The following is a 128,977-nucleotide window of genomic DNA, read 5'->3' on the forward strand; positions in this document are numbered from 1 at the left end:
CGTTGAAACGCAAGGCAACACCACCGAGTGACACAAAGCAGCAGAAGGTCGTGAGAGCTCTACCCAGACTTAAAGGCAGCGGACCGAACACCCGTTACTGCAAGCCTGACTCCAGACAAGCTCGGAGAGCCACCAAACTCTGCCTGCCGCCCCACAAACTAAACTGGCGCACTCGAGGCACCCGCACACGGCCTACACCAGGCGAAGGCCAAAAAGCCTGTCAGCACTCCACCCCATTGCAGCGATGCACAGCTGCAACCAGCACTCTGAAGAGCTACACCTCTACAACAAAGGGACACACTGAACCTCACACTCGCCAATCAGACAGAAGGCAGCAGACCATCAGACCCCTCCGCTACCCCCACCACGGGAAGGACCCGGCCCATGGAAGTGCCCGGGTCCGGGGTTTCAAGATGCCGGCCTTCATCCCGGCCCGGGGCTGGAGGGTGGAAGTGCCTCGCCCCCGGCGACCAGCCGCCTTTGCAACCACCCCTACCACCAGAGCAGCAAGCCGAGAACAGGATATAGAGCGAGAAGGCAGCCCACGAGAAGCCCGCTATCAGCTCACCTGCACGGACGCTCCTTCTGAGCACAAGTGGTTCCAGCCGAGAGCCGGAGTCGGGTGAACCCCAGAGACTGTAAGCTTCAGCCACTGAGGACACAATAATAACCCCCAAAGAGACTTTCCTATGATACCGACCTACCACTTGCCTGATAGCCCAGTTTAAGCTAGCAACTCTGCCCAAACGTTCTATTTTAAGTTAATCTAGGCCTTTTGCTGTTACAGTTGCATGACCTTACCTACGAAATTTTCATGTTTTTATTTAAGCATGGGTCTCAGCAATCTGTCTAGCCTCAACATATGTCTAACTCTCTTTGCTAATCGTTGTATTATGTTTTGTTCTTTAACTCACTCTTATAGTCCGGTTGGTAAACAAAATTGTGAGCATTACTGCAATATAGCATCCTGGACTTACGTTATCTAACTTGTGACAAACCTATTATCAACCAAAATGATATTATAACTGTTTTATACCTTTACCAGTTACATGCCTCCTAGAGGACTTATCTTGTTTAATGCTTGCTGGTGCTATTTTTGCAATATTTTTCAATACTTCTCACCTGAATTTTCAGCATGTACTCTCAAACTATTCATATATAGCTCGATGTTGGCGCCAGTGGGAAATTCTTATATAGTAACTGTGCTATACTTAGCTCCATGTTTTTTCTCATTAGAGTGCAAATATATAACACACATGGCTGAATACGCATATCTTAATCAATCACTAATCTTAGCATACCTAGCCTGCTCTGACACTTAAGCGTTTTCATCACTATTTGGTTCTTTTAATTTACTCGCATTACTGTCAGGCAGCTTATCTACTACATATACTGTTACTCCGTAGCACTCTTTAACTTACACTGAGAATTCGCTTGAAATTACCGTATTATATAATATAAAATGTGCATTGTTAATACCTGCCTAACAAATGTTTATGTATGTTGAATTGAAAGGCGAGCACTGGCTGTTGTGGCAATGCAAGCCTAATTGTTCTTTTCGCAAGCACAAAAAATAAAGAATTTAAAAAAAAAAAAAAAAGAGTGCTATACAAAGCAAATAAATAAATCAATATTCCATGGTGCTGAATGAATCACATTGAAGGTCAAATGTCCATCGAAAAGTCAGATAGATATCTCCATAGATATTCACTCAGTCCAAACCTCCATGATCATGTGCCAGCTTTGAAAATAGCTTCACAACATTGCAACTCCCATCATGTGCAGCCAATTAGTTGTAGTCCAAGGCTGGGGAATTCTAAAGTTTGGCTTCCAGGCATCAAACAGCTGTAACCTGATATGCATCTTGGCACTGAGGAAAGAGGCAATTAGTCTTTACTTTCTTGAGTTAAAAGAATGCTGGGTTTATGGCCATCAGGCTGTCCAGCCATATGTGAGTGTTTATGTACACACAGTATCCCAGTGTGTATTGCTCTCCTTCCCCAGGTCCACACTGAGTGGGCACAGTGACACACTGAGTCACAGCTTGTGCCAGTCAGATTGCAGAGTAGCAGGATGGAGGAGGGGACAGACAGAGGTAGCTCCACTGTTTGCTGACTTGGGTGTATTCATTGTGAATCAGTCTTCTGCTCTGCTCCTCCCAGGCATGAAACTCTCTCACTACTGTGTATAAAACTATCTGTGTGACACAGGTCATCAAAGAAAACTTTTATCTCCTGCAAGCATTTTATGGATATACTGCTTTAACTGCTGCTGACAGATCCACATACTGGCTTTGTGATGGGGAGAGGATTATATCATACTGCCCTGCTTCTGATCATTCAAGGTAATACCTTATAACAGTTAAGTAGTCTTAGTTGCCATTATTGTGATAATTAGTATACTTATTATACTTATTCTAACTGACTTGGCTGAGCAGATGTGTGGAGATTGATATTATTTTTTTCTGTAAAAGATATAGTTCTAGCTCCTATGTGAATTTAGTAGGAATGCACTTATGCATTTTTGAAAGCTCAAGGTTTGGATCCATCAAGGATAGCATTGCATCCTTGTGGCACTGAATGGGTTAAACACATCTCACTTACTCAGTTTATTTGCTTGCTGACCGTGTGAGGTGCATATTGTTCACAGAATATAATCATGTTGCTGAGCTGACTGTATTTCTCCTGCAACTCAGACGTGAGAATGAAACTCCTAAGGTTTTGGGTTTTTTTGCTCTCACGCAATTCTATAGAATACTTGAAAATAAAGGAGATATCTTAGTAAATATGGTACTACGGTATTGCTCTTCTCGCAAAGTGTAAAATGGACTGGGGTAAAAGATGCGAATGAGTGGTAATTAAACTGCATATTTTGTTGCCTTAATACTACTATAATATATATATGATATATTGTAAATAAAATAATACATGCACGTACACACACACAGCACGGTACTGTTCAATTACTTATTCTTGCTCAGCTTCCAGTAACTGTATATTTAACAGTTTCTCCTTTTATACACACAGATCACACATATCTTATCAATTTTAGAATTTATAGACTAGCAACTCTTAACAATACAAAGCAAGCTGTCAATATCTGTAATGTAGCTGTACATTTACTGGCTGATCTCTGGAGCCCATGGGGTCAGTCATTCCTTTGAAGTTGACCCCAAGGAATCTTATAGAAAGTAACCTTTGTCTGCAGTCATGAAATTGTTATCAGACAGAAGATTAAGCAACATCTTTTAAAATGGTTAAAGTATTTGCATCCCTCATTAGGGGATTACTCACTAAACTGAGAATGCACGAGGTAATTCCAAAATTTAGGTTGAAAGAGCCAAATGAGATTAAAGATAATTTAGAGAATCTGTTTAATTCATGTGTAGCAAACACATTCTAGCATCAAGTGTCAAGGACTTTAACTTGCTGAACTGCATTATGTGTGAGGAATCTGTCCTCTTTCTTCATTTTACAAAAACTACAGATTTCCAAAGAAATTGACCTTTTTATTAATTAACCTTCTTACAGGTCAGTTCCTGTCACTTGATGTTTTTTTTTTTTGTTTTTTGTTTATTTAGCACAGTGGAGCTAAGAGGCAGCCAATGCCCAGAGCGCCTGCATTTAAAGTCTCTAATTGGACAGTCACAGAAAGTCTGGGCAGGGTTAGAAGGGGAGGGCTTGTAAATACTTCAGACAAGAGGTCTGCAGCTTTTGCAAGCTATCTTTACATATCCCCCCCCCCCTCCCCATGAAAAAATACATTAAATGCATGCATGTTTTCATTTCTGAGTATATCTACTAAAAAGTGATTATTATTATTATTATTATTATTATTATTAATTTTATTATTTGGGTAGTGAAGTGTCCCTTTAAGCATTTTATGTATTTTTTCTGTTTTGCAATATTGAATGTCTAATTGATTATTTTTCTTTAGCTATTTAGTAGCTAATGTAAAATATTTCATTTTCAAATATAAAAGAGCTCCAATGGCTAGCTATCATCTTACGGGCAGGGCTCTCTCTACCTCTTGTATTTGTTTGTGTATATTGTACGGTCTCCACTAATTGTACTGTGCTGCAGAATCTGTTGGTGCTTTATAAATACCAGTAATAAATAAATAAATTAAACCTCAGATCCTATTGTGATACATTGTAATCAGACTATTTGTGAAAAGCCTATGTCTGTTTTATCAGTGTTGTGTATACTCATTGATTCATTTGTTTGCATTCTTTAATGTGGTTATAAACCATAATTTTATTTATTTATTTATAAAATATTTTACCAGGAAGGTCACATTGAGATTTCACTTGTTTTCAAACATATCCTGGGTTCACAAAATATTGCATTGTAACAATAGGGTACAATATTACAAATCCTCTTATATATATTTTCTATCCAGAGCCAATGCAGATTGCTGATTACCAGAGCTGATATTCTGCACAGTTAAATTTTCTAAACAAACTTAGCATTTACTGAACATGCTGAAAGCAATCACGCTCCTATCACTCCCAGGTAGCCCATGTATCATGGGATCAGTGAGTTCCCAGCACTTACAGTGTTGTTACTGTTAGCAGGGCCGGCGCGTCCACAAGGCGGCACAGGCGGCCGCCTTAGGGCGCACCGGCTCTTGGGGCGCAAAATTCCAGTGACCGGCAGGAGGGAAGTGCTCCCTCCTGCCTGGTCACCTCCTGGATCCCCGGAGCTGCTGCGCGGCGTGCGGCTGAAGTTGCTTAGGAGGCGGCGAGGGAGCTCTCTGATCTCTCTGACCGGCTCCCTCGCGCGCCTTTTGCTGATGCCGCGGGAGCCGGAATATGACGTCATATTCCGGCTCCCGCGGCATCAGAAAACAGCCTGCGAGGGAGCCGGTCAGAGAGATCAGAGAGCTCCCTCGCCGCCTCCTAATCAACTTCAGCCGCACGCCGCGCAGCAGCCTCACTGGACCACCAATGAGAGACCCACGCCAGCACTCCAGGTAGGGAGGCTGGGTGGGACATTTAAATGTAATTTATTAGTAATTACTTTATTAATTACTGTGTGTGTGCATGTGAGTGTGTGTGTAAGTGTGTCTATGAGTTTGTGTGTGTGTGTATGTCAGTGTGTATGTGTGTGAGTGAGTGTGTGTGTGTCTGTCAGTGTGTGTGTGTCTGTCAGTGTGTGTGTAAGTGTGTCTATGAGTTTGTGTGTGAGTGTGTGTGTGAGTGAGTGAGTGTGTGTGTCTGTCAGTGTGTGTGTAAGTGTGTCTATGAGTTTGTGTGTGAGTGAGTGTGTCTGTCGGTGTGTGTGAGTATGTCAGTGTGTGTGTGCGCATGTGAGTGTGTGTGTGTGTTCGAGTATGTGTCTGTGAGTTTGTGTGCGTGTGTGTGTGTGTGTGTGTATGTATTTTTCTGTATGCCTGTCTGTATGTATGTATGTATCTGTATGATGGTATGCCTCTGTATGTATGTATGTGTCTGTATGCCTGTATGTCTTGTAGGTATGTTTCTGTATGTCTCTGTATGAATGTCTGTATATATGTCTCTGTATGCCTTTATGTCTCTGTATGTACGTATGTGTGTGCCTGTATGTCTTTGTATGCATGTTTCTGTATGAATGTGTCTGTATGACGGTATGCCTCTGTATGTATGTATGTGTCTGTATGCCTGTCTATATGAATGTGTCTGTATGACGTTATGTCTCTGTATGCATGCATGTATCTGTATGTATGTATGTATGTATGTATGTATGTATGTATGTGTCTGCATGCCTGTATGTCTCTGTATGTATGTTTCTTTATGCCTGTATGTCTGTATGTATGTGCCTGAATGTCTTTGTATGTATGTTTCTGTATGCCTGTCTGTATGTATGTGTCTGTATGACGGTATGCATGTATGTCTCTGCTTGTATGTCTCTGACTGTATGTGTCTGTATGATTATTGCTGTCTTTGTATGACAGTGTACCTGTATGACTTTGACTGTGTGACTGAAAAATGATGCCTGTGTGCCTGTGGCTTGGGAGGAAAGACACACAGGTGAAGATGCATTTTTTTTTTTTTTTTAATGAGGGTTGGGGGCGCCAAAATGCATCTTCGCCTGTGTAACTAAAAATCCTAGCACCGGCCCTGACTGTTAGGAGTGTGATTGCTTATCAATCACATTCCTATCACTCTTAGTCAGCCAGCCCAGTAAATGACACTGTCTCACCTCCCTGCCTTCAGCTGAGCTCCGCATGCAGGGACTCCCAGGGAGGTGTGAGGTCAAGACGCAGCGCCTCATTAACTGGCAGCTGTAGTTTACGGATGCGGAAGATGGCATGCGGTTAATGGGAGAGGTGAGTAAGTTATCAGTAATATCGGTAAATTACAAGACAGATACTGATTATCGGAAATAAACTGCTAATTAGTCAATCCCTAATTATGTGTGTGTGCGTGTGTGCGTGTGTGTGCGTGTGTGCGTGTGTATATATATATATATATATATATATATATATATTAATGCCATAAATGGGTGCAGTCAAAGATCCCTAATTGATTTAAGTTAAAATCTGACTATTATTCCCGAATCTAGAAGCTGTGCACGTCACACTATACTAAATGAGCAATTCTGTTTCTCTCCATGAAAATGATTTCATCACAACTTCACATTTGCATTGACATACAATAACACAGCTGGTGACCCCTTTAGTATGTTCATAAACGTCCCTAGAACTATTTAAATAGAGCAATCTATATCTCTATATGCGTGTGTGTGTATATGTATATATATATTTATATATATAATCGTATTTATCGGCGTATAACACGCCCCAGTGTATAACACGCACCTCATTTTAAGAAGGAAATTTCCCCCCCTCCCATAGTGTTCCCCCACCCTCATCCCATAGTGTCCCCCCCTTTCCATAGTATTCTCCCCCCCATAGTATTTTCCACCCCCTCCCATAGTGTTCCCCCCCTCATCCCATAGTGTCCCCCCCCCCTCCCCTTGTCCCATAGTGCACTTTCCCTCCCCTTGTCCCATAATTACTTACCTGTCTTGAAGCGTGGGCCGGCTTCACAGCGTGCACCGCGGTACAGGAACTTAAATTTCAGGTTCCGGTTTCCTGCGGGACTGAAAGGAAGTGTGCACACTGAGTGCGCACTTCCTTTCAGTCCCGCTGGAAACCGGAACCTGAAATTGAAGTTCCAGTACCGCGGTGCGCGCTGAACACCGGCCCACGCTTCAAGACAGGTAAGTAAACCTTCACATTCGCTCCATAAGACGCACAGACATTTCCCCTCACTTTTGAGGGGGAAAAAAAGTGTGTCTTATGGAGCGAAAAATATGTATATCGGCGTATAACACGCAACCATCATTTGCCCCCTATTTTCAGGGAGAAAAAGTGCGTGTTATACGCCGATAAATACGGTATATACACAGAAGCATATAGAGATATAGATTGCTCTATTTAAATAGTTCTAGGGACGTTTATGAACATACTAAAGGGGTCACCAGCTGTGTTATTGTATGTCAATGCAAATGTGAAGTTGTGATTAAATCATTTTCATGGAGAGAAACAGAATTACTCATTTAGTATAGTGTGACATGTGCACAGCTGCTAGATTCAGGAATAATAGTCAGATTTTAACTTAAATCAATTAGGAATCTTTGACTGCACCCATTTATGGCATTAAAACTATAATGGGAAATTCTAGGAACACAGACAGAGGCTTGGTACCGTAGAGTCATGAAATGAAGATACACTGGAAGTTTTTATAAAGACCTTTATTCTAACAGTATCAGCAAATTGTTTCATACCTCCTGGATGTTTGTAAATTATAAGAAAGACCTGGATGGTTGAAATATTGTCAGTTTGCTAACTAAGGTGGAATAAAGGTGTCTACTGGATTTGTGGTGGAGAGGGGTCACCCTTTACAATACCTGGAGACGGAGTAAGACTGTTTGGAAGATATAGTCACTAAGTGCTGCTGTATGCGTAGCAGTTTAGTAAATACTACAAAATTGATGCTGGGTCCACTAGCTATGTGTTATTAAGTATGTCTTTACTGTAGTAGATTGGATAGTAGATTGGATAGTATCATTGGCACATTATTCTCTTGATTCTGTAATGTGGTTCTAGGCACACCCTGATGCAGGGCTCACATTGTATTTAGGATTAAGTGCATTTGCTACCCAGTGTTAGAGAATTACAAACATAATGGATAAAACTATTAGAAATACAAACCTCCGAATTTCCCTATTTTGCAGTAAATTTGCAGACTCTAAACATTGTGTAGTGGTCGCATATTCAAACAGGAAACCGCTATACATTTTAAAGTTTCCCAGGCTTGTTTTGCTCTGTGGTCAAATTCACAACATGGACAAAAAAAACAAACAAAAAATAAATAAATTAAATTTGTATGTGGCTTCAGTCAAGCATTTCCTCTGTGATCTGTAGGTACACGCTGGTTAGTGGACTGGCTATTTGTATGTTAGTTTATTGAGCATGTACACCTTGCACCCCCACCCCTTTCCAGTCATGCCCCACACTCCACAAATATCAATTTCCCGTCTATTAATATTTGACACAATGAGGCAACCTTTCCCATAATCCCTTGCTGTGCCTCCCATTTACTTGAGTAAAAAGATGAAGCCTTGTGACTGAATTGTACAAAAATGTATGTTTTATTTCACATATCTCTCAACTGAGTGGAGCTTCAGTTAATTGCCTTTTTGTTAATCTTCCCTGGACTGAAACACACAGCATGAGCTCTTTGTTTAAAACCACTCAATTGAGTGATTTGTTTCATTATAGTGGCCATCCTATATTGGAATGAAATGAGGAAATGTACAAGCTGTGGTTAGTGTGGAATTATAAATAAGGCAGCAAAATAGATATCAGTGGAAACATGTAAAAAGTATGGGAGGAGAAACAAATTATATATGCTGTGAATTGCATACCAGTTCATTTTTATACCCATGCCTCAGCTTGTTCGCTTAGTAACCATGGGGATTATCCTAGTGGAATGCATGACTGCAGGGTGTGAAGTTGAACTGCAGAAAATTTCAAAACCGTTTATGATTCACCTTGTATAATAATACAATTTAAAGGCATGAATTGCTTATACGATGCTTAGTCATATAATTCCAATAGAGAGTCCCGTGTCTTTATTTTGTTTTGCTGTTTTGTTCTTTCTTCCATGGTGTCTTATATGTAACATAGATTATGAACCAGGTAGCTTTTCCCAAAATTTAAAGGAATAATCCAGACTCTTACTGAACCCCATTCTAGCGCATTACATAGATGATGTTTTAAAAAAGAATGCACCAGCTCATTCTCCCTATCCCTCTCCCCAAATACCTCTCTCTTGTTCCATCTCTCTGATGAATTGCTATTGCAACTCCATGTTAATGCATAACAGCGCATCATTCCCATTTTCTAGAGGAAAAGAGTGGCCCCTGCGGTATGAGACTGGATACTCATAGTGCAGTGCAAGATGCACGTTTGGTAGATGAGAAAATACTAATGTCATCCAAGAAGTACACCGCGACTTGCCTTTATTGATCTGGTTACATTTATTCATGTGTAAAGCCTCCCCCATGCTATTACAGACTCGACAACATAGACCATTTTTGTGCTTCCTCCCCTGCCCCCCATTCCATTCCATTTTCTGACCTTTTTCGTGGACTTCCCCTTCTCCCTCAAACCACACTTCTCCCACATCTTTGCCTTCCTACTCTTCAACTTCCCACAGTCATCCCATTTACCTGTAAAGAAATATTCACTCACTGACTCACTTTCTCTTATATTATTTTGTTGTCCTTGTTGTCCAATGTTGATATTTCCAAAATATATACAGGGTGCAGTGTGTAACATATTCATCCTCACCTTGTGGTATCTGCGCTCAGTGGCCATGCATCAGTGTACCTGACTCCTGCAACATGTTGGTGGGCGCTGGCAGCTGCGGATTCACACCAAATTATAGCCCTACGTCTGCTCACGGTGATGACGACGTCGGCGTGCATGTGACGTCACGAGGGAGACGCGCGCATACGTTCTGGGGTCAAAGGCCGTTTTCGAACAATCAGAAGTGTAAAAGGCTAATTTAAATGAATTTTTACTTCCCCTCATTGCCCTGTTGTGGTTTCCCTAGTGGCTGTCTGAGAGTGTGTTTCTGAGCATTTATTTCTGGTTATTGACTTTTGGCTTTGTTTGACTTCCCTGTATTCTGGTTTACCTGACTATTGGCTTTCCCTCATCGTTGTGTCTCATTCTGTGTCCCTGATCTCGGCAAGTATTCTGACTATTCTCTGGTACGTTAAGTCCGGCCATTCTAAGGCCCAGTAAGACATTATCTTTTAGTCCTAGGTGTGATACAGTTCTACGTGCTGGATCAACTTGTAATCCTGACACAGTGGGCATATCAATAATGCATGGATCCCCATCATTCGACATTTTGAGTCTTTATCTATAACAATGTTGTCTGAAACATCCAAATCTGAGCCATACCTCAATACACAGATAATTCTAGCATGCACTTGTTAAGTGTTTTTCTCATACTGTTTTTTTTTTCCTAACTTAATCCATTGTTGGCTTTCTATTCAGTCTTTCATTTTTGTGTTTCTAATTAAAGCCCAAATCCATATTTTCAGGATTTGCATTTTCTTCTCACACCAGGAAGTAGCTGAAACATCTCATACACGTTTGTTCTCCCTGTCTTCACAATGGCATCATTCAGCATGTGTTGGTGAAATAAACAGTATTAAACTTGTCAGTAGGTTCATTCATTAAATATCAAGAATGAAACTGATGTGCAAGATGCTAGATTCAATGTCTTTTCTCACTTTGATGAATAGCTCTATTAACATTTTTTTTTATGAATGTAGATAGTTGTGGTCATAACTATTAAATATATCAGAAATCATGTCAAAAGTATGACAAAAATAATGGAAACTTGTGGGTAACTCTACTGGCACCCTTGGATGTCATTTGAACTGGTGATTTGGCTTAAAGCAGCATTGTTGTTTGATCATGCTGCAATTAGTATAGGGCAATTTCTTGCACTGAAGCAAAGAAGACTTTTGGATTGACCGTGTAAGTGTTTAAGTTTTGGTTTTGTGTTATTTCTGACTCAGTTCAGTAAGTTCCCCATCATGCACTTCTTCCATTCTTTATTTAAGTATGGACAACAGAGATACAACCAACACATTGTAAACATAGTATGATCAATTACAAGATACATTGCTACATCAGTGTGGGAGAGATAGTAAGTTGAAAAATTGTAAATAATAAATAAATGAAAGGTGACAAAAAATAACTATATAAATAGTAGCCTTGTTTTGTTAAAAGTGGGTTTGTATTTCTAACTTGGGCTATCAACCAGTTGTCTTTGATTTTAAGTGTCGCTAGATCCATTGACGTTATTTCAGTCCCTCCACGCAATTGTATCTAATGCAATCCTGGTTTGTTCTCCCACTCACATCCCAGGGTCATTAAGTGTGAGTCCTTGCTTTGGTTATAATGGATTCATTCAGTGTGTGGGAAGATTTGTTTCCAAGGTTTATTTGACTATGTACATAAAAACAATTTAAAAAGAATGTTGTGCAGTGACAACAGCAATTCAGTAATTTATCAATCTTACAGAAAACTATGATGTCAGAATGAGTTCCATACTCTAAACTCTGCTGGAGACAACATATTTCATATGTCAGTTCTAAAAAGTTTTAGTTATGGGTGTTTTACATAGGTGATGCTTAATGGATCCACAAGTGTCAGGTGAGTTCTTCTGCAACCATTGTGACAGACAATTCTGCTCTCATCATATAATATCAAGGATTAGTAATCTAATAAAGTATGTTTTAATCCTTTAACTATAAGGCAGTTTCATTCATTCTCTTTTGCGTTCAGATAAGTAAACATATGCAAAAATTTCACTATAATTCATACGTTCCAAAAACTTTTTTGTTTGTTTCTTTTTCTCTATTATGTGCTGTTTAAAAGGAAATTCTTACTACCGTGTTAACAACAGCATGTGCTAGTGGTTGTGTTGCAAGGTTCTATTCCATGACACCACTATGCTTTTTTTTTGTCATACCAAAGCACCAACACTCCACCCCCTCTGCAGCCACTGAGATAGTGAATTTCACTTCCTCATTACATCCATATTTAGACAGAAGTGATAGCCTTTGTGTTACTGGCTTTGGTAACTAGAAATTTACAACAATTAGAAATTTTGTTATTAAAAAAATATTTTTCTATTAATTTCTTTTTTTAATTCTAAAACATTTTTTTTCGGGGGGAAAAAATACTTTTGCATCAACAGCAAGTTTGTGGTGGATTTTCTTACTAATGTTTAAATTAGATTTTTTTTTTGTTCTGAAGAAATTTACACAAGGCGAAAATGGAATCCCCTGTGTGTGATAATTGTGATAAAATTCCAATTAACTAATTAGGTATGATTGATTGATCACTAATGAGCAAATTAATCTATTATAGATAGTTAAGATGGCACTTGTCTGTAACTGTGTCGCACTAAGAAATTCAACTAAGCTGACATTGCATAAAATACTTAGACTGTGTAAGATGACATTGCATAAAATACTAAAACTGTGTTGCGCTGATATTGCATAGAATATTCCATAGCATGTCTGGCCAATATCCAAAAAGGCCCTTGTGTGTAAGAGAGGGACTTGGTATTAGAAAGATAAAGAGTAGGGACATAGATAGATAAGATGCCGCATGTGTCTGGCATGGGCGTTGGGGGTCATGACCGGCCTGATCAACCGTACTGACTACCTAACGTGCATGACAAGATACATGCTGGGCTGCACTGATAAAACTTGGCAAAAAGTATAAAAGACGGGAAAACTTGGCACTCACTTGGAGAACTACCCACCTGTAATGCGGACGCGTGTTGCTGGTCTCTGCTGTTCCCAGAGAGGGTCCCTCCAAGCCTGACTGTCTGAGTTCCCCCGGTCGTGCAGCGAGGACGTAACCAAGCCCCCTCTAAATGGTGATGTATACTTAAGTTGATATATCTAGATACTAAGCTGTTTTGATGTGAATGCATGCAACTACTTAACGAGAATTAAGCTTATTTTGTCCTGGGTCCCATTGTGGACAATAAAGTGTGATGTGAATTCTTATCTGCAACTTGGTCTCTGTGTGATTTCTGTTTCCTATAGCTCAATATACTCATTCCGAAGTGGGTTGTGTGCCCGCCAGTATCGTTAAGCCTTATTAGGTAATTGATTATTACTTTTTGGATATTGGTGCTTCATGAATTTAATGATTAGGCACAACATTTTGGCGTAGTCGGCAGGATGAGTATTAATTGAGCAGGGAAACTTGAAATCAATTTAGTTTTGAAAGTTGTTAGAATTTGTTTTGCTGGAACTGTTTGCGTAAGATAAGAAAATTGTGTTTAGGACTTGTTAGAACTGTGTATGTAGATAAGGATATTGTGGTTAGAAATTGTTAGGACTGCTTAGGCGAATTGTAAGTACAGTTAAAGTGAAACTAACATTGTATAAGGTTTAATTTTTGCTGCGTCACGGAGGAAAGAAAAGACATTTGCAAGCTGTCAGTTTCTTCCGTGCGTTGCAGAAAAATATGTTATAGAGATTTTAAGTTTAGGAAACAAACACTACAGTTTCTAAAGTTTCTTTTGAACATTGTGTAAACCTGAAAATGTTTGCATGATTTTGCAAGAGCAAAATTGGTGAGTGAATGCTCGATCTACAAGATTGAGGAGTGTTTCAGAAGATTGATTGAAGAATGCAAGTTGTGCTCAGTTGGTAGACGCCCCTATACATCTTAACGGTGTGTAGAACGCCAGTGCCGCTGGGGAGCGATACCCTCAAACAGGCTAGCGTCCTGGATGAGGCTGAATTGCTGCTAATTTAATAAGCTCAATACCAGGTATTGAGATAAGGTCACCAAAACCACGAGATTGTTTGGGGTGATTCTGACACGAATGGGTGATTGTGCTTGGTCAGTTAACAAGTGCCCCTACGCACCTTAACAGGTGCTGGAAGCCAGTGCTGACTAAGGAAGTGAATGAAACGGCTGTTCCTGAAAGCGCCCATCATCATTGGAGGAAACGAGACACCGAGTTATCAGGGTTTAAAATGGATAGAAACGCACAGTTTTGGGTCTCTCTTTTTCCAATGGTGGGGGTGGGAATGATGATAACTAATTTAAACCTTTTAATTGATTCCCTTGATGATGCCTTTAATAGCACAGGACTTGCTATTAGCTTACTTACTTATGAGCAAGAACAGATTAGACAGGTAGCTTTGCAAAATAGAATAGCCTTAGATTATTTGCTTGCAGCAGAGGGGGGGGTATGCAAAAGAATAGGAGGCAAAGCATGTTGTGTGTGGATAGAAGATAAATCAGGGAAAGTTAAACATGAGCTTCATCACTTAGAAGAGATACAGAAACGCTTTAGAAAACCACTGACCACAGATGACTTGGAACACTGGCTAGCTAATGCTACACAAGACTTTGACTGGACATTTGGTATAGGATCATGGATAGGAGGACTTGGGATGAAAATATTAAAGGGAATTGTGTGGTGTGTTTTTATTATACTCTGTATTTATCTATGCTACAAAATTGTTATTTGCTGCATTCAAAGAGTAACTACATTTAAAAAGCAAATGTTAGAAGTGTGATAAATGTTGTTTAGAGATAGAGAATGTTAAGCGGGAAGAGGCATGTCCTACGGGTGACCCTCGACTCGGAGAGCTTTAGTGCATGAATTGGTTCCAGGAGTGAATGGAACAATATGGGGATCAGTGGGTTAATGGGCTTGCCCCCTGCTGATAACCTGAATGGCATGCGTAAATGTGTGAGGTTTTGCTCACTGAGTGATCAAGGGATGGAATGTGATAATTGTGATAAAATTCCAATTAACTAATTAGGTATGATTGATTGATCACTAATGAGCAAATTAATCTATTATAGATAGTTAAGATGGCACTTGTCTGTAACTGTGTCGCACTAAGAAATTCAACTAAGCTGACATTGCATAAAATACTTAGACTGTGTAAGATGACATTGCATAAAATACTAAAACTGTGTTGCGCTGATATTGCATAGAATATTCCATAGCATGTCTGGCCAATATCCAAAAAGGCCCTTGTGTGTAAGAGAGGGACTTGGTATTAGAAAGATAAAGAGTAGGGACATAGATAGATAAGATGCCGCATGTGTCTGGCATGGGCGTTGGGGGTCATGACCGGCCTGATCAACCGTACTGACTACCTAACGTGCATGACAAGATACATGCTGGGCTGCACTGATAAAACTTGGCAAAAAGTATAAAAGACGGGAAAACTTGGCACTCACTTGGAGAACTACCCACCTGTAATGCGGACGCGTGTTGCTGGTCTCTGCTGTTCCCAGAGAGGGTCCCTCCAAGCCTGACTGTCTGAGTTCCCCCGGTCGTGCAGCGAGGACGTAACCAAGCCCCCTCTAAATGGTGATGTATACTTAAGTTGATATATCTAGATACTAAGCTGTTTTGATGTGAATGCATGCAACTACTTAACGAGAATTAAGCTTATTTTGTCCTGGGTCCCATTGTGGACAATAAAGTGTGATGTGAATTCTTATCTGCAACTTGGTCTCTGTGTGATTTCTGTTTCCTATAGCTCAATATACTCATTCCGAAGTGGGTTGTGTGCCCGCCAGTATCGTTAAGCCTTATTAGGTAATTGATTATTACTTTTTGGATATTGGTGCTTCATGAATTTAATGATTAGGCACAACACTGTGACATATTTTCCCATTTTCCACATAGTGGCAATACTTGTTTCCCTGAACCTGAATATTGTTCCTATTTTTTTGACAGTTCATTCTAATGTCAATATTTGTTCTTTCCTCCATCTAACTATAAATATGCATTTCAGATATATGATCTTGTCTCCTAAATCTGGTATAGTGGCTAATTTGTTTTCCCAAATGATCCATAACTCTTCAGGCAATATTATTAACTAAAAGGCTGATAGTCAGAGCAGACAAATAGTTAGTAGACCCCTATTAAAGATAGCACACTGTAGTGGTTATTGTGCCAGGAGGGCCTTGTGGTAAATCGTCAAAGCATTTTCAAATGATTTGACAACTTTCTTGGGGTACACCAGACTCCAGTCACCTCTTCCTCTACAGCCTAGATTCTGCATCACTGAGCTGAAGCCAGCAGCGCAGGATTTAAATCACTGGCTGAGAGCATTCAGCCAATGCTCTTAGCCAATTAGTCAGCCTTGAAGAAAGCTTAGCTCAGGGAAGCTAATGGAAGCTCCTTGTAGGAGATGTGACCAGTGCCAGGTGGACCTCAAGTAAGTTGTTAAAGTGTTCACAATTGGTTTGACTACTTAAACTATGAGGGTTCCAGGGTACTCATAGCACCATAACCACTACATCATAATATAGTGGTTATGGTGCTTGGCGTGTTCCTTTAAGTCATGTCATATAATAATATTGTGTGACTTGACACAACTGTATTTTCGAACTAAGATATAACCACACCTCTGTTTACAATTTTAGGATTTTAATTTGCCTTGGAAACACTAATGGGTATATTACTGAAAGGGATTCTGCTTAAATACTGGAATGTTCAAATGATCCCTGGTTGTTGTAGAAGCATCATGGGAGTTGCAGTAGCAGCTGGTAGAGCTTTATGGGTTTGCATGGAAGCATCATTGGACTTGTAATTCTACAACAGATGAGAATCTACCACAGGCCAATCTGTTTAAGTGCACTGCAAGTAAGTCTGTCTGTACACTCTTCACAAACAAAAAACATAATAAAAGGTTTTAAATATATCTTGCACTGTAAAGTCCAACTTACTTTTCTAAATACTACAGGCATGATTTTCATATATCCACAAAACAAAAGTGGGGATATGGTCCCACAACAGTCCTGATTCCGCGAGGACAGTCTCAATTTCAGTGTTCTGTTCCACCACCCTGATTTAGCACCCTGGTGCCTGAACTAAATGTCCTTAGTCAGCACAACATGAGTGCATCATCATTGGCACTCTCTGCAAGGTCCTACAGGATGGGGGCCAGCCAGACAGGCCCCTTAGGTGGCAGGTTTGCCCCTTTTTCCTAGCAGACCCACTTCTTCCAGTTTGCCTGCTCTTTATAGACATCACCTGGTGACCCACTCCATCAGTCCTGCCCACCCAATGTTGGGAGGTATGTAATTCTAAAAGAAATAAAAAACACGAGTGTAATATTGCCCTAAGGGGGTATACCCTTAACAAACACGATTGCATTCATGAGAAAATGTGAAAGCAGGAGGGCACGCTTCCATCTTATAACTTCAGTAGGATAATTTGATGAGGACAGTTCTCTGGCATCCCCTGTAGCGGAACTCCTAGAAACCAACCTGGGAAGGCAGGACAGAAGCCCAAAATTAGGAGGATCCCATCTGATCTGGACTGTTGGGAGTCAGCATACGCCCATTAGGACTTGATCATTTTTAACTATTTTTGACACATCTACTGAATGTTTCTATATATAAGTTTTTGCCATTATACTAATGTTTTCACTATTTGTGAATTTTTTTTATAAAATAAGTGAAACTATTGAGTGTAAATACTTTTTCATTGCCATAATCTTTTTCTGATTAATACACAAATAACAAATATGTAAATTTAGCTTTTTTTGTTTGTTTGTTTTTCATTCAATTGTGTACTAGCCATCCCAAGTTTCAAGTAAATGTTATGCTAATCCTTTGAAAACAAAAAGTGTATAGTAGCTAAGGGGTTAAATTGGGGTCTAGCAGAATAAGTGTGTTTCTTAATGATTAAGACTTTAGGGTAATCTGCAGATATAAACAGAAATTTCCATAACCATGTTAGTAGTTATGCAAGTATATTTCTTAGTACATATCTTCTTCTGTTATCAAGTAAGTTCGGTTTTATTGTGAACGATACACAAATATTCAGTAATTTATATATAAATGTAATGCTATGTTCTGAAGGACACTCTAAGCAATATAACCAGTACAGCACATTGTGTCTTGGTCTGTTGACTTAGTCTTCTGGTTTTCTTCCAAATTATTTTTAGTGGTTTGACAAACAATAGGGTTGTACCCAGCAGCACCCACAGTTTTCAAAATCTTCAGGCATATTTCCACAATGTTCAATGAAATGCAATCAACATGAGATAGCAATACTCCATCACTCTCAGCCTTCCATTCTAAGAGATTAGGCAGATTTACACAATATTTGCAATATGGACACATTATTTCCATATTGAGCTGTAGGTTTTGTTCATAGGTTCCCTTTAAGTTTATATTGTGAGACTCATTACACCTGCTTGTTCCATACCTGGAAGATGGTCTGAACATTTACCTGTGAGCACAGTAATGGTGAGTTTTATACTAACCATTGTTGCACTCATAATCCTTGTGAGGTGGGAAATAAGTCAGAAAATTAAAGTTCCTCTATTAATATATGGAAATCCCAAAATACACATATGGGATGGACACGCGCCATTAACTATTAACCAACAGATTTCTGTGGCAGTAAACACTGAACAAGAGTAACTTCCTCAAACCCCCAAGAGCAAAGTGTAAAATACATTAAACAAATCAGGTTGCCCCTAGTAGAGACAATTCTTATATTTTATAACACAGAATTATTGGAAAGTCCACAGACTATGATTCAGGATTTGTGGGGTTTCACCAAATGGCCTTGCTTCTTATAGCATATGTTCTTTTGAGTACATGTGAACAGAAAACAGAAAAAGAGGTGCAATACACTCACAATGAAGGAGCTTCATACGGAGTTCAAAGCATGAGGCTTATGGCGGACCAATCCCTGCCTAAGAGAGAGAAAATAAGAAACAAAATATTATGCTCGCTGTTTAACAATGTACATAGATACTGCTCAATGTTTCCAGCGTAAGTGATTTGATCCCCACCAAAAATTGGGTATCTAAGTTTCACAGAAAGTTACTTCAATCAGGAATGCCAGAGGAAACAACAAATTCTGGTAAAAAAAAAAAAGATATACGTTCACCTAGTTCAGTGGCATTTTCAAGTGGTTTTCAATTATGTCTGGCACAAAGTATTATATAGAGAAAGGTACAAACAAATTTTGTAATGGTCACCTGACTACAACTGCAATCATGTGAACATGTTGTAAAGCAATATGGATGCAAGATACATCTTTGTTAAAAGTGAATACCTGAATATAAGCAAGTGCAAAATTGATACTTTTTGATGCTGAACAATGCAAGCACTTACCCCTTAATATATACAATGGGCAGCACATAGAACATAGAACAAAACAAATAATAGTGCAACTCTATATGTTGTTAAGGAAGTAGTAAACACTTACATTTGGATGAGCCTTTTGTAGGAATAAAGGCTCTAAACGTGTAGACTTCTGGGCCTTTAAGGTGGCAACACTACCTTCTTGTGCAGTGGTATGATTAATATCCTCCGAAAATGGATAGTAAAAACAATGAAATGGAAGAAGACAGAGGAATTTGGTTCAGTATGTCCAGAAAAAAAGTATCAGCAGATAATAAGCTATAATGTTGTATGCGCACCTTGATTTGGAGCCCATAAATGACTGGCTTCAAGTTTGTACATATATTGTGAAATATAGGGTGGACAATACCCTCTTTAGGACCCAGGGTGCAGTATGCCAGAAATAAATCGCTATTTGGTTATGTTTGACAAACAAAATAATTTAAGATTAATTTGTTTAAAATATCTTAGAAATAAAACCGTTAAAAACATATAAAACACTGGAAACCTTCTTCAAAGGCTTTCTAAATTGGTCCTTTGCTTCTCCCGGGTTCCCTCTTTTAGTTTGTGGTTCCTGCCAATCAGACATGGCTTTTAGGGGTGGGAATGTGTGGAGTTTATTGTCTGTAAGTGAAGTGCCGCGTCTCACTTCAACATGTCACCTCCGATGCATTGAAATGGATTGCCTATGGGTTCCGTGTACCGGTAGTGACCTATTGGAATATTGCTCAACATGTCATATCCACGATTTGGCACTTCTGATACACATTCAATATCTCAAAACAGATATTTACTGTTTTTGCAATTGGTCAATAATGACTACCAAGTCTATAATCCTTTGAGCTGTACTTTTAGATTCCCAGATGTTCATTCGATTTTGTCAAAAACACCAATTCGCCATTTTATTACTTGATTGTGGAAACTTCCAGGTCCTGGATTTTTTTCACTGTTGCATTTACTGCTATATTGTCCATCAGTCTTTGCACTTTAAGTGCTCAATGTAACCATGGTGGAATAGTAAATAAGGAAATATAAAGAAAAATTAGCATTACAAAATGATAGTATTGTAAATGTATCTATAAAATTAATTATGATTCCTTTTATAAACACATTTCCAATACCATCATTTTGTAATGCTACTTTCTCATTATGTCACCGTATTTACTATTCCACTATGGTTACATTGAGCAATTAAAGTGCAAAGACTGATGACTCTTGGAATGCTGTTACTCCAGAGGTCATAATGGCAACTAGATTGGTCAAAGTATGTATTTTTCAGTCTTGAATAAAAATGTTGGAGATCTTAAATTAATTCTATTATTACTATATTTTGAAGGTCAAATAATGTTTTTATCATTATATTTAAGATGTTTTAAAAACAAATCAAGATTTTTAGCTGGATTATCCCCCCCAAAAAATAAATATAGCTCACCCCAAATAGCAGTATACTCCCAGTCTGCCATAAAGAGGTTAGCATAGCTTGAAGCAAAACTGGCTACTTTAGCAATTCCCTGTTTTTTTGTAGGTAAAAACAATTTTTTTGGTTAAACATCAGACTGAGATTCCAAATTTGAGTCAGAGCATTCTGGTCATAAAAACTAGAAAAATGCTTCTGGACCTGGTAGCGAAATAACGCTCAGATCCATTCACTAGATTTGTAAAGCCATTCAAATGAAGGTAATTTATACGAATTACCTTGAAGTCCAGCGGTGTTCATGTATAAACAAAAATTGGAACATTTTAAAACAAGACCATGACATCCATAATTTTATTGGTGATAACCCTAAATTCATTTTTAGAGGGGCAAAACATTTTAAACAAATTTTAACGTCCAACTATGTAGAAAAACAAAAGGAGAGCAGTAATTTTTTTAACTAATTGGTCTAAAACAGCAAAGGGATTTCTTCATTGTGGTAACTGTTACACTTGTAAAAATACTAATGTTAGTACAAAAAAGAAATATAAGTTTACATCTAATATAACTAAAAAAAGGTTCAAAATCACTTCTTTCATTACATGCGATTCCAGTAATGTTATACTTGCTACAATGTACTTGCAGTTTACAATATATAGGGAAAACCTCTAGACCCCTAAAGACAAGGATATATGAGCATGTCAGAAATATAAAAAAATGGTTTTATAAACCACAGTGTGTCCAACCATTTTTTAGTTAAACATAATTCAAACCCTGGAGAAATAGAATTTACAGCAATCCAACAAGTTCAAACCCATTGGAGAGGGGGTAATACTGCTTTTAATTTAAGTAAAAAAGAATCTAGTTGGATTTTTGAACTTCAGACATTATGCCCTAAAGGGTTAAATATTGACTTTGAAATAGGTCCCATTTTATAAAAAGCTCTTATTATTTTATTCTCCCATCAAACCATATTTTACGTTTTTATTTAATATTCTGTATCCTATATGTATCAATCAAAAGACTTTTTTTATCTTTATTTCTTATTGATGATTATTGTATTTTTATTTATTTTGTCCGGTCTAATACCAAACTATCCTATTTTCCATTGCCCTTATGATTTCCCTTCTGCAATATGGCTTCTGTATAGACTTGACCTCATTATGGAACTTCCTTGGCTTGCTCCTCCTCCCCTGATGAATTATCAACATGAGAGAATACGTCCCTGCACGGCCGTAAATGGCGCCATAGTGACGAAACCGGAAGTGGCGATTTCCGGCAATGACGAAAACCGGAAATGACGAATCGGAATGAGCCGCAATGCACGGCCATGTTGAGAAGGACAAGATCAATACATAGAGACCAGAAGATGCGAGTGGACATGTTGGAGGAGGCCGAAATACAAGAAAGAAACCGGAAGTATTCCATATATGGAAAAGAGGGAGGGATTATTGATAATACACCTGTACTCGTTTTTTAATTGTTTGCTATATATAAATGATAATTGATGCAGTTGCAACTACACATGCACCTGAGGAAAATCTATTGCATTGGGTCGAAACACTTTTTATTGCTTTTTATTTTGTATAAATAAAAGTATTTACTATATATTCATCTGGCTACCTGGTTCCTGATCCATCCTACAGAGGACTGCAAACACCTCCTGAGGGGACCGAGCACAGACATATGCTCATCTGATTGATGTATTCTGCCTTCATAGTTTAGAGCAAACTCAAAAATGCTCTAAAGATTGTGAGTTTTCCCAAGTCTTTCATTTTCAACATTTGGTGTCTAAATGTATTGCTCTATGTTGGTTTTCTGTATTTACCTACATAACCCTGGAGTTATACCAAAATTGCGCAATCACCTTTTCTTTCGTTTTTCTATTTGTATATGTAAGTTTAAACTAGTGACTGTACACTTAGGTGTTCGTGCTGCATGCTGCACTAATAGCACTTTTGTTAATTAGCGCCACCCTTTTCCCTTTTTGTTTTGTGTTTTGTTTAAGATTTCTCGAGGGCCGCACTGTTCCTGTGGAACTCGCTTCCCTCTTCCATTAGATGCTCACCCAGTCTCCACTCCTTCAAAAAATCGTTAAAAACCCACTTCTTCATAAAAGCGTATCAATTAAACTGTTAATATCTCCCGACTGATTCCTCTTCTGCAACTGTCACTAGTCCAATACTATCCTTACTTTTTTGTGTCACTTTACCCCACTCCCTCTAGTATGTAAGCTCATTGAGCAGGGCCCTCAACCCCTCTGTTCCTGTGTGTCCAACTCGTCTGGTTACAACTACATATTTGTTCGTCCACCCATTGTAAAGCGCTGCGGAATTTGATGGCGCTATATAAATAACATAATAATAATAATAATAATCATATTGGAGTAGTTTCAGGGCTTATCTTTCACTTCTTATTAAATTCTGGTGATTGTATATGTTTTTTCTTAATATTTTCCAAGTCATTTACTACTAATTTTATAAAAAAAACTCAAACGGGCGAGATTGATAGCCAGATGGGTAGAATTTAGATTTTCTTTCAGGCTTGCATTGACAATACAAGGGCAGTCTGTTAATTTTGGGAGTCTCTTAATTTGGAGAAGACTTATTTGCAAAAAATCTTATTAAAGTAGCTTTCCTTACTTTATATATAAAAAGGTTTTAAAAGATTTGAAGGAGTGAGTAGGAGAAAATGCCTTTTCTTAAGAACTGTTATTTGTGTATAGGTTAAGGCTTCATGGGATAAGTTGAAGATACCTTGTTATTTTTGGTTTCCGTGAGTGTAATCTTTCTGTTCTTACTCTCATGTATTCTTTACCAACTCTTCTTTCATTAACATCAGGATTCTTTTTCTGCCTCTTGGTGGGTGGGAGTGTTGTCCGTATTGTTTTGGGTTGGTTCTTATTTAAAAAAATACATAAATAAATGAATATTATGATCATGTTTGGAATCAATCCATAATTGGTATCTATTGGTTTGGAGAAAGTCAAGTAGAGGATTTTAAGTTGCTGTTTGAGTCATGGTATCTTTGACATATTTGAGATTGTGGTTTGGATGTTTCCATATAATCTTTTCTGTAGTCAAATGTGAGTGTATGTGGTTGTTGCCCCTTTTTTTTAAAACTTAATTTGAGCACTTTAACCCCTTAAGGACACATGACATGTGTGACATGTCATGATTCCCTTTTATTCCAGAAGTTTGGTCCTTAAGGGATTAAGGTGGTTGGGAATAAATCAAAATCTATACACCATATTAGTGTGTGTGTGGGGGAGGGGGGGTTGGTGAAGTGCTGATACTACTATTCACTGGTACTATAAATATTACGGTGCTGTAATTTGGGTTTCTATCAGTCTGTTCTGTAGCTGTTTGAACACTATGGCTCACTCTCTGGTGCATGAAGACTGCCTTCTCTACTGTCACATTGATAATACAGAAATTGCACTTCTGCATTATCAAGTGCAAATCAATCCAACCATGGAAAGCAGTTACAAGCTTGTTTTTACACATTTATTTTATGTGTTTCCTTTAACCAGCATGGCACTATGGAATACCTTTGCACTTTACAAACAGAAAAAATATGAATTAATATGCACTACTTTGTAGATTATTTGGCTTATATTAATAAACATTTGACAGAGTGAATAGTCTCAAAACCCAACTAGTGATAAGATGTGCCTGTCGAGCTGCAAAGTATCCCAGAAAATAAACATATCTTTAAAAGATTGGAAATTATCCAGCAAATATACAAGAATCAAATATATGTCTGCTATTTAAAGTCCTATAGTTGCAGGAAATATGATTATATATATATATTTCTGTATTATCAATGTGACAGTAGAGAAGGCAGTCTTCATGCACCAGAGAGTGAGCCATAGTGTTCAAACAGCTACAGAACAGACTGATAGAAACCCAAATTACAGCACCGTAATATTTATAGTACCAGTGAATAGTAGTATCAGCACTTCACCAACCCCCCCTCCCCCACACACACACTAATATGGTGTATAGATTTTGATTTATTCCCAACCACCTTAATCCCTTAAGGACCAAACTTCTGGAATAAAAGGGAATCATGACATGTCACACATGTCATGTGTCCTTAAGGGGTTAAAGTGCTCAAATTAAGTTTTAAAAAAAAGGGGCAACAACCACATACACTCACATTGTTTTATTGTTAATTAAGTAAAGTGAATGAAGAATTAAAGTGCACAGTTGTTTTGATTATTTGAAGAATTTTAATGTGTACTGTAAATGATACAAAGCTGCACTTGAAGGGTTACTGATTGTCTTCTGCCACTACTTTCTTTGTAACTATTCAGAAAAATTAAGACAATAGCCTATCCATCCACAATAAAAATGCAGTTACTGCATAACCTACTAGCTGTTAAGTAGTAATGCAAAATTATCATAATTGTTAACACTTCTTTACATATGTATATGTCTTTTTCTGCTTTTACTCCTTGCGTTGCGTGCGTTGAGGTTCCGAGCGGAAGCTGTAGAAGATTGGGTGTCCTGTGTTAGCCAGTCAACTATGTCCTCAGAACTTTTCAAGTTCAAGGTACGTGGCCTCTGAACACTGGGCATTATTCTAGGGCCAAAGGGAATTACAGAACCACGACCACGACGGCCCCTGCGGGGTGGTCTGCCTCTGCCTGTCATTTTTTTTTCGATTAGTGGTACTATGCGTGCAAGCTACTGAGACACCAGATATGAGTTGCCCTGGCAGGCCCTGAAACGCACACTCATGAAGGAAACTAACTGCTATTATATTACAGTCCAAAAAGTTTAGTTTTTTTAAATGCAAGCTATTGTGACACCTGTGAGTGAGTGGTGGCACTGGGAAGGCCCTGAACGCACACTAGTGAAGGAAACTGACTGCTATTATATTACAGTCAAAAAAGTTTTGTTTTTGTTAAATGCAAGCTATTGGGACACCAGTGAGTGAGTGGTGGCACTGGGCAAGTGGGCACAGTATACGCTGTGAGCCTGACACACACGCAGGCAGACAACTAACTGCTATTCAATATATTACAGTCAAATTTTTTATTTTTTTTTAAATGTACACTACTGTTACACCAGATATGAGTGGCACCGGTGTGACACTGTGCCCTGGCAGGCCCTGAAACGCACACTCGTGAAGGAAACTGACTGCTATTATATTACAGTCCAAAAAGTTTTTTTTTGTTAAATGCAAGCTATTGGGACACCATATATGAGTGAGTGGTGGCACTGGGCTGGCCCTGAAACGCACACTCGTGAAGGAAACTGACTGCTATTATATTACAGTCCAAAAAGTTTTTTTTTTGTTAAATGCAAGCTATTGTGACACCAGATATGAGTGGTGGCACTGGGCAAGTGGGCACAGTATACGCTGTGAGCCTGACACACACGCTGGCAGACAACTAACTGCTATTCAATCTATTACAGTCAAAATTGTATTTTTTGTACAAAAATGTACACTACTGTTACACCAGATATGAGTTGCACTGGTGTGACACTGTGCCCTGGCAGGCCCTGAAACGCACACTCGTGAAGGAAACTGACTGCTATTATATTACAGTCAAAAAAGTTTTTATTTTTTATTTTTTTTAAATGCAAGCTATTGTGACACCAGTGAGTGAGTGGTGGCACTGGGCAAGTGGGCACAGTATATGCTGTGAGCCTGACACACAGGCTGGCAGGCAGGCAACTGCAATTACATTACACAGAAAAAAAAAGCAGACTGATGTTCTAGCCCTAAAAAGGGCTTTTTGGGGTGCTGTCCTTACAGCAGAGATCAGATGAGTCCTTCAGGACCGTAGTGGACACTGAATACACTAGCCTAGCTGTCAATTTCCCTATCAAATCAGCAGCAGCTACACTGTCCCTACTCTCACTAAGAATGCAACTTCACAATGAATGTAAAATGGATGCTGTCCAGGAGGTGGGAGGGTGTGGGAGGGAGGGTCTGCTGCTGATTGGCTGGAATGTGTCTGCTGACTGTGAGGTACAGGCCAGGGTCAAAGTTTACTCAATGATGACGAATAGGGGACGGACTGAACAGCGCATGTGTTCGCCGTCCGTGGCGAACGCGAACAAGCGATGTTCGCCAGGAACTATTCGCCTGCGAACAGTTCGGGACATCACTACTCTCAATGCAAGACGCATTGAAGTCAATGCTTCTTTGTGGGAATCTGCTTTTCCAATTTGCGTTAGGGCACAAAGAAAGTGAGGAAAAACACTTTAAAAAGTACTGATTTCTCTTGAAATGTGAAAGAAGGATCCCTGTTAACTCCTAAAGCTGTTCAGTAAGCTCAGGTGCTTTACGTGTTTGGAGTGTTCCCTTAATGTTAATGAAATCCATTTGTCAGTGGTCTCTAACAATATGCAGCAGCAATGCATGTGTTTTACAGCAAATAAGGCTTTTAAATCTGTTTGCACTCTAGCAGTGTAAAATGCAATGGAATGCAACATAAAAATTAATTTCAACCACCCTCTAATATCCAATTGGGACAGCATGGAGTTGCAGATATATTTGTACCCATGGAAAATTAACTGAAAATCTAATAGTGAAATGTAGCATTGTAAAACAAGTAAAGAACTTTATTTTTCAGAATTAGGTAGTGGTGAAGATTATGTAACAACATAGCTCCTTGAATCAACCATTTCTCCCACTGTGGATAATCTGTGGATACTCTTTATGTCTTTAGGACACTTTATACCAGCTATAAACAGGTGTTGATTCCAATATTGTTGATTCCAATATTGTTGAATGGGTTAGGCAATGGCTGAGAGGCTTGTAGTCAATGGAGTATATTCAAAGCAAGGTCTAGTTGCCAGTGGGTTACCTCGGGGATCTGTATTTGGACCCATTCTCTTTAATATTTGTTATTAGTGATATTGCAGAAGGTCTTCATGGTAAGGTATGTATTTTTGCTAATGATACTAAGAAATCTAACAGGGTTGATGTTTCAGGAGGTATAAGCCAAATGGTAAATGCATTAGGTAAACTTGAATGGTCAGAGCTGGGGCAGTTGACATTTAACCCCTTAGTGTCCAGACCGTTTTTAAATTTTCTTACCGTTAAGGACCAGGGCTGTTTTTACATTTCTGCTGTGGTTGTGTTTAGCTGTAATTTTCCTCTTACTAATTTACTTTACCCACACATATTATATAGAGTTTTTGTCGCCATTAAATGGTGTTTCTAAAGATACCATTATTTTCATCATATCATATCATTTTCTATAAAAATTATAAAATATAATGCAAAAATTTAAAAAACACACCTTTTCTAACTTTGACCCCCAAAATCTGTTGCACATCTACAACCTCCAAAAAACACCCATGCTAAATAGTTTCTAAATTTTGTCCTGAGTTTAGAACCACCTAATGTTTTGTTTTCATTTTTTTTCTCCTTTTTTTCCTACAATTTTTTTTTGCAATATCTTCTTTTTTCTTTTCTTTTTTAAATACGAAACAAAATACAGCAACATTTTACAGTAACATTTCAGTTCCCAAAATCCCTTCATAATCAGAAACATATTACAATATAGTACCAAATTTAAATTGTAACTTATGTATTACAGTCCCACATGATAAGTATTCATTTATTGCAGTATTAAGGTGTCTAACATGAATTTGCATAAAATTATTAGCATTCTTTACTTTAATAATATTGACCCTTTACTCCAACCATTTAGTGGTACCCTACCAGCTCATAAGTCTCCTGATACCTAGGCCAGACAATAGTACTCAGAATAATCTAATAGCTCTTAAAACTGGAGCGTTCAAAAACAAAACATCACAAAAAAAAACATTGTTATACTCATATAAGAATAAACATTTTAATTTCCTTTATTTTTCCTTTTCTTTTCTAATTTTCTAGGTTTTATGGGCTTTATATTTGGTTCACACATATGGGAAGATGCACTAGGGTACTTGATAGTTTTCTTCCTTTTTATCTCTTTTTTTCTTCCCCTTTTCTTTTTTTTTACATTCCTTTTAAGGAGTCAAATATTTCTCTCTAATCTTCTGCCATCCGCTCTAATCTTTGTCATAATTCTTATCTTTTCCGTTTATCTGATATACCATTTTTTCATACTGAGCCATCATATCGACTCACTTGAACACATCCTGAATGGTAGGAGGGCTTTTTTTTCACATTTGTATGCTATGCTCATTTTAGCAGCTAACAGAATATGAAGTATTACTATAGATTGAGACACCTCCACATCCTCAGTAAATTTGTGGCTCAAAAGGCAAAGTTATTCCCATTATCGAGGAATTCACCCCTTGAATTTGCCTCCAGTAAGAGTCCAAGCAGGGGCAGGACCACAATACATGCAACATGGAACCTCTATCTCTGTCATATCTTCAGCATACTGAGAACAAATCTGCATATACGTGAGATAGCCTAGAGGGCACCAAGTACCACCTTATAATGAACTTAATATAGGCTTCCCAATGAGAAATGCTACTTGATGACCCCTTCGTCATTGATATAGCTTTTAATAAAGAAATAAAGGTCCCCAAGTCCCTCTCACTTCTGCATATACGGTAATTTCAGTTCAGCTTATAAATTATTAAAGGCGTTATAGCATACAGAGAGAGGTTTAAAGGGACACTGTAGGCACCCAGACCACTTCTGCTCATTGGAGTGGTCTGGGTGCCAACTCCCACTACCCTTAACCCTGCAAGTGTAATTATTGCAGTTTTTCATAAACTGCAATATTTACATTGCAGGGTTAACTCCACCTCTAGTGGCTGTCTATTAGACAGCCACTAGAGGTCACTTCCTGGGTTCTAGCACAGGTTTCCTGTGCTAGAGCGTCGCTGGACGTCCTCACGCTGTGTGAGGACCTCCAGCGTCACTCAAAACCCCATAGGAAAGCATTGAAATGATTTTTCAATGCTTTCCTATGGGGAGACGTAATGCGCATGCGCGGAATTTCCGCGCATGCGCATTAGGTCTCCTCGGCCGGTGAGCGAGATCAGTCTCGCCCACCGGCCGACGTAATCACTAGGAGGAGCGTCGCGGAGGCGGAGACAGCGGCGAGGGACATCGCCGCTGTCCCAGGTAAGTCACTGAAGGGGTTTTCACCCCTTCAGTAACCGGGGATTGGTGGGTGGGAGGGAGAGGGACCCTCCAGTGCCAGAAAAACGGATCGTTTTTCTGGCACTGGAGTTTCCCTTTAAGCTTCGGGCCATTATTCATACACATACGTCCTAAAGGAGGCAACATTGCAGGGTCTATCTTAACAATATTGTGTGATTGTAACACATTTTTAACTCACAAATATGTATCAATTTCTTTTGCAGGAAGCATACATTCCTTTTGTATATCTGGAAAACTTTAATCCCTATAGGGGTACAAAGCTTATGAACCCTGATTATTCCGTAGGAGATCAAAATGTTCAGATCTAAATCTGGAGTAAGTGCTGATAGCGCACTAAGAGGTGCCATAGCAAGAATCTTTGTGGTCCCCATTAGTTTTTGTGCCCATTGTTTCCAATATTGAAGCACAAGCTTCTTAGTTGAGACTATGCTATATTTGGTCCACATAGGAACATCCAATGACCACAATCACCTGTCCAGTTTATATGGGAGCCTGCACGCTTCTTCCATCTTAGTCCAAATAGGTTTATTAGGTCTTGATATAATTGCCAAACAATGTGTCAGCATTGCTGCCTTATAATACGCCATAATAGTGGGTATCCCCAGCCCCCTTTTGGCAAATGGAAACCACAACAGTTTGTTCGTGACCCTTAGCGGCTTCTTCTTCCCTATATAAGCATTAATAAGTCTTTGGAATTGTTTTATCATTGTTATGGGCATAGCAATAGGAATGCTGTGGAAGAGATACAGGATATGAGGCACTATCAGCATTTTAATAGCATGTACATGTCCCACAATACACCTCCGTATTCCCCCACTTAGTCAATTGACCCTCCAGCTTATGTAAAAGAGCTACATCATTTTCTTTAAGTAATAGTGTTTGTGATCTAGTTATTTTTATAACTAAGTAGGTAAGAGATATTTGGCGCCAATCATATAAGTAAGTGATTTTGTAGAGCCCTCTCGTAGATTCCTATGGGAAGTGCTTGAGTCTTCATTATATTGTTTTTATAGTAAGAAACCTCACCATATGTACTTAAGAGTTTGGTAATAGTCGAGATTGAGATACTAGGATTAGTCAGGAATAACAACACATCATCTGCAAAGAGCGCTACTTTTTGCTCTCCACCCGGTGTCTGTAAGCCACTAATGTTTATATTTTGTTTAATATGTCTAACTAGTGGTTCCACACTAAGAATGAAGATGATCGGTGAGAGCGGGCAGCCCTGCCGTGTACCTTTAGAAATATTAAATGCCTGAGACAGGAAACCAGTATTAAAATGTTTTGCAGAAGGCTTGGTATATAAGGATAAAATACTTTTTATAAATTTAGAAGAAAATCCCATTTTAAGTAAGGTGCTGCTCATGTATGTCCTATTTAATTGGTCAAATGCTTTCTCAGCATCTAATGCAAGCAGCACCTCTTTTTGTCATGTAGTTTGTGCCCAGTTTGCCATATTAATAAAATGTCTAGTATTATCGCCTACTTGTCTGCCTGGTACAAAACCTGCCTGTTCCTCTGATGCTAGGTCTCTAAGTAATGGTTTAATGCAGGCAGCCAGCAGTTTCGCTTACAATTTGATATCCGCATTAAGGATAGATATAGGGCGTAAATTAGCGCATTCTGTCGGAATGTTCCTGGGTTTGGGGAGATCAAAAATAATATATATGGTGAGAAACTGAGCCCTAGCTTAATGAAATTCGTTAGTACTGGCAATCAGCCAGATTGTTTAACAAATATAGCAACATATGTATCAAAGTGTTGCTTTTTCTGAGAGTAGCCAGTTAGTTATTATAGTGTTAAAACAGACTGGAAAGATAGTCGAGATTCTGATTAAAGGAGAGCAGACTTTTAGTCAAGTTCCTTACTGCTGGCAATCAGCCAGGCTAGTTTTTAAATGTAATGCCCACATGTCCTTGAGTTTGCTAAACAGTCAAGAATATATTCAAAGAAATAATAAAAGGCTAATTAACCAGTGCAACAGCTAATTAGCTAGAGCGTTAGTGATCCAGATAGTGTTACATACATAGTTACATAGTTAGATAGCTGAAAAGAGACTTGCGTCCATCAAGTTCAGCCTTCCTCACACCTGTTTTTTGCTGTTGATCCAAAAGGCAAAAAAAAACCCAGTTTGAAGCACAATTTTGCAACAAGCTAGGACAAAAAATTCCTTCTTGACCCCAGAATGGCAGTCAGATTTATCCTTGAATCAAGCAGTTATTACCCTACATTGAAAGATTAATGTTAATGCAAATGATAGAAGACTGTCTAATAGAGATGCTAGTATTAGGGTCGATAAACTACGCTGTGTTTTAATAAGTACCTAATATTCTAATAAAACTGAATTTCTAAGCTTCTAATTATTATACAGCAATTATCTGGAGCTGTATTTTAGAAGATATAGTATCCTATGCTATGCCTTCGTGGGCACCTATCGTCTGAGGAGATTAAGGTTGCTATAGCGTCTATAATAAAGACAGCTTCGATCAGGATTAATTTTATCAATAGATAACGGCTCAGTCAACTTGCGGCTTCTTAGGAGTTATAAACATGTTGAAATATCTGTGTGCTGAAAGTGCGGCTAAATATCATAATGAGAGATGAAGAATTCAAATGTGAAGAATGCTGAGGGGCTTGGCTCAGGAAACTATTTACCTCGGCATTCTTCACATTTGATTAAAACATTTTTTAAACTTCTCTATAGACTTAATTATTTGTGGGCAAAGTCTCCAATCTGCCAAAATAACTTCTACTGAGGGTTATTCCCTCTCTATGCCCGCATACAATACCTATCAAGCACCCTGCTTCTCCCTATTTCATTTCTACCTTGGGTTTAGGGAGTGTAACAATGTGCACTTCTAGCATTTCTGGCAGAGAAACACCCGTAGTTGTAATATTGTTAAATAAGAGCAGAAGATGTGGAGTTACCTCCCCAATCCCGTGTTCCTTCACTCCCCCCCCCCCCCCCCCAGTGGTCCTGACTCACCCCTCCCCTAGTGGTCCTTACCCTCCCCTCCCCTAGTGGTCCTTACTTCCCCCTCCCCTCCCATAGTGGTCCTTATCCCCCTTCTCCCTCCCATAGTGTTCCTTATCACCCCCATCCCTCCCATAGTGGTCCATATACCCCCCTCCCTCCCATAATGGTTCTTATACCCCCCCCTCCCTCCCATAGTGGTCCTTATGCCACCTCCTCCCATAGTGGTCCTTATACCCCCCTCCCTCCAATAGTGGTCCTTATCCCCCCCCTCCCTCCCATAGTGGTCCTTATCCCCCCTCCCTCCCATAGTGGTCCTTATACCCCCCTCCCTCCCATAGTGGTCCTTATACCCCCCCTCCCTCCCATAGTGGTCCTTATACCCCCCCTCCCTCCCATAGTGGTCCTTATCCCCCCCCTCCCTCCCATAGTGGTCCTTATACCCCCCTCCCTCCCATAGTGGTCCTTACCCCCCCTCCCTCCCATAGTTGTCCTTACCCCCCCTCCCTCCCATAGTGGTCCTTATACCCCCCTCCCTCCCATAGCGGTCCTTATACCCCCCCTCCCTCCCATAGTGGTCCTTAACCCACCCCCTCCCTCCCATAGTGGTCCTTATACCCCTTTTTTTTTGTTATTATTAATTATTTTATTATTATTTTATTTCTTATTTTATTTATATATTTTTTTTTTCGTCCCCCCTCCCTGCTTGATATATGGCAGGGAGGGGGGCTCTCCTTCCCTGGTGGTCCAGTGGCAGTTCAGTGGGGGGGAGAGGGGGGCTGGCAGAGCTGTAACTTACCTGTCCTGCAGCTCCTGTCAGCTCTCTCCTCCTCTGCGCCGTCCGTTCTGCTCTTCTGTCAGCTCCCAGTGTAAATCTCGCAAGAGCCGCGGCTCTCGCGAGATTTACACTGGGAGCTGACCGAGGTGCTGACCGGACGGCGCGGAGGAGGAGAGAGCTGACAGGAGCTGCAGGACAGGTAAGTTACAGCTCTGCCAGCCCCCCTCTCCCCCGGTCTGTATTATGGCAATGTAAATTGCCATAATACAGACTCTGACTCGAGTATAAGCCGAGTTGGGGTTTTTCAGCCCAAAAAATGGGCTGAAAAACTCGGCTTATACTCGAGTATATACGGTATTTTAGTTCTACATGACATTTTAACTGTCAATGTCATAATACTGTTTGCTTTTACTGCAATAAAATACACATATTTGTATTCAGCAAAGTCTCACATGTAAAACAGTACCTCTTATGTACAGGTTTTATGGTGTTTTGGGAAGTTACAGGGTCAAATATAGCACGTTACATTTGAAATTGAAATTCGCCAGATTGGTTATGTTGCCTTTGGGACTGTATAGTAGCCCAGGAATAAAATTTACACCCATAATGGCATACCATTTGCAATAGAAGACAACCCAAGGTATTGCAAATGGGGTATGTCCAGTCTTTTTTAGTAGCCATTTGGTCACAAACACTGGCCAAAGTTAGCGTTAGTATTTGTTTGGGTGTGAAAAATGCAAAAAACGCCAATTTTGGTCAGTGTTTGTGACTAAGTGGCTACTAAAAAAGACTGGACATACCCCATTTGCAACACCTTGGGTTGTCTACTATTGCAAATGGTATGCCATCATAGGGGTAATTTTCATTCTTGGGCTACCATAGGGTCACAAAGGCAACGTAAGCAATCTGGTGAATTTTAATGTGAAAAAAATGAAACACAAGCCTTATATTTGACGCTGTAACTTTTGAAAACACCATAAAACCTGTACATGAGGGGTAGTGTTGTACTCGGGAGACTTCGCTGAACACAAATATTTCTGTTTCAAAACATTAAAAAGTATTGCAGCAATAATATCGTCTGTGTAAGTGCTGTTTGTGCGTGAAAAATGCAAAAAACTTCACTTTTACTGGCGATATCATCGTTGTAATACATTTTACTGGTGTCTTGGAAAGTTATAGGGTTAAATATAGTGCTAGCAAATTAAATTCCCTATACTTTTGGCATGGGTTGTCAGGCAGGTTCCGCTAATTGTAATTAATTAGGATACCTAATTATGTAAAAATATTACATAAATATATGTGTAGAATTAATATATGTATTTTTATTTATATAAAGGTATATATATATATAGTGATATATATGTATATATTTATGTATATAGATATATATATATTATTTCGTTCTACGTGTATTTTGATATAAATATATATATATATATTAATATCATAATACAGTTAGAACGAAATAACACACATCTATATAGTTTTTAATTATTTATTTTTAATTATTTTTTAATTTTATTTTTTTACGTATTTATGTATTTTTTATATTATATAACAATAACTATATATAATTAATCAGTATCAATCTACGTGTAATTTGATATTAATATATATATATATATAATTATATATATATATTAATAGTAAAATACACCTAGACAGTGTATTATATATTATATGATTATATATATATGATCTATATATATATATATATATATGATCTAAGTATATAATTATTATTTTTTTTACACTTATTAACATTATTCTATTTTAATTCAGCCAGCAGGGGGACTAACTGTCATTACAGGCAGTCCCCCTGCTGGCAATGCCTGAGCCAGCTAACCCGGCCATGTGATTGTGAGGTCCTCGCAAGGACCTCACTCTCACATGGCCGGGGGGGCCCCCAGGAGGAAGGACGTGCCGCGGGGGCTCCCTGGGAGTCCCCCCAACCGCGATCGCCGGCGTGGGATCACCAGCGCCCGGGTAAGTAACAAACAAATGGAGGGTGTACTATTACGCCCGGTGGCGTTTAGAGCCGCTTAAAATGGGGCGTAATAGTACGCCCTCCGGTCTTAAAGGGTTAAATAAACTGACATGCAAGTTTATAAGTGCAAAGTAAATAATCAGCTTACATTTATCAGCCCAAACCTATAATTAGAAATTGTGAAGAACTGAACCTCGTTACGGATGCTTGGAGGGGCCTGCTTGCCCATATTTTATTCCCCCTTGTTCCCCTGATTCGGCACTTTCCATAGAACCGAACACTAGCTCCCTGGTAGGCGTTCGCATGGACCAAAACCGTGCATAGACTTCAGGGGGACTTACCCGCGAATGCCCTGGAACTATGTTTGGCATGAAGCCTTCACGGTTCCTGGTCAGTCCCCCAGCGGCACTTAGTCGCATTTCTATTGAATTATTTTTGGCATGAAGACTTTGCGGTTCCTGGTCGGTCGCCAGCGGCACTTAGCCGCGATTCTATGGAACCATTTTGGGCATGGGACCATGCGTGCGGTCGGTAAAAACTTTGACTTCCAGTAAATTCCTGAACCCCTGAACTGATTTTTGGATATGTTGGTCACCCAGATCAGGGCTATCAGGGGATGTAACTTGTGGAGATTTTATGTGTTTTAAGGTATTTTGGGGGTTTTGTAAAATTGTGTGTTTTTTGTGTTTGGAGATAATTGAGTTTAGTATAGTGCTTGACGGTGGATGGAGAGAAAAACATTTTTACCCATTTTTTCTTTTTTTCTATCGTACCCTTTCCATTAGTAGTTTTTCCTAAGTTTTATTTTTTTTAATCATTCAATAAAAACCTTTTGAAAATAAATATTACCTGTCACATATAACTCATGTTCACTTTCATTCAATGGCAAAAGGCAAAGACTATTTGGAAATCTTTACAGGAACACGAGCCATTTATACATTACAGTGACCTTTGTTTTGTCCCCCAACATCATGTGTGTGCACAATACTGTCATTAAAACATACAACAGATTGGGTGGGACAGTACTACCATCCACCTTTCGAGGTTTGAACTCAATCGTCTATCTCTTGGGAACACTTAAATGATCAAAATAAATTACTAAAAGCATCCTCTACATGGAGAGAGTCAAAGGATTAGTCTAAGTATATACAAATATCTACAAAAGTAACCTTTATAAAATGTTAAAAACCACACACAGTGAAATCAAACAGTGGATAGTGACAAGGTAGTGTGGGTGGATGGAAGAAGGAGAACGTATTGCTTAGACCTGGAAAGTAAAAGATCAAATTTGGGATGGTCAACCAAAGGTTTAAACCTCTATATTCCAGATGCTCTCCAAGCTCCTATGGTGTAGCCTGTTCAATATATAGTTGTGCAAGAGGTCCCTAATGGAATTGTAGTACATGGCTAGCAAAGTCAATAAATGATAAAGTATATTTTAGAATTGAAAATGATTTAATTGAAAAAGCAGGGTTTGTTTAAAAAATGTACCCTTTCAGTATGTTGCAGTCGCACATCTCTCCAAAAGAGCTTTGCTTAATTTAAGAGTGTATATTTTGTATATATTAAAAAAAATGTTCAAGTCAGATTCTAATCTGTATATTAACGAGCTTGTATCCTTGTATAAATCTGTATGATAGCTCAGTTAGATGCTCAGCTGTTTAAAATAATAGAGCAAACGCCTTACGAGAACAAGAGCAATCAGACTCAGAAATGGAAAGCGCTAAGTCACCCAGGAAACATGAACTAACAAGCCCCCCTCTTTTTGGGAAACCACAAGTTCAAAATGTTTTAGCTAATATAGTAAACACAAAACTATACAGATAATAGAGACAGCATAACATAACATATTACCTCGGCAAAGAACTCGCTGTGCATAAGCTCCAACAAAGTTACCTCAGTCCCCGAGAGCAAGCTCAGCAAGACCCTGCATCTCCCATAGAGAACCTCACAGTCAATCCTCAAAACCATCCAATCTTCATCCTAACCTAATAAAAACATAAAACAAAAAGGATCGCCTTTGGGACCGTAAGCTTAAAATAAAATACTACAACTGTTAACTGTTTAAACTCATTACTTTTACTGGTGCAAAAACTATTGAAATTATGTATAAAAAGTCAGGGTTATGCACATTCTTGCATAACATATGTCTTGGTTCCTGATAGAAAGTTCGTAGCCAAATCACACAACACAGACATAACATTCTATCTATTAACAGGCTAGAGAATATATACAGTACACTGTACATAAACATTGTAAAAGTGTATAATCTAAAGTTTTTCTATAATATTGCAGAGCAGCTGTCATGCTGTGATGTAATCGGAAGACCAGTACCTAGCAGATGGATTATTTAGCTGGATTGAAAGGAAATGCTTCTAGTGCAATCAAAAACTACATCACTTCTTACTTATTATCTAATATGGCTCAAATGTTCCCCTGGATTTCCAGAAATCCCACTAACTATGACGTATGTATTGCATTAACAGGGATTTTTTTAGTAATGAGTCCAGCTTAGCTGTAGACTATTAAAAGGATGACTGCAAAAATTGCTCAAATTATATTAATTTTGTCCACTGTATCTGAAAGGATAATTTGCATGTGTTTTCCATTAAAGTTAATTGCATGTATATAATATGTTAATAATAGGAGATTTTGGCTCCCTGATCCTATGGAGAATCCCAAGTTGGATACACCGGTAAGCAAACACGCTGGAGCCATTCCTGTAGCAATATTTAGATATTTCCAATGGTGACAATAAAATGTTACCATTTGACCTCAAAGTCGAATTGCAGAGGGCTGGTATACGTCAGAGATAGGTATCAGCTGCCTCCTGCACTAAACCATCAAGGTAGGCCTCAAATTCCAGGAGTTGCCATCTCCAGCAAATCAGGCCCATCCCAGGTAGCACGATAAAGAAGTCAGCACCAGCCTCCGTGGTATAGACAGGTATCGCACTTTAAAGCAGGATTTGGAGATAAATCACTGAATAATTGGCTTTATTAGTCATTTTCAGTTTTTTCTATTTGTGGTGTATTTCGAAGTGTAAAAGTCTGTAACATAAAGGGACACTAAGCTAAAGATTCTATATGAAGACTATATGTGTTATAAAGTAATTATAATAGCTCTAACCTTTACTTACTCGTTGACTTTAATGACCTTCATCTCTCCTCATTGTCATTTTAAATCATTACTTATTTTTTAATTTCATTGTTAAAGCAGCACTGTCACTTTTTGGTTTTATATCCATCTTTTACATGCCCTTTATTCCCTTTTATTTATTAATTTATCCTCCTGTTTTAACCAACTCCAGTGGTTTTTAACTATTTTCTAACTGGCTGCTAGCGCTGCCTATTGGCCTATGGTTTGGATTTTCTTTGGGATTTCTAAATTTTTCGCCATCAACTCAGTTTAAATCATGGTTCTGAAAATAAAGGATTACATTAATAGTTTTTATCATCTTATTTTATCAGGTGCTAACGCATTAAAAGAGGTGGAGCATATTCATTAATGTTAAGTGCACATTGTGTCCTTAGTGCAATACTTTTGCCTGGCTTAGACACTTCCCTTTTACTGTAACTATTGTATTAATGTTTGTAATACATTACTAGTTTTGCAGTTTCATAGAATCACATCCTGTTTTTTCTTCTGTATTGTCTGACCAGAATATGTGTAGACGTTCCTTGACTAGAAATCCTAAGTAGACAAATACCTCCTTGTTCTTGATTATTAGGAGTATGAATCATTGCACATTCCTTTCTCAAGAGATGTAACAAGTCACAGGAAATGTAGTTTATTAATATGTATCCTAGTTATACATTAACAGGTTCTAATCAGGAAAGTTAGAAGCCTATACTGTATTGCTGGAACCTTACAGCCTTAATGGAAAACATTACATTTAGTTGTGTGATTTATAACACCCACTCTTTAACAAATTAACACTTTAAAAGTCATTATGCTGCCAGATCCTCCATACACGTAGAAGTTAAAGTGGACACAACCCAAAAGCTAACTAATGTTATTAAAGGTTGTGCTTTCATTTTAAAAAAATACTCAACATTTTAAATGTTTTAATTTAATTCTTAGATTTTAACTGCCAGGCACAATTAGGGTGTGCCATATAAATGAACTTAACCCATGCAGTGACCTAAGTGTGAGCACGATGCCTTCCTCAATAAAGAAGTCCCACCAAGATAAGTATTTTTTTTTTACTTATCAGCAGCACTATTCACTAAATAAATGCTTAAATAGCATTTACTGGGGTGATGGAACAATGAGCTTTCAAAGAAGGTTCCCTTTAAATGGCTACTCCAAGCACCATGACCACTTTGGTGATGTGAAGTGGTCATAGTGCTTGGATTTTGCATGTGCAGCATTTCAGTTTGACAAATGACCAGGACTTTCACCCCTCTTCACCATGCTGTCCAAGTCCTCTCTTCAGCCCATCCTCTGTGACACCTCTCTCAATGTGAGGGGGAGTGACATCCCATGAGCAGGATCGAGCTGCAGGGGCAATATGGCCTCTGCCATGGGATGAAGAACCAGACCAGGAAGAGTTAATCTAACCAGATAAAGTGTTTTATTAAAAACACTGTGTTTGGGTTGGAGTAACCCTAGGTGTAGTTTAGGCAGGTATAGAAGATGATACAGCGTCTGTGCTGGGGAAATTATCTATATTATTAATTAAAAGAACTCACCTGAAGATAGAATGTGCCATGTCCATGATTGCTAATGAACCGATGCATTCTACTGCTTTATATCAATAATTTATATTATAAAAGATTATACAGGTCACTTGGGTTATGGATAATACAGCTAGCTATGTAGATATTTCATACATTATTATTCTCTCTCTCTATCTCTCTCTCTCTCTCTCTCTCTTATATTCTAGATTAATGAGTAAGTGCATTAGTTGCAGTCAGCATAGTATATCAGAACATAATTGCATCTAATAGGCCATATAATATTAAATATACTTTTTTTAAATTGGTGAGGAAAACACCATCGGGAACGAAACCATTTTTATTATGAATATCTTTCTGCAGTCGTGACATGTTTTAACTCGCTGTATAATTGATAAAACCCTATAGCTGCAAGGAAGTAGAAATCGTCCTTTAAAACACTTCCAGAGATATTCACTAAAGAGTGAGTTGGCAGGAATTTAAATAGCCTCAGCAGGCACGCTGGAAAACCATCTTACTGACAGCTATGTGTCAGTTTATCTGTTTTGGAAAACATTTTAAATTCAGTTTGAATCTATTTTAAATTCAGTAGTATTAGCAGATGAATATGTGATCATATATACTTAGTATTTTACACAATTTAACTTGTTATACCTGGATATTATTATTATTTTATGATTTATATAGCGCCAGCAAATTCCGTAGCGCTGTACAATGGGATATATACCACCTTTGGCAGCCTCTGGTATAGACTTTGAATATTCATGAATCAGGGTTTTTAACAAAGGGGTTTATTTATTAAACTCTCAATTTTAGTAAAGCAAAATGTAGGAAATGGTAGCATATTTTGAACAATTCTCTAAACTAATTATTGTCACTGCTTGGCTATTTTAAGTTGCATTTTGGATATTAGATATTATTAGGCGGCATAATCTAATATACAGTTATAAAGTTAACTAACTTAATGTTAAACTCTATTGTTAGGAATGTGATGCAATGATGGCAGCACTGCTAATGACTAGTTTCCTGCTTCTGTGAAATCACCAGGTTCAGTTAGTTTGCTTAGTCTATATGACTGGACACTAAAAACAAATGTTGCATAATATTTGCAAATGTAAATGTATTTATGGGAAGATAAGGGTTTGCAAGTGTTCAATGAGAGATAAGTATGTGTGTGAGATACTCAAACGTCTAGGTGTGGTCCCCTTAGCCTTCACCAATAATGCATCATATAAACAAAAAATTAGACGGAATATCTTACATATAAACAGTAGAAATTCTGGTGGTGTGAGTATTGTTCCTATAATAGGATAAAAAGCAAAGAAAACAAATAATGGTGCAGTATCGTTTGTACTGATGGGAGGATTTGTATTATTCCCAATATAATCCCAATAAATTTGCACTCACAAACAAGGAGCCAATCAATATCCGGCTCAGATCATCAGCTTTGTGGGGTATCAGAGGTCCCACTCCCTCCTTTGTGTGTGCAGAGTCTTCCTTCAGTTGCAATAACAGGCATGCAGTAGTAGTTAAAGTGCTTTATTCCATAAAGTGCACATAAGTGATAAAAGTAAATAAAAACCTTACAGTCTGTACTTTATCCAGGACTAACCAGTACAGACTGTAAGGTTTTTATTTACTTTTATCACTTATGTGCACTTTATGGAATAAAGCACTTTAACTACTACTGCATGCCTGTTATTGCAACTGAAGGAAGACTCTGCACACACAAAGGAGGGAGTGGGACCTCTGATACCCCACAAAGCTGATGATCTGAGCCGGATATTGATTGGCTCCTTGTTTGTGAGTGCAAATTTATTGGGATTATATTGGGAATAATACAAATCCTCCCATCAGTACAAACGATACTGCACCATTATTTGTAAATGTATTTATATTTATTTGGAAGCAGGATATTGCAAACCCATAGTATAGTTGTAGACGTATGCGTTATTGTGAATCAGATGAAGTATTTTTTTTTTCATATGAATCATTTGTGAACTTTGTGTCTGTAGACTTTCTTCAAGTCTTGCATCACTGCTTAGAACAGCCTTTAACGAACACATGGTTCTTTAAAACACTTTAAGGGTTATATACAAAAGAGTGAGCTGACAGGAATTTAACAAAAAATTAGATCTCACAGAGAGCTGTGTTTCCGGTTACTCTATTTTGTCCAAAATAATACTCTATATTCCAGGAAATTCAATCGTATAACTGTTGTGTGCAAAACATATTTTTCTGCAGATATTTTACTTTTATTTTATTTTGAAACGTGTTAACAAGCAAAATCCCCAGTAGAGTGTGTTTACACAAAGGACATTGTGGTGGACTGAAAATCAAATGTACTAACTTTATGGATAAATAGAATTGAGAATATAGAAGTAGCGGGAAATTATTGGCCTTAATTTTGCAAAAAATGGATTATGATTCACTAAAATTCCTTTGTTATCGATTAAATCTCACCATTTACTTAATTATTATTCAGCAATCATCCAAGTCTATTGTAAATGAAAAGTGTTAGTGTAGCTAAATGCAATTATTCAGTTATGTGTTGCAGTGATGGGGATATTAAAAGGTGGATGTAAGAAAATGTATGATGAAGTGTTTATTCAGTTGTATATTGAACATGGTTTGAATTATATAGTTATAATACCTAAAGGGACACTCCACTCTCCATTTACTACTACTAGTAATAATAATACTATAAAAACACAAATTAATAAATTACTAAATAAATAAAAATCACTGTTTAGTAGATATACACCGAATGAGAATATTTAGACATTTACTTGTGCATTTTTTTTTGTTAAAGTCTATATCTAAAACCAGTTTGCAAAAGTTACAGATATCTTATCTGAAGCCTTTACAGACCCTCCCCTTCTAACTTATCCCAGACTTTCTGTGGCTGTCCAATCATGGACTTCCGGATGCATCTCAATGAACGGCTTTGCAAGGCAGGTGCTCTGGGCAATTCACATTTTTTTCACACATTTTTTTGCATGTATATGCCTTTCCTCTTTGTATTACTTTATAACTTGAAACTTCACATGACAGCACAGCGGATCTTCAGAAACATTGGAAACCTTAGCGGCAACGCAACAATGGTTGCCCATCCATAGAAAGCTGTGAAAATCCACGTATGATGACAAATAAGCACTATTATATCTTTGAGCTATATGAGACTGTATGATTGGCAGGGGTTGTTAGTTCCAGGAGAGTTGTGTGGTATGCCCAAATAGTTATTTTTAGCCATACGTCTGTGCTGAAAGATAAGCGTGCACACATGCCGAGAAGCATAGGTGGTTCCAGAGAGGGAGGACCAGAGCAAATGCTCTCCATGAAAGCCAGGGTAATTTCTATCTGGCTGACTGAAAGGGCTAACTGAGGGGTCATCCCCACTCTGCCTTAAAATGCCTGTATATAGGTTATTCAAAGGATAATGGCCATGGCAACCACTTGTTAAGCTTGCCAAACATATAGTAGAAGAAGGTATATAATTTACTTGTCAGGCAATAAGCTGGGCATCAGTGTCAGTGTCATAGAAGAAACTGCAAGTCTAAATATACATTGGTAATTTTTACCATATCCATATTGGTAAATGTGTCCATGTGTATTGTATTTGAGTGAATGTATGTGGTTTTAGAATTCATCACAAAATCCAGCAGAGCCCAAGTTTAGGCTTTGAATCCAGTCTTGCTGAGAAATGTTGCACTTTGGCACTGAGGACAAAGATGTATGATTAAAATAAAATACTCATTAATGTATATATTTTCCTGTCATCTGAACAAGTTGCATTCTTGAAGTGTGTTTTACTTGCTTTTTATTTGCTTATTTTTTATTTATTTTTTTATCAGGAGCCTTTATAAAATTATATATGACATACAATGTTGGACTCTCTGATTCAAAAATAATCCCTGGACCACCAAATGAACAATTTGGATATGCTGTTCAGCAATTTAATAATAAGGATGGAAACTGGTAAGAATCGCCTTGTGTTGACTGTTCATTTTATTTATCAATTAAAGTAATGCAAAATTAATTAATTCCTAATAATTGATGGGAAACTGGGAGGAAAGAAGAAAAGTGTCTAAAATTCTTAGCATGCTTTCAAAATGTAAAAAACATGCAGAAGCTGTCAAAAATGTAAATTCTTGTGAACTCTTGCTTAAGAACAAATACACTTCCATATCATTTCTGATGAAATCTGTTTCAAATTCTACTTATGCTGGTTATCTGTCAAGTATGTGTTTTTTCTCTTTTTGCAATGTTGACTTGAGCACAAGTGTTGAGAACAAGTGATGTAAAACAGCTAAGCTACATCACAGATACGCAGTCTTATCCAAAATAAAAATTGTTCATTTTTTCTGCAAAATACATTTTATGAATATAGACTAAAAATGTTGACTGACAAAAAATGATCATTATAGCATCACTGTAAAGTTGCTGCAATTAAAACACTGTAGTCATATTACGGCACAGTTTATAGTATATGTTTTGTTCTAATGGAACATTGTTTCAATGTCCAACATTTCAAATGTTCCGTTGAGTCATCGCAACATGCAGACAAAATGGTCAAATTGTTTGAGCATGAGTGCTTTTTCTAATGTCTCTTTAGTATCATTGACGACTTTGTTGCCAATCTTTGTGGATTCTTAAATATATGGTTGCATAATACTTACACAAAATACAGGAAATATATATAAATAAAGCTTCACTGCACGAAAATACACAAAGTCAAACAATTTAATTCAACACCTACATGTAGGGTGATAAGATTTTTCCTCTATCCAAGGACACTTTTAAAGGGAGACTGTAGGCACCCAGACCACTTCTGCCCATTGGAGTGGTCTGGGTGCCAACTCCCACTACTCTTAACCCTACAAGTGTAATTATTGCAATTTTTTATAAACTGCTATAATTACCTTGCAGGGTTAACTCCACCTCCAGTGGCTGTCTACTAGACAGAAAACCTGTGCTAGAGCATCGCTGGATGTCCTCACGCTTTGTGAGGACCTCCAGCTTCGCTCAATTCCCCATAGGAAAGCATTGAAAAGCATTTTCAATGCTTTCCTATGGGGAGCTCTAATGCGCATGCGCGGCATTGCCGCGCATGCGCATTAGGTCTCCCCGGCCGGTGGGTGGGATCAGTCTTGCCCACCGGCCGACGTGTCAAAGTGCCGAAGTGCTGAAGTGCCGAAGTTCCGAAGTTGCCGAAGTTCCGTAGCACAGTATTGCCCAAGTACTAATATACTTACCCAGTGAAAGAAGAAGAATGTTATATTGTATACAATTTTAAATAAAAAGTATACAAACATAGCCAGGATTCAGCTGTAAGCATTTGCAACACTTACAACAATCAAGTAAGATACATTCATATAAAATGTAAGTTACTTGGCCAGTCAGTGTAATGACAGGAATGAATAAGTAGATAACTCCCTAATTCCCACGGTATTAGGGAGCTATCTACTAAAAGGCTGAAAGACCTAAATTGGTCTTTCAGCCAAATTTACTAATACTAAGTAAAGATTACTTAGTATTAGTAAATTTTGCCCCTACTCGCTATACCGCGAGTAGGGGCATGTCTATTAAACAGTGAGCAACCTGTGGCTGCTCACTGTAAAAAACAAACAAAAAAAACGTCCCCCCTCCCCCTCCTAACCTGAAGGGGGGACCCAATCAGAGAGTTATGAGTCAAATTACAGAGCGTGGGAAAATTCCAAAGCACTTCATTTCAAACCAACCAATCAGAGTGCTGTGACAGGTAAATGTAGAGACTTACCTGTCAGTCTCCTCATTTACCTGTCAGAGCACTCTGATTGGATGGCTTAAACCCACCAATCAGAGTGCTCTGAGCCCAATTACAGGGCTGGGTAAGGCTTTATAAGTCTTCCCCACCTTGCAGAGCTCAGTCTGCGCGGAGCCCTCACCGGGTGAAGAAGGATTATTTTTTTTTGCGCTCGTTTTTTTTTTTTTTTTTTAAGTGCGTCGGTTATTATGGCTTTTTATTTGGCCTTTTTTGGGGCTGACTGTTTAATAGACATGCCCCTACTCGCGGTATAGCGAGTGGGGGCACAATTTACTAATACTAAGTAATTTTTACTTAGTATTAGTAAATTTGTCTGCAAGACCAATTTAGGTCTTTCAGCCTTTTGGTAGATAACTCCCTAATACCATGGGAATTAGGGAGTTATCTACCAAGCGGCTGCAAGAGATGTTCTGAAGTCCCGAAGTGCCGAAGTTGCCGAAGTTCCGAAATGCCGAAGTTCCGAAATGCCGAAGTTCCAAACTGCCGAAGTGCCAAACTGCCGAAGTGCCGAAATGCTGAATTGCCGAGGTCCTGAAGTTCCGAAATTACCGAATTTCCGAAGAGTCAAAGTGCCGAAGTTGCCAAAGTCCCAAATTGCCGAAGTCCCGAATTTCGGAATGCCGAACCGAAACGAAAGTTTTTCCCATGCACATGCCTAGGCATTACTAATTTATACCTGTATGTGTGTGTGTGTCTTAAAATAATAAAATAAAGGGTTTTACATACCTTTTTCAAGCTCTCAGCTCTGCTTAACTCTCTTCCTCCCACGACATCATGGAGGAGGCATGGCCTCCTCTTGCAAAAGCCAGTCCAATGCTCCTCATAGACCTGTGCTCATCTAAGCTTTCCTATAGGAAAGCTTTGGATAAATGTTTTCCTACAGGGCTTTTATGTCACGTGGTGAAGTTTTACTCAGTCAGTGCAGCAGAAACAGTTGCTGTGTAATAACCACTGAATGTGTGTTGAACCCTTTAAGATAAACATTGTCGTTTCTGCACATGGCAATGTTTTACCTTGAATGGGTACACTGACAGGACCACTGTCAGTGGTTTAATATAAAATGATGTGGGTGAACTTAGTGATCACTTAAGAACAATTGTATGTTAGTCATAACTATTAATACAATCTAATTAATTGTACTGATTGTAAGCATAGAGAAGCAATGGATTAGAGGTATGCATGCGCGGCTAAACACTGTTCTCCTCCAATCATATGCTCCTGTAAGCAGCATTTCATTCCCAGATCAAGTATTGCTCAGTCTAGAGGAGGAAGCCCCTCTAGTAATAGGAACACAGCCATTAGAGATGGATTTAACCATGAAATATAAACATTGCAATTTCTATAAAACTGCAATATTTTACAGTGCAGGGTTAAAATTAAAGGACTACTGCAAGCAGACCATGTCATTGAAATTTTTGGGTGACTATAATGTTTATTTAATCCTAAACTACCATAAGCCAAAGTCCCCCAAATCCTAACAGCCCATAACTTCTAGCACACCTAATCTTACCTATAACATTACAATTTAAAATGTTGAATTTTTAACAGCACTATTTGGGCACCATAAGATTTGTAAATCAGAACTATTTTAGTATTGTTGGAACTATGTCTGACATTTAAAATAGTCAGTTTTTAGGAATTTATCTCATGCATTTCACTGGGATATACTGTAAAATACTATACTGATAAAACTATCTGTATGGTAGTTGAAGTTGTATAAAAAAAATGTAAATGCTCTGTAATGTTTTTGTTTGTTTTCAGAATATTACCAATGGTTTTAATTATGCACTCTTGTTTAAGTTATTACAACAAATTATCTTTGTTGGGCAATATGGGTGAGAAAATGATACATTAGCGTTTCTCTTCTGGAAACCACAAACCTCAAAGGCTCAGTTTATACAGTCCAAATGTATGCTAGTCCGTGGGGTAATATCTGTAAATTGCACATTGCGGTATGTAGAAAAGTGTAATGTGTATTTAAATGGTGGAATGCACTAAAATGCATACCTTTTAAATGTGTGGTTTTTCTCATTGATTAACTTATTATTCTTAAAAAGTCAGAGGAATAAAGTAAACATATCCTAGTATTGTAAATTATAAATCAGGAAACTACATGCAATTACTGGCAAAAGACAGATGACAGGAAATAAATATGAGATGTATCTTTAAATATATGATCTCTTTGGACAGCAATGTCAAAACACAATGGGGCCTATTAACAGAATCGTGAATTGCTAAGGAATTGTAATTTTATCCCGAAATAGCTAAGCTGAAAAAATAGCTGATTTAAAGAATATTTCAAAAACTGCGAATGGTGATTTGTCCTAACTCTAATGTCAAAAATTCATATACTAAAAGAAAATACTGCTGAAGTATGTTTAGGGGGATAATATGGTACACTACTGCTTTTTATATTGGTTGTGATATATAATATGACTGATTAGTACAGCAGTTATTTGAATTGACAATTTAAAAAATTAATTAACACAGAGAATTAATAATTTTTTTAAAAAGCAGCTAAATAAATGAATCATTGCCGCATTGTAAATTCTGATGAAAATAATAACAGTATGTTTCTTTCTAGGTTGCTTGTTAGTTCTCCCTGGAGCGGTTATCCTAAGAATAGGATGGGAGATATTTACAAGTGTCTTCTTAATCATCAACAAACAAAATGTGATAAAATGAATCTTGCACGTAAGTTAATTATATGAGGGAGATATGTCTACGTATTTCTATTTCGAAATTCTATTTATATTATTATTTCTGGTTCCAGATATAATAATGTTCATCACTCTAACCTACACATATAATTAATCTGTCCCATTGTCTGTTGAGCAGTAAGGAATGTCCTTAGTAGTGATGTCGCGAACATAAAATTTTCGGTTTGCGAACGGCGGACGCGAACGTCCGCAAATGTGCGAACCGCCATAGCCTTCAAAAGGCAGGCGAATTTTAAAACCCACAATAGTGGTTGAAGGGGGGGGGGGATGGAGACCTACTCTCCTTCCCCCCCCGGCCCCCACCCCTGGGTTCGGGTGGGGGCCATAAAGATAATGAGGGGGGGCCTACTGTCCTCCCCCTCTCCGGCCCCCACCCCTGGGTGGCGGGTGGGGGCCATAATGATAATGAGGGGGGGGGCTACTGTCGTCCCCCCCGGCCCCCACCCCTGGGTGGCGGGTGGGGGCCATAAAGATAATGAGGGGGGACCTACTGTCCTCCCCCTCTCCGGCCCCCACCCCTGTGCGGCGGGTGGGGGCCCTAAAAATAACAATAAGGGGGGACCTATTGTCCCCCCCCGGCCCCCACCCCTGAGCGGTGGGTGGGGGCCCTAAAATTAACAATAAGGGGGGACCTATTGTCCCCCCCGGCCCCCACCCCTGAGCGGTGGGTGGGGGCCCTAAAAATAACAATAAGGGGGAGACCTATTGTCCCCCCCGGCCCCCACCCCTGAGCGGTGGGTGGGGGCCCTAAAAATAACAATAAGGGGGGGACCTATTGTCCCCCCCCGGCCCCCACCCCTGAGCGGTGGGTGGGGGCCCTAAAATTAACAATAAGGGGGGGACCTATTGTCCCCTCCCAGCCCCCATCTCTGAGCGGTGGGTGGGGGCCCTAAAATTAACAATAAGGGGGGTGACCTATTGTCCCCCCCCCCCGGCCCCCACCCCTGAGCGGTGGGTGGGGGCCCTAAATACAAAGGGAGGGGGGGTGCCCTTGTTAACCCTTCCCCCCCCCAAAAAAAAATAATTATCTACCTACCTAACCCCATCACCCTAAAAATAATGAGGGGGGGGACCTTTAACTAAAACCCTGTAAAAAAAATATATAAAAACAACTTACCATTTGATGTTTTTTTTTCTTTCTTCTACAATCTTCTTTTTTCAGCCCCAAAAAAGGCCAAAAAAAAAACCCATAATAACCGACGCAATTAAAAAAACAAAACAAAAAAACGACTGCACAAAAAAATAATCCATCTTCACCCATGGAGGGCTCCGCGCAGACTGAGCTCTGCAGGGCGGGGGAAGGCTTATAAAGCCTTGCCACGCCCTGCAATTAGGCTAAGAACACTCTGATTGGCTGGTTTAAGCCAATCAGAGTGCTCTTTGTCATTTTACACAGTGTGGGAAAATTCCAAAGAACTTTCCCACGCGTGTAAAATGACACAGAGCACTGTTATTGGATGGCTTGAAATCCATCCAATCACAGTGCTCTGTGTCATTTTACACAGCGTGGGAAAATTGATCTTTCCCACGCTGTGTAAAATGACACAGAGCACTGTGATTGGATGGATTTCAAGCCATCCAATCACAGTGCTCTGTGTCATTTTACACAGCGTGGGAAAATTGATCTTTCCCACGCTGTGTAAAATGACACAGAGCACTGTGATTGGATGGATTTCAAGCCATCCAATCACAGTGCTCTGTGTCATTTTACACAGCGTGGGAAAATTGATCTTTCCCACGCTGTGTAAAATGACACAGAGCACTGTGATTGGATGGATTTCAAGCCATCCAATCACAGTGCTCTGTGTCATTTTACACAGCGTGGGAAAATTGATCTTTCCCACGCTGTGTAAAATGACACAGAGCACTGTGATTGGATGGATTTCAAGCCATCCAATCACAGTGCTCTGTGTCATTTTACACGCGTGGGAAAGTTCTTTGGAGTTTTCCCACGCTGTGTAAAATGACAAAGAGCACTCTGATTGGCTTAAACCAGCCAATCAGAGTGTTCTTAGCCTAATTGCAGGGCGTGGCAAGGCTTTATAAGCCTTGCCCCGCCCTGCAGAGCTCAGTCTGCGCGGAGCCCTCCATGGGTGAAGATGGATTATTTTTTTGTGCGGTCGTTTTTTCGTATTTTTTTTTTTTTAATTGCGTCGGTTATTATGGTTTTTTATTTGCCCTTTTTTGGGTCTGAAAAAAGAAGATTGTAGAAGAAAGAAAACATCAAATGGTAAGTTGTTTTTATCTATTTTTTTTTACAGGGTTTTAGTTAAAGGTCCCCCCCTCATTATTTTTAGGGTGAGGGGGGTAGGTAGGTAGATCCTTTTTTTTTGGGGGGGGGGAAGGGTTAACAAGGGCACCCCCCCATTTGTATTTAGGGCCCCCACCCACCGCTCAGGGGTGGGGGCTGGGGGGGGACAATAGGTCCCCCCCTTATTGTTAATTTTAGGGCCCCCACCCGCCGCTCAGGGTTGGGGGCCGGGGGGGGACAATAGGTCCCCCCTAATTGTTATTTTTAGGGCCCCCACCCGCCGCTCAGGGGTGGGGGCCAGGGGGGGACAATAGGTCCCCCCCTAATTGTTATTTGTAGGGCCCCCACCCGCCGCTCAGGGGTGGGGGCCAGGGGGGACAATAGGTTCCCCCCTTATTGTTCATTTTAGGGCCCCCACCCGCCGCTCAGGGGTGGGGGCCGGGGGGGACAATAGGACCCCCTCTTATTGTGATTTTTAGGTCCCCCACCCCTTTTTTTTTTTTAACAGTGAGCACTGTTTAATAGACATGCCCCTACTCGCGGTATTGCGAGTAGGGGCACAATTTACTAATACTAAGTAATTTTTACTTAGTATTAGTAAATTAATAGGGGGCGGACCGAACATCGCATATGTTCGCCCGCCGTGGCGAACGCGAACACGCTAAGTTCGCCGGGAACTATTCGCCAGCGAACAGTTCGGTACATCACTAGTCCTTAGTTGAGCTCACTCTGTTAGAATTTTGTCCAGGACATGAAAACACCAATCTACACTGGCAACAATCCATTTTCCAACTCCTTGCAATGGTACACAAGGTACAATAGAGAAATACCGGGTAAATTTTTATAGAAAATGTTTTTGTTTCGTCTCTCGAGGGCTGCTCCACACATGCTCACCTATCCTTTCTTAACATCTTTATTACTAGGCACACCACATAGCACGCGAGCTCTACTTGTGCTAGGACAACAGAAGACATAAAATAGTTTTTTTTAATGCTAAGGAACTGAATACGCTCACAGATAGATGCGTAATATTGTGAAGAAAATGTGTTAGTACTTTAACATTATTGTCTAGATGTCTAAGAAAAGTATTCATTTCTAGATTGTGGGGAAATTAACCTCGCCACTTGTACCTGGAGAGGACTGCTTGCCAGGCTCTTGCCATGTGATTATGGTCCCTGGTAGGTTTGGCCCTTTAATAACAAGATTTGGGCACAATGGATTTTCGTTGTGCTGCTGCTGGCTCTTTAACTTCCAGAGGAAGGATTTGTACTTTTAAATTGGCACTTCGGATGCAGTCGAAGTGCCGAAGTCGTTGAAGTGACCGCCATTCGAAAAAGGAACACGTGGCGGCGGCCATTTTAATTTAGTTGAACGCGGTCAGCGGTGCGTGCCACTGAATCTATGGAACTAAAATCGGCTACGCATTTGCACGAACACCGCTGACCCTTTCCTTCTCAGGAACTTCAACGCTTCGGCTGGAATCGAAGTGCGTTCGACAATTCAAACACACTGTTAGACTGGGATATTTGCACGAACGGCCTCGTTCGTGCATTCAAATGGTACTTAGACATTTTTCTGTGTGAAATTTACCGACCGCACAGCCCAACTCTATGGAACTCTTTTTGGGCATGAAAATGTGCTTGCAGTCAGTCAAAGGTGACTTATAACTATCTCCCGAACGGCTGAACGGATTCAAATGATTTTTGATTATGTTTGTATTTGGAATGTGCTGATTAAGAATATGTGACTTTATTAATATTGGATGTATAGTTTGAGAGTTATGAAAGTTGGGTAAAAAGTATGTTTTAAACTGTACGGCTAATTGGGTTATCTCTCAGGCTAAGGGGAGGAGATGTGTGGGATGTAACTTGTGTGTGATTGGGTAATTCATAATTGTCTGTGGCGTCTCTCTTGCATGGGAGAATTGCATAAAAGCAGAGTGTGTGTCATTAAAAGTCAGTCTTGTTCCAGCATTAAGCTTTGGCTCATGTGTGGATTGTTTGACGATACCAGCAATATTTGTTCCTGTGGATTATTGGAGTTATTCTGCTATTGGGAAAAGGAATACTAGACGGTGATACTGATGACTACCGTCACATAGATTAAACCCCATTTCCTAATGTCAGTTAAGCCTTATTTATAAGCTGAATGCTGGACACAGACCACCACCAGTGGAATGGGTTGAAGGTGTATTCATAGATACACTCTAAAAATAATGAGTAATATAACATAATAACAGCATGTAAAGCAAACCATGAGTTGTATCCTCCAGGAACAAAAACTGAAAAATTACAATTTAATGAGTACATAAATATTTCATACATCAAAGTTTTCCTGGTTTTATTTTTTAGGAGCAACAATTATTCCAAATGTTACTGAGATAAAAGAAGAAATGAACCTTGGCTTAACCCTCATAAGAAATACTGATTCAAATGGATTTTTGGTATGTTTGTGGAAAAAGAAAAAGAAAATGAGATGTCATAGGTTTACTTTTTGTCATCCTATAAATAATCTGTTTACACTTCTGGAAGTTATATATATGAAGCATCATTTGCTATTAATAGAGATGATCTAAACCAACTTCCTTCCTGCCCCCCTTGCTCTTCAGTATAATCATCCAATATATACTGTCTAATATGTCACCCGTGTTTTAACAAAAAAAACTGTGATTACTAATAATCCAATATATATATCAATTTTAATCAGTATTGACTTGTGTTATTGTCAGTATTATAATACAGCTTATAATGTTGGATATCATTGGATCCCTGTTAGACTAAGCTGTTCAAAAGCATTGTGTTGTCTGGGCCCAAGGAACAAAGTTCTTCCCCCTCTAGGAGCTAGGAGCCAAAGGAGCTGAGCCTTGTTACTCCCGACTAACTAGTTAGGAACTGGGTTCCACCTCACAGGCATGGGTGTGGAGATAGGGGCCATTTTTCAGGCAATCCGGAGCTGGCAGGGGATTTAAAGTCCACTAGAACTGGGCTTCCTTGGTTAATGGGGATTAACCTGGACCCCTGGTAACCCGACCAGTTACCTCTGCTAATTCCTTGCCTTCAGCCACTCAGGAACCACTCAAAGTGTAAAGGGACCCATTTCCCCCCACTAACCAGACGACACACAGTCGTGGAGGTACAAAAATGTTATTGGCCACACACGGCTTTTATGCATACCCAGTGCAAGGGGTGGGACACACACACATATGAAGACACATCCCACAATCTTCCCCCTCCCCGAGGTCCCAGTGCGGGCAGGTACTCTTTTCCCTTTGTCCCCAAAGCTCGCCACTAAATCCCCGGGGTTCCCCACACCAGCTGCCAGGGGTATTCTTCCCAAGAGCTTCTGTGCCTGCCCACAGGAAAAGAGCTGTTCTCCCCCTCCCCTCCCCATATCCCATACCCTCTCTCTCTTCCCCCTACCGTCCAGTACCTTACTGGCCACGGTTCCCGGTCTGACAGGAGATGCTCTAACAGGCAGGAGGGGAGCAGCACAATGCAGCTCTCCCTTCCTGCCAGACCTCCGGAAACCGCGGACCAGGGCCGGTGCGTCTTTTCACCAGCCCAAAAGGTATCCAGACAGCCCACCGTCGCAGAGGTTGAGGCTGCGGCTGGGCCCCCTGGAGTGAGGGGCCCGGTCGCAGTCTGCAACCTCTGCGACCTCTGCGACCTCTGCGACCATGGTAGGTATGCCAGTGTATATTTCTATCAAAGTCTTTGCATTTTATCATTAATAACTGCAACATTTTTTTTCATTCCAGACATGTGGACCCTTGTGGGCACAGCAATGTGGAAACAACTATTATGCAACTGGAGTGTGCTCTGATGTAAACTCAAATTTCCAAGTACTAAGAAGTTTTTCTCCAGCTCTTCAAAGTAAGATGTTAATAAATAAAAAGAATGAGAAAAAAAAAGTACATGTATATTTCAAGTTAAATGTTCTCTTATTTTTAAAGGGTTATTCCAAGTATCATAGCCACTACAAATTGCTGAAATGGTTATGATGCTTGGAGTATGCTGGTATCGTTTCTTGGTAATGGTGCAAAGGTTAGCTCTTACCTGGGTGCCAGGTCTCCTCTTCTGCTGGCTAAATGATATCCATCTTCTGAAGATCTGGAGAAGCCTGATGACAATCCTGCCATTCATTCATTGGCTGAAAGCATCTCAACCAATGAAAGAGATTTTGTGCACACGAATATACTCATCAATGACATTAGCCTCTCATTTACATCTCCAACGGGTAGCCTAATTATTATTATTATTATTATTATTATTATTATGATATTTATAGAGCACCATCAAATTCCGCAGCGCTTTACAATGGGTGGACGAACAGACATGTAGTTGTAACCAGACAAGTTGAACACACAGGAACAGAGGGGTGGAGGGCCCTGCTCAATGAGCTTACATGCTAGAGGGAGTGGGGTAAAATGACATAAAAAGGTAAGGATAGTATTAGACTAGTGACAGTTGTAGAAGAGGAATCAGTTGCGAGCTATTAGATTAATTGATACGCTTTTATGAAGAAGTGGGTTTTTAACGATTTTTTGAAGGAGTGGAGACTGGGTGAGCATCTAACGGAGAAGGGAAGCGAGTTCCACAGGAATGGTGCAGCCCTCGAGAAATCTTGAAGGCGAGCATCAGAGGTGGGAGTACGGACAGAAGATAGACGTAAGTCTTCAGCAGATCATAAGGGCCTAGACGGGACATACTTGTGTATAAGGGAGGATAGATAGGTGGGAGCAGCATTATGTAGAGATTTGAAAGCAAGAACCAGAATTTTAAATTGAGCTCTATATTTTATAGGAACCCAATGTAGGGACTGACAGAAGGGTGAGGCATGGGAGGTGCGGGCGGACAGGAAGATGAGCCTCGCCGCAGCATTCATTATGGACTGTAACGGCACAAGTTGGGAGCACGTAAGACCACTGAGAAGCGGATTAATGTAGTAAAGGCGAGAAAGGACAGTGGAATGGACCAACACCTTAGTCACATCTGGCGTTAAGTAGGGGTGGATGCGCGCAATGTTTTTGAGATGGAAATGACAGGATTTGGCAATAGATTGAACATGCGGCTTGAAGGAGAGGTCGGAGTCAAAGAGAACACCTATGCAGCGAGCCTGCGTGGTGGAGCGGATGGTAGCACCGTTGACTTGGAGGGAGACAGACACAGTATCTAATACTAATAGTATCTGTGTGTGTAATGTTTCATATTGAAACTCTAAACATGCAGGCTTCTTGTGCTTGAACTAAACCTTGAAAGTGCTCTTCATAACATCTGTTTATTAAAAATAAAAAAAGCATGGAATATAAAGATTGAAATATTGAAATTAACATTTTGTCAGGGACAATTTTTTCTTAAATAACTTCAAACACTGGATCACGGACACATTGTTGTTGGGTAATCGGCCTTGAAGAGATGTCTAGAAAATAATCCCAATGTATTTAATGTGTACTAATCAGCAAGATAACGGAATACTAGAGATTGTTACACAATGGTTATTATAACAAATTGTTATGCGTTGTACTGTACGTCTGTGAAATAATATCTATCTATTCCTATGTCATGGCATATAAACTATACGGCAGGACAATGCATCAGAAATGCAATTTTGGGCATTTTTGTGTAGGCTCAGGTTATGCTTTGAGTTGCTGATTTCGTAACAGGAAAATAAATGTTAAAGGGACACTATAGTCACCAAAAGCTTTAGCTTAATGAAGCAGTTATATGATGTAAAGATCATGACTCTAAATGGCTCCATTCTCTGCCATTTAGGAGTTAATTCACTTGTTTCTGTTTCTGTTTCTGCAGCCCTTATCACACCTCCCCTGGCTGTGACTGAGGCTATGTCTCCTGCTCTATAATTTGAATTTTAATTACATGCAGAAGACTCCTGCATAGTCTAGAAAGCTACAGGAAATGTTTAGGAAGGCTGTGTAAGTCACATGCAGGGAGTTGTACCTAGGCCAGCATAAGCAAAGTGGTTTCACTCCTAAATGGCGGAGAATTGAGCAGTGAGACTGCAGGTGCATGATTTGTATACTAAAACCATCTTATAAAGATATTTTGGTGACTATAATGTCCCTTTAAAGTAAAACCTTCCTACTGCATGTTTTTGTAACATGTTATATTCATTTTTTTATTTTTTTAGCCTGCTCATCATTCATTGATGTAGCTATTGTTTGTGATGGATCAAACAGTATTTATCCATGGCCAGCTGTTCGGAGTTTTCTTGAAAAATTTGTTCAAGGACTTGATATAGGGCCAACAAAGACTCAGGTAAGTAATTTGTTCTGTTTGTTTTATGTCTCATGGGGAAGATTGCAGGAAACAAACTGTTTAAAAACAACATTTATTTTTTTTTGCCACATTTCAGACAACAAAAAATATATAACTTAAAAAATCCAGCACTTCCTTAACTATAAAGCCTTCCAAATGTAAGTTTAAAAAAAAAAAAATAATAAACTGGCTTGTGCAAAAATAATGGGGATTTATTTACAGTATACAGTCATACATAGCAAATGCTTACATATATAAATTGTGAAAACATATACAATAGTGACAACATACAAAGGTTATTTAGAAAGGTAAGGTTATGATAAAGGGGTTTATTCACTAAACAGTTAATTGTGTTTAATTAAAATTTATTGCAACATTTAGGCCAAAATAACAAAGGAAGTTAACCCCTTAAGGACACATGACGGAAATATTCCGTCATGATTCCCTTTCATTCCAGAAGTTGTATCCTTAAGGGGTTAAATTAGAGAATGTCTAGAGAAAACTAGAAATGTAAGAATTCTTCCAGGCAACAATTTTCCTTTTCCCTTGTTATACAGTTTTCAATTGCCAACAAGGACACAAGGAAGAAGATTTAGTCTAAGTCAAAGGAAGGTTTTTTTTTTTTACTATAAGAACAATAAGGATATATAATTCTCTGTCGTGAAAAAGCGTTTTTATCAGAGTTCATACAGATGTTTAAACAACAACTAGATGCATACTTGTAAAAACAGAATATTCAAGGATATAATTTTTCAATGTAGGGTAATAGCTTCTTGATCCAAGGATAAAATCTGACTGCCATTCTGGGGTCAAGAAGGATTTTTTTTCCTAGCTTGTTGCAAAATTGAAGGTGCTTCAAACTGGGTTATTTTGGCTTCTTTCAGATCAACAACAAAAACAGATGTGAGGAAGGCTGAACTTGATGGACAAAAAATAGGAACAATGTTATTTATGGAAATGTCCCTCTTTTTTCACTTTCCCCAAGAATGCGCATTGCTCTTAGAGATTTGTAATATTTTGTTGTTAATATGCATTTATCTGTTCAATTATAATTTATATGCCCTGTGTGTATCTTGGTTTTTCCTTGTAAGCAAATACTGCATTACTATTTACTACTGTAAATTTAGCAAACCTAAATACATATTTAACTAATTCTAATTCTGTACATTTATTTAAAGGTGAGTCTTATCCAGTATGCAAATAATCCCAGTGTGATGTTTAAAATGAATGCTTACAAAACTAAAGAAGACATGATCAGAGCAATATCCGGTGTCAATCAAATGGGAGGAGACCAGACAAATACGTTCAAAGCTATTGATTTTACAAGGTAAGCTAATATTTTATTTTGCACTGATTGGAGCAGTGGTAACGTCACTTCTTTAGAACTGGAAAACCCAGGTTCAAATTCCAGTCAGATCACTTTATCAGTAAGTGTCCATCGGCAAGACAGCTAATTATATATATCTGCCTACCTCCAATATTCATAGATTGTAAGCTGATTTGACATACAGAATATTAACTGAAAATCTTAGCGCTAATATACATGCTAATATTAATTATATACTGCCCTAAGGGAATGTTTTAGTGGGTATGGTGTCAGAAGTGCCCTGATGCCACACCAATGTAAGTAGTCAAACTGTTTGCTAATGGTTTAACTTTTCATCTTGGGCCCACCAGGCTCTGGGCACCTTCTCAGTGGAAAACTGGAAAAGATGTGTGTAGCTTCTATTAGCTCCCTTGGGCTAAACCCTCATTGCAAACGGCACTGGTGAGCTTAGCTCAATGCAGGGAGCTATATTCTATCATAGAGGAGGTGATGGGCATCCAGTGGACCGCAGGTAAGATGCCAAACTGATAGGAAACAGTTTGACTACTTACATGGGGGGAAACATCTTCTTAGCAAGTTCTAATCCATCTCCTAGAGGTCATCAATAGTTTTGGAATGTTTCACACCCAATTGAGGCTTGTTTTCCAAATCTAAACATTGCTGTCTGTCAATTGTTTTACATTGCCAGAAAAAAAAGATTATTATTATTATTATTATTATTATTATTATTTATCATACTTTATTTATAAACCACCAACACATTCCACAGGCATGTCCATGGGTACAATTAGAACAAGTAAAAATACAGAGATACATGATACGTGTAAAGATACATCTAAGAGACAATACAACATTTGACAAATAAATAAATAAATATAGGAGAAGTTGAGGACACTATTCCCATGGGAAGTTACAATCTAAAACGTAGAAGAAGAGTGTCACTTTTTACAATTATATTGACAATTTTGTTATGTGTTTGTTGAAATCTACTGATCCTCTTTTGCATTTATTCGCACCCAAACATAGCCTTTGTTTTTAAACGTCTGATCTGATTTGAGCTTTCATTTGATATCATGTTTTATATACATGTCATTATTTCAAATGAATGCAATATAAAAAAAAAAGTGAAGCATACAAAAACAATGAGTGTTTTTGCAGTTCTGTTAAAATAATATTTGTACAAACAGGGAAGCAATTACAATACCACAAGATAGATCCATTTATTTTCACTTGTTTTTTAACATTACAGGCCATACGGAGCACTTTCTGTTTCAAGAAAATCAATTTTCCAAAGTACAATCCATGATAAAGGGGTTATTTAAAAAATAAAATTAAAATAAAAACAGTGACACTAGGGCATTACCTTCCTCGAATGAGCGATTCTAGGTGGAGGTTGGGAGCATTGTCAATAAGAGTAGGTTACTAGGTATTCTTACACTGAAGTCTATCTGACAGTCACATTTGTTGAGAGCAAGCATTGTTGTTATTACTTTATTATGTAGAGGTTAAATAGGTATAACTTTTACATTTGATAAAGATTAATTTGGGATATTGAAAGGAATGGGGCTAGTATTTATACTTATCCACATGCTTCTGTTTCATTTGCTCAATCACTAAGTGAAAATCAGACTTAGAATGCTCATTGATCACTGTGTAATACTGTGCTCTTGTTTTATTTATTTTTGTTTTTATTTAATGGTCATTTAGCCATTAAGCCTAACACAGGAGGATTCGTGTTTCTATTTCTCCCCAAGCCTCTCCCACACTCAATTGCTAACTGGGAGACAAACCCGGAAGATTCCTTGATGAATGCATAATACTGTGATCAAGGAGTTATTATTTTTAAGGGAGCAGTTTTGAATTGAAAACATTGGGCTAAACGTACCTCCAAACCTCTTTCTCATTTACAAAAGCAGAGAATGAGGTTTATACTTAGCGAACCCATTATCCACTGTATAAACATTTGATCAATGGTTTAAATACATTTAAAAGGTGGTCTGGCTTGGGGTTGCTGGGGTCAAGGGTACGAGTTCTACTCTCACTCCAAGTCTCCCTCTTACCCATGATTGTTTTGTGGGAGGATGTGAATACAAATACAGATAGTGCAGATAATGTTAGTGTTTGCAAAATGTTTTTTTTTGCACAAGATTCACTGGTAAAGGTAAAGCATAGATTATCTCACAGTAGCAGATTTCCTGAACCGTCATGATTATCACTTGGTAGAGGAAGAGAACCAACCACACATCAAAGTGCTTTCTATTTATAAGATGCATCTACAGCTTATATTATGCATGCCCACAATATATAGAGACCAATTGACTTCTATCTATCTATCTCAATCAAAACCACTCACGTAATGTCACAGAAGCCATGCTTAAAGGATTACAAAGCATACAGCTGTGTAAATATAATAATATAATGACTGTTTAAAGCTAGTGTGAGACGCATTACAGACGCCAGGAGAAGTATTGCTGAACAGTGTTAGAATCCCCAGTATTCTGTATGTGTGCAATAAACATGTGAATTGTACTTTTAAAGTTCAATATAAAAAAAAAAAAAAAACCCAAGGAGCAAAACCACATCAGTTAGCCAAGGGTCCCCCAGGCACTGGTTACTCCCTCTTTTGGAGCACAGACTCTTCTGTAAACTGAGTGCTTCCAGCTAATGAGCTAAGCCCTACTCCCATGCTTAGCTCTGTGCAGGGAGCTTCTGTGCAGTAGTGGAGGAAGCAACTGGTGCCCAGCTGACTATATGTAAATGTTCAAACCATTCCTAAATGGCTTGACACATTACACATGAAGGATGAGTACTACTGGCATCATAACCTCTACAGCCGGCTACAGTGGTTATGGTGCTTGGAGTGTTCCGTTTATGTGTATATGTATAATGAAACCCATTTCAATATATGTCGACATGGTATGTGATAAGAGATGGTATCATGGTAAGATATGGTTAATAATACCATAATTGATATGCCACATTTGAATTACCAAACAATGTCCATTAACCCCTAAGAACACATGATGGACATTTTCTGCCACAGCTGGCCTTTTACTTCTGAAACTGTGCCCTTAAGGGGTTAAGTACCCATGACATTTTTGTTTAACATCTCGAACTCTTATAATTTACATTATTTTCTTCCTTTTAATTCTGAAAATAGAGCCTTCATTATTGACCAGCCACATTGTTCTATCTTTCTCTGTTTGGTATGTTAGAGGTTTATACAGATACTTATAGCTATCTAGATGTTTTAATACCAAGCAAACCATGTTTGGTATGATACTGTTTGGGGGTTTGAACTAATCCATTAAATGCCTTAATTTTATTAAATTGTTTCATTTTTACTGTAAGTGTTTCCTGGATCAATAATGGGAGACATATATTCAGCATTTATTGTTTTGGCATAGAATGTATCTAATGTGGTTATATTTAACTATAATTCACATATAATCATAGGATAATGTTTTTAGAGGGTGTCTGTAATGACAAATACAGTATGATTTTAAATGATTAAGAACTCTGTTTCATTTTTACAATGTTCAAGCAGAATTGCTAGCTAATGTCTAAATTTCTCTAAAATCAGAGGTTGAAAACCACCCCTTTCCCCCACCTTTCAGTCAGTTCAGTATGTACCAAACCTGTGCCGATCAGCGCTAATACAAGAAGGATGTGCTCTGCACTTCTCTTATCAGAGAAATCCTTTTCTGGGTGTCTCTCCTGCTTCAATACAGTCTAAGAGAAAGCAATGCCTGCAAGGTGAAGTAGGAAGGAGGGGCAAGCTATCAGTAATAGCAACAGCACAGAGAGAGGAGAGAAAAAACCAGAATGACTTATCGCAGCAGATTTAAACAGAAAATCTGAGAATGGAGAGAAAGAACAGATAAACATAAAGTGCTGAGGACTTGACTGCTGACAACCAATTAATTTCATTGTGATGCTGATATCAGTTTCAAATATGTACCTATGCCCTCCCTAAAATAACCACCCCAATAACTTTCCCCCTTTCCTCACCCTAGTTTTGCAACATTGTAGCAATATCCTAATCTCAACCAATCCAATAATAAACATCATTGATGCTCTTAGCAGGAGACAGGGTAATGGAAATAAATTTAAAAGGACACTATTGTCACCAGAACCACTACAGCTTAATATAGTGGTTCTGGTGCCTATGTATTTTCAGAGAAATGCAGTGTTTACATTGTTGTGTTTACACTGCCTCTAGTGGCAGTCACTCACATGGTCACTAGGGGTGCTTTGTATCTCAGTGCAGCACAGTGTGCTGAATGCTCCCCATAGAGATGCATTCAATGCATCTCTACGAGGATATGCTGATTGGTGCAGTTGTGTTTTGCCAAGCATGCGCAATAGCCTTCCACTGCATTCCTGTGGGAAAGCATTGAATTGGCTGAGATAGTCAAGATTGATGATCTCAGCCATGGCGGTGGAACCAGGGGGTTGGGGGGGGCAGCTACGTCAAGACCGTTGCGGCATGTGAAAAAAAGATAAGTGAACTCACCTTTCTGTCAAGCCTATATCTTCCATCATTACATTAAATGGACATGTTTAACAAGTAAAAAGACCGACTGGTTTCCAAATCTAAAATTTGTTTATTTTTTTTTTTTGGTTTTGCCCATGCTTAATGATTTTTGTTGGATCTAATTCCAAAAGTATGTTATGACATTTTCTATAGTTTTTTTTTTTTTACCTATGCAGACATTAACATTAAATTAAGAAAAGGAATTTACTTTCTGTGCATTTTCTCTCTCTGCACAGAGCAAATGCATTTTCTGAAGCATACGGAGGTCGTCCAAATGCAAGTAAGGTCATGGTAGTCATAACAGACGGTGAATCGCATGACAATGCAATATTATCGCAAGTCATTGGAAAATGTGAAAAGGAAAAGATCATCAGATTTGGCATAGCGGTATGTTCAATGTCAATTCTCAACATTGTAGTGAATAACCCAGAGTGAGTGAACATAACATCTTTATTACATAACAATATAAAAAGCACAAATAGCTTAACCCCTTCACCACCAAGCACTTTTTGATTGAAAACAAATTAGCATAACATTTAATTAAAGCAAGGGATACATAGGTAGAATATAAACATATCATATAAGTGCAATTTTGTGTATACAGTTGTAATCGAAATTATTCAACCCCCATTGGAAATCAGGTTTATTGTCAACATTTTCAGACTTTCAGCTGTTTGCAATAAACAAATGAAACAGCTTCTGGGGGCATTCCCATTGGAATCTTAGCCCATTGCTCTCCTGAGTTCAGTAATATTCTTGGTTTTGCGTGCTGCAACGGCCTTCTTGAAATCCCACAAGAGATATTGTATGTGGTTCAAGTAAGGTGACTTTAATGTTCACTGTAGAATTTACCAGGACTTTTTCTGCAACCAACCCTTGGTGGAATTTGAGGTATACTCGGGATCATTGTCTTGTTGTAAGGTCCAATGACGCCCAAACTTCAGCTTCCTCACAGCTTCCTGATACTTCAATAAATCCATCTTGCCTTCCACATACTGCAGGTTTCCAGTGCCAGAGGATGCAAAGCAGCCCCAGAACATCACCGAGCCACCACCATGCTTAACTTTAGGCAGAGTGTTCTTTTGCTTCATTCTTCTTTCTCAAGACATAGCACTGATCCTTTGGGTTGAAAAATTCATTTTTTTTTCTCATCACTCCACTGAACAGAATCCCAAAACTTCTGTGGCATATTTTTTATGATTTTGAGCATATTGAAGCTTTTCTTGTGCTTTAGGGTCAGTAGTGGTGTAGGTTTTGGAGTTCTGGCATAGAAACCTTCTGCTTTTAGTATGCACCTTACTGTGCTTACTGAAACCTCAGTGCCTGTTGCCAAAAAGGTCTTTGTGGACTCATTTTTATTTGGCAAAATGCATGTCAGTAAAAATGTTTATGATTGATTCTGGTAGCAAAGTGGCCAATTTCAAATCCTATATTATATAACATGCTTGACATTTTTACATTTAGGTGGAACTCTCTTGTAACACACCTGTTACTATACAATATTTTTATATTACAATACAATATATATAAGCATACCTTCCAAGACAGGTATAAAATTGGGACAGGGGTTGGTGGGTCTAAAGATGGTTGGCAAATGATGCAAATAAGGCGGGCATGCCCCCACCCAAAAGAGGGCATATAAGCCTGGCATAATTGTACTTCAAACTGACTTCCAAACATGTTGGCTGGCCCCATTAAGGGTGGTACAGGTGCTCTGCGCATGGTCTTAGTGCCCTTAGAGTAGTGCGAAGGCATCTAATGATGCGGTTAATCTATGCTTTCTGGAAACTTCCTAGGTGCGTCCACCAAACAGGACAACAGTGAACAAACCCAGGATGGTGGGACAGGAGTTTGAAATCAGGACCATCCTGCCAGATTTGGGACAGTAGAACTGGAGAACTGTAATAGCACTAACTTATAATAATAGCTAATTATTTATTGTGCTGCCCACCTTAAAACAAGTGTCTCGTCAAGCTTATCAAAATAGGCATCAGGCCAACAAATGCACTATTTATTCATTTATTTAAAATAAAACATATTTCTCAGTAAATATAAAAATATTTTTTTACTTAGAATGTTGATTCAGTCTCTGTGGGATAAAATATCTGATATGTAAATATATGCTTGTAAATTAATTTGAAAGGTTTTGGGCTACTACATCAGAAACAACATTGACAGTAAAAATCTGATAAATGAAATCAAATCTATTGCAAGTGATCCAAAGGAGAAGTACTTCTTCAATGTGTCTGATGAAGGTGCATTGCTGGAAAAAGCAGGAACTCTTGGAGAACGGATTTTTAGCATTGAAGGTAATTTTATGCTGTGTTTAAATTCTTGTAGATTTTCTGAATATTAAATTACTTTCATCTCTTGTATAAAAAGGAGAAGAATCAAAATCACATTCCAGACAAAGTTTAGTTGGTTACCTCCCTGTAAAAGCTTGTTAAAAAAGTCTTACCGTGGAATGGGAACTTGCCATATGTTGCCCTGAGGCTCCAGGTTTGACAATTCATTAGCCTTCCGCACTGGCAATATTTGTATCATTATTATATATCTATACCCTCCAACATTTCAAATGTCCAAAGGTTTAATTGTATGGCTGTGTAGGAGAGAAATAGTCAGTAGCAAAACAGACTGATGTCTAAGTGCATCTAATGCAGTTTAAATACATATTACTGTGAGTATTAATGCTGTGGAACTCTGTTGCACACTCAAACACAAAAACAATATGGAACTTCTGAAAAAGAAGGACATTAGGGTGGGAAAAAGGACAAAATAAGGAGAGTTGGGAGGTATGTAACATAGCTTAACACTGGTGTAAATCATTGTCAGTATCATTTACATTTAAATGGACCCAGAATATTAAAGGAACACTGTAAGTACCAAAACAACTTTAGCATAATGAAGATAAGTGTTAATTATGTTTTGATTATTTCAAATCATATTTTAAATTGTCTTAAATTATTTTTATTTAAATATGAAAAAAATATATTTAAATACTGATTTCTAAAAAGGAACAACCCAAGGAGGAGAGACGTTCCAAATGGAAATGTCCCAAGTTGGATTCAGCGCTCAATATTCACAAAACAAGGTAAGATATTTTTTTTATGATAATTAAATGCATATTTATTGCTCATTCATTTACATCTCACTCATTATAATTCTAAACTTATATATTTCTTTAAAAGTCATGAAGGTCAGCAATGGATTTCAGCATTTTTTTCCAAATGCCACCACATTCAGATATGTCTGTAGGAAAGCGCTACGGAATTTATTGGCACTATATAAATGCCAATAATAATAATAGTAATACTAATAATAATAGTAGGATAACTGATAAAACTATACAGGAATTGGGAGGCAATGCATGGTACCAAAAAATAAGCACTGTTTATCACTGCTATTGGCGACTAGAAAGTGTTGGTGTTGTTAGGTTGAGATTATATTCTTCTAAGGGTAGCAGGTGGTGGAGAATCCTGTTGTAAGCTATCTAGGACATAATTTAAAGTGGAAAAAATGTAATGCATCTTTCCTTGTAAAACATTTTATCATTAAAAAAAAATTGAACTGGAAATGAGTTGGGCTGTAGTGGAAGAAGTTAAGTGAAATCTATTCAAGTTGTTAGCACCATTGCTTCATAATGCTGATGTTTCTCTAGGGAGGACCTAGTTTTGGGAATATTTTTCCATTGGGAGTACTTGGTGCAGTAATCCACCATGCACATTTTATAATGTATGAGAAGACAAAAGAATAGATCTCAAATGATTAAAACTGTCTTTATAAAGCACATGCATTACCGACAACTGCCAATAGAAAGACATTGCACTGATATTGCTTTTGCTTTGACTTGGTAATAGGAAAACAGACAACATAATATCAAGAATATGAACTGCATTTTTTAGCAATCAACACTACTTAATTGGACAATTGAGCTAATATTTATATAATATGATTACTGATTTTACATTTTCATTCCCAGTTATGAAATCATTGAATGTAAATTTCAGACCATGTTTCTATTTCATGAATGGAATGTTAAACTATCCAGTTACCCGGATTGCAATTCTCAGAATCTATTACAACACAGCAATTGGACAGAAATTGAAAACAGAAGTTAGTTAAACAAAAATTGCAGGGCGCAGCGTGCATTGTAGGGGGGAATGTCATGCTAAACTCAGCTCCATGGAGTGTTTAATGGATTTCACATGGAAGCTTTACTTGGGATACATTAAACAGCTGCCATTGACAACGATTTCTCCTGGGTAAGCCGTAGACTTGAGTTAGATTAGAGAGGAAGCTAAGATAATAAACATTTTAATGAGGGCAAACTATAACTAGGTTTGGGCAAAACAAGGCAAAAAAGGCACCTTGGCTTCATACACATTGTTGCTAATAGAATATTGCCTTGTAATATGTGGTGTGCAAGAAACCCAGAGTATGGAATAAAATTATGTATTTCTGTAAAAACAGTGTGATTTGAAAATGTGACTCGTGGTTTAAAAACTAGCGTAGCTTGAAATACCTAGCATAAATGATTTCCTGGTGTAAAGTGGTGTGCTGGCAACAAAATAAATACTAGAGCTAAGTAAATATACACTGATCAGCCACAGCATTAAAACCAATGACAAGTCAAGTGCATAACATTGATTATATCTGTTAGGGGTGGGATACATTAGGAAGCAAGTGAGCAGTCACTTCTTAAATTTCATGTATTGGAATCAGAAAAAATAGGCAATTAAAAATATCTGAATGACTTTGTCAAGAGTCAAATAGCGATGGCAAAGTCAGAGCATCTTCAAACCAGCAAGACTTGTCGGGTGGCCCCAGTATGCAGTGGTTAGTAGTTACTAAAAGTTGTGCAAGGAAGGACAACCGGTAAACTGACATTAGGGTCCTGGGCACTTAAGGCTCATTGATGCATGTGGGGAGCAAAGGCTAGCCTGTCTTTTCTGATCACACGATGAGCTTCTGTAGCTCAAATTGCTGAAAAACGAAATATATCAGAACACACAGTGCATCGCAGTTTGCTGCTAATAGGGCTGCGTAGTGACAGACCAGTCAGAGTGCCCATGACAACCCCTTTTTTTACTGTCAAAAGCATTTCAATGGGGACGTAAGCATCATAACTGGACCATGGAGCAATGGCAGAAGGTTGCCTGGTTTAATAAATAACATTTTATTTTAGATCAGGTGGATAGCCGGATGCGTGTGCATTATTTGCCTAGGGAATATGGAAGCAGGATGCACTATGGGAAAAAGTCAGGCCGGAGAAGGCATTGTTATGGTCTAGGCCTTGTTCTGCTGGAATCCTTGGGTCCTGACTTTTTTAATTTTTGCAGCTCTAAAAAATTTTTAAAATGTAAGAGTTAAAATCTATAAACATACTAGGGTCATGTTTAAAAACGACATATATGCTAGCCCCTTGAGGGCTCGGTGGTCGACTGAGAATTCAAAGCGAGAAAGTCTTGTGTAAATGCCTTCCCACACTTTGATTCAGCAGAAAAAGCACTGTGATGGTCTGGCTTGGAGGCCAATCAATCACCACACACTGATGCTGAAATCTTGCATATTTTGAGACTTGACCAGTAAATGCGCTTAGATATATGTATGGATGTACGTTTTCACACATTTTTAGTTTTTGTAGTTTGAGGAATTTGTATTTCAAAATGTTCTTTGTACTCTCAATCCAGTACATATTATGTGACTATTAGAAGTGGTGGTTATTCACTTTAGCGATGTAAAGATGTATAGAACAAGTGTTAATGACATGTTTTTTCTGTTTTTTTTAGAAATCACTCATGCTGGGTGCTGTTGGTGCCTATGATTGGAGTGGTACAGTTGTTCAAGAAAGTTCAAGCCAGTTTTCTATTTTTCCTTTTGGTGCATTTGAGAGTGTTCTTCACGATCATAACCAAAGTTCATATTTAGGTAAATATGTATTTAACGCGTTTAATATTTTTACAGCACATGTTCACTCTGGTCAAATAGTTTAGAATTTTTAGAGTTAATTGTAGTATTATTAATAATAGTTTTTATTCACTAGCGCACTAGGAAAAAAGGTTTTGATATTTTCTATGCAGTCGTTTGTGTTCTAAAAGTGGTTGAGAATAACCAAAATCTCATTATCCTGGTCTGCCTTTTACATTAGTCACAGAATATTAGAATAGTGAATTTGGATACCAAGGACCAATTTATAAAGTAATATTTTGCTTAACAATCTTATTAAATTATTTAATGAAAGGGCAGACTCCCTTATTATGATGGAGATAGATAACTAATTATGTAATATAATTTGTTCCCCCCCCCCCACAAAAAAACAAACTTCTGGCTACATCTAGCTGATAGGTAAGTTATTTGAACATGTAGCATGAGGTTTCCATTATATTATGTTTCATTTTATATTTATGCATCAATTTTCTTTACACTTTCTACAGTTGCACAACATAAGCGATGGAAATGTGCATAGACTTGGAGATTTGTTTTATGACAAACAATATGTTTTATTACAAACATATGTTTTATTGTAAGTTTGTCAAAATGTGGGCAGATCAGGTGATTGTTCACAAACTAGGATCGGAAATGTAGCCAACAACGATACAAATGAATTGTACAATGACCGAGCATGCCTTCTTTAAAGGGACACTATAGTCACCTGAACAACTTTAGCTTAATTAAGCTGTTTTGGTGTGTAGAACATGCCCCTGCAGCCTCACTGCTCAATCCCTGCCATTTAGGAGTTAAATCCCTTTGTTTATGAACCCTAGTCACACCTCCCTGCATGTGACTTGCACAGCCTTCCATAAACACTTCCTGTAAAGAGAGCCCTATTTAGGCTTTCTTTATTGCAAGTTCTGTTTAATTAAGATTTTCTTATCCCCTGCTATGTTAATAGCTTGCTAGACCCTGCAAGAGCCTCCTGTATGTGATTAAAGTTCAATTTAGAGATTGAGATACAATTATTTAAGGTAAATTACATCTGTTTTAAAGTGAAACCAGTTATCTTTTTCATGCAGGCTCTGTCAATCATAGCCATGGGAGGTGTGGCTAGGGCTGCATAAACAGAAACAAAGTGATTTAACTCCTAAATGACAGTGAATTGAGCAGTGGAATTGCAGGGGAATGATCTATACACTAAAACTGCTTTATTTAGCTAAAGTAATTTAGGTGACTATAGTGTTCCTTTAATTCGTGATTCTGAATTCCACCGGTGGTGCCAAAACAAGAGATGATTTGTGGGGAAAAAAGATTATTGATGGCTAGGAGTCAGTCAGTAAATGTTGATTTTTTTCACAGATCAAGTAAGAAATGAGCAATAGAGGGGAAATAAATATATTACAAACAAATATAGATTTTTTTTTTTTTACTGCTTCCCTCCTTTCCCCCTCTATAATTTTTGCTTTCTCACTTGATCTATGAACCATATGGTGGGAAAATGCCCTTATCAGTGTACTGCAAAATGTATAAATAACAATATATACATATAATATAAAAATATATTTTTGAGCACACTAACTGGCCCATTTTCGCATCCTTTTGGTTTGTCTGATAATTGTTCAAATCAGTTTTTTGTTACTGAAATGCTGCCGAGCCGAACTGACACATGGCAGATATTCAGATTTCCCTCCCAAAAAATTTATTTCTGAACAAATGGCTCAGCCGAAACCGATTTTCTAATTGTCCCCAATTCTAGTTTGCAGTTTTTTTGTGATGTGTATTGGCTAGAGTGATGGTGGTTTCAATTTTTTATTTTGAATACATTTCTTCTAGGATATTCTGTTGCTGTTCTTAACATGGCAGACTTGGTACATTTTGTGGCCGGAGCACCGAGAAATAACTATACCGGTCAGGTTGTGGTGTATTCCATTAATAACAAAGGAAATATAACAATTATACAGATTCAGAAAGGGGAACAGGTAGGTCTACATAAATCGTGGGTCAACTGCATATATGTTGGGTACAGAGTGTATGAATGATAACCAATGCTCATTATGCCAATCTCTTTGGATTATATGATATTACTGAACGTTGGACAGGATGGTTAGAGAAGGTCAATAAAATAGGATGTGGTTAGAACTGAAGCCTCTAGATTTTATCTATAGTCATTCTTTCCATTATTTTCATTTTTCATTCTAATTCTTTGTGTGATCATTAATTAAAATGGTTAATCACTAAAGTGAGAATTCAAAGTGAATTAAAAGTGAATTTCTAAATTAAAGCAAAGTAGGTAGATTGGAAGCATAACAGACTTAGAGAATTATTCCGGTTTGATTCTAAATGTACAATTCACTTTAAAATCTTGCTTTAGTTAATAACCTTGTCATTTTATGTATTTTCTGATTGCAATCCAGACCCACTTCTATCTCTCTTCTTTGCTCTTGCTTTCTAAATTCACTCAAACAGTATTAATGTCTTCCCCCACTGCCTCCACCATCCACTATTTTTTGTCCTTTTATTATTCTTCACCCATTTACTGTATTTCTCCCTTGTGTCTTCAATGTTTCACAGTAATAACCTTTACTCAATAACCTTCCACTCTCACCTTATTAATTGTCCATACAATACTTCCTCTCCTTTATTTGTCCATTATCCTTTGTCAGTTTCTCCTTCTCCTATGTCTCATTTTCATTCTCCCAATAGAAGAGTTAAATTTTCCCTTCTGTCGGGGGCGGAGCCAAGCCAGCAAGCTGACAAGTCATGCTTTACATGTGCTCCTGCTGTATGGGCCACACACTCAACGACTACTCGGGCTACAGTGCTGGAAACCCCACATAATGCAACTACATGGATGGGGGAAGCCTGTAGGTACCCGTGGATACCAAAATCAATGCCCGGAACAACCGGGAACAGCTGCTGCATTTCGAGGCCTATAGGAGGCAGCGGAGGGGAGGGACGGCCGCTTTCCCCGTACTGCTGCTAACCATAAGCGAGCAAACACACTCCCCCCCCTATGGACCGGTGGGGGTTATCCCGGTCCCCACTTGGGCAACAGCAACCACAGGCTCAGTGCACCATCAGGGAGCTCTGTGTAGCCGCACCGAAATCACGAGCCACAATCAAAATGGCCGACGCATCAGGGAAACAGCCTGAGACGAACTGGGAAGCCAAGTTTCTTGCTGACTTTGATAGAATTTGCATGGAATTCTGGCAGCGGATTGAATCCCGAGCATTGCAAGCACAGCCACCTGCAACCCATGACATAAAGCCCACGACGGAAGACCCCATACATACCAGCCGTCCAACATCTCCCACTACTCAAGGGGATGACGTCGTTCCTGTGACCGCACAATCTTCTTCCGAGATGGGGGCTCACATGGAGGTAACTCTCCAACACCACCCATACACCCATGGAGGCTGCCGAGACCCAGTGGAACCTTGGGCCCACAACCCTAATGATGGGGTCAATGGGCATGTGGTCAGGGCTCCCACTAAGGCCCCAGGGCCGAAGATACACGGCACTCAAGCGACGGGAACCCAAGAAGTGCAAGGGAAGAATCGCAGCACGGAGGGTCAGCCAACCGGATGGTCAGAGCAGACATGCAATAGAAGCAGGACAGACCCCAAATCATATGTGGGATCGAGGAGGTTCACAACCCGATGGACTAGCTCCCATATATTATAGCACCATCACACCCTGTGGTGTAGGCTGAACATTCTTGTGGACTATTGCAATGCTCATTACCCTGGTTTATGGCAAGTAATTGAAATGTCACACTGACACTCCTAGTGTGGTGGAATCTCGGTAGAAATAAATTTAGTAGGCCGAGATTACCACGTGGCATGTGTACATGCATATGCTGACGTATCGGTCGGTTGGTTGCACGTGGCAAGATACGATCAGTAGTGTACGGAGCATGTGCGAGAATACAGGATGTAGTATTCCCCTCCTCCATTGTGCTGGACAAGCCATGCGGTCAAGCAGGAAGTTAATTCTTATTTGTATTGATTGGTCAAGAGAATGTGCGGGTGGAGCTTAATATGGGAGGAGTTATGTGCCTATATAAGGAGCCTGCACTATTGTCCGGGGCTCAGAACTTGTTGTATTTTGGTGACATTAGTCCCTCTGAGTCCCGATCGGTGAACCGAATAAAGAATCTCTTCCTTCCTGAAGAAACCTGTGTCCATCTCTCTGTGCTTGGCTTCCGTCAGTTTCTCCGGTATCACTAGAGGGTTTTAGGGCATCGCTATAAATTGATTCATATACACACCTTAGTCTTGAAAGAGGAATAATTGTCTTAACTCAGATTACCCTGACTACTACTGTTATATTGCAATTTAGAACGTGGGCTGTGGACCAACTGGGCCTAGCGAACTTTCTTACACACCTAGTGGCACTCTCAACAGAGCAACACGTGGGCAGTTGAGCCATAGTGTATTTACACATGGCATATGTGATTGGTTGACATGTTAGACCTACCTACCCCATAATCTACCTGGTCCCCTGGACAGTTAACCCGCCGATACCTAAGGGCTGGGCACACCAGCATAGCCAGCTACACTAACCTGTACAGTACTCTGACAGGGGCCTAGCTTGTTATCTCTAACATAATGTCAGACTCTGTAGAACTAGCAAAACTTAAGACATGCCGTACTCAGTGAAATGTTCTCTTAATCTCAGGGGCAGAACACCCACCACATATGCGATCCCAGGCTCAATTGCTCTTACTAACTGTAACCAAGCTGTATCTACCTGTTTAAAAATGTATATTAACACTCAGTTGAAACTTGTAAAATAGAGGCTGTTATTCGCAGGAGTTCCAGCAGTGACCTTGCTATCTTTATGTTTTACACACCATGTGATTTATGTGCACTAACTCCTGGCTTTAATTTCTGTATAGTTAAAAATGCTTAATAATACTCTGTTGAAACTTGTAAAATAGAGGCTATTATTCGCAGGAGTTCCAGCAGTGATCTTTATGTTTTACACACCATGTGATTTATGTGCACTAACTCCTTGCTTTACTTTCTGTATTGTTTTACTATATGCCTCAATAAAAACAAAGATTGACAAAAAATAATATTTTTTTCCCTTCTGTCACTTTACTGGCACTAGTGGATAGGCTGGTCACATACGATCTGGAAGGGAGTGAAGACAGATGACATGACATAGGTTCATTGTATGTGGGCAGTATGGATATGTGTAAACTGGATTTAAAGGATTTCTCCAACCCATTTTGTTACACCTTTAATAATGACCTACTGAGCATTATTCTTTAGTCCACTATGCCCCCCCCCCTAAAAAAATGCTTAAAATGCTTAAAGTTTTACTTATTTTTCTGATGTCACAGGAAATCCAGTGAATGGGTTCAAATGCAAAAATAGCAATATATATCTGTTGGTAGATTCCAATTATTGTTTTTTCTATATTTTAACTTTATTAATGATTATGTCCCTGACAGATTGGTTCATATTTTGGAAGCGTGTTATGCGCTGTAGATGTTGATAAAGATTCTGTGACAGATGTTCTCCTGGTGGGAGCTCCCATGTACATGAATGAGTTCAAAAAAGAGGAAGGACAAGTATATATGTTTTCAGTGACCAAGGTAATACACTTGATACCACTGCAGAGGCCAGTGCATTTCACAGCTCTCTTTGGACATGCATGAGTATTGTTTTATGTTGGATTTATTCTATGTATTTTTAATTATTTTTACTACCATTTAAAGTTTTATGTTTTTCTTGTATAGGGAATATTAGATCAACGTATACAGTTGGAAGGTCCAAAAAATGTAGATAACTCTAGATTTGGAGCAGCTATATCAGCAATTTCAGATATTGATTTGGATGGTTTTAATGATGTGATTGTTGGAGCACCATTGGAAAATGAAAATATTGGAGCAATTTACGTTTTCAATGGGAACAAAAATACAATAAGAACCAAATATTCTCAGGTAAGCCACTTATATTGTTACACAGTTACATAGCTGAAAAGAGACCATAAGTTCAGCCGTTTTCACATCTGTTTTTGCTGTTGATCCAAAATAATACAAAAAAACAAACAAACAGTGTAAAGCTCACTCCATCAAACTAGGAAAAATATCATTTTGACCCCAGAATGGCAGTCAGATATCTCATTGGATTAAGAAGCTATTGTCCCCAAAATTCCAAATCATAATCATGAATGATATGTTTTTACAAGTATTCATCCAGTTGTTGTTTAAACATCTGCACAGACTGATAAAATCACCTCTTTAGACAAAGAATGCCACATCCTTATTGTTCTTACTGTAAAACCCATTTCCTTTGCTTTAGTGTAAATCTCCTTGCTTCCAGTCTAAATTCTTAACCTTGTGTCCTATGTAGGACTTTGTGTCCTATGTATTGTCCTGTTTATGAATAGATTTCCAGACAATGTATTGGCCCCATATATATTTGAATAATGCTATTATATCCCATCTGAGTTGCCATTTTTCTAAACTAAACATATTTATATTTGTTAACCTTTCTTTATAATGAAAGTTATCCATTCCTATTATTAATTTTATAGATTGCCTCTGCACTTTTTCTAGTGCCATAATATCCTTCTTTAAAATAGGTGGTAAAAATGTTAGGATATAAGTTGCTTGCACATTCTTTACCCTAGCGTTCATCACTTTGCATTTTTCTACATTAATTTTCATCTGCCATTTGAGTTCCCAGTCCCCCAATTTATATAAATCCCTCTGCAGCAAAGTAATATGCTGCTCACATTATATTAGTTTACTGACTTTTGTGTCTTCTGCAAATACTGAAACATGACTTTCAATGCCTATAACAAGATCATTTCTAAATATACTAAATAGAAGTGGCCCCAGAACAGACACCACTTACATCTGTTTTCCAGCTTGAAAATTTACCAATAATGACAACTCTCTGTACTATATCTTTAATCCCTTAAGGACCAAGCTTCTGGAATAAAAGGGAATCATGACATGTCAGACATGTCATGTGTCCTTAAGGGGTTAAGCAAATGTTCTACCCAGGAAAATTAATTTTGATTTAGACCAATTTCTTTTAGTTTGAACCCTAACCTATTGTGTGGAACCATCTCAATTGCCCTTGGCAAACTCCAGGTATCACATGCACTACAACACCTTGATACTATACTTCCACTTACTTCTTGCAGAATGCAATTAAGTTAGTTTGAGATGACCGTTTCATAAAACCATGCTGATTTTTGCATGTAACAATATTTTCCTGAATATTATCCCTTAATAATCTTTAAATACTTTCCCAGCCAAAATTAAGCTCACAGGTTTATAATTTCCAGGCAAAGATATTGAACCCTTTTTGAATATTGAAAACCCATATAGCTTCCTCCAATCCACTGGTACAATTCCTGAAAGAAAAAAATCCTAAAAGATTAAAACAGAGGTTCACTTATTTTCACTCTTAACTCCTTAATTACTTGTGGGTGAATACTGTAAGGCCACAGTCACCCAATCACAATTGTGACACCAGTGAATGAGTGGTGGCACTGGGCAAGTGGGCACAGTATATGCTGTGAGCCTGACACACAGGCTGGCAGGCAAGCAACTGCAATTACATTACACAGAAAAAAAAAAAGCAGACTGATGCTCTAGCCCTAAAAAGGGCTTTTTGGTGTGCTGTCCTTACAGTAGAGATCAGATGAGTCCTTCAGGACTGTAGTGGACACTGAATACACTAGCATAGCTATTAATTTCCCTATCAAATCAGCAGCAGCTACACTGTCCCTCCTCTCACTAAGAATGCATCTTCACAATGAATGTAAAATGAATGCTGTCCAGGAGGTGGGAGGGTCTGGGCGGGAGGGTCTGCTGCTGATTGACTGGAATGTGTCTGCTGACTGTGAGGTACAGGGTCAAAGTTTACTCAATGATGACGAATAGGGGGTGGACCGAACAGCGCATATGTTCGCCGTCCGTGGCGCATATGTTCGCCGTCCGTGGCGAACGCGAACAAGCGATGTTCGCCAGGAACTATTCGCCAGCGAACCGTTCGGGATATCACTAGCAGTCAGCATAGAGAAAGCACACAGAGACATTGTTTCTATTTCCCCTCTTCATTCTTTAAGGACAATCATGGACATTGGTTCTATGTGAATTATCTTTTATTGACAAGCTTTTTCCACTTCAAAAGATGTATTAATAATTCCCCATAGACAGTTCTGGATTGAAAAGTACAGATTTTTTTTTTCGTATTTAATCAGCTTGATTCATTCAGGAAGTTTATTGTGGCTTGTCTACTTGAACTAAAATAGACTATGTGTGAAGAGAGACTATGGGTGCCATATCCTGCTGACTATATTAAAAATAGTTAATTTTGAAAATGCTGTTAGTTGTACTTATCTTTGTAAAAATGTATTGTATGCAAATAAAAAATATCTAATTGATAACTATCTCTTTAACTTGCAGAAAATCCTAGGTTCCTCATTCAGCAAACCTCTCCTATATTTTGGAAGATCACTGGATGGGCACAGAGATTTGAATGGTGATTCTATTACAGACCTATCAGTTGGCGCTTTTGATACAGTTATTCAACTATGGTAAGCCATTTAAAATTTTTCATGTAAGTTGACTTGTTAACTACATACTACTACTTGAGTAAACAGTAGTAGATGTTCAATAAACAATACTCAAAAACGCAAAAAAATAGTGCAATATGTCACATTCATTTGATATATTAAATGGGTGTTAAATAGAACGTATTCACACTTTGTTTATATCAGCAAATGGAGATGGACAGAAGGGAACCAATAATCACAAAATAATGATAGTAATTTTTTAAATTATAGGTACCCTTTATCTTGGCATCTAACATGTTGGCATTAAAATACATTAAAAGAGGGGCAGTACCTGACTATCATGTTGACTGGGCGTGTTTCCAGAGAGCACTCAACAAAATATATTTTCTGGCTTATCACAATGAGAGCTACACACTCTGACTGACCACTCTGAGAATGCATCCCTCGTCTTTACATTCATTCCAAAAGCCGATTATTGTTAGGGCCTAGCAGGCACCGAGAATGGGAGATGCAGGCAATCTCCTTGTCTTGCGCAGGCGAGGCTTCGAGCATGGTCCAGGCACCCTGCAGCCTCCCTTCCTGTTTGGACTGGTCAGGGTGATCCCGGTCCCCATATTAAAGGCGTACAAGCTTACCATGTAGCCATGGTGCTGCCACAGAAGCTGGTGTTACCTTCGGAGGTACATCCAAGATGGCAGATGCCATGAGTATCCCGGTGTTCTGTGGAGAGATGTCTATCATTGTTCAAATTTGGAGGCATTCTCTGCTGCATTTTAGAGGAAGCAGTGGAGTAAGCAGATTGTACCTGAGATGGCAGTGGCTCCTCCTGCACTGTCCCAATGCCTCCTGAACCGTCCTTCAGCTTTCACCAAGATGTTGTGCCGATGCGCCATGAGGAAGGCAGCATACTGGCTGCATCATTAAAATAATTAATGATTGTTGAGAGATGCAAAGCAGCATACTGGCTGCATCATTAAAAGAACTAATCATTGTCGAGAGATGCAAGTGGCTCCTTCTGCACCATCCCAATGCCTTCCTAGCCGTCCTTCAGCTTTCGCCAAGGGGAAATACGCCTGAGGAGGTGGAGGTTGCGTTGAAGCATCACAAGGAAGGCAGCATACTAGTTGCATCATGAAAATAATTAACAATTTTCGAGAGATGCAAGCAGACAGTGGTCCAGTGGTCTAACAGTTGACAACCCTTTTCTAGTAGACAGTTCATAAAGCCATACAATAGATTTAATTGTGCCTATTTTTTTGTGTGCAAAGTTTAATATTTAAAATGTTACAAAACACTGTGAAAGATACAAAAAAGACAAATGTGTTTTTTCAACCTCCAATATTTTTGTTAAAATAGAAAAACATTAGCATTTTAACTTGTCTTTTAGGTCACAGGGGATTGTTGATGTGACAGTGATAGCTTCATTTACACCTGAACAGATCATCCTCACAAACAAAAACTGTGAAGTATCTGTAAGAATATGTTTCAGCTCTGTGTTTAGACCTGCTAATTCCCCAAACCAAGTGGGTAAGTAGGCAATATAAATACAAGTTGGTTTGCTGCTTACAATGCCCCTTTTAACAGGTATCTGTAGCATACTGAATAACAGTTGTAGAATTGATATCTCTGGTAGCAGATGTGAGAACAGAAATCGGTGGTAGACCTAAGATGATTATATATGAATTAAATTATATTTAGCTGTATCTACAGCTTTTGTTATGAAACTGTTCTAAGACACTATATTTTTTGTAAAACTATAATTTCTGAGTATTTTTTATGAATGCCTTATTGAGGTAATATATGATCACTATGAATCATTATATAGCATACCATAAATACAAAAAAAAAAAAAAACACCAGACAATTGTTATAAAAGTAGAAGGACTCTCTAAGCACCTAAACATCACATAGTAAAATAGTTAATGTTGTTGTTTTGGTGTATAGATCCTATCCCTTAGCTCTGATTATGTAAAACATTGCTTTTTTGGGGGAAATCCAAGATTTAGAACAGATATCTAGTTACTATCAAACTGACAGCCCCTAGAGGCACTTCCTCCTTATGACCTTCACAAATCACTTTTTGGGTTATTAATCACCAAACAATACACATTGTCAATTATTTGGGGCTAGATTGTACGTGTTTATTGTAACCACAAATTTTCTGTGAGGTAAATTGGCAGCAAATTCAGGATTGTGGCTTGAGTGCCTTGTCTGTTTCTTTTATTAGTTATCTCATATAATGCTACATTGGATGCTGATCTACTCTCATCCAGAGTAACTTCTAGAGGACAATTTAAAGAAGGTGGCGACCGGTTTATACAGAAAAATATTCAGATCAGTAATAAGGAAACATGTATTGAACATATTTTTAATGTCCAGGTAAGGCAAAATATTTCTCTCAGCGCACATTTTATTCTTTCTTTCTTTTATTCCTCAGAAAATGAGAAGGTTTAATAATTATTAATGAACATTGTGTCTGAAGTAATATATACAGTAGTGTTTGTGCAGTTAATAGTGAAGTTCAGTGCATTAAAAACTGATTTTTTACATCTGGATGACACAGCTACATTAGCCTGCAACTTTGTTTTCCCTCTTTCCTCAGGGTTCCATTTTTACTTCTCCCCTTTTTTCCTTTCTTCTTTCTTCCTTTACCATTTCCCCCACCTTCTCTCTTGAAGCCCTTTATTTTTATTTTGTTGTATTCTAACCATTTATATGTTTCCCATGTTGATGGCTATACCATGTTTCTCAGGAATATTGTAATAGATTTATTCTCCTCCTTATTTTCTTTATTTTTCATAATAAAATTAACTTAAATAAGAAATATGATAATACCTCTGTTTAGACCATAACAGGAAGAGGTTACCAATATCCCCATATATATATTATTATATTAATAAAGAGGGCTGCAGGGAAATTTTAATAGTATCCGGAAGCCTTGGAATCCCCTGACAATATTGGGAATAGGGAAACATATTATGGGGTAGAGCTTTAATTACCATACCATGGGACTGGCCATGGTCATGGGAATGGCCATTTACCAGCATGCTTAATTATTTTTACAATATTCCAATGCTGAGGAACTGCATTCCTTGACATGTGTATAGAGCACATCAGACATGAATGCCCAATGGCAAATTCTCCCTTAGTGATAATATTTTTAGTCTCCCTTTAACCACATTGTAAATGAAGAAGTGGGCCAGCAGCAGGGTCCCTTTAAACCCAAACTTTCTGCCCATTAAGAGGAAGGAGATGATAATTGGCAGATCATCCCCTATGGTGTAAATATTTATTGCAAGTGAAAACGCATTTTAACCATGCCATTAGAGCAGCAAAACTCAACTGTTATTGTGCAATAATAAAGTAGGGGCCAGAGAACGAAAGCTGAGTAAATTGTAGAAGAGGAAATATAAAATGGGGAGATAGAAGCAAAAAGAGAAGAACACGAGAGCTACTTATTGGCATGACGAGGGATGGGTGCTGAGAGGGATTTAATATGGGTGCTTAAACAATGGTGTTATTGGAGGGCTTGCTGAAATAGGTAAGATTGATCCAGATATAAGAGAGTGGTCTAAAAAGGTGCTTATATTCTAAATAATAATGATAGTGCTCAGAAGGAAGTGAGGAGTGAGGATGCAATGTGATGTAAAGAGAAAGGGATCTTGTGCTGGAAGGGTTCTTCGTGGACTAGTGGTGGACTCAATCCTGATATAACTGTAGATTTAATTTGAATCTGGATTGTTACAAAACATTTTTATCTTAACAGGAGACTTCTGATTCAGAGAACGCCCTAGCGCTACGGATTAATATTGCAAATCAGAAGCCTGGAACAAGTCCCGTCTTAAACCCATATTCATCTTCCTCAAGTGAATGGTTTGTAAGTGGAGAAATGCATGTATATTTGAATATAAGCAAATCTTTTTTTATATATCGCTACCACTTTCCATTTTTATTAACCTTAAAGGAACACTTTAATTAGTAAAAGATAGAAATCAGTTAAAACTCACTTCTATTCCAGCTCTGGGAGATTCTCCTCTCTGCTACTCCGCTCGTCCCTTTGTGAAGTCATCAGTACTGATGACTTGTGTCTGATCAGACACTTCTCTTGGAATCGGTACTATTATAAGATAAGTTTGAATAAACAGGGACATTACCCACTTTAGGTGCATTAGGTGACTGGAGTATTCCTTTATTATATGCTGCCTATTTTACCACATAAACTACCACAATAACGGCCCTTTCAAAGACCCAACATTGCCTACAGGGCCAGTGCAAGGATTTTTGTCTACACAGGCAAGGGTGCATTTTGCCACCACCACTCCCTCACCCCATACATTTTCTTTTGCAGTTTCTTGTCAATATGTTCTAGAGTTGTGTCAGAAAACACTAGGGAAATTTTTAGCTGGGTATATCAAAACATAAACATTCAACACCCTGCCAACCAACTAAGAGATTAGTTTGATAGACTGAAACATGGTGGGGACTGGGTGACAAAAGGGCAAGCAAGACAGACGTTTAGAAGGACAGAGGGAGAGAGGACTATTGGAACATGAGATTAGTTGGACAGAGTGAAACAACAGGGCTAGGGGGACAGAAAGTAGGGTTAGAGAGTGACACAACAAGGCTAGAGAGATATGGGATGAACCAGGGCTAGGGGGACAGGATTAGGGGAACCAAGTGAAAATGGCTTGTGTGATACAGTAACAAAAGAGGCTTAGGGACAAAAGACTAGGGGGATTAGACATTTGGGACATGGGATTAGGATGACAGTCAACTAGGACTAGGTGGACAGGCGATTAGGGTGACCAATTAATACAAGGCACAGTGACAAAAGGCAAGAGGAATGTGGGACAGATGGAGGTGAGGTTAGGGTGATAGGGGATTCGGTGGATTGAGTGACATGTGATTCAGAGGACAGAGTGAAACAGGACTAGGGGGAGAGGGAATTAAGGGGATCAAGTGAAACAGGGCTTGTGGGACACAGTGACAAATGGCAAGAGGGACAGGGGGGTTGAGGGACAAATGGCTGTGGAGATGAGGTATTGGGGAACATAATGAGAAGCATCTGACAGAGTGACATATGTCTCTGGGCAGAGAGCCTCTAACCCCCTGTCACTCTTTTGACCTAACCCCAGGTCACTCTGTCCCTCTAATGCCTTAACAGGACAGGGCAAAGGGGGTATTTAACTTACAAGTTCTGCCAGATGGCTTAAGAGGCTCTGTAGGGCATTGAGGAGGCTCTCCAGGTGGCTGTCCAGCTCCATGTCTGTAGGGCTGTCCACAGGACCGTGGGAGTCTAGGGACAAGGGGAAGGGCTTCTCTACCATCTTTAAATAGAGTGGGTAGTTGACTCTGCTACCATGCTGGAACATGCTGGGGAGTCTTGGCAGCAGGAGGGGAATAGTGAAGGAAGTAGGGCCCTCTATCTTCCTTTAGAGTGATGGTAGACTCTGCCACCATGCTGTGGGAGTCAGGAATGCAGGGGAGTATGGAGGGAAGGCAGCAAAATTCACGTCTCCCTGATATCATCAGAAGACAATGGCTAATTCGATATGTGTAGAAAGGAGCAGGGAGAGTGAGGTGAGGCTGCAGGTATTTAAAAAAAATTCAAGTTGCCGGCCAATGGGCCCTCTCTAGCTCCCTAAGGAGGTTGCCTATGTCACGTTACGGAAGTGCCAGACCAGATTGTCTATTGTCATCTAGTCCCTCCTGCATAGATGTACACTCAAACAAAGTAATTTTCAATGTATCATCTTTGCGTTAGTCTGCATTGACTGTGTATAACCTTGTATATATGCTTCCTCTTTTGTATGCTTCACAAGATCCCATTTCTGAAGGACTGTGGTGAGGATGAAGTTTGCATCTCGGATCTTTCTCTACAGATTACTCAGAAACCAAGTGATGTGTAAGTTCAGTTATTACTTCAGTAAACATTAAAATAAGTATGTTATGTGCAACCTAAATGTGTTATATAGTGTATAATTCTCTAAGTGAGTTAAGAAAATTATATGGATAACTAAAAAATGTTGAATGCTGAAAAATACATTTTGCATGGCATTGAGGCCCCTAATCTTAAAGCATTATGTGAAAATAATGCCATATTCACTTCCACCCCCATAACAACATAAGCTCATTTGCGTTGTAAAGGGGACTGGAGTGTTTAGGCTCGGTCTTACATTGCAGCTACTTTCCACTCATTCAATAACGGAAAAGTCACTGATAGAAACAATATGTATTATTTCTCTGATTCAGTGGCCAGTAATAGTCTAAGGAATACAGTTAACTCTCTCAGCCTATCCCTGGCCACTGGTTATGCTTCCTCATACTGCAGCGCAGAAAGAAAAGAAGCCAGAGGGTATCACTGGTGGGCACTCACAAAATGGTCACTCCTATCCCTATAACAACTTAAATGAGCTACGGTTGTTATGGGGGTGGGAGAACTCTTTCGAGATTCTAGAGACATTAACAAACCACTCAACCTTCTTTATCATGATTTCTTATAATTTCCCAAACTATCCCCTAAAACCCTTGACGACTTGTCCAAAAATATCACCAACAACCATTGATGATTGATAATGCACAGTTCATTGTTATGTGTCCTCTTTATATTACTTGACCTGCTCATTACTTAAACAGGCAGATCATAAAACCTGTATACAGCATGGTGTGGAACACTATCTATGCATTTATTTTCCATAAGGTATGATTTGATTTGCACTGTGCAATATGGAGTGCCCTTATCTGCGATCAGTACTGAGACATACTTGTTATGGTCACCCAGAGATTATTGCTAATTAGACTTCTGGGTAGCAGCTGCAATCTGCAACCATTTGAACTAATCTTTCTCTTGATAATTATACTAGAGAGAAGCTAAGGAGAGAAAATTAACACAATTCTGTCTTCCGAGTTCCTCTGTATGTCCTGCTATCGCTTAGGTCATAAGAAATGTTGTCCTACCCCAGCCTTAGAATTAGACCTAAAGTAGATGGAGTGCTGCACACAAGTAGTATATTAGTTGGCACTCTGTGGTCCGCCATCCACCAGAAACATCCTAAAAATGGAAGTTTACAGGAGTTACAATGTAGCATAAAGGCAAAAATAGTATTTAATTGGACAAAATGAAAAAAAAGGATACAGCGTTTCGGCAGAGACACCTTAATAATGTATATATGTATGTCTGTCTGTCTGTCTATCTATCTATCGTTATTAAATGTTCATGGTCAAGTAATAACATTTTAATGTGTTTCCTTCTAACAGCACACTGCCATACATAATCAGTAATAAAAACAGACAGTTACTATTTCAAGTGACACTAACCAACAAAGAGGAAAATGCATACAACACTAAGCTGAATGTTGTTTTCTCAGAAAACCTCTTCTTTGCATCTTCAACTTCTCCAGTAAGTACAAATATACATAAAATTTAAAAAAATAATTGAATATGATTAAACTCATTTATGTAATTTATTGCAAAAGATGAAACATAATCAGTGGTTTAATGGTTTTGGATATATCATTTTTTATCTAGATAGTAGCTGATGATTATTATATTTTCCACTTACTATATGAAACAATTCTGGCATGGTCTTCAGGTACATGTAGTAAAGGTTAAATCAGCAAAGGATTCAAGGATGCTTGGGAGGTGCATAAAACAATATAACTGGAAACCTGCCAGGGTGCGCCCGCAGCCTCCAGGTTTGGCAGCTTTGTTCCACTTGAAATAACTTTGTTACAGAAGAAGAATGCGGTGTAACTCTGCCCATTCTCCACCTGGCTGCACCCTGATCAGGGGAAGGGTTGGAGGAGGGAGGGAACCAGGATGGGGCATAACACCTACCGTCTCCAGATAATGGTGCTGGTGTCAGTATTGGAGAGGAGTATTTAGATAAAATCTTATAATGCGATAAATATGATTCATTTCTATAATAAATGATGTATTCATTGTTTAAGGGAATGCTATAAGTTAATGTTAACCTGAAATATTAAGTTTACTTTAAGTGTGTATTGTGTTTGGAGAAATATCTTCATTTGATCTCACCATAGAGTTTCGTATTTTTAAATTCTTCCTATAAAATAGACAATACTTATTGATTTGTCTTCTTTGTTTTCCTGTTATAAGTGATAGTATAGGAATGTTCCTGCACTGTCTTAGCATAGCGAACACAAGTAGTTTATCCAACAATCCAAACAACATAACCTCTCCCGGCTGCTGTTGGGGTTATGGTGCCAAAAGTACCCTGGCGACGTTCCAGCATAATGTGTCAAACCATTTTGCCATGGTATGACATGTAACATGGGTCCTGCCAGCTGCCTGAACTGTATCCAATCTACTCAGAAGTTGGAGAAGCAGAATGTCAGTTTTGTCCAGTACAGAAACAAATTCAACTCATTCAGAGAGCACTTAGTTGACCCTCTCAGTCAATGAATGAACCCCTGCATTAGCACCTGGCATCTTGAGTTCGAGAACCAAGTAAGTGTCAAACTGCCCTAAAACAGTCTGACAGCTTACACTGGGAAGGTACTCGGAGCACCATAACCACTACTGCATTCTGCACCTTTGCATGCTGTTGCTTGTATGCTTGCCCAATGCATTTGTATGTAAGAGAAATGATTGTCTGACAGTCGACTACCTACTTTCTTGTTGCTGATAAAAGGGGGTAAGAACATGGAAGACAGCCAGCAATTTTTTGTTATTAAAATAATTCAATTTTCTTGCACTTTTTTATTCATTAAATAAAATGGGATAAATTTGCTTCCTTGATGAGTGTCATTTTAATGGAGAGGTTAGAACATATGTTTTAACAATAGTAGCTGGAGCATATGCATCAAAAGTGGACAAACAAATTCTCTGCACCATAATCCATCTAGTGGTTATAATGCTTAAAATTGTAAGCGTCCATTATAAAAGAAAATGTTTGACGCTTGCCAATTATTTAGGACCTATGTTGATTATGCCTTGATCACATTGCAGAGTGATGGAACAGAAGTATTATGCCAAGTTGGTTCTGTACACAACTCAGTCAGCTGTTTGGTGGGCTTCCCTTTTTTAAAAAAAGATCAAAAGGTAAGTTTTATTTTATTCAATAATTATTATGTTTATAATTTAGTTTTTGCAAATGTGACAGAAGTGTTTATTTACCATTATTCAAATAGCCCTGGAGTATACAATTGCCCCATTGCCACTACGTTCATTAAAGGAACACCCTCTGTTCCTCCACTCCTTCCTGGTCCCACCCCTATCAAGAAAAGATTACAAATCTTTCACATACCCGATTCCAGTGCAGAGTGACCTCTGGATCGGTATTCCCCTATTTAAAGATACTGGAGTTCCTCATGCATAGCCTAAGGACATCCAGCATCTTTTCACGGAGTTAAACTCCATGTGAATCGAGAAAGCACCACTTGTGGTTGTCTGGAAGAAAGCCACTAGAGCCATTCTAAGCCCTGCAATGGATACATTGCAGTTTCTATAAAGATTCTCACTGTACCCATTAATGAGCTGAAGTGGTCTGGGTACCTATTGTGTCCCTTTAAAGGGAATTTAAGTAATGTAGCAAATAATTAATTGTGTTGGGGAATATTTTAAAACACATATAAATGGCAAACATTTTTAACTGTTTCATTTTTCTGGGAACCATATTGGTTAGAATTTGGATTGTTCTTGGTGGTTACATTTTCATTGATAGTACTTTGTAGGTCATGATATGTCCTACTTCTAGACCTATTGGGGCAAACGTTGCATTAACAACCATTCTTCTTTTTCAATGAAATATCTATGGGACATGTTAGACATTTAAGTTTAATAGCATGTATAATAAAAATAATAAAAATATTTGTTTATTTGTGTAGGTCACGTTTGACATTGGGTTTGATTTTAACCTGAAATATCTTCAGAACAAAGCATTTATATACTTCAAGGCTTCAAGGTATGTTTTTACTTACCGTATCTTAAAATTACAAATACTAATTCATGACACTTATCTTAAAATAGCAAATACTAATACAAAAACGTGGGGATAGGCAGGAGCCTATGAATGCAGGAGCTTCAAAGATATCTTTTTATTTTAATGATACTTTTTCCAAAATAATATTGACAATATAATATAAAGATATGTAAATCTGTCATGTTTATTAACAGTCATAACGACTCGATATTGACGATAATACATATGTACAATAAGTGTGAAATTCATGCAGAGGGGAAGTCGAAAGAGAGTAAGGAGCATAATATGAGACCCTGCAAAAGGAGCAAGGGGAGAAGGGGCATTAAGCAATACATTAAGAAAATGTTTGTCTCCTTCAACCTAGAGTGTATCTTTAAACATAGCGGTTGGCAAATTAGGTGCTATGTCAACTACAAAATGTGAAATGCTGTTGGTTTACATGGTAATTGCTCCGTAATCGCGGTTGTATTTACATTTCTATCAAATATTACTGAGTGCGGTTGGGTTACTTACTTACACCATGGCATATTCAAAAAATTTTTCCTGGAATCATTTTTCCAATGCAATGTAAAGCATTGAAATACAGTAGCTGATTTTGAGTGTTAGTTTCTAAAAACATTTTCGATCGAACAACATTTTTAAGTCGCCATTGATTGTCAGTTGATAAGAGAAATGTAGAGAAATCTGAATATTCTGCATTGCACTGTATATTTGCATATAACTAAAGAAGCCAGTATTTTTGTTTCAGTGAAAGTAAGGAAATCTATGAAGGAGACAATGCGGTCAACATATCTATCCCAGTGCAGTACGATTCAGAGATCCACTTTACAAGGTGAAGTATAGCTCAGTCTATCTTTGCTGTGACAATGCATTTGAATTGTGTACTCTTCTGGGGATAGTTTTCACCACTTAGAAATGTAACTACTTATCAAAAGGGTTTACCAAATAGAACTGGGAAAAATAAAGGCTTGACAAAGAAACTAAACATTTATGCCAGCATTGTCATTTGTAAAATAGCTGATTTGGGCTTTTATTCTATACCAACCTTTAATTTTCAGCTCTGTTTACTAAACTGGAAATTACAGAGGATTAAAAATGAACTCCGTTAGGATCGTGAAACATTAATAAGAGCTTTTAAAATGATGAAGTATTCAATGTTTTTGGAGGTTATTCCCCTTTCTGTGGAGTTCTGTGGGAAAAAGCTGCTTGCTTACTTTGAAACGAATAGGTTTCTATTAATGCTAAACTACAGTAATTGTCTTAAATATACAATTTATCAATAGAACACATATAATAGTCTTCATGGCAAGCTTTAACTTTGGATATAGTTATAACGGGTGGAAGGTTCCATCTTGACTTGAAGTGAGTACATGTATAAAATGAATACAGAGGATGAGGTAGCAATTTTACACCTTGTTGCATAATCCTAACCAGAGTAAAAAGGTCTGCTCTCGGTGTGCATTTGTGTCAGTAATGTTTGACCTCACTATACATACGTAGGCACTTCCTTGGTCTGATTAGTCGCAGTAACGGATATTGTTTATTGTACATAGAAATAGAAAGAATCCCAATGCACTCTCTAAAAGATAGAGACATGGGGGGTGGGGGCGGGGACATAGTAAGGTAGAAAAATAGCAAAAAAAAAACCCTATCTTTTATTAGAAGCTAGTAAAGAAAAATAGGTAAGAGATAGCTTAACATTAAGTGATACTCTAATTGTATCCAAGGAAGCAAAGGTGGATACAATTAGATTATCACTTAAATGGATACTATAGTTTCAAGAATGCAAAGCGGTATTCCAGACACTATAGCTCCCTCTGCCTCCCCCCTATTTATTACATGCTTGCGGCTCCGCCTCTTCCAACGTTACTGACTAGGGGGCGCTAATGTGCATGAATCAATGCTTTCCTTTGGGGAAATAGCTGATGCTGGATGCCCTCATGCAGAGCGTGAGGACGTACAGCGTCTGTTACCATACCAAAAGTCTGTTGATATCCAGGAAGCACCTGCAGTGGCTGTCTGCACTAAGTGCAATAGGGACACTGCACCCAGATCACTTCAATGAACTGAAGTGGTGTGGGTGCCTATAGTGTCCCTTTAATGTTGAGCTATTGCTTGTCTATTTCCTTTTACTAGTTTCTAATAAACGATAGGGTGTTTTTTTTGTTGTTGTTGCTATTGTTATACCTTACTATGTTTCCTCCCATTACTCTCCCTATTAGGGGAGTGTACTGGAATTCTTTCTATTTCTATTTGGTTATTTCAGGGTTACCCTCTTCTAGGGAGCACAGTTTAGGTGACCATCCTCCACATTGGAGGGGAGATTCTGTGGCCACCCCCTATGTTTTGTGGGTAGCCGCTGCATCTCTTTTTGAGTTACTGTAATTGCCTATGGTACATATTTAGGTATGGCATGAAAGTTTTAGAAAATGAAAATTTAAATAATAGACGCTTTAGAATAAATATAAAGCCATTTTGCCATTGGTTCTATTTTAGGACATTACTGGCTTTGTTTAATAATGCATAATGTTGACCCCCATAATAAAAACAATAATAATAATAACATTCAGAACAGTTTTATGCTAATATGTGAACACTGAATATATCAAGTCTAGAGACCCCTAATGACCAAAGATGGTACCACAGGTAAAAAAAGTAAAACATATCTCCATCAACCTAGAGTCTAGATTATTCAATTTCTTCCTCAAACCCCCTTTCAAATTTGTCAAGGACAAAATATAAATTAAGTATGAAAATATCAGTGATAAATAATTTCTGTTGTTTACTTTCCCTGTTATCTATTTATATTAATGTTATAATGTTAGTATCTGCAAACATAAGAATTATTGGTGTATTCTTCAATTTTATAAAATAAATAAATAAAATGTACTTAGTATCATGATTTTCTATTTTAATTTGTCTTCTTCAACTAATATTAAACAGCTTCCTCCTTTTAAAACTTTAAATAATGTATGGCATGTTTAAAAAAGCAATTAATTCCATAAAGAGAAAAAATAGGAACTGATATCATAATCTCCACTCATAAAGCGTTATGTTCTGGAAAAAAAAAATATAGTCTAGCTGTTTCTCTAATTACGTGATATACTGTAGATCAAGAGTATGTGCACAAAATGGAGTCTTGCAGACATTCAAGTACAGTACCCATGATACTCAAGCACACTATGGCTATAAAAAATCGAGAAACAGATGATACAATATTGATTTTGTTGTGCCTCAAAGTTCAATAAATTAAGTATATAAGATACATGTTTCAAATAGATGTAAATGACAGGATGACTAGTCAAAACGTGTACTGCGTGAGAAGATATAATGTCATATCCTGGGCACCTAGTCACTGTAATGCCAGACTGGGATTAAAGCAAGCCTATGACACAGATTTTTTTTGGGGTGACAATATGGAAACAGTCTATATTTTTCCAATTATTCATTCACTGCAAAAGAGAATTTTTCTCACAACTGTTTAACATTGCAAATTGTGTACTGAAAGCATTTTATATATATATATATATATATATATATATATATATATATATATATATATACATATATATATATATATATATATATATATATATATATATATATATATATATATATATATATTCATTATTCTATGATTAATTACTAGGACTACCGACATAAACTTTTACGAAGTATTTCCGGATGCTAGTGTGTTTTCTGTGGTTACGAATTTTGATGAAATCGGTCCAGAATTCAACTTTACACTGAAGGTCAGTGAATTCACTTATATTGTTTAAATGAGAATTGAATTATTAAGTAGGATTGTTTTGTTCTCATATACAACAGGGTTATTTATGCAAGTATGAATTGTTCATCTTATTTTCACAGCAAATTTCAAATTTTAGGCCAAAATATAAATACAATTCTACCATTAAAGCAAAAGAGAAAAGATGACTTGCAAATAAGTGTTTTAAACATCCTATGGTGAGGATACCCTATTGATTTTCACGCAAATGAAGTCTTCAGTTTTGCACCATCTTTAATAAGGACTCATTTTGACTTGAGAGTCATGACATCTGGTGGTGGAAATAATTATTGCCCACAAGTTTGCTCCTATAGCATTTACTGACACGCTTCAATACCAAGCAGAGTACTAGTACAAATCAATTATATAATAAAAAAATAAATAATAAAATATGGATTAAAATAGCCAAACTGAAAAAATAAAATAATGAACTATTTAACTCAGCTATTCCAGCTCATCTATTTTAACCTCTAATATGCAAATTCCTTGTCAAATCTCTACAATTACCATTTTATTGAATGGCTGAGAGACTATCATAATTGTCTTATTTAAGTTATTATTGTATGCAATAATAATAATATAAAAACATCGGTCTAGTAGGCTGTCTAAAACCCTTTGATTGCCATGGTGGGAAATATGGGGGGTTGCTGTAGCAATGTTCTGAAAGAAAAGTCCTAAAATGTATTATAATATTATTAAAGTTTCCAAAAAAAAAATGAAGATAAACCTGAATGATGAAATACATCTAAAAATAATTAACATGAAAAAATAAACTTAAAACAGTTAAAGATAAGTAAAAATATAAGGTGAACTATTTGAAGATGAGGTCACCTCTTTGGAGCGTCATATAAAATAAAATAGCACTTGGTATAAGTTTCAGTTTGGCTAAATGGATAGGAAACTAAAACAACACAAATTTTATTGCATAAAAAACTAGCAGCACTAAAAGCCAGTTCACTAAGGTATGGTTGTATTGGACATAATAGTCAGAATCCAAATAATCGTTAAATCTTTTAATTGAAAGAACACGTGTTACTGCATAACGCACTTCTGTGCTTCACTGTGATTTCACAACTTGAGGAAATTGTAAAATTAAATTAAATGAAATTGTAAAATTAGATTAAAATAGACAAAGTTAATAATTAAATGCATTTAACCCTAAAGTATGAAGCTAGTTGTTCCAACATTTTTATTTGGTGAGTGATTGTGCAAAGAATAGCACCATACTACTCATCATTTTACTCTGTCGTGTTATAAAAATCATCCTGAATTTCAGTGGAACCAGCAGGTAGATTCCATTGGTGACTTCTCCCATTTTACAACATTGCACCACTTTTCAGAACTTACTAGTTTCTATATATCTACCAAAGAGGATTTGTCTTCCTTTAATATGTTCAATCTGTTTACTAATTTCTGAATCATGTACATATATTTTCTCCAGGTCCGTACTGGAACGATTCCAGTTAGTGGAGCATTTATAACCATCAGTATACCAGAGTTTACGAAGGGGGACAATCCGCTAATGTACATCACAGGCGTTCAGACCAGTCAGGTACAATATGTTCAGCATTTGCACCGTTATCTCCCTTTACCCCCAAATGAGACCAGGAGTTGCACTGGCAACAAAGTGCTCCAAATCAGAGCCAATCAAATAACTGGGGAATGTGGGGAGTGGGGTAAACATCCTGTAAAACCCATGGGCCCAGCATCATGGGCAATGCTGTATGCTGTATGCATTGGAGAATGTTAACTATTTAATAGCACATCAATATATAATTATATACTTTACCACTGTGATAAATTATACAATTAGCGCATACGACCTAAATGGCGGATTAGACGTATTAGTGTTAGGAACGCCGTGTTCCTTTTTGTATATAATTCTTTGTATAATTCTTCTTATTTTTTAGTATATCATTGATTGTGCTTATAGAATGTGGGTTTCATTTTTTTGTTATAAGGTAAAAATTATAAGGAATTTTTAAAAATCGAAAAAAAGACAATGTTATTCCTTAAACTGTGATTTGTCTGAATTTCAACAATAATGTGCAACTTTAAGCAGAAAATAGCTAAACTGGAAACGGCTAACATGGAGATTTTTTCCATTTTAACTATTTTAGCGTAAATATTAAATTCCACAACACATTGTTGATAATTCACAGTTTAGTGAATAACTTTAAAAGTGATCTATTAACTAAATAGTGATTTGATTTGAATTGAATTAGCAGGTCAGCTTCAACTGTTTATTGCTCTAGGCATGGGTTAACTTTGTGTTCTAATTCTAAATCAGTGTCAGAAATACTTAGTAGGTCTTGGTAGAAAACCAAGGGATGCAAAAATCTCTATTCTGGATTGCAAGGCATTGTTGGGCATATGGATAAATATGAGAACTATGCTGGTAGAATCATTGACCTTTTCCGCTGTAAATTCCACCAAGCACTTAATGTTCAATCACACATATTTCCAGTTACCTTCTTGAGAAAATATGTTGGAACATTTTGTGATTATGGTGTGCTGTGAAAGAGATCAAATCACAGAAATTGGATTAATTTCTAACAGCTTGTAGAACTGACTGGGCAGCACATATGCTTCTGTAGAATCTCTTGGACAAGCAAGGGCTTCATAGTTAAAGAGGTAATTTCAGCTGGAAAGGACCACAGTGGAAAATATTAACAATTGTTTCTTCATTTATTTCGAAGGATAATGGAGTTACGTGCAATGCTCCAGTAAATCCACTGCAATTAGGAAAACAATCACATTCACCATCGTTCAAAGAAGAGAACCTTAGGAATGTACAAGAATTGGTAAGACTCAGCCTTTTTAGTTCTGAATGTAAATTCTCAAGTCATTAAAACGTGTTGTTTAGTGGAAAACCTTTCATTTTTTTATAGAAAAATAAGTGATGTTATTACTCTCAAAAATTAGTTTTATCATTGGATGTTTAATTCTCTCTTGTTTGTGTGTTACTGCATATTCAGAGAATAAGGACTTTTTTTTACTTTCATATTTGCCAACTGTCCCAATTCTGGTTGGACAGTCCTGATTTTGTGTCACTATTTCAACATTCCAGGTTTTCCCTCGTATCCCACTTTCAGACATTTCCACCCAAATGCAAGTCGTTCAGTAGTTCTCTAGGAGTTGGCCAAGGAGAGCTTCTGGTGTCCAGAGTACTGTTTCATATTGTTGTGAATGTGCGCATGCATGGTACTCCCCATTTGAGGCTGGTGACATGATTGGCTGTCGTAACAACCCCGCAAAATAATTCTTCCTGTCCCTGCTTCATACTCGCCTAAGCTACCATGTATTTATATATCTTCACAATGTATTAATTGTACAATATTCTAATTTCTAAAGATATAAGTAGAGTGCCAAGTACTCCTTAAGGACCAAACTTCTGGAATAAAAGGGAATCATGACATGTCACACATGGCATGTGTCCTTAAGGGGTTAAAACAGATGATTGACAGGAGTGCAAGGCTCAATAAATGGCAAATATAATGGTTTATTTTGAATTGTATACTAAATATCTCCAGTGTATGCTATTTAAGTAATAATAATTTTGCTTTTCCTTAAAGAATTGTAAAACTGCCAAATGTACAACGATTAAATGCTCACTTAAAGATCTACAACTCAGGGAAGACTACTTTGTCAATATATCTACCAGAATCTGGAACGGCACATTTGCAGCTGTAAGTATTTGATTGAACTCGTTATTTCATGATCCAGAAATTAGAACTTGCTATACATGAGATTAGCGCGTTCTGCGGGAGATTTTAATTTTATTATATGCTGTATATTTCAAATGATGTATACAAAAAGAATAGATGTGATGAAATGTCTGTTAATGCATAAGCATTAGAAACAGCAACATTAATAAAAAAAAGTCTAATTCAAACAATGTTTTTGTTAATGTACTAATATATTTGAAATTAATATTACCATTATTATTAAGGATGTTAATTTACTTTCTGTTTGTCTTTAGTCTTCTTTCCAGGCTTTAGAGCTGGTTGCAAGTGCCAAAATCGAAACTTTCAACTCAGAAATATTTGTGACCAGCAATGACAATTTAACAGTAAGAATTAATAATTTATATTCATACACTTAGTTTTTATTGACATTTCCTGTTTCATTCTAACAGAATGCATTATTATGTCATGTTTTAAGGGGTTGTTAAAGCAAAATAACCACTACATTCTTCTCATGTGGGTCAAACTGTCTTGACTGAATCTGGGGCTTCTCGATACACCCACAACCCTGCCCTTGGCTTGCATAACAATAATAATATTACATTTGCCCAGATTTAAATACCCTTTACCAGGCTGAACACTTCAGCATTAGCAATAAGCAAGAAGGTGTCAGTATTGAGGTGCTTCAGGGACCCTTGATTTTGACCTTACTGTTTTAAAAATGGTTTGGCCCACAACCAAGATACAGTGCTCACATTTAACTGCATGTTATAGGGTATAATGTTTAGACTGCCTCTTTAAATAATTTTTATTTCAGATGTAGAATTTATTAAATGTTTATGATTGAGATAAAATAAATGTTTTGACTGCATGTATATATGAAAAAACAGGGGGTTGGTTGCACTCACCACCAGAACATGCTTAAAGTGGGTGCTATTTGTCCCTGTACTGCAGAGAACTCAAGAAGGAAGGATTTCCCCAAGTGAGTAGCTCATTTAGCAGACAGTTGGCAGTTAGAGTAGGACCTGCCAAAGATGGGGTACATTGACGTTGTGGTAGGCTTATCCAATGTATGATCATATAATGTAACTAAATCCCTATTATTTTTTGCCTAGATTAGGTGTTTTTAATAAAACGTATAAAATCTGCACCAAAGTGGCTGTTTAGTAGATAGGGAGTGCGCTGTATCTTCACTTTTTTGTATGACAGCAAACTGAAATGTGTATTATTTCTTTATTCCTGCTTCAGTCCATGTTACAGGTTTGAGCCGCCATTATTAATATTTTATTCTCGTGTCTCACCTACAATACATTGCGCAATGCACTGACATTAAAGGGAAACTCCAGTGCCAGGAAAACAATCAGTTTTCCTGGCACTGCAGGTCCCCTCTCCCTCCCCACCCCCAATCCCCGGTTGTTGAAGGGGTAAAAACCCCTTCAGTAACTTACCAGAAGCAGCGACGATGTCCCACATCGCTGCTTCTCCCTCCGCCGCCGCTCCTCCCAGTGATTGTGTCGGCCAGTGGGCCGGGGAGACCTAATGCTTTTCAATGCTTTCCTATGGGGAAATCAGCGACGCTGGAAGTCCTCACACAGCGTCCTCCTGTGCTAGGGACACGGAATTGCCCTCTAGTGGCTGTCTAGCAGACAGCCACTAGAGATGGAGTTAACCCTGCAAGGTAATTATTCCAGTTTATAAAAAAACTGCAATAATTACACTTGCAGGGTTAAGAGTAGTGGGAGTTGGCACCCAGACCACTCCAATAGGCAGAAGTGGTCTGGGTGCCTGGAGGGTCCCTTTAAGCAGGACCAACTGAGTAGTATAAAACTGTATAGAAAAAGAGTGAAAGGTCTCACTTCTATGATTAGAAGAGTAAATGAATTAAAGAATTAAGAATTCACTGTAATATATATATTTTTAAATTATGTGAGTTTACATAACCCCAAACCCCGGCCCTATCCCAAACATTCAGCAGTTCTCCATTGCACCACTATTACTGTTAATATTACTGTTAATAATAATAATTATTATTATTATTAATAATAATAGCACAGTATGAAACCAGGAAAGGTTCATATAAGAATAATAAAATTTAAGGCCAGGGTAGTTGAGGTAAATGCATAGCCGATAGAGAAATTTCCAGATTTGGCAATTTTTACCTAAAATTTGAAATTCACTTTAAATTCTCACTTTGGTAAATAAACCTGTTATATATTCACTAGCTTCTTAGTATGCCCTACCAGTCTTCTTTTAAGGTCATAAACATTGTATACTATAAGAATATGAGAGGATACATTTATGTGAAAAAATGTATATGTGGATGGATAGCCCCTTTTTTACGCTTACCCCTTTTAATTTTTTTTTCTGTTAGCCCGTTATTTCTTATTATTGTTCTTTATCATGAATGTTATATTTTTTTTGAAAATTATTTACTAAAAACTATTTGGAAAAAGAGATAATAATTCAGTGATATTAGCACATACACTATTCTCAAGAAATATGTTACCGGTTTTATTCACACTTGGCTTACAGTATGCTATGTTGTAGATTCCACTAACAATAATAAAACCAGGAGAAAAATCTGAAGTACCTATTGGGGTTGTGATCGGAAGTGCCATTGCCGGACTGCTGTTACTTGCTGCACTGGTTGCTTTGCTGTGGAAGGTATCAGAAATGTATATCTTTAAAGTGAATCATACATTACAACATGTTCTGAGTTTTATTTATGAAACCCATGGGTTTTCCTGCTACATTAGGTCATTCTAATTCCAAAGTGCTAATGAGCAGTACTTGAGCTGAATATATCTTAACCCCTTAAGGACTGTGGCAATTGTACAAGTTGTAATCAAAACAAAACGTAAACCAAACCTTGAATTTGCGCTATATGTCTGTTCAGGCATAATTCACCTCTTTTATAGTAAATGCACCCACATTTATACACACATATATAATTTTGTTCAGGAGAAACAGGGCTTTCATGACACATCAAATATTTATATATTGAACATAACTTAATATGAATAAAATATTTAAAAAATTGAGAAATTAAGAAATGTTGTTATTTTTTTTAGTACTGCATGGCAATTTACTGTGAATGTCACAATACTGTTAGCTGTTACTGCAATAAAGTACACATATTTGTATTCAGTGATGTCTCGTGAGTAAAACAGTACCCCCAATGTACAGATTTTATGTTTTTTTTTGGAAAGTTAAAAGGTTAAATATAGCACATTACATTTTTCAGTTTATACACATTGAAATTTTCCAGACTGGTTATCTTGCCTTTGAGACCAAATGGTAACCCAGAAATGAGATTTACCCCCATGATGCCATACCATTTGCAAAAGTAGACAACCCAATGTATTACAAATGGGGTATGTCCAGTCTTTTTAGTAGCCACTTAGTCACAATGACTGGCCAAAGTTAGCATTCATATTTGTTGTGTGAAAAATGCAAAAAACGAAATTAAATGCTAAAACGCCAATTTTGGCCAGTATTTGTGACTACTAGTGGCTCCTAAAAACGACTGGACATACCCCATTTGCAATACCTTGGGTTGTCTACTTTTTCAAATGGTATGCCATCATGGGGGTAAATCTCATTGCTGGGCTATTATACAGTTTCAAAGGTAATATAACCAATCTGGCAAATTTCAATGTGAAAAAAAGAAAATTCAAGCCTTATATTTGACGCTGTAACCTTTGAAAACACCATAAAACCTGTACATGGGGGGTACTGTTATACTCGGGAGACTTTGCGGGACACAAATATTAGAATAATAATATATAATAGTATTATATAATATTTAAAAATAGTAAAATGTATCACAACAATTATATCATCAGTGAAAGTATAATTTGTGTGTGAAAAATGTAAAAAACTGAATTTTTACTGACGACATCATCGTTGTGATATGTTTTACTGTTTTTAAACACTAATATTTGTATTCAGCAAAGTCTTCCTTGTAAAACAGTAACCCCCATTGTACAGGTTTTATGGTGTCCTGGAAAGTTACAGGATTAAATATAGGGCTTGCGCGCTAAATTATCTGGACTTTCTGCCTTGAGTTGTTGGGCAGGTCCCTTTAGATTGTAATTAATAAAATGACTTAAGTATGTAAAAATATTATATAAATATATTTGTAGAATTTAAATATATATGTGTATATATATATATATATATATATATATATATATATATATATAGATAGATAGATAGATAGATACATGTATTTATACGTCATTCTAAATGTATTTTGAATTTTATATATATGTATATTAATACCAAAATTCAGTTGGAACAAATTAAAACCAGTATATAATTTGTTTTAAATTTATTTTAAATTTTCTTCAATTTATTTATTGATTTTTATTTTATATAATTATATATATAAAATTAACATAAAATTAACGTCATTCCAGGTGTATTTTAATATTAACATATATATATGTAGAATTTGTGGGAGGAGTAAGTCCCCTACTTAAACTCCCATCCCCTACTCACCTCTGACGTTCGAGTTCAAGTGTTTCTTGATCTACTTCCGGTACGCGTGTCGTCAGGTTCGCGTCACTTCCAGTTCGGGCGTCTTGGGTTTTGGCTGCATGGCTGAAATCCTCCGGTACTTCGGCGGTTCGGCTTGCCAGCTAGCTAACCGTGAGTTTTAGAGTTACATTCCGGTCCCCACCTCACCGCACTGTGGTCTCAAGAGGGGGGGGGGGGCCCAGAACGCACATATCGGCAATTACTACCGGGGACCACCCACGGACCCCTCACGTCGGCATATAGGCGCCTCTTTCGTTCACCCGTCTGGTACAAAGGCTATACTTACATACTATGTGGGAAAGGGATGCCAAAAGTTCATTCATACTTTCCATTGTATTCTCCTGCATCAGTTCACATACCCAGTTTGGCTGTTATCGCCACCTAGTGGTTTTCTATGGTATTTTCTGGTTATTCTGTATAAATATGTAGCTTCCCTGCACTAAACTCTAGCAGCAGCTACTATCATACTTACTTGGAAGTGTTGCCACAAAAATCACTATTCAAATAATATTATACTATGCCTTTACATGCAAATTAATCACAGCCCTGTTAAGAATCTTTCTTTAAATCTCCACAGATCTTACTTTTGTCATATATTTCGGCTAAATTGAGGAAACCTGGGCTCTTGTCCTTTAAATCCAGGTTTATTTTCTACAATAGCACAAACGTTTTGCTCCTTCTATTGTGCAAAACCCTGAGTTTTGTTCCTTAATCCAGGTATAGTATTTATTTTACTTTAGTTTCTGTTTGGCAAAAAAATCAGACAAAAATACTTATGAAGGTGGAGCGCAACGTTAAATCCACATCCCCTTAGGGTCCTTTAAGTGGTCTCAGCTCAGATGAGTATATGGAAAAAAATATAAAGTGCATATAATAGTGAAGCACAGTTTCAATCAGTTACACAAATTTATTTATAATACTCTAGACATCCAACACTCCTAACGCTGTAGAAATAGATAAAAATCTAATTCAGATAAAGTGCATAAGTCAGACAATACATACATGCATATAAAATAATAAACAATTTAAATGATAAGCCTCTTACGAGATAAAAGAAAGTGAGTGTCTGCAGACTCAGCTGCTACTCACAAACGCTTGTGCATTAGCCTGTGCCCAGGTATGTTGTTAAATCAGCTGCCGGTCTCTCCTCTGTCCTCCACGGATATTGTCGGGGAAGACGGACCTCTGAAAAAGTCTGGGCAACAGATGGGGTTCTTCGAGCTTCCCGGGTGCTCCGCCCCCTTTGCGTCAATACGTTGGTACGTAACGAACGTGCGTGGCGTGCGTCACTGCGTCGTCTACGCGTTTCGCCGAAGCTTCCTCAGGACGTAAAGCAGTGATGCCGTCTTGTTTGAATAGTCCAGTATTTAAAGCATACTGGACTATTCAAACAAGACGGCATCACTGCTTTACGTCCTGAGGAAGCTTCGGCGAAACGCGTAGATGACGCAGTGACGCACGCCACGCACGTTCGTTACGTACCAACGTATTGACGCAAAGGGGGCGGAGCACCCGGGAAGCTCGAAGAACCCCATCTGTTGCCCAGACTTTTTCAGAGGTCCGTCTTCCCCGACAATATCCGTGGAGGACAGAGGAGAGACCGGCAGCTGATTTAACAACATACCTGGGCACAGGCTAATGCACAAGCGTTTGTGAGTAGCAGCTGAGTCTGCAGACACTCACTTTCTTTTATCTCGTAAGAGGCTTATCATTTAAATTGTTTATTATTTTATATGCATGTATGTATTGTCTGACTTATGCACTTTATCTGAATTAGATTTTTATCTATTTCTACAGCGTTAGGAGTGTTGGATGTCTAGAGTATTATAAATAAATTTGTGTAACTGATTGAAACTGTGCTTCACTATTATATGCACTTTATATTTTTTTCCATATACTCATCTGAGCTGAGACCACTTAAAGGACCCTAAGGGGATGTGGATTTAACGTTGCGCTCCACCTTCATAAGTATTTTTGTTTGTTTATTGGTGTGGGTTTGGGTACTCACAGGTGTGCAGCTGCATTTATATAATTGTATCTTGGGAGTATACATTTGCACGAGGTATATTTAGGACTGTTACTTGAGAGTAATTTTCCCTTATACCCCGTTTTTGCCTATAGAGCCACTCAATTAGCGCTTTTTATATTTAAATTATTTTAAAAAAATCAGACAGCCAGCATTTTACATTTGTCAACTCATGCTGCGCTCATACGTTACGCCCACTCAGATTTACATCTGTCTCAAACCCTTAGGTTTCTACTATGATAGCATCAACAGCTTTGCCTCGTCTAAATCGGAGAAAACCTTGTTCTTGTACCTTATATCCAGGTATAGTTTTCTTTAATCTTAAGTATTTTACTTCAGTTTCCGTTTCAAGGCCGCAGACAGCCTTCATGGTCCATTTTGCCACTCTCGTATCACCCATCCATACCCCCATTAACTCATGTTGCGCTCATTCGCCACGCTCACACAGATCTACATCTGTCTCAAACCCCTTAGGCTTCTGCTACGACATCACCAACCGCTGGACCTCTCTTCCATATATACTTGAAGGACAAGTCCACGGGTATAATCACTATCAAGGTTAGTATCCTTCCAGCACATAATTCGCCAATTTATCCCATAGCTGTTACGTGAACTGGCTCACAGGGTCTGGACGTCAGACCTAGCTCACCGAGGCATTTACAAACCATCTCCCAACCTCAACACAGAGGTATGGCCCTACGCCCAAATCATAGTTAAACGCCTCATTCGCTCTTCTACAGGACCGTAGTCAGGGCCTCACTTGTCACGGCCACACATTTGAACCTTTTAAATGTCATTGAGAGGCCAACATCCCGCCACCACATCTGTGGCAACGTAGTTCACTTCGCCCAAATCATAGATAGAGCCTCTCACCGCCACTTGGCATTAGTAGGGCCTCATCCGTCACTAGTCCAGTTACGTTTTTCGCTTCGGCAGTAACCTTACAGTCCAGTTCGCATGAGGAATTCCCCCCCCACCCCTTGAAATAATTTTCATACACCCCTACTAAATTAAACTCATTTAATTCAATTCTAGAATGTCGCAAGATACATCTCCCATGGATGAATTGCCTGATGAGGATATAATATCCACTCCTATCAGACCAGAGTCTCCAGGAGTATCTCTCGCCCCTTCTACCCCTACGTCTTTGAGAGCATGGACTATACCTAAAATTACGACTGAACTTAGGCTTAGGGGCATCCCCTTTCCCGCTATGGCCCAAAAGGCGGAATTATACAGACTTTTGACAAACCAAGCCCCTGAGCCTAGGCCAGGCACTAGCTCTCAAAGTCAACCTTCTGGCGCTGGCACAGCCACCCAGGACACCCTTGCAGCAATCCTGGCCAACCTGCAGACCCTAAACAGCAGGTTAAGCAAGGTGGAAAGTGTCGTAGCCTCCCCATGTAACCTTCCTGACCCTTCTGCCCTCACACCGGCAGTACCTATGGCACCACCACCCGTCCCTACACTTCCCCCTCCAGCTCCTGCCCCAGTCACGTCTCCTTTCGTGTCACCAGCTCACTCCGTCCCAGACTCCATTAGGAAAGATATCCTAGATGGGAAGGACGTGTGTCTGGTGTCATTGCTTATTGCCTCCCAAGACGTGCTGGAGAACAGGGCTTATAACTTTGGCGATAACCAAGGCTCAACAAAAAATTATCGATTCCCAATTTTGTTTTGGCCTTTGGGATATACCGTGATGTCATCTGCTCGGTATAAACCCACAGGAGAGAGGAATTGGGCCTCTATCTCCATAAAGTGGTGGATTTGGGCATTAAGTACGGGGGCTCATCTTTTTATGATTAACATAAATCGATATCAGCGAAAGCGGCGACACATCTGAAACAGTTTAATGTAAGAATTAACTGGTGTCAGATGGATACAGAACTATTCTGTCGCCACTTCGCTGGTCTGAGGCTCCCGTCCTGTGCCATATGCAATTCCTCAATCCACTTGGCCGATTTGTGCCCTTCTATGGCTGGTCCATGCACCCCCACTCCCACCCCTCAATCCACTTCCACTCCTCACCTTAAACAGGAAGGTGGACAGCGGGATAAATTGGGTAGCCCCATCTCCTTTTTAGGGAAAGTGCAGGTGTGCAACAACTTCAATGCAGGTTCATGCAGCTTCAGCGCCTGTAGATTGTTGCACATCTGCTCTATCTGCTTCAGGGCACACACTAAGACCATGTGCCGGCCAGGTTGTCCCCTAACAAGTGACTAACCGACGTTAATAGTGGAGTATTTGATAACTGGATTCACCCAGGGCTTTCTCACGGGTCTCGAGGCCACTCCCTCAGGGACACTGGAATGCCCCAACCTCCTATCAGCCTGCCTAGACCCAGAGGCCACGGATGTTCTCCTCTCCACAGAAATAGCACAAGGTTTCATGATCGGCCCCTTCACCTCCTCGCCGTTTTCCTCCTGGCACACTAACCCTATTGGCATAGCGGTACACAAATATTCAAATAAAAAGCGCATGATTATTGATTTATCGGCACCGCACTCTTCTTTTGTTCCTAGCATCAACGCACTCATCCCCGCAGACAAATTCTCACTACAATATGTAAAAATAGACGACGCTATACAAACCATCATTTCAACTGGTAACAACGCATGGCTTAGTAAAACAGACATTACCAACGCATTCAAATTACTGCCCATGCACCCATCACTTTGGCACTTGCACGGTGTTAAATGGCGAAACAGGTACTATTTTTCCACGCGACTCACTTTTGGGTCCAGAAGCAGCCCTAAACTGTTCGATATTTTCGCAGAAACTCTATGCTGGCTGCTTCTGAACATTATTAGGTGTCATGCCGTCATTCACTACTTGGACTCATAATAGAACCAAGCACCCGCACACCCACCGATATCCTCAGCACCTCTGCACTTTTTTCCACCCTTGGGGTACCTTTGTCTCCCTCTAAAACAATTGGCCCCACCACTAAACTTACTTTCTTGGGGATAGAGCTAGACTCTGGTACCTTCCGCGCCAGCCTTCCCTCGGAAAAACTGGTTCGCCTGAGAGGGGAAATAGATATGTTCCTGCGGAATGATATATGCACCAGGAAAGAACTTCAGTCCTTATTGGGGTCCGTGAATTTCGCGATGCGCATCGTTCCGCAGGGTAGATCTTTTGTGTCCAGACTCCTTTGTCTGCTTCACGGGGTACCGGACTTCTGCCCAATCACATTGGACCAGCACGCCAAAGCTGACCTGCTCATGTGGGGGAAGTTCTTGACTGAATGGAACGGTATCTCCCTGTTTATTCCCCCTCTCTCCGACTCCTCACCCTGCATTTACACTGCCGCTGCAGCCAACACGGGTTTCGCTGCTATATTCGGTAATAACTGGTTTAGGGGTCACTGGCCAGCTGAGACGGATGCCTTGCCGGGGTTTAGAGAAACTTCAGCTCTGTTTGAAATTTACCCCATCTTGGCGGCCGCACACACTTGGGGTCACCTCTGGTCCGGCAAGGCAATAAAATGCTATTCCGACAATTCATCAGCTTGTGATATCATTAACAAAGGGCGCTCTTCCTCTCTTACCATCATGCGGCTGATTCGCAAGCTGACCTGGTTGGTAGCAACCGTTCAGTTCCACTTAATTTGTGTTCACATCCCGGGTATTCACAACACGGCTGCTGACTCTCTGTCTCGATCTCAATTTCAGGTGTTTTTCCAGGCACTCCCGTCAGCCCACCATCAACCATCCAGAACACAGAGTTTTCACGAGTTAATCTTGGATTGAACACACTTATGCACCATGCCAGGACTCTTACGCACCACGCACTATCACCAAACACTACTATCACCTACAGTAGGGCACTTACCATTTTCAATAAATTTACAGCTGAATTCGGATTACAAGCTGATTTCTCAACCCAAACTATGGTGGCTTTTGCCTCCTTTTGCCACTTACACTTAAAACTTTCCCACAATACAATTAAATTATACCTCACAGGGGTGCAGCATCACAGCCTCACAAATTTCCCTAACAACACACCTTTTTGTCATCATACCCCATCAAGAAAATTTTAAAGGGGATCTCTAAAGTTTCAGTTCCACCTATCACCACCAGACTACCTATAGATGGGCCTATCTTTAGGTTACTTAGCAACCTCCTCGACGAATCCCCTTTCGATCCCAACACTAACCTGGTGATAAAATCAGCTATCTATTTAGCTTTTTATGGGTTCCTAAGACCTAGGGAATTTACCGTTGTTTGTCAAGGAGATACCACACACAGCCTTAAAACCGCACAACTCACTAAAGTAGACGGCTATTATATTCTCACAATCCCATCTACCAAAACTAATCAGTTCCTACACCCCACTATCATTCCTCTCTTTCCAACAGACAATGCTTGGTTTCCAGTTAAGACACTAGACCTCTTACGGTCAACCCATAACACACACTTACCAGACTCACCACTCTTACAACTACAAGGGCACCCACTCACTACAGCAAAATTCACCACGCATGTTGGAATCCAATTGGGAAAACTGGGTTACAACCCAGCTTCATTCTCCGGGCATTCCTTTCGCATAGGAGCTGCTTCATCAGCTTCTAGTACTAACACCCTGGTCCACATCATAAAGAGACTGAGTCGCTGGAAGTCCTCTATATACAATATGTACATTCCACGACCAGAAAGAGAACTTCGCCAAGCCTTCAGGAATTTAGTAATGTAAACAAATGCAATAAAGTGTGTATTTTCGAACTTCTCTTTGCCCTCTTTTATTTACAGGCCCACTCGGATGTTGGTTTCGGCTCACCACAACCAACTTTTATCTCTGACATTATCCATTACATATTAAATTCCGAGCACAAGTAGAAAGGCCATTAGGCCTGAATTTGTGGGAGGAGTAAGTCCCCTACTTAAACTCCCATCCCCTACTCACCTCTGATGTCCGAGTTCAAGTGTTCCCCACCCACCAGCACTCTTAAATACAATTCTCCTTGGTGGGCCCTCTTTTATTTACAGGCCCACTTGGACGTTGGTTTCGGCACACCACAACCATCTTTTATCTCTAACATTATCCATTACATATTAAATTCCGAGCACAAATATATATATATACAACCTTGCTGTCCTGATGAAAGTTCCCCAGAGGAACTGAAACGTTGACATTCGGAATAAATAAGAAGTTTGTTTTTCTACAAAACCTGGGAGTGCTGATTACCCTTTATATATATTGAAAAGTGCAATCGAGCACCGGGTCATTAAAATTGTAAGTAGGAGTGCAAGGTTTCTCTCTTTTTTTCTTTTTATATATATATATATATATATATATATATATATATATATATATATATATGTGTGTGTTAATATTAAAATACACTTTTAATTATACATTTTTAATATTAAAATACACTGCTAGTCCCACTTCAGTCTGGTTTGCGCGCTAAGCACTCTGTAAAAACGGCACTGACCAAAGTACTACTCGCTGCAAAATCTGGTGGTCACTACTCTATGCTAATTCTCCATGACCTTTCTATGGCTTTTGACACTGTTCATCATCAACAGCTTCTTCTCATCCTCCGCAGTATTGGTCTACAAGATATTGCTCTCTCCTGGTGCTCCTCCTACCACTCCCAGCGCTCTTTCAGTGTTTCTTTCTCGGGTTCTGCTTCTTCTCCCCAACTCCTCTCTGTTGGTGTCCCCCAAGGTTCAGTCCTGGGTCCCCTACTGTTCTCTATCTATACTGCCTCCCTTGGTAAACTCATTAGCTCTTTTGGCTTCTAATATAATTTCTATGCGGATGACATGCATATCTATCTGTCCTCTCCTGATCTCTCCCCGTTCCTCTTGACTAGTGTCTCTGACTGCCTCTCTGCTATTTATAACTGGATGGCTGTCCACTTCCTTAAGGACCAAACTTCTGGAATAAAAGGGAATCATGACATGCCACACATGTCATGTGTCCTTAAGGGGTTAAACTCAACTTGACCAAAACTGGAATTCAGGTCTTTCCTCCCTCAAGTGTTGCTACTCCTGTGTCTGTCTCCCTCCAAGTCAACAGTGCTACCATCAGCTCCACCACGCAGGCTTGCTGCCTAGGTGTTCTCTTTGACTCCGACATCTCCTTCATACCTCATGTTTAGTCTATCGCCAAATCCTGCCGCTTCCATCTTAAAAACATTGCGCGCATTCGACCCTACTTAAAGGGAGACTCCAGGCACCTAGACCACTTCTGCCCATTGAAGTGGTCTGGGTGTCAACTCCCACTTCCCTTAACCCTGCAAGTGTTATTCTTGCAGTTTTCATAAACTGCAATAATTACCCTGCAGGGTTAACTCCTCCTCTAGTGGCTGTCTGCTAGACAGCCACTAGAGGGCACTTCAGTATTTATAGCACATGAAAAGTGTGCTATAACGTCACTGGACGTCCTCACGCTATGTGAGGACCTCCAGCGTCGCTGAAATCCCCACAGGAAAGCATTGAAAGCATTATTCAATGCTTTCCTATGGGGAGGTCTAATGCGTGTGTGAGGCATTGCCATGCATGCGCATTAGGGCTCTCCCATCGGCGGCCGCGCATGCTCAATAGGTCTCCTCTGCCGGATGACGTCGGCGGGGTAGGAGCATGGGCGGACCCTGATGCAGCGCCGAGGGACATCGGCGCTGGATACAGGTAAGTCACTGAAGAGGTTTTAACCCCATCAGCAACATGGGATGGGGGGTGGGAGGGAGAGGAGACCTGCAGTGCCAGGAAAAGGGTTTGTATTCCTGGCACTGGAGAGTCCCTTTAACGCCAGATGCGACTAAGGTGCTGGTCCATTCCACTGTTCTTTCTCGCCTTGACTACGGTAATCCGCTTCTCAGTGGTCTTACGTGCTCCCAACTTGTGCTGTTACAGTCCATAATGAATGCGGCGGCGAGGCTCATCTTCCTGTCCGCCCGCACCTCCCACGCCTCACCCTTCTGTCAGTCCCTACATTGGCTTCCTGTAAGATATAAGGCTCAATTAAAATTCCGGTTCTTGCTTTCAAATCTCTACATAATGCTGCTCCCACCTATCTATCCTACCTAATACACAAGTATGTCCCGTCTAGGCCCATACGCTCTGCTAAAGACTTACGTCTATCTTCTGTCCGTACTCCCACGTCTGATGTTCACCTTCAAGACTTCTAGAGGGCTCCACCTGTGGATCTCCTCTGTTAAATGCTCACCCAGTCTTCACTCCTTCAAAAAAATCATAAAAAACCCACTTCTTCTTCATAAACGCGTATCAATTAAACTGTTAATAGCTCTCGACTGATTCCTCTCTTGCACCTGTCATTGGTCTAATACTATCCTTACATTTTGTGTCACTGTACCCCAATCCCTCTAGCATGTAAGCTCATTGAGCAGGGCCCTCAACCCTTCTGTTCCTGTGTGTCCAACTTGTCTGGTTACAACTACATGTTTGTCTGTCCACCCTATATAAATAATAACATAATAATAATAATAATAATTAATGATGTATGTATGTGTATAAAAAAGTACTTATATCTATATTATCTAAGTACTTTTTATTTAATTTAAAAACTGTTTTATAACTTCAAAAAAACTTTTTACAGGCATGAGGGGGACTGCCTGATAGCTCAGAACGGTCCCCTGCAGGCAAAGCATAAGCCGCCTATTCCGGCCATGTGATCGCGAGGACCCCATGATCACATGGCCGGGAGGGGGTGGATCAGGCAGAGGGGGTCTGCCTGAGCTCCCATTCCGACCCCAGGATTGCGACCGCCGGCGTTGGATCGTCGGGGACCTGGTAAGTATGAAGGATGGCAGGGACATTCTATGTTGCCCGCCTGCATTTAGGACTGCCCCAAAAAGGACGGCATAGAATGCTCGCCCTCCTTAAGGTGTTAAAGAGGCACTCCACTGCCCAAATGCAAAATAAATAACTAAATAAGTAACCCGTTAACGCCGTTACGGCGTTCTATGCCGTCGCGGCTTTAAAGGGCTTTAAAGCCGTTGCGGCGGCATAGAACGCCGTAACGGCTTAAGCCCCCAGAAGATCGCAGCTACTTACCTCCGCCGCGATCCTCTTCTGGGGGGCTGCCTGACAGCCCAGGCAGCCCCCCCATGGAAAATGAGGCCCCCGGGGGCCATGTGATCGCTCTCAAAGAGCGATCACATGGCCCCCTATAGCTGGCTATGGATCTGCCTGCAGGGGGACTGTCTAAAATATTAGACAGTCCCCCTGCTGGTAGGAAGAGTAAAATAAATGTATTAAACATGTGTAAAATTAAATTAAAAGTATTTATATATATATATATATAATATGTATATTTATTATATATATAATATATATACATATTATATATATGTAACGTCATACAAAGTGTATTTTAATATTAATATTAGTATATATTAATATTAAAATACACTTAGAATGACGTTACATATATATAATATGTATATATATTATATATATAATAGATATATACACATATATTATATTTAAATATGTCTAATTACAATAATAAATAAATAAAATAATAAAATAAATAAATAAAATATTGAAACAAAATGTAAAATAAATTATATATGCATATGTAATTTCATTCTAACTGTATTTTGCTATTAATATATATATATTGGTAACCTAATACACTTAGAATGACATTCTATATATATCTATCTATATATAAAATGCAAATAACCGCAAATATATATATATATAGAGATAAATACATATAATTACATAAAAGATTACATTAGTATGCACGTAGAATTTAAATACCTATAAATGCATATATATTAAAATTCTACGTATATATTTAAGTCATTTTTTAACATAATTAAGTCATTTGATTAATTAAAATTTGATTGACATGCCTGACAACACAGGGAGAAAGTGCAGCAAATTTAATTTGCAAGCACTATATTTGACCCTGTAACTCTCCAAGACACCATAAAACCTGTACATAGGGGGTACTGTTTTACTCGGGAGACTTCGCTGAACTCAAATATTAGTGTTTAAAACTGGTAAATTTTATTAAAACAATGATATTTTAAGTAAAAGTGAAGTTTTTTGCATTTTTTTCAAACAAACTGCACTTTTATGGACTATATTATTGTTGTAATATGTTTTACTGTTTTAAAACACTAATATTTGTGTTTAGTGAAGTCTCCCGAGAATAACAGTACCCCTCATGTACAGGTTTTATGGTGTTTTGGAAAGTTAGAGAGTCACATATAAGGCTTGCATTTCATTTTTTTGACATTGAAATTTGCCAGATTAGTTATGTTGCCTTTGAGATCGTATGGTAGCCCAGGAATAAGAATTACCCCCATGATGGCATACCATTTGCAAAAGTAGACAACCCAAGGTATTGCAAATGGGGTATGCCCAGTCATTTTTAGTAGTCACTTAGTCACAAACACTGGCCAAATATTAGTTTTTTGCTTTTTTCACACAAAAACAAATATGAACGCTAACTTTGGCCAGTGTTTGTGACTAAGTGGCTACTAAAAAAAGACTAAACATACCCCACGTTCAATACCTTGGGTTGTCTACTTTTTCAAATGGTATGCCATTATGGGGGTAATTCTCATTCCTGGGCTACCACACTGTCTCAAAGGTAACATTACTAATCTGGCAAATTTCAATTTGAAAATGGAACGTTCTATATTTGACCCTGTAACTTTCCAAAACACCATAAAACCTGTTAATAGGGGGTACTGTTGTACTCGTGAGACATCGCTGATTACAAATATGTGCTTTTTGTTGCAGTAAAACCTAACAGTATTATGACACGTACAGCTAAAATGTGAGGCAGAACTACAAATTTTTTTAAAAAAAAATTAAATTTCTCACAGTTTTTTAAATTTTATTCATAATAAATTATGTTTCATATATAAATATTTGATATAAAATGAAAGCCCTGTTTCTCCTGAACAAAATTATATATAATAAGTGTGGGTGCATATAATATGAAAGAGGGGAACTACGGGTGAACAGACATATAGCGCAAATTCCAGTTTTTGTTTACGTTTTGTTTTGATCAGAACGTGTACTATTGACTCCGTCCTGAAGGGGGTAAACAAAACTCACTATCTAGTAGATATTACCCAATGAAATCATGCATGCATTTAATTGTGCATTTTTTTTTCATTGAGGCTTCATCTAAAAACAGCATGCAATAGTTGCACTTCTCTTGTCTGCTGCATTTGCAAATCCTCCCCTTCTAACCCCGCCTAGACTTTCTGTGGCTGTCCAATCCCAGACTTCCCAATGCTGCTCAATGAGTTGTCTTTGCAAGGCTCTGAGCAATTGCTGCCTCTTGAGTTTAGCTCCACAGAGCTAAACAACCAGGAAGTAATAGGACCGGTTGTCCACTTGAAAGCCAGGTGGGTGGAACAAGGTTAATTTATAAAAAATAATTTCTTTTGAAAACTGCACTTTTTGTAAAATTTAAAAAAGAGGACACACTCTTTACACATAAAGCATTTCAGCAAGCTAAAATGCTTTAGGGGTTTGGAGTGTCCCTTAAAGCTTCTTACAGCTCTTCAAATGTAATGTTTGCATTCACTTCAATGAGGATGCCACTCTAAAGAAGACAACAAAAGGATGTTTGTTGGACATATATATTTTTTTACTGTTTATTGAACCCTTTAGAGTTCTAAGAGCAAAACAAGAAAAACTTGTAGTCTAACCGTACCAGGTTAGAAGTCCCTCCAAGAAACAGAGCACAGATGATACAATTTTGAGAGGACCTTTAAGAGAAGGTGGACATTTAAGTTACCTAGGTGGACTGAGCGTACAAACAAAGCCAACTGAAAATGTACCTTTAGCAAATAACTAACTTAGTAACTAAAAGTTAGTTTAGTGAATAGAACCAAAATTATTTAGTAGGCAAAATGTGCCACCAATTTAGCCTAACCATACTCATTTCATAAGAACCCAATAACACATCATATGAATAGCTACTTGTAAATTATACTCCTGCCAGTTGTATAGAGGTTTTATTTAGTGTTGTGAGGAACACATTGAGCCTACAATTTACAGAAAATCCAGTCCCTGTTCACACAAACTTCAATGCACTTGAATAATTGAACTGTATGAATTCTAGTAATTATATTTTTCTTTTTTTTAAAGCTTGGTTTTTTCAAGAGAAAATATGAAAAGCTTCAGAAAACAGATGATGAAATTGCAGAGACCACACAATTAAATTAAAGTACAGAAAACCAACTTTGGACTCACCTCTACAAACACTGCCCTCAAGCTGTAAGCACTGCAATGACTGAGGTGTCTTTAATTGACATTAGATTTTGAAACAATGAATCACGGGATTTTATCTTCTGAAGAAATATATTCTTTTATAAAACTGCAGGGCAGTTTTGGGTACATTAGTTTTATATCAGTTACTAGCTGGTCTGGGGTACTTTGCTGCACAAAAGCTAAGCTTGGAACAATAAGGTTGCCACCTTATAAAGCTGCCATTTTTGCATATTCAGTAGGTTGTACATTTTAATTGTTTGATGTTTTATTGCATTGTGCTGTTTGAATACAGAGACAAAACAAACACTTGTCAATAATGTGTTTGTTCCTATGATTAAAAATGCACTGTTGTTCAAATCACCAACATAGTTTACATGTGCTGATATATAGAGGACTTAAATCATTACCTAAAGATCCCCTTTCATCAAATGTCTTAATAATAGACATTGACAATCTAAGTAACTATTGGCTGGATTAGGATGTTTTGAATGGGTAGTGTGTTCTACCAACATTTGCAGTGTAAAGGTTCATCATTATAAGTAACTAGGTTGACCTAGATTTTTGATATCTATTTTTGCTACAATTCCTGTATTGTGAAAGGAGAGAGACATATAACAACAGTGAATGTAGAAAACAAAGAACAATGTAGGTGCATCTATACATAACACTGAAAAGTACTGCACTAATGTGTCAGTAACTGTTACCTCATCCCTGACGGGAGAATTCATTTTCTAGAGTGTATTTGTTCAGTCAAATATATGCATGTCGTATAAGTCCTTCCAAGTTTTTACAAGATGAAATGTGAACAATTTCTAAAAGGAAAAGCATTTTCAATACCAAAGAAACATTTATTTAGCTATATTTGTCCTTAAGATTGGTTATCACTGTGTATTTATAAATAATGCTCAATTGTTAAAAAGTATTGTGGTTTTTTTTTTTGGGGGGGGGGGGGGGGAGTGTATATTTTATTTTAAGCACAGTTGACCATGGATTATTGATAGTAGTTTGCTTAAAAAGATATTGGAAAGCCCGATCTGTATAGCAACCGTGTTTTCCTGAAAAATACTTGATGAACACAGATAGTCAGACAATAAAGAATTACTCAGCTGTGTTAAAAGAAAGATATAAATAGATTGGTAGATTTAAAAAAAATTTTTTTTTATCAATCTTTCTTTTATTCTCAATTTACTGGTAAGCATAAGCTACACATAGAAAAAAAAATACATAAACGTTGTACAGAAATGGTGTGGCATGGCGGTTGTATAAAAGCATTTTCATATGGATCAGGGTTTTATGTATAACGATAAGTAATAGAAATAAAAATTATGGAGCCTGCTGCCCCTGAAGTAATTATCTAGAAAGCAAATGTAGGCTATTAGGGGTTGCTAGGGTCCCTTGCCTCTTGACATAGTATGGAGATAACCCACTATGCTGGGATAGTAGTCATATCAGAACTTATAAGTGTGGATGGGGAGAAGGAGGTTATGGGAAATTAGATCCCCATAAATCTCTGCTGGTAGTCGATGCGCCTGCCTGTTGTGTCAGTAGCCGTCGAATGTCAGGGCTTTGGCCTGTTTGGCTGAGAAGAGGCTAGTGAGCAGTCTCCTAACTAGATGAGGAATTTCAGCTACTGCGGTGGTGTCAGCGAAGCCTCGCATTTTCACATTTTTACAGGCATGCGGTCCTCAATTGCTGCCATGCAGTTCAGAATTTGAGCCTCTTCGCGTTTCAGTGCTGTTATCTCACCCTGCAGACTGGTGAGGCAAACCTTGTGGGAAGCTGTGAGAAGTTCTGCATTGTGGAAACGCACAGACACTCCACTAATCTCCTCCTTAAGAAGATTACTGTTTTCTATAATATTGTGACAGAGGTCGTCCGGTGTCCCCTCTGTGACTAGTGGATCCACAGCCTTCACAGTAGGTATAGCAGCACCGAGTCTGACTGTTGTCTACTCCTTGAAATTGGCAAGGGATGTTTCACGGAAGGACCAGGAAGGGCTGCCAAAGAGTGACGCCATGACAGGCCTTGAGGAGGATTGCAGCCTCCAGAGTAGCTCGCCAATATCGGCTGTTGTCTTGCTAGTAGGCTGCTGGCTCCGCCCTCCCCCCATTAGATTTATAGATTTGACAAAGATCAGCATATCAATTTATTGTCAATGAGACAGATACAAGTACTAAATGATTACTGCCCACATTTGATGTTCAATTAGAGCATTATGAATCTATAATCAAAATGTGGTAATTTAAGACATCAGACACAAATATATACAGTAAACCTGCTGGATCTCTCAGTACAGTGAACATAAATTATTGTAATTAGTATTGATCTTTCTTGCAGCCAAATTTAGTTTGGGAAAAAAGAGTACTGTATTCTGGTAATTCCAATTAATTCATTGGTGTAAATATCATGTTATATAGTTCAATAGCTTATTCATATTCCTAACAAAGGATTTAGGAACCACTAAATGACAAACAAATGATGTATGTGTTTTAAGACAATCTTGTTGGTATTAAAAGTGTTAGGGAAACATTTTATTTTAAAATGTTATTTTGTTTGATATACAGGAACAACATGTTTAAATAAACAAATGTTACAAAATAGTTCTTAATAAAAATTATTAAGGTCAATGTTTCAACTATTAAACATTTATCTTAATTGAAATCTGTCAATTGTATTGTTACTGAATATAAAAGATTGCATGTGTGTGCATTATTTATTTTCGAATGACTATATTGTGATGAAGCTCGAGTACTTCTATCAAAGTTCCCTCTCGCTGGAAAAGAAGCACTGAAGTGATTATGGTCTTTTTTCCCCAGACACAAGATCATACTTGGTCAAGGGTAAAACAACAACACTTTATTGGGACACAGACAAACACGAGGACAATCACAAAGGGGGAGGGGATTTCCAACAATAACCCCAAAACATCATTATCTCCAACAGTATATGAACAAATTATACATCATCGGGCAGGGCTAATTCCCACAAGTAAAATGTACAAAAAGCTACTGGATTGGATGTACCCAGCCCGAGTAATCATCAATGAAGATGAGCCGGGTTGTGGCCATTTTCAGATCTGGCGCAGAGTTCCAGGCTGGTTCTGGCAAAGCACCAGTTCCCAACAAGTAGTTCTACTAACTGAGCCACAATAGGTGTAAGGTGTACCAAGCAGCCGGATTGTACTTGTCCGATTTAGAGTTCCAGGAATTAACGACTGATACCACTGAAGAACAGTCTCAAGAATGGAAAATAGAGCACTAAACTTGATAAGGGTAGATGGAATATAGAATATATGTATAGAATTAATGCTTTGAGTCTTGCACTAGTTGAAGCATGGTCAAAGCATACTCTGTCACATAGACATATAATTTAATAACTTTTTAGTACATCTCCTGACTTATCAGAAGCACTACTTATTCACTGTCCCAGAGTGCATTGTTGATATGACCTGTACCTGATTTCAGGATTCATAAGTACACTGACCAAAGATGGCTGCCCCATACTGCAAGGGTAAGCCAGGAAATGCACTGAAAAGAGGCATTGATTTCAGAGTATGCATTTCAGAATAATATACAGAAAATATAGTATATGCATTTTGATCTAGTGAACTAGTAAAGTTCTTACTTTTTTGCTTCACAAAAAATGTATAAAATAAATTACATTTTAATATGAGAACCAGAGGATGCAGGGAAGGAATCAAGTCTCACTAGAGAAAAAAGAGGAAGGATGTCCAGATGCATGGAATAATTAATCTATCTGCACATAAGCTTAATAATAATTAGACTGATTATGATTTTAAACAGAGGATTACAATTTGCCCCTAAGAGGAATTTTAATTCATTCTCAGCCATGTTGATGTTTTAAAATGTTCTACGATTTTAACCATTAGGCGATATTTTGAGATCAATAAAAAAGTTGTCACTACCCCACAGGATAAACATACTGGATTAAGAAGTAAATCTAATGTTTTTTTTTTTTTCCAAATGTACCACACAGGTGCAATAGATGCCTTTGAGAAATCTGTTATTAAAGATTTAGAAAAACTAGAAAAAGAAACGTATCATTTAAGACATAATGAAAGGCAAGCATTGGGTTTCAGAAATAATAACAAAGTGATCAAGCCCGCAGATGAAGGTGGGAATATTGTGGTACAAAATACAATACTGATGACTACCTAAAAGAATGTTATCGACAACTGTGAGATCCAAAAGTATATAAGTAATTGGAAAAGCGCCCTTCATTAGCTATGCACACATCTTTATATGCACCTTTGGATAGGGGAAGGGATGTGGGTATATTAAATGATGACGAATATACATTTTTAAAGAATGAATATCCGCAAATACCCACATTCTATACCTTGCCAATGGTGAATAAGGATGAAAACAATCCTTCTGGATGACCTATCGTTTCGAGGACTGGTTCTATTTCAGGAAACTTGTCCAAGTTGATATGCATCTTTAAGTCATAGTTCAATCCATGCCATCTTATATAAAAGATACCACAGATTTTATTAGATAATTGAAAGATGTGGCATGGAAGGATACATTCTTTTGGTGACCAGTGACGTGTACTCACTGTACACCTCTATTCCGCATAATCTGGGGTGCAACGTAACTAGAAAATGGTAGCTAACATCAAGAAAATTCATCTGAACATATAGATTTTTTTTAAATTAGTAGCATAAATTTGATTTAAATAATAATCACTTCCTTTTAACTCCCAATTTCATTTACAGTGCCACAGTAATGTCATGGGGGCTATGTTCACTCCCAGCTATGCTAATTTGTACATATATTGATGATTTACATTTTATCTGGGATGGCACATTAGTGGAATTGAATCGTTTTTTGTTGTTGTTGTTTTTTTTTTTTAAATAGGCTTAATGACAATAATTGAAAATTGAATATCTGGACCTTGAGGTTTATGAGGATAATAATCAACTTAAGACAAATAACTTTTTTTTTTTTTTTTTTATAAAGTTGATGCAAATAACTATGTGTTGTATAGCAGTGGACATTGTACTCCATGGCTGGACAATATTCCCAGAGGGCAATTACAAAGGTAATTGTACAGACACAGAAGTATTTAATGAACAGGCTAAACTTTTAGCGGACAGATTTTCACAAAAAAGATACCCCGTTTTATTGTTTACTAAGGCATATCATGAGATTTCCTATTACATTTAAGAAGATCTCATGAAGCAGAAAGAGATTAATAATATTCATTAAAATTAATATAAAACAATACCGATAGTGTTTGATTTTGTAATTTTTTTTAAATTCTTTATTTTACACTGACAGGTGTTACAGAACATAGCCTATATATAGGCCCATTTCACATGTTTCACATTAACGTTTGCACTGTACAAATATTCAATTATACATTAGCATGATGTTTAATAAGGAGTATGATGGTGAGCCAAGTGCGGTGCCTCAACACCTGAAAACCAATACATTTTGTCAAAGGTTTTGTGTACATATCCTAAAAGAAAAAAGTACAAGGAGGAAAAAATGAACATTTATCACTTAACATCTGCAGGTATTCTATTTGTTCTGACTGTATATAGGTATCTCTGTTGTAGCTAGGATTTTTCCCTGATTAAAATCAGGGCATAAGAGGTGACAAGGTAAGCCAAGAGTGTCTTGGATTGGGTCACAAGACTTTTTATTAAACCTATTCAGTTTTGAGGTGGTGCTGGTAACTGGGCTCTGTGCTTTTAACTACTCATGCCTACCTGGGTGTGTCAACCATACACTCCCGCGAGCCCCCAGAGAGAATGCCAGCCATGACCTCGGCTGAAATACGTCGGAGAGGACCTGGGCGGATGATCAAATCCCGCCTCGCCACTTGCCGAGACCGTCACCTCACCAGCATCTCTCCTCAGTAACAGGATGTTTTAGCTTTGAGATGCTTTATGTTTGGATAGTCAAGAGGGCGACACCACAGAACACAGCGGAGCTCGTAAGCTGTATACAGTATTTATATAAACATAAGTAAATTATTTTACATATTTACAGTCAAATCGCCCTGCTTCATAGCATAAGTGATTCATATTGTGGACATTGTGTCTTGACAAAGTGTTTGACCCCGCACAGCAGTCTTCCTATGCAGAAAAGAAATACCGAACAGAGTAAGTTTTTAACCATATAAAAGTAACAATAAAAATAGAAAAACCTCAGCCACAGTTTAAGTTGTAGTGTTTTAATTCGTGGATTAGGTGTGAATAGTTCCTGGCGAACATAGCTTGTTCGCGTTCGCCACGGAAGGCGAACATATGCGATGTTCGGTCCGCCCCCTATTCGTCATCATTGAGTAAACTTTGACCCTGTACCTCACAGTCAGCAGACACATTCCAGCCAATCAGCAGCAGACCCTCCCTCCCAGACCCTCCCGCCTCCTAGACAGCATACAAATTAGATTAATTCTGAAGCTGCATTCTTTTTTTTTTGTGTTTGTGTTTATTATACATTACCCTCCATAGCCAGTAACCTGTGTTTATTATATATTATCCCCCATAGGCAGTAACCTGTGTTTATTATACATTATCCCCCCATAGCCAGTAACCTGTGTTTATTATATATTATCCCCCATAGGCAGTAACCTGTGTTTATTATACATTATACCCCCATAGCCAGTAACCTGTGTTTATTATACATTATCCCTCCATAGCCAGTAACCTGTGTTTATTATACATTATCCCTCATAGCCAGTAACCTGTGTTTATTATACATTATCCCCCCATAGCCAGTAACCTGTGTTTATGATACATTATCCCCCCCATAGCCAGTAACCTGTGCTTATTATATATTATCTCCCCCATAGCCAGTAACCTGTGTTTATTATACATTATCCCCCCACAACCAGTAACCTGTGTTTATTATACATTATCCCCCCACAACCAGTAACCTGTGTTTATTATACATTATCCCCCATAGCCAGTAACCTGTGTTTATTAAACATTATCCTCCTCATAGCCAGTAACCTGTGTTTATTATACATTATCCCACCATAGCCAGTAACCTGTGTTTATTATACATTATCCTCCCATAGCCAGTAACCTGTGTTTATTATACATTATCCCCCCACAACCAGTAACCTGTGTTTATTATACATTATCCCCCATAGCCAGTAACCTGTGTTTATTATACATTATCCTCTCCATAGCCAGTACCCGTGTTTATTATACATTATCCCCCCATAGCCAGTAACCTGTGTTTATTATACATTATCCTCCCATAGCCAGTAACCTGTGTTTATTATACATTACCCCCCATAGCCAGTAACCTGTGCTTATTATACATTACCCCCCCCCCCCCATAGCCAGTAACCTGTGTTTATTATACATTATCCTCCCATAGCCAGTAACCTGTGTTTATTATACATTATCCCCCCCATAGCCAGTAACCTGTGTTTATTATACATTATCCCTCCCATAGCCAGTAACCTGTGTTTATTATACATTATCCCCCCCATAGTCATTTATCGTTGGACCTAGGCAGCATGATGTCTTAGGCCGGCCCAGAGAGTGAGTGAGTGAGTGAATAATATAATATATATGTTCAGAAACATATTAGTAATATATGTAAATCAGGTTCATGCAAAGAGGGTGAAAAGGTATTAAAGAAAAACACACTTATTGCATCAAATTTACAAAGCCAAACTTTTAAAAGCTTTCCTCATTTCTCTCTCGGGATGAGGAATATATCGGTTGTAGACTGAGAATTTCCATCTGCCCAATCTTTTAATAATATGCACTGGAGTGTCAGTGTTGAAGGAGACCGAAGCTGCCCCTATTCTAAAAGAAAGACCCGAGACATGGATGCAACCCAATCTTAGGAGTAGTGTTCTGATGTAGAAGATGAATTTAGCCGTAGTCAGAGGGATTCAGTGAGAGTAGTGGTGAAATGTGTGTGGCATGACTGAGTGTGGGTAAGTAAGAGTCACGTATTTTAACTGGGCACTAGTTCTAGGTGGGATAAAGTGGTATAGCGGATGGATGAGTAGTTTGGTTCGTTTTAGAGGTTTGTAGAGAAAGTATATAGTGATCATGATTTTTAGCGATATCCAATATTTTTAAGGTGGTCTCAAACAAACATAAAATGCTATATAAAATTTGTGGGAATATTGAATAGTCGTGTACAGTAAATCAGAGAGGGCTCAGAATATCGAACCATCGATCGGTAACCTGGATGAAGTAGGAAGTCTATCTGTTTTATTAAATACGCTGTAATATGCTTTTAATGGGATAGGACGTTAGGAAAGGTGTGTGATTGGGATAAGTGGTTGTGGCTGTATTTACCTTATCCTGGGACCGACCTGGCTCCTAAGTTTGAGCCGCGCGTGGCTGGATCACTCCTGCCTTCACACGAGCCGCATGCGGCTTGATCTCCTCTTCTGACTTAGCCGCGTGCACTGACCGCAGTGATCGGTCACGTGGCCCACCTGGCACTAGGAGCATGGCTTGAGTCACGAGCTCTTAAAGGGGCAGTGGGAGCCAAAAGTTGATTCAGGCTCCCACTGGCCCACGTCATTCCAGCACCCCCACACACGAACGTTTTGGGGGCGTAGGCATGACGTGGGCCAATCAAATGTTAAAGGATATTTAAACTTCCCTAGCCCTATCCACTTTGTCCTATCATGGTTTCTGTGTCAGTACCCTTTAGTGTGTTCCCTGATCTATTTTGTTTATTTTGGTATTGACCATGGCTTTGTTCTTGACTCTGAATTTATCTTTAACCCTTTCCTGTCTTGTTTGCCCGTGTGACTGATTACCATCTACCTGACTCTGGCTTGTTCTCGTTTTCGTAGTCTCTCTGTTACCATGACCTCGTCTCGTTTCTGATTACGCTTTATCTCTGTCTGACGTTTAGTCTGGCCATTCTAAGTCCAGGTAATAAGTTATATCCTAGTCTTGTCCCTTGCTATGCTAAACTCTGCATGTTGGGGTATTACATCATGACATTATGATAGGACCATGGGCCCTGCAGGTTTAGGACAGCAAATGGCCACCTATGAGGCAAGATTTTAAGAACAGGATCACCGTATGGACCAGATTGCCCAGGCCCATCAGACACTTTTGTCCAGAAATGCTTATTTTGCCTTATTTGACACTGGTATGCATACCATCTCAACCCGTACCTCCTATTCCAGAGGCATCTATCCTGACTAGAGATGTCCCGAATAGTTCGCTGGCGAATAGTTCCTGGCGAACATAGCTTGTTCGCGTTTGCCATGGATGGCGAACATATGCGATGTTCGGTCCGCCCCCTATTCGTCATCATTGAGTAAACTTTGACCCTGTACCTCACAGTCAGACACATTCCAGCCATCAGCAGCAGACCCTCCCTCCAAGACCCTCCCACCTCCTGGACAGCATCCATTTTAGATTCATTTGGAAGCTGCATTCTTTTTTTTTTATTCTTTTTTTTTTTTTTTAGACAGAAGTGTGTGATATTTGAGCATGCTAGGCTGAACGTGCATATATCATGCTAGTTGCACTGAGGGTATGAGTATATAGCAGTACATTGTTGTGAAAGATGGCTGTCATGTTTAGGGTATAGCTTGCACGTTATCAACTGTGTATTTATATCAGCAGCTCCACCACGAGTTATAAATCAAGTGTGAGTCGCCCCATGAGATGAGACTAGTGAATAACATAATACATGAACGGTTAAGGTAAAGGCATGTAAGGAACTATGACAATAAACTCTTTAGGAGGTGAAATAATGACAGGTTCAAATGCTTGCTACTTTACGATTAGTTAATGTGCAGAGAGCAGTTCATGTTATCAAAGGCATGGTGTGGAGGATCGGCTATAGTGGGACATGCTTGGCAGGCTGCTGTTTACTGCTTGTGCTCATCCGATCCCTTCTGGGCACCTGGTGCAGACCCTGGGAGTCCCTGATACCTGGAACAACAAAGGCAAGTCTCTGGCTGAGTGCCGGGTTCACGGCTTGAGGTGGTGAAGCTTGTTTTGTCGGGTGGTCGGATCTGTCCCGGTGGTGCTTCACGTCCGGTGCGGGATTGTGGTGGCTTAAGGTGGAGGTGAGTGCTTGACGTGGGTCAGGCTCTGCATTTCTGTTTGTGCCTCCGGTCCCTTCTTCGACGCCTTTTGCGTTGGTGGATTTTAATGGGGACTGCTTCGCTTAGCTGTGGTGGAGCTTGTTGGGGCTGTGGTGGAGCTTGGTGGGGCTTCCTGCTTGTTATTTGCTTCCAAAATTGATTAAAGAGTCTGTCCAGCTTAGACTCAATATCCTGCCATGCTTTGCTGGTACCAGGAGGACACGCGGCTGCCGCCATATTGGGAGAGTCGCAGATGTCAGCCTGGGCGGCTGTGCTCTGTGCGTCCATTAGCTCCAGACAGCCTCTCAGGGGTGGACTGGGATAATCCCCACCGGTCTGAGGGGGGGGGGGGTAACGGAGCTCCTGCCGGGAAGTAGCTGCTCCTGGGCATCCCAGGATCGGGAGATCGGCCGCCTCTCCTGCCCGGTGAGCACCAGGCCACACTTGCCACGAGGAGGTAAGTAAGACTCTGTTGAGTTGCTGACTGCTATTAAGCATGTTGGGTCGGTCAGGTAGGAGCAACATTTCTGGGTCATCCCTACAGGGGTGAAATTCGCTTGTTGATAGCTGCTTAAAGTGAGATATTGAGGGAGCTCACACGAAGTGCGTCTTTCCTCCATGACAGCTAGGCCCCGCCCCCCGGAAGCTGCATTCTTAGTGAGAGGAGGGACAGTGTAGCTGCTGCTGATTTAATAGGGAAATCGATAGCTAGGCTAGTGTATTCAGTGTCCACTACAGTCCTGAAGGACTCATCTGATCTCTGCTGTAAGGACAGCACCCCAAAAAGCCCTTTTTAGGGCTAGAACATCAGTCTGCTTTTTATTTTTTTATTTTTTTATGTGTAATGTAATTGCAGTTGCCTGCCTGCCAGCCTGTGTGTCAGGCTCACAGCATATACTGTGCCCACTTGCCCAGTGCCACCACTCACTCACTGGTGTCACAATAGCTTGCATTTAAAAAAACAAAACAAAAAATTTTTTTGACTGTAATATAATAGCAGTCAGTTTCCTTCACTAGTGTGCGTTTCAGGGCCTTCCCAGTGCCACCACTCACTCACTGGTGTCACAATAGATTGCATTTAAAAACAACAAAACTTTTTGGACTGTAATATAATAGCAGTCAGTTTCCTTTACGAGTGTGCGTTTCAGGGCCTGCCAGGGCACAGTGTCACACCTGTGCAACTCATATCTGGTGTAACAGTAGTGTACATTAAAAAAAAAAACAACTAGAAATTTGACTGTGAAATAATAGCAGTCAGTTTCCTTCACACGTGTGCATTTCAGGGCCTGCCAGGGCTCAGTGTCACACCAATGCAACTCATATCTGGTGTAACAATAGTGTACATTTAAAAAAAATACAGGGGGCTTGTTGTCACCTTTCGGGGACCCTTAGTGTTGTACGTGGCTGGGTGGAGGAAGAGACCTTCAATGACATTAGTGAGGACAAGGAACGGGACATGGCTAGCTTGGTATCCAACCTTGTGCAAATGGGGAGTTTGCGGTTGTGCAAATGGACTGTTTGCGTTTGCTTGCGGTGCGTTAAATGGGGAGTTTGGTCTGTCACTGTGAAGCGGGCGTAACCCTTACACTACCTGATCGATACAACATCATACCTGATGTTTTAAAGCACGTTATTCCAAACAATTTAGGAATGTTAGGTGATTTATGCCCTTTATGGATTAAAACCAGACTCTGCATCAACTATGTAATTTTCCATGGGAGTTTTGCCATGGATCCCCCTCCGGCATGCCACAGTCCAGGTGTTAGTCCCCTTGAAACAACTTTTCCATCACTATTGTGGCCAGAAAGAGTCTCTGTGGGTTTTAAAATTTGCCTGCCTATTGAAGTCTATGCCGGTTCGCCCCGGTTCGACTGTTTGCGAACATTTGCGGAAGTTCGCGTTCGCCGTTCGCGAACCGAAGATTTTATGTTCGCGACATCACTAGTGACCTGAAGTGAGACTGCCATCCACCCAGTCCCACCGTGACTCTCTACTCCACCATTGATGATGCACATGGAGAAATAAAAAACATTATTAAAAAGCACTGGCACCTTCTAAAGAATAATGATGAGCTCACTAAGGTATTACCAGACAAACTGTTCATTACATTTAGAGGAGCTCATAATCTTAATTTAATCTTAACAAATAACCATTGTAAAAATGAGGCAAAAAAGCATTTTTTATATGAGAGGAAAGGTTTTTATTCATGTAATAAGTGTGAACAAATTGAAGACTAAGTATAGTAATAAAGAATTTTATATCAAAGATTTTATAACATTTTACTAGAAATGCCAATTATCTTTTTATCTGTCCGTGTGGTTTACAATATGTAGGTCGCACCACACGGCCATTACATGATTTGGGGAGCATGTTAACAACATTTTAAAAGGTTTCACACAACATAGTGTCTCTGCGCACTTTAAAGAGCATCATGGTATGGACTCTAGGGGTCTAATTTTCTTAGGCATGCAAAAAGTTAAAAAAGTGCTACGGGGGGAGGGGAGTCCATGTTTTGGATATAGGTAAGGAGGAAAAGAGATAGGTCTATAAATTAAAAACCTTGGAACCTCACAGGATAAACATTGAATTAGATTTTTTTTTTTTTATGATTTTAAGTATTATTAGATATATTTGACATAGTCTGGTCTTCACATTTATCATGTCAGTGTATAATTTGTAATCTTGTTTCTTTCTCTCAGGTTTTGCTGCTGTAGGGATTTGTTATTCATTTTGTATATCAATTGGTTTTTATGGTTCATTTTTTATTTTGTTTAAGCCTCCCAGCCAGGTATTTTTAATTGGCTATTATGAATTGGCTATTTTTCATCTGATCATTTTTTAAATTGTATTTTTTTAATTTTTTTGTGAATGATATTGTGCTTTTCATGTTATCAATTTTTAAATGTTAGTTTTGTATTTTTAACATGATTAGTATGGTGTTTTTCTTGTTTTTGTTTTATTTTTTTTAATTCTTTGTTTTTGTAGTGCAGTGTTAGGAATACGTAGTAAATAAGACATGAAATTAAGATTCAACATAGGCAGTAAGAGTAATATATCTTGTCTTGAAAATGCTGCACTTTTTTTGTAGGGAAAACATGCTAATAAACAGAAGCAAAAATATAGCAGTAAGAGGTAAGACTATAGTCTGCAGATATATGCTTAAACACTACTATCACTGCTTATGACATCTCAGTATTACAGAGCCACATTGGGTTGACCTATCTGGAGCATGGTAATGATCAACAGATCCCCTTTGGGCACCAAGTACAGTCCCTCGGAGGAATGAGCTGCTGGGAAACTGTTGTGCCTAATCATTAAATTCATGAAGTGCCAATACCAAAAAGCAATAATCAGTTACCCTAAGGTTTTTAAAGATATTGGTGGGCACCAAAACCCTATTCGGGATGAGTGAATTGAGTATTTGAGAAAGGGAAAGACACTAACATCAAGTACTTGTAAATAATCAATACAAACTTTATTGATTAACAGAGACTTAATTAATAAGTAATCATTCAGCTTAAGGAAACAGCTTAATATTCAGCTTAAGTATACATCACCATAAGAGAAGCTTGATGCACTTGACTGAGAGAACTTCTGGCAGTCAGGCTTGAAGGGACCCTCTCTTTTTGGGAATCAGCAGAACCAGCAATACGCGTCCGTATTTCAGGTGTGTAGTACTCCAAGCGAGTGCCAAGTTTTCTCGTCTTTTATAACATTCTTACCAATGGGATCGATAGTCTGCACTTTTCAATAGTCTACTTATCAGTGCAGCCCAGCAAAGACCTTGCAAAAGCGTTGGATGGGATCGGCAGCTGGCCGGGCTGGTCAGGCCCACCAACAATGCCATGCCAGGTCTGTGCAGTTAATTCTCTCATCTAAAAAGCTAGCTCTGTTCTCATAGTAGTCTCGTGATAGTATGCATGAGTCATTCTGGTGCGGTGTTTTGTGGTTATTAGCATTTTCAGTGCTGTGTACCGGTGCCATCTTAACTATCTATAAAAGTTTGATTTGCTCAATAGTGATCAATCATTCTTAATTAATATGGAAAATTATTATCACAGATACCGTAGGCCTAGCGGGTGACTGGCGCAAGGCGATAGTGTGATGTTGGGGAGACTAACGCTGCTTGAGGGTCGAAAAAGTGCATAGAGCTGGTTAGCTACTGGAGTAGTCTGACATCTCAGTTTCCCTGTCCGAGAGTGCAAATAGTGTGGCCAATGGGTTCTCCGTGCCTGCCTGCTGTTCCTGCTCTGGCATTGTCGACTCCATGGAGGACCGTCTGCTACCTTCATATAACGGCCACCTCCACCTGCATTATATCCGATGAACGTAGGTGAGATCACAAGCTCTGTCTGCTCCGAGGGTGTGGAGACTGGCATTCTCCTGTGTAGCTTTGCCCAGAAGTCTACAAAAGTTTTGTCCAGGTTAGTCAGAGTATGGGTGGTCAGACCCCTGGAGGCTGAGGGGCCACTTGAGTGTAGCACAGTGCCGGCCATTTTGGACAGCACTGGGTCCAGATGCTTGCTCCCTGAGACGTTCTGCAGGTTGCTATATCTGTGATGAGTACTACTTTTTGCATTTTAATATGATGTCTAACACAATTATGAATAAGCCTGTTGCTCAGTATTGTGGAATATACTGTACTTCCACTATGCTTTATAAATAAAACACTGTATACACAAGATATCAATATAATGTTCAGACCCTCCACTGACTTATAGGGGAAAGAGACAAGTTTAAAAATACGTACATTTTTGCTAATCATTGCAGTTATAAATAGCCTTGTACAGGGGAACACAGACACGTGCATTCCTTGTACTGCAATTTATGCAGTAAATATGTGTTATGGTGAGGTTTACCTTTAAATCTGACAAATGCAGATAATCTGTATGCACAGTGCTTTAAAAAAAAAGTATTGTTCTGCATCGTTTTCTTATCATTAGGGACAAATTGAGCATGTATTTTTTATAAATATATATTCTCATGTTTCTGTAGGTGTCAGAATACATTTATATAAGTAACTTTAAGGCACCTGCAGGAGATGCAGACTAAACATATGTGCATACATGTTGACTCCTTTCACTTACATCTCCACAAAACTGCTTATGTCAACTGTCTCATATAAACAAAAAAATTATAGATGTGAAATCTGAAATAGGCTTTAATCCCTGTGTTTTGACTGAATTGACAAGAAATATAGTAACTGATTAATATCTCAAACTGAAAATATATCAGACTTCTTTATTAGCAGATTAGCAACTTGGATAGATTGAAAGAAAATGTTCCAGTGTCCATATCATGTGTCATTTTTATTTTATGGATAAAACAAAAAATTCTTCAGATCAACTAAACTATTACTTTGCTAAATTCTGCCATTCATATTTTAATGGTACACTCCACTGCCCAAACTCAGAACCAATACAAAAAAATATTTTTTTTTTAAATCACTTTTTAGTAGATATACCCCAATAAAAGCAAGCATGCATTTAAAATTGTGCATTTTCACTGGAGGTTCATTTAAAGCAGTTTGCAAAAACTGCATATTTCTTTCTTTGAACCCTACCTTTCAAACCCTGCCTAGACTTTCTGTGGTTGTCCAATGACAGACTTCCGAATGCACTCACTTCACACTAAGCACTTTAGCAAGCTAAAATTCTTTAGAGGAAGATTTTAGTTATTATGAAATGCTTGAAAATGTAATTTATTCTTCTTAAGCAGAAGAAAAAAAAATGGTTTCACAAGGGCAAGGCCACCATCAGGGGGGTACAGCCAGTACAGCAATAGAAGGCGCACACCTCCAAGTTTCACCTCCAGAAGTGTCCTCTCGCGAGGACACAAAGCATTTCTAAGAGTTGTCATGTCTTTACTATAGAAGCATGCTGAACCACTGGACAACGAGGTCATCTAGTGCCCCTCTCCCTAGCCGCAGGTAGGAGGCCAAGAGGAGGAAAATATATAATTAACAATTACAAAAAAAAAAGTGCTCACCCCCTCCCCACGCCCTTTCCAACACCACAAACACCCCTTGCATCCACTACACAAACACTGCATACACTATAAACACATCAACTTTACTTTTCCTTGAGGGCGGATTGTGGGTAGGCACAGTGGGTGGACTCGGGGGCAAGCCCCAGGAGTCCTGGCCTTGAGCTGTGTAAA

The 128,977-nt window shown here is 38.7% G+C and overlaps 1 protein-coding gene across 1 annotated transcript; it reads left to right on the top strand.

The window, feature by feature from the left end:
- Positions 1 to 2,144: 2,144 nt before the first annotated feature.
- Positions 2,145 to 113,868, top strand: ITGA2 (integrin subunit alpha 2). Its single transcript, XM_063454029.1, has 30 exons — positions 2,145 to 2,344; positions 44,007 to 44,130; positions 48,543 to 48,652; positions 53,281 to 53,372; positions 54,687 to 54,801; positions 57,077 to 57,204; positions 58,383 to 58,531; positions 63,305 to 63,455; positions 65,212 to 65,377; positions 66,083 to 66,159; positions 68,858 to 68,996; positions 70,836 to 70,981; positions 74,465 to 74,608; positions 74,753 to 74,956; positions 77,441 to 77,571; positions 78,938 to 79,077; positions 79,778 to 79,929; positions 81,317 to 81,427; positions 83,373 to 83,455; positions 84,808 to 84,949; positions 86,521 to 86,613; positions 87,399 to 87,475; positions 88,242 to 88,325; positions 91,143 to 91,245; positions 92,722 to 92,832; positions 93,980 to 94,084; positions 94,856 to 94,969; positions 95,263 to 95,352; positions 97,514 to 97,630; positions 112,631 to 113,868. Exons 1-30 carry the CDS (start codon positions 2,299 to 2,301, stop codon positions 112,706 to 112,708), a joined length of 3,522 nt encoding a protein of 1,173 aa, XP_063310099.1. The 5' UTR covers positions 2,145 to 2,298; the 3' UTR covers positions 112,709 to 113,868.
- The last annotated feature ends 15,109 nt before the right edge of the window (positions 113,869 to 128,977 follow it).

Source organism: Pelobates fuscus, chromosome 5 (assembly GCF_036172605.1).
Source record: "Pelobates fuscus isolate aPelFus1 chromosome 5, aPelFus1.pri, whole genome shotgun sequence".
Classification (NCBI taxonomy): domain Eukaryota; kingdom Metazoa; phylum Chordata; class Amphibia; order Anura; family Pelobatidae; genus Pelobates; species Pelobates fuscus.

Coding starts and splice junctions, on each gene's coding strand:
- ITGA2 (XM_063454029.1), top strand. CDS start 2,299: ATGGGGAGAGGATTATATCATACTGCCCTGCTTCTGATCATTCAAG. Junction 70,982..74,464: donor AGATTCAGAAAGGGGAACAG/GTAGGTCTACAT, acceptor TGTCCCTGACAG/ATTGGTTCATATTTTGGAAG. Junction 94,085..94,855: donor TTAGGAATGTACAAGAATTG/GTAAGACTCAGC, acceptor TTTTCCTTAAAG/AATTGTAAAACTGCCAAATG.